This window comes from Haliotis asinina, chromosome 7 (assembly GCF_037392515.1).
Source record: "Haliotis asinina isolate JCU_RB_2024 chromosome 7, JCU_Hal_asi_v2, whole genome shotgun sequence".
Classification (NCBI taxonomy): domain Eukaryota; kingdom Metazoa; phylum Mollusca; class Gastropoda; order Lepetellida; family Haliotidae; genus Haliotis; species Haliotis asinina.
In genome coordinates this window covers 38,131,533-38,253,428 of record NC_090286.1, presented here as the reverse complement: position 1 = coordinate 38,253,428, position 121,896 = coordinate 38,131,533, and the positions used below count along the sequence as shown (strand labels likewise).

Sequence of the window (121,896 nt, the reverse complement as noted above, 5' to 3'; positions counted from 1 at the left end):
CAACGGACAAAAAACACAAGAGTCTCGAATTGAGATTCAAATCAACCGCCATCCACATGACCAAAGATGTTATCCTCGTCAGCAAAATGACAAAGAAAGGATGTCATCTATGGGATGACTCCACGCTTGCTAAAGTCTGATACCGTACATATTCCTGCATGATTGTCCAGGACTTACATGTCAGCTTGCACGGGATGGAACTTTTTATATTAATACTACAATACCATGCGTGTCTTTTGAAAATGCGGTTAGAGTGATGGCATATCACAGACTGTGTGATCTACAGTATTTAAGATTTATATACACGTACTGGGGCTGTTTCCGTGAGATTCATAGCAGCAGAATGTGATAGGTCATTGACCATTGGACACGCTGTAGATATCGTTGATTATAATGACCACAGCGATTCGGAATTAGCCTCTGAACACATTTGTTAAAACAACCAAGAAAAACATCTATTAATGGTCACTCTTTATTCGATGGATCTAAAATAATAAAATGTCAGCAAAATTTCAGTCGTAGACTGTATGTTACTTTTGACACAGAGCAACTCAAGACGTTACTTTGATATTTATTTAATTTCCAATAAGAAACGCACTATCTGTACGAATTAACTACATCTTGTATAATATTTATGAAGAACACAGCATTTGCAATCAAGCAGAATACAACTTAATGCGAACAATAAGACTACACGTAAATTCTATGCTACCAGTTATTAAAACAATCATATAAACAATCGGGTGTATTTCAGTCATATCGTGATTATGAGTGTTTCATATCAAACATAAACTCAGGCAATATAAATACCTGTCAACCAAGGACATTGACACATCTGATTATCAAAGATGTAGACTTAACACTGCGGTGTCGTAAGGCAATATTTCTACAGAACGAAACAATATAAAATGGGCTTCAGACCACCAACACCCAGGGATAAGCTACAACAATCTCTATATACTCTTCCTGCAACAACGGAAGGTAGGTCTCTCATACTAGGGACCGTGGGGATTTGCAATGCTTTAGATACATGCATGGATCCAAGCTAAATTTACATCATCCCTTCAGTCGCAGGCAACATCTAGGCACTGCAGCCAAAATTAAAATGAATAAATGAAGTAATAAAAGTTTAAAACCACCGATGATCCCAGAGGTGATGATGTGAATAGCTGTCATTTATTTAAACGATACTTACACTGATGCTAACCTACAGTAGTGACTTTTTGACGCATAACACATAACGCTGAGATAGACTTTCGGTACTTTTCAGAATCAACTTTGATATATCGGAATCAATGTTGATACTGAATAAAATATAAATGAATGCATAACATTTAAAACGTTTCTTGGATGATGCTAAACTAAACCTATGGTTACATTATCTAAATATTTCCTGTTCTACAATCACAGTTCTCACGAAACACGTGTGTGTCAATGATAAAGAGTCTGACTGAATAAACTATAAATGTATGCATACAACTTAAAACACTTCTGGGACGTATTTTGTACAGTGCAGTTAGAAGCTATGTCGAGTAAGTAAGCCACTCGCGGTTAACCTACAGAATACCCACTATGTGTTGATGACACGAAAACCTATAACAAAATGGATTACCCTACTCAGGAGGGACCTCTTCAACTTATATTTAATACAACACCACTAGACTATTATTTCAGAAACTATTTGGCAATTTACTCTTCCGTGCATCCTCCTATTCCAGCAAGTCGCCTGATGACGTCTCCTACAAATAAGGGGAAAAAGGATTACTGATTGTTGACTTCTGGCATTGTTTTTTATTCACTAAGCAACAGACTGTTGTGAGTGATCTATTATACACGTGCATTAATTAGCACCAACCTGTTTTTAAAATACAATGCTACAAAAAAAGTTAGGATATAGCCATCAATACAAACAACCGATAGTTAAAGAAGCTTTGTCCACTGACAGTTTTGCAAATACCAAAACCTTTTCTATTCTTTATCATAGAATCTGTTAATGAAAATGTGATGGGACTGATTTTTGTACTAACTATCAATCTCCTGTGAAACTACATACTAGAAATAAAATTAAGTAACAATTCTATTGTATAGAAAAAATAACATTTACACATCAAGTAAGTTTTATTTATGCATAATCAGGAAGAACCGAATGTCAAAAATTCAGATCTTTTTCTAACAATTCAGACTGCTAATTGACAAAAACTGAAAAAGGACACTTTAATAATTATTTTGGAATAAATCTTTTATGATTTTGAGTTTATTGTATTGAGTAAACACTTCTCATTACCGGATGATTACAGCTAAAGCTTATTATTTTGCTTTGTTTGCAAAGCAACTTTTACTACATTTTAAAATTTTCCTTTTCAAAGTTTGAGGGTTACTTTCCCTAATTTTAGTTTACAAACTTTCATCCATTCACACAATAAATACCCACAAAACAGTCAGTTATTACTTTCACTTTTCAGAATAAGATAACTTGTTTTCGGACACGAAAACAATTGTTTTAAATATAGTCAGTTATCCTAATCAAACTAAACGGTAATTTCAATGATGTTTTCGTTTTTGAAATGTTAAATGCTTGCTGTACCAAATTATGATCATTATTTTTCGTAAAGAGTTAAGAATTTCATTTCAGACAAAATAATTGGCAAAAATACGGGCTGGTGCTTATTTTATGCACGGATGTCGTCAAGAGTGAGTGAGTTAATATTTATTGTCACAACGACAATATTTCAGCCATATTGTTTCCAGAACAATAATACCGTTTTTCATTATAGAGCAACAAAATTGGAAACTAAAAGCCTGTTGACGAAGATCAGTAACTACCAACGCATTACAGGTATTAGTAAAGTAAAACTAGCATGTTATCATAAAACAATGAGAACAATGTAATATAAAGACAGGCTATAGATTGTCAACAACTGAAGGGGGATCACCGAACTAACGACAATGGAAACTTACAATACATCTGCTTCCTCCTTGGACCTTAGGTGGATTTAGATCATTCATTCAGCTGTTAGCAATTCGGAGCAATCAGACTATACATAAAATGACACAGGGGATATTTGACTTTGAATGTGTTGGGACGTATGTATTCACCCAGCAGTACACTAAGTTTACGCTGCTTCAACCACCTTTGATGATATACAGTCACTAGCAATGTCAGTAACTGACTTTTACTTTCAGTTTTAACAGAAAAAAAGACAACAGAAAGAAATCAACCCCAAACAAAAACAAAACAAAATAAATGATACAAACAAGCAACAAAAAACATTGGACTCAAAATGTATCAAACAATTTAATTTCCTTTAAATTATTAAAAAAGAAATTATAATGAACATAAACTGAAAAGATCCCTTAAAATTTAACACTGAAATATTTTTCCCAAATAATGGAAAAATGAAGACAGGTAAGCCTGTGGTCAAGACTCGTAGACTAAAATCTTGACTAAGTTAGTTGCTAGTCACGAAAACTAAGTGAACAATAAAGTAACTGTCACGATGATTAATAAGGTATGAATGTGAGTAACCTCACGAACATAGTTGGTACCAGTGAATAGAGAAGACTGACTAGAACTATAACATAAATATAGCTATAAAAATTAGAATGTTTCTGGGATTATGTATTGCTAAACCTATGGTTTGCATGGATGACCACAAATGGTCAAACTAAACCTTAAGCTATGTATATCCCGACTAGGCATATTTCTGATAGTATTGAGCACTTTACCCCTTTATCCATCCACTGTCCCCAGCAGGTCGCCTGATGACGCCTTCGTCTCCTACAACGAATGAACAAATGGAGTATTGATTATGGATCATGTCTAGGTTTTTCGTTTACTGGACAATCCATTGGTCATCATGAGTGAGTGAGTGACTATGTTTTACGCCGCTTTCAGCAATATTCCAGCAAAATCACGACGGGGGACACCAGAAATGGGCTTCACACATTGTGCCCATGTAGAGTCGAACCCACGTCTTCAGCGTCACGAGCTAACGCTTTAACCACTGGGCCATCCCACCGCCCATTTTTCACCAGGAGCATCGATCTACGCAAGTGACTGACCGAAGTCAACCATATAAACGAACCTGCACACGTTGAACGACAAGCATGGTTGCTGAAGATACATTCTAACCCCGATCTTCATAGGTAGTTATGTGCTTAAACACTGAAAGAAACAAATTATTCATTCATGGATTGCTTTCTAAAAGCCAGAACAGGTATTTATGACATATACTTAATTTATTGTCTCACCTGTTGCTTTCAAAGGAAATTTCCAAGCATCTAGCGCTTAGTATATTAAAACGTTATAGTATTAAATATTGATAAACGTACCTGATATAGATCCCAATACTGACTGCAACTATGATGATGAGGGCAATTATCATGGCAGTAATCACAACAGGAACTTTAGAATCCTCTGGAATCGGGACCACGCTGGCTCTGACTGTGTGACAAAGAGCAACATTTCAGGAAATATGTCCTCTATTCTGCTAGTACATTTTAGCACATTAGTTTATAGTAATCCCTAACACATCATGCGTATCTTTCACGGCCAGATATACATCATGGGTGTTGTATTTCTGAGGCAGTTTCAGCGAAAGTAAAACACATTTATCTGTGGTGAAAGGTAAGTTGTATTGGACATTCTTAGATGAATTAGGAATTTCCTATATTTCAAATATTGGTCAAATAATTCTTTCATGGTACTCATGACTGACTCATTGTGCAAATACTTAAACAAATGTACCACAATAATCAAATTCAGTGAGTCGAGTTAGGCAGTTAAATGCAAACGGTTATAAACAGGCCTAGCCTATTGATAGTTTTGATGTTACATGGAAAAAGAAAGTGTAAGTTTCGTTCATCATATCCTGTTATTACTTCGAGAAAAATCCAACATAACACGAACAGTCAATTCTAAAAGTACCAGAAACTGTACTTTACTTCGAAAGTATTACATTTCCATAAAAAGGTTGTTACACTTGCCCAATATTTTGAAAAAAAAAGCATTAACTATCCAGGGCATTATGTATTCGTGAACAGTCGAACTAATGATAACAAGCATATAACATGGATACATTAATAAATTCATTTACCATGCATCACAGTGATGCATTGATTTTTTCCATCATACTCAAACCCTTGGAGACATGTTGTACAGATTCCACTTTCCTGTTGACACCTCGTACAGTTTTCAGAGCATGGCAAGTCACAGGTCTCTCCCCACCACCCATCAGTACAGCCATCACAGATTTTGTCATCGCTGCAACCAGAACCACAGTTGCATCTCTTCTTACATCTGGTTCCTGTGAATCCTTTCTTGCATGATGTACACACCCCTGCTTCAGTGCATGATAAACAGTTGGGCGGGCACGGGGTATCACAGAAAGGAGGCTTCCAGCCATGTATACAGCCGCGAGTACAGGTTGGCTTGTCTCCGTCAATCCGCGTATTGCATTCTTTATCGAGGCATTTATCAGTACACGTTCTGTCACAAGTGCGCCCATAGAAGCCAGTTTTACATCCACTCGAGCAGTCGCCACTCAGCTCACCGCACCTGTCGCCCAAACATCCAGTGGAACAGGATTGATTACAATAATTTCCGGTAAGACCGTCCTTGCAACCAAAAGCACAAGAACCATCATAGAAGAAGCAAGTTGAATCCCTACATTGTTTTCCACACTTGTGTTCACACTTATCCCCCCACCATGTCTGTTTACAGCCTTCCAGACAGTTTCCTGTTGTACGGTCACAGAAGACACGATGATCATAGCTCTCTCTGCACTGAGGTGGACAAGTCAGTGAACAGTTTGTGGAGTGATAGCCGGCTTGACACTGGAGACAAACACCTGTCTCTTTGTTACATCCTCCCGGGTCACAGTTTTGACACACCTTATCACAATTGGCTCCATACCATCCAAAATGGCATTCCGTACAATGTCCCGATGACGCCAACGAGAAACAATGGTTGTCGGAACATTCAACAACGAAGACACCTAAACGATATGAAGGTGAGAATTAGAGCGTGAATACACATATAGAGTGGTTTCTCCATAACCAAATTTGGATGCAATAAGTGAAGTATCATTTGTTTTTAAACTGGTCGGTTATACATGAACCTTCGTCTGTAGGAATATTCTGTCGACACCACACAATCACCAACCACTTAAGGCAATTGGTAACCATTAATCATTTATGGGAAGTGTTTACCATTTTATGACATGTCGTGAAGGAAATAGCCAACAAATTAACTTTATAATGTTACAAAACAATGAAATACTCTTAATCTGCATTTAAGGAAAAAGTGTTGCCATGTAAAACCCTTGAGTAAAGTTCTGAGTAGTAGATATGGTGCACGCCTTATTGTCTCATTCGGCCTAAAACGAAAATCTACTTTTGTGAGAAAAAAATAAATGTTTATAAAACAAATACTTGAAATATTTTGGATTATCCCATATTAGCATCCAACATCATTTTGAACTAATTACATGATATATGTGAGGGAAGAATGAGTGAAGTTTGTCAGGGATTTATTCATCCGCTACTCACTATCTGTGAGTTCTCTTGATTAATTTCTGGGTATCACTACCCTGCTATTATCCAATATATAAAGTTCATACTTACGTTGTCCAACGGTTATTGCAAGAAGTAGATTCCAGAATTTCATGTCAGTATCTGTGGACAAGTGACGTACATGTTCATATTTTATAGTCAGTTAGCATGATGATACTTCGAACTCTTTTTGTGACCATTGCTACTGGATATTTATTTGACATGGTCGGTAATTGCCATATGTCAAAGCATTCATTTCCTTTTATGCTCACAAGTACCTTAGTGAAAAGAACTGTAAATAGAAAAGTCAAAACACTTTCCATGGTAATAAGAAATCTCGCAGAGTCGATTGTAAAATTGTGACGAAATAAAGAGTATATATTTGTTACATTATGTCGACAAATGCAAGAAAATGTTGTTAGTTACACAATTAAAACATTCAGTTGTACTTGCAACCACACGGGTTTATTGTATTAAGAAGGGTCGTGATATATTTACAGAATCTCGTATATATCCTAATATAAAATATATCAACACGATCGCGAGTTCATAAAGTTACAAACATACGTACTTGCTGAGGATATTTTTATCTTTTCCACAAGTGTTGATATAATTGATATCAGGTAGGTACGGGGTTGAGATTCTATTCATCATAAAAATCACTCTTCATTAGTTTTCAGTGAAAAATGTACATCTTTGAACACTCTACTACCACAGACTTGCTTTACAGCGATGTCATAGCACTGTGATGTCATCAAGTTCTGACGTCACAGCATTGTCAGAGCATTGTACAAATTCTGTTGTCTAAAGGATATCTCATAGGAGATATCGTATGATCTCACAAATGCAATATCTCCTGTGGAACACAGTTTTGAATGATAAATATAATTATCAGTTTGACCTACCGTCAACATTCAATCGAAAGATTATTTTGTAATAAACACGAACAAAGGAATATCCGTGTAGGTCAATATGAATTTCGATTGTAAATGAACATAATCTGTTGTGCATAAACAACCGAACTGCCCTTCCATCCGCTGTATATAACGGACTGATTAAATCGAAAGTACAATTTTGTATTCATGAACCTCGTATGCAGCTGCAGGTTGCTCACTAATTGATGCGACAGAAAGATAGATAGAGAAAGAGAGAGTGAGGGAGAGAGAGAAACAGAGAGACAGAGAGAGAGAACTGTCAATTCACGATTAAATACATTTTGAACATTGTATTATTTTAAGTGATCGTGCTGTTATTAGACAGTTTACAGACCAAAACGTACTTCAAATATTTAAACTTTCTGTTTACTTTTCCTGTTGTCGTTTGCAAGTAATATGTAGTATAGCAAATGTCCAGGTTACGAAACGAATGTTCCCTCTTTAAAGAGAACAGTAAAACCACTAGTATATCACAGATATCCATTTAAAACTAGTAACTAAATCTAAAACAATTTAACTATAGGTAACAATACAATATAAAAATGGGCTATAGACAACTGAAGGTTGATCTGCATACTAGGGACACTATTTCAAAGCTTTATATATGATCGTCTCTAAACCCATTTGCAATTCTTTCATGATCAGCTGGTGAAATGCAAATATATGTTATTAAAACATATGTAATACACCTGTCAATGTCCCTTTATCACTAAACTATTTGGATGCTTCTTGAGACACACTGGTTTTCCTTTCGTACCTTTCACTTAGATTCAAAATGAACTGTAACAATATTTCAGCATGTGCTATTTATCTGCACTATTTATCAGTAGTTCATATGAGTAAGTGAGCTTAGTTTTGTGCCGCACTCATCAATATCCCATCTGTATGGCGGCAGTTTGTGAGTAATCGAGTCCGGACCAGATAATCCAGAAATCAACAGCATGAACATCAATCTACGCATTTGGGATACGATGACATGTGTCAACCAAGTCAGCAAACCTGACTACCTAATCCCGTTACTCGTCTTTTACGACAAACATGGTTTGCCAAAGACCAAATCTAACCAGGATCTTCTCGGGTCAGTTCATATGATATTCACACGACGTTGTGGCTTTTCCTAGATTAATATCGTTTGAATTTCGTGGTGTTTCAATGCTTCAATTATTCATGGGTTTAGACTTCTAGGTGTAACTCCTCAAGGACATTTTTACACTGTTCTCGTCAATTGAAAGTTTAAATGTTTCACAGGTTCACAAACAAAGTTTATAAATATGTGCTAGTTTTAATTCTTTGTCTGTGATAATCTAGTTATTTTACTATCCTTCGCTGACAGGGTTTAAAAAATTAATCAAATTCGTTATGAATTTATAACTTTTTAAAGTCACGATATGGCGGAAATATTGCGGATGTGACTTTAAATTTTCACTCACACACTCCAGGTATAACAGACCAGTATTTGAGTGAGTGAGAAAGTACGATTGCTTCCTTTCACCTGGGACTCACATAAGTAAGGTGCTGCAGAATCCAGTTACCGTTTTCCAAATATCTAGAGTCATCACATTTTATAGAGTGAGTGCCCCTGAACTGACGAAAACGTGTCTCTAGTTTTATGCTTTGGGTGATAATGCACGACTAGACATGGTGATAATGCATGTCTACGCAAGATGATAATGCATGTCTGCTATGTAAGACATCCCCTGTGAACCAGCAAAACAGAACAAAGACAAGTCGTTAACGTTCTGATTCTGTAATATGCAACGAGAGCAAGGTATACAAAGTCACAAGTCAATATTACAATGCTGATTACAAATACAATTTAAGAGAGGAAAAATCTAAGTCAATGGGTCACAAAATTCAATATAGCAAACTCACCAAAGTCTTGGTGTGAGAGAGAATCAACTATGGCAGAATGTCAACACAGCGAACGGCGTGGCAGCAGATAATGTAGATTCAGGCGTTGACAGGATTTCAAGTATTGAGAGTGAGTGTCGCCCTCAACACGGCAACCAGCCTTTTATATACATTAACTAAGTCATTTCCCAAAAGTTCGGGCACAAACGAGCATCGTCAACACTGTAGAATGCCCTAGAATAAGTCTTCAGAAGTAAACATTGAAAACTAGGAGCAGATAAATTCCGGAAAACAAGAATCCGAAAAGTGTTGACCAGATATTGAAACGAAATGTGACCCATCATATTTAATATTCAAAACACTAAATGTTATGACCCAATAATAATTATTACTTAATTAATAACAAAAATATACAGAAAATACATACTCGTAACATCAGTGTCAAGATGTATTTAGTACTCAGATGACCGTGTTTCAGATGCATGGATTAATCTCGGTTAATCTCTGACCATACATATAGATTGTTTCTAGGTGATGCATTGTGTCAAAATGGGAAAGCTTGAAAAGTCGTTCCGTACTGAGACATTTTTTTGCACAGAGTCGTGCATTTAACTGAGAATCAGTTCGGTGTAACATCATGTTCATGACAGCCTGAACGAGCGTTTCACCCCAATTTCAGCTGTAACTGCATGCATGACTTTAAGTTCAATTGGCAAAGAGCTAGTAAGCACAAATGTGAGTATACGTTACTGAGTGATGAAGGGCATTTCCTGGTTCATATACCACAGAACTGACACGTGATCAGACCTCGAACACGGCGCTCTTGAAATGCAAGTTTACGACCCCAAACAGCGTTATGTATTGCGGAAAATGATAACATGCACGGAGTTTACTAACGCTTTGATCACGAACGAAAAAGATATAACGTCACAGCAAACGTTGTACACCTCTCAGGCGTTAACGACAAAGTGAGAGTATCTTAACCCCTCAGTGGCATCCATCAAAATCAAGTGAATGGTTTACTTGAAGAAAAAACGTAAGCATATGACACCTCGCCTCATATAAAAACAATGTGTACAGAACCACTGACCAAGAATCTGATCCCAAGTCCTCTACAACATCATGAAATATACAAGCTTTAATATCTTAATAACCCAATATCGGTTTATAAAGGATCAGATGTAATATTGACATCAACTATGTACGATCCGACCACATGTCTGATATCGTCTGTCACCACTACAGCATAACACTCATTTACAATGTCACGCGAGTCCTACTGTGGCTGGTTATATTTCAGAATCACGAAACAACAGGTCATTTCACCGAAAGTAAGAGAGTATCTGTAGACACAGATTACAATTGAGTTCCGACGAGACAATCCAGCAAATATATGTCTAATCTACACAAGTAGTGTATATCTGGCCTTTACCTGAACATTTTCCAATGGAGACTAACATAGGATTTACTACCCCCGACAAGTCCAGACAAATCGAGCGAAACGATACGACCGTGGACCACGTGACCCACCCCGCACGGAGACGATGACCTAGTGACCTACTATGCGGGGAATTTAATGACACCGTACCTTTTTTGTTGAGCGGGGCATAAACAGTGCTGAATAAGTCGCCACAAAAAGAGCTATAGAAAGAATATGTGTACATACCGCGTCAAGACTGATTTAATCACTATACGAGTATTGATCGTTGTGGTTGGATATTAATGGAGGTATTTTTATTGTAGACGAAAGGAAAGCACACCAAAGTGACATTACAATTCTTCTTTGTGTACCGTTTTCCTATATCAGGTCGAATCGCGCAAGCGGTAATAATATTTAGAGAGATATACTGGGAGTGTTCTCTTTTTTCCCATTATTTAGATAGTTCTATTTTCCTCACACACAATAAATGTCTGAATATTCGTGGAGTGTGGTATGCATGCCACCACCCAAATCCAAGCAACGTCATATCAACCACGTTCACATCAAGACCCGCCTGTGTGGAAGATATCGCACGTGCATTAAAGGAAACAGATCTCGACACCCCTGATTCCTGGGTGAGTGAGTTTAACGTCACATCGGCAATGTCTCAGCCATATCGTGACAAGAGCATTTAATTCTGAAATGAAATATATGTATAGTATAAAAACCTGTCAAGGAAGGACAGTAAAACAACTAGAATATCACAATTTCATTTAAAACTAGCATGGAAAGTTAAAAATAATATCACTATTCGGACAATACAATATAAAATCAGGCTATAGATTGTCAACAACTGAAGGTAGATCACCATACTAGGGACCATGGGGACTTACAGTGCCTTTGCTATCTGCATGGACCCTAGTCAGATTTACATCATCCCCTCAGCTGTTAACAATTTAGACACATCTAGCCAAAAATTAAAAATACACATATGCTACGATTAAAACCAAGGGAAGTCTAAACGTACAGGAAATGTTTTTGGACTTACGTACCCTCTCAGGAGGACAATAATTTTACGGTACTTCAACCCCCTTTGAGGGTACAGCCATCAACAACAGTTACTAATCCAAACTTCCAATAATTAAAATACATCTATTTACACAACAACTTTTCAAAACTCAACCAAAAAATCAATGTCTTTTAAAAAACCAATAATTAAATGAGATCTAACGCTGGTAAAAAGATCCTTAATTGTTTTAACTGTATAATACTTATCCCTTGTGATGGAGAATTCAACACAGTCAAGCAGGATATGCCGGACCGTGACTCTCTCATCACAAGGGATACAAAACGGAGGATCCTCACCTTTCAATAGGTACGCATGTGTATATCGTGTATGGCCAATACGACATCGTCTTAAAATAACCTCTTCAAATCTGGACTGACAGCCCAAGTGAGTGTAACCAATATACGGTTTTATTTCATGTAATTTATTTATACCTACTTGGGTGTCCCACTTCTTCTGCATCAGATCACGGATGTAGGTTCTAATGCTTGCTTTGTAATCAGAGTATGGAATAAGAAGTGGTGTCACAGATTTGTTGAGTGCTGCCTTGGCAGCAAAATCGGCCATTGTGTTACCAGAAATGCCTACGTGGCTGGGTAACCAACAAAAGACAATGTCGTATTGGCCAGTAGCAAGATTATTATACAATTCAATAATATCAATTAAAAGTGGATGTTTACATGATAATTTTTTAATCGCCTGGAGACAAGAAAGAGAGTCTGAATAGATTATATATTGTTTACGTTTCGGGTGTCTTTGAATATTTTTAAGTGCTTGTAATATGGCGTTAGCTTCAGCTGTAAAAACAGAACTATTATCTGGTAATCTAGAAGATATTGTTCTTGATCCAATGACAGTGGCGCAAGCCACTGCGCCACCATCCTTGGACCCATTTGTAAATAAGGATTTATAATTGCTATATTTATGTTTTAATTGATTATATTCTTGCTTATATTGTAATTCATTAGTCTCTGATTTTTTAAATGTGGTCAATGTTAGGTCTACTTGAGGCTTGACCAACTGCCAAGGAGGAGAAGAAAGAAGACGGGAGGGAGCTATGTTTTCCAACTGAGTGCCAGCAGCAGAAAGAAAGGGTTTAATTCTATGTCCGAGACATAGAGAAGACTTTTTGTTGTATAAATCCTCATAAAGGGGATTGAAAACACAGTTATATGCAGGGTTAGAATGATTAGAGTATAATTTAGTAATGTACTGTAAAGCTAACTTTATACGGCGCTGCTCAAGAGAAGGTTCATCAGCCTCAACGTAGAGACTGTCAATTGGTGAAGTTCTAAAAGACCCAAGACAAAGTCTCAGACCTTGATGATGGACAGGATCAAGAAGTTTAAGATTGCTTTTGCAGGCTCCACCATAGACAATGGAGCCATAATCAAGTTTAGAACGAACTAGTGATCGATAGAGATGGAGAAGGGTAGCTTGATCCCCTCCCCATTTAGAATTTGAAACCACTTTCAACAAGTCAAGTGCTTTCAGGCATTTAGTTTTAAGTGATTTAATATGTGGTAAAAAGGTTTTATGCGAATCAAAGATAAGACCCAAGAACTTGGCTTCCTTCACAACGTTAATGGCCGTCCCATCTAGAGATAGTTCAGGGTCTTATGTGGTTTGTATTTTCGACAAAAATGTATGCAGTTAGTTTTCGATTTAGAAAATTTAAAGCCGTTTTCAAGACACCATTTATTAATCTTGTTTAAACACAACTGCAATTAAACACAATTGCCGTTCAATGGTATGCATATTTTTACCACGACAAGAAATATTAAAATCATCCACAAATAACGATCCATCAATTGAATCGTTTAAAACTTTTGATAAACTGTTGATCTTGATGCTACAAAAAGTGACAGACAGAATACTGCCTTGTGGAACACCCTGATCCTGATTGTAATAACCCACACGGACCTGGAATTGTCTGTTATTTAAAACGTTGGCAATAAATTCAGGCAAACGACCTCGCAAGCCAAAGTCATATAAATCTCTCAAAATGCCATATTTCCAGGTTGTGTCATATGCTTTTTCAAGATCAAAAAAGATAGACACAGCATGTTGTTTATTAATTAGTGCGTTTTTCACAAATGATTCTAAACGCATTAAGTGGTCGACAGTACTTCTGATTTTACGGAAACCACACTGTATATCTGTTATGAGATTATTTGTTTCCAAGTACCAAACAAGTCGATTATTTATAATGCGTTCCATGGTCTTGCAAACACAGCTAGTTAATGAAATCGGACGATAATTGGAAGCATCTGTATGATCACGTCCAGGTTTCGGTATTGGTACCACTATGGCATCACGCCATGAAGGAGGAAAGTTACCCGATGTCCAAATATCATCAAAAATACTTAGGAGAGTTTCCAGACAGGATTCTGGTAAATGTTTCAGGAGTTGATAATGGATGTTATCAGCTCCTGTAGCAGTGTCATGAGCTTGATCAAGAGCAGTATGGAGTTCATGAATAGAAAACGTTTCATTATAATCTTCCCCATTATCAGAATTGAAATTAATAGTTTTCTTTTCTTGTTGTTTTTGATACTGCTGACATTTAGGTTCATAATTTGAAGAGGAAGAATGTTTAGCGAGAGTTTCGCCCAGTTTATTCGCAATATCTGACTTATCAGTAAGTAATTGATTTCCATGTTTAAGATGATGGACAGTAGATTTAGTACCTTTACCTTTGATTTTCTGGACCATGTTCCATACCTTGGACATAGGTGTCCGAGAATTTATTTTGGATACATAATTTTGCCAAGATTGGCGTTTGTTCTGTTTAAAAGTACGCCGCGCTTTAGCATTTAAAATCTTAAATTTATTTAAATTATGCACCATAGGATGGCGACGGAAATAATGTTCTGCTTTTTTCCTTGCCTTCCTAGCTTGTTTGCACTCATCGCTGAACCATGGTTTTCGAATGTGTGGAACTACAGAGGATTTTGGTATACACTCATCAGCTATGGAATTCAGTTCATCAGAAAAACATTTGATAGCATCAGGAACGTCAATAAAACGTTCAGGTTTAGGTTTTTCAGCACACAGTGTTTCATATAGAGGCCAGTTAGCCTTTTTAAAATTTCGTCTTGATGATGGAGGAACATCAGATGGAGATACAGCTTTTAATACAGTAGGAAAATGGTCACTTCCACACAGGTCATCGTGGACTGACCATTCGAATTCATTTAGTAGTTCTGAATTTGTCAATGACAAGTCAAGAGCAGAATAGGTCCCTCATTATAAATACATAAATCATTGTCAGAACAAAAGTCCTCCAACAATTTACCTTTAGTGTTTGTATTTACACTGCCCCAGAGTGGGTTGTGTCCATTTAAATCTCCCATTATAATACAGGGTTTCGTGAGCTGATCATATAGAGCTTGAAGATCGGCTTTGGCAAAAGCCGAAGACGGTGAAATATAAAGAGAGCATAGCGTAAACGCTACATGTAAAGTAATTCTCACTGCAACAGCCTGCATATTAGTATTAAGTGAAACAGGGCTTTGAATAACGTTTTGTTTGACTAGAATGGATGATCATCCAGTGGCCCTATCACCCAGAGGTGAAAAAGAATGGTATGCATTAAAATGACGAAGGTCAAATGTATCTGTTTGTTTTAAATATGTCTCCTGGAGACATAACGCTGAAGGTGTGGAATCTTGGACTAATAGCTGTAATTCATGTAAATTAGTCCTCAATCCTCTGTAGTTCCACTGTACAATATTATTGGAATAAACTATCTTTTGGGGGGATTTATTGGGGATCTACCCCGCACCCTTTTGGAGGGCGACAAGCTATGTGCCCTAGAATGGACGTTTTCAGAAACGTCCATGTCTTCAAGAGACCCATATTTATTAAACAGTTGAATTTTATTTTTTGACCCCTTAGGAGCTCTGCCACTTTGTTGTTTTGAAGCATCAGACTTGGGTTTGGGTTGTTAATCGCCGTTTGCTCTTTCCATATTGGACACTGTTTTGACGAAGATGAATGGTCGCCTGAGCAGTTAGTGCATTTTTTAAAGTCACTGTCACAATCTTCTTTTGGGTGTGTCTTCTCACCACAGTGAGCACACACAACAGACAATGTGCAGGTAGATACACCGTGTCCATATTTCTGGCATTTAAAACACCTGAGCGGGTTGGGGATGTAGGTTTCAACTTGGATATTGCAGTAACCCGCCTTTACTGATTTGGGAGCATTCGGCGATGAAAAAGAAAAGAGATAGGTATTCGTTTGGATTGTTTCATTGTTTTTTTCGGGTTGAAAAGCGCTTCACATACAGCACGCCTTGATCCTTCATTTCGCATGCTATATCAAGTACGGACATGTCAGCAAACAACCGATCACGATCTCTAACGATACCTTTGCTTGTGTTCAAGGTCTTGTGAGCAGAGACCGTGACCGGAATGCCCACAAAAGATTCAATGCTCATCAGATTGGTTGCTTGCTGTTTCTTGCCACACTCAATTAGCAGTGCACCCGAACGTAAGCGTCTAATGTTCTTAACATCCCCAGCAATACCTTGAATGCCCTTAGATACTGCGAAAGGGTTCAACTTCAATAGTGTCTTGTCAGTAGTCTCAATAACGAGGAAACGTGGCCAATACTCAATCGATAGAGACGGTCTATGAGAAGTATCGACGGGATCAATTTCAAGTGGACGTTTCGTTTTTTGGGGGGGTATTTCATAAGCCATGATTGGTGTCATATGGTTCATCATCCGAGCTCCCCACCCACCACGGAGTATCACAAGGACAATGCTAAAGCAAGCGGGCCTCCAGCTTGCAGCACTAAGGATACCCGGATGATATACTCCAGTAGAAGAATTATAAATAATTAAACTACCAGATTGGCCCATGAGCCATCGCCTTCTGGCATAAGACTCTAGGCAAAGTTCATATTAGAATTCAGAATCAAAAACTTAAAGATCACAAGAGGTGCCAAAGCCGAAATTCAAAACAATTCCAAATCAAATTTGTGCAATGACACATATACAGTCCATGCACAGGGCTTGGCATGACCAGCCGATTGGTTGAATCGGGCCAATTCAACCACCCGTCTGGGTGAAGTAAGGGCCAAAGTGGTGTGTTGGGCAATGGAACGCAGTTAAAAGTCCAACTGCCCTCAACCACCAGGATCCCGTCCTCCACCGACACGGGACGCAACCCACGGCAAACAGGTTGCCCAATTTAGTCGCCTCTTAAGACAAGCAATGGGGTGCTGTGGACACATTCTGCCCCGGATGCACACGGAAGAAGAGCACTTAGCATTACCCAGCACCCACCACGAGGAGGTGGCTCTTCATGGGTGCCCTGATTCCTGGGGACAACCTATCATTATTACAAGAGAAATGACACCTCAATGATTACTCCCAACCCTTATGAAAAGCTTGACGACATAGTACAATATCAACAATGGAATCGGGTCTTATCACACTAACAATGGATTATCTATTGACGTTGGCCTATGCCGAGATCATCTTTCAAGACTTGAAATCAACAACACCCGAATCATTCCAGGAAGCATATGGGTATTTCTTTGAGAGCGCCTCATTGTGACCCCATATGACACCGGGATTCACACACTTTCATTACCTTCAGAACTATGTCTTCAATGTGAACCACATACGAGGTGTCTGTTTTTGTTGCCATGAGCATGAACTGGGGTGTAGATCTGTACAATTTTACTTGTACGTCGACCTGGTTCAGTATGTAGCGTTTCATCTGAAAAAGGTCATGCATCAGGGGGGATTCGAGGTCAAACGTTTTACTCTCGGAAGTAAACTCATACCTGCGAACATCCCCGTATTAGTCCCATTCGGGTCAGTTACGTCTAACTCCCCTGCTGTGTCTTTGAAAAACAGTTGTGCCTCCATTTTTGTCTTGCTGTCAATGCAATTGGTGTCCAAAAGCGTTTGAATGATGGACTTGTATGGATAATGATTGGTGGTGGAGTTAACCAAGCGCCCTTGCAGCCATACGTCTACTTGAGAGAAAAGGGAATGGAGGAAGAGGTTAATGGGGGCGCATTCTTCATCACCCCCCAGATTCGTGTTGTCCGCATGAGTTATCTTACATTTGACATACAAGGAAGACCTTCTGAGATCGATGTATTCCAGCCCGTTTTGACCACTGATGTGAAATTCAATCGGTGCGGATGATGACAGAGGTGACACCGGACGACAGTCTTGTAAATAAACCCTTTCAACGGCTGTTTGTGTGGGTGGCAGGTCGAATAAGGATAGTTCCGGGGGTTGTGTTTCGGTGAAAAACTTGGGATCATTCGTTAGTGCGGTCATGGTTGACTACTTAATAGTCGAAAATGTCCTTGATGGTTCTCTTCCGTCCCAGCCCGCGTTTGTTCTTCTTCTTTTTCCCTTCACCAGTGTTCTTGCACTTTTTCTTCTTTCTCTTAATCCCCACAGCGGTCACACGCCTACCAAGATAGTTTGTTTTCCTTCTTTTACTTCTTCCCTTTCCAGTGAGAGTCCGTCCTGCACTGGCCCTTGTGCGACGGTGTCCTCGTTTTTTATTGATAAACCCCATTGCGCTGGTAGAGACCGAGTCCGGGTGTCGTCTAATCTCTGCCTTAGCTTGATCTACTACCTGTTCACTCGGGCTCACTATTCATATGTCCCTTTGTGGAATGGTCTTGTCATCCGGTGCTAATAATGTCGTCTTTGTGGTAGAAGAGGTCGGAGGTGGGGGTAATAGGTCAAGGGACGATGGGTTCCGTTCCATTGTGATCATAGTAGATGTGGGCTTGAAACTGATGGTGCCAACTCTTATGCGCTGATATGGTTGAATTGTTGTGTCGCTGCCCTTCTTCCTTCCCTCTGCAACATCACCATAGAATTTTCGCCACATAGATATATTTGGAATATATAGACCATCATCGCTTTTTTCTTTCCCTCCATAATGGTGTTCTATTAAGCTAGCAGACATTGCTTGCTCGATATATATATATCCTAAACCAAAAAAGGGTACCGTCTCAACTGAAGCGTCAGCGATGAGACATCCGTTAAGAATGTGGCTGGAGTGCCGCTTACGTCTGTTACGTATATGTCAATCTGATGAACAGTGTCATAGACTAGTCGAATCCTGATGTCATACGGCTCAACTATTTTTATGTTCCACAACTGCCCAACACTCGATGATGTTGACTTTACACTTCGAAGGAGATGTCGACGTTCACCATCAACAATGATCGGTTCGCATATGGAGCAGTAAATGTAGAGCATGTCATCTGTTACTTTGGACTTTTTCCCGCCCTTTGCCCGTTTGGCGTAGAATTCCCTTAAAGCAACAGTCCAGTGCCCATCCAACTGTAGCGGTTGTTGTAGGTATACGGAGAACTTGTGTGGTTGGTTGTCTGGGATGTATAGGACACTGTTGTTGCTATGGGCAACTATCCATTCGGTCGTCATGGTAACTCGTTATCTATCGTTTCTCCTCACTTCTCACAAATAACTTCAAGTTGGTTCTTGTGTCCGAGCGGTTGATTCAACTGTGTTGGTGAATCGGGCTTTACGTGATCTCTTTTTTACGTCAACCCACGAATTGAATTTCGCTGGGAAACCCACCCATTTAACAAGCGCCTGCTTAATGCCTTTCTTATTTCGGTTGGTCTTCACTGTCCTATACTTCAGAACACTCTCTATCCGCCAAAGCGCTTCCTTGGGATCTTTATGGAATTTGTTCAATTCGGATTGATAAAATGTACCTTGGATGGGATCTGACTGTAAATCTTCAACACTGTATATAGGTATCCCATCACGTCGCTCTCGACTCACAACTTTGAAGACCTCCTGAGGCCATTTCTCTTGGTACTCTTTTTCGAAAGCTCTTTTGCTGATGGATAGTCGTACGAGGTCTCCTACCTTATACGCATATCTGGAGGGATGGTGGTGCTTCAAAGATGATTCTCGCTTTATCTCTCTTGCTTGAGGTGGGGTTGATTTTTTACTGTCGTACATATTCAACCATATACAGGCTTCATTCGCGTGATTAACGTCGGCTGGGGTTCTCCCATTCGGGAGTGACCTGTGTGGACGGTGGTTATAATTGTAAACAATGTCCTGTAGAATGTTGGTGTATCTATAGGTCCTCTTGTACGTGAAATATCTGTATAGAATAGTTCTCAACGTTCTAATAAAACGCTCTGCGTAGTTGGCTTTTATATCATCGTTTTGGGTAACAAAGTGTTTGATGTGAAACCGTCTATAAACCTTTTTTACAGCATTATTTTGAAATTCCTTGCCTTTGTCTGTCCTCAGTGTGAACGGTACCTTCGACCCCATGTTTGTGAACAAGGATTTTCTGATGATTTGTTTTTTATCGGTTTGATCCAAACAAATCTGGAGAAACAGTCAATGATAATAAGCAGGTATCGTACTCCATCAATGCTATCTGCGATGTTGGCCACATCACATAAGTCGGCGTCTGCTTGGATCCCGACTCCACCGACTATAACCCTATTTCTCTTCAATCTTCTCTGGGGTGTTTTGTGTAAGGTGTAGGCGTCTTGCTCGTTAAGCCACTTCCTCACACGTGATGTCCTGATTTGGGGATGATTTCTTTTCAAAGTATGTACAAACTTTTGATACCCCCCAAACGCACTGGGTTCTCTTGGTTGATAATACTTATGAACCAGTATCTGTTCCATGTTGTTTCTTCCCCACCCTGCTTGTGATCCGCCTCCTTTCCGTCATCATCAATATACAACGATATAGCTGTTCTTGCCAATGATTCGTTTTAAAACCCGTATCACGATAGTCCTTGCATTCATACTTTAAATAATACAGTGGTGATATAGCGCGTAGACTGGGAATGGCGTTTATGTGGTCCCTCCACTCGGTAATAACAGCTTTTTCGTTTATAAAGAAATACCCATATCGCAGGACGGAAGTTAAGATGTTTTCCATCGTCAAGGGTCAAACCAGCTTTGCGTGGGATAACATTTTTCAAAGGATTCGTCCTAATAAGATCGTAGTGGGGTTCGTCTCCGCCAAAGCAACAGGGATGGGTGACTACCATAAGAATCCCTACAACTTTGCCAACTGGGGCTTATCCCAAATTGTATTGTTCTGCGATGGGACCATCGTGGGCGAGTCCGGTCCCATGAAACTACAATTCGGGGAGACAACTGCACGAGCCTTCATCCCGGCATTTGTTAACCTATTCCAATCCACCGGATGCTGGTTGACGGATGAAGGTGGAGGTCTCAATCGGGTAGACATCTCAAGAGATGAGTTCCACGGAGGTGTCTTCTCATTGGATCCCGTGTTTGGTCAGAACAATGACGGAACATATCTACGCCTTCAAAAGCAGGGTACTCTTAGACTTGAAGCACAGTTTGGAACACCGCTTCCCGAGACGGTATCATGCGTCGTTTATGGGGAATTTGATGACATTTTCCAAATAGAGAAAAGCAGAAACGTTGTCGTATGAGCAAATAGGAACAGTGAGCAAAATTGAGGTGGGGTAAACGAGGCGGCATGAACACTCGTCAACTAGAATGCATCATACAGTGCAACCCCATACTTAGACACCACATTTTGGGTGTGTTCGCCCTGAATCATTTAACAAAAGACCTAGCATGGCGTATGGCAAGGGGAAACATTCTTCCACTGGTTTGCTGTCTACGTAAACGAGGAAAGTATTGAAATTTTTGAATGGTCCATAGACTAAAAGAGGTACAGGAGTTTGTGGAGTATATAAACGACAATAACCATCATCGTCGTCGTCATATCAGCAAAAGAGCACTTGTGTGGAGTCACATCAGAGTCCAGAGTCTCTCGGGAAAAACCTGTGGACAATATGTTGTATATTATCTCTTGTTCCGGTTGAGAGGGTGGCATTTAAGGGAGATAATGCTTGAACAATTTTCCCGTAACAACTATACTGGAAACGATTGTTATGTCTATGAATATATAGCAAGGAGGTATCCGTTTTGTGTCATTTCGCAACCGCCACTCCTCAGTCGAATGTGGTGAGGTTCCTGGGTCGCGCTAGTGTTCTTCTGGTGTTCACTGGTAGATGTATTATCGATTTTTGTTTATCTTTGCAATAGTGTGCATTGTGTTTGTTAGTAATGAATGAATGAATGAATTAAATGCTTAGTGTTTTTGTTTTGTACATACCTTACAGAAATATTAAATTTATATTACCACTCTGTGTTTGTTAGTAATGAATGAATTAAACGCTTAGTGTTTTTGGTTCTGTTTTGTACATATGACTCTTTAAGGTTCATGTTAATGTTTCAAGATGTTGAGGAAATTCGGCAAGACATCTTAGAAATGAACAGAGAACAGGTCCTTGCTGTCAATGCTATCATCAATAGATTATTATAAGGAAGATTACCAGTGACTCGATATGAAAAACGTCGTTTTCTAAGGAGAAATGATAGAAATAACTATCTAGCAGTGTTACGACGCTTAGTTCATCCCCTATGGACTACTGTAGGTGTTTGGAAAAGTCTTTTTGCCAGTTACATGCCTATCGTAGCATTTGTTTTAAAACCACAGTTTCTCAATGCTCTCAGAGATGAGGCCATTCAAAATGCGTGGGTGCTTGATAGAGCATCTGCTTAGTAATACTTTTTTGTGGGTATGCTCACCATGGATGTTATTCAGAGGCGTGGAAGAGTACACATAACAATAGTACATGTTTAGGCCGGACACAAGAAGAAGCTGTATCAAAGCCATGAGAAGCTGAATGACCTGCTGTGGGGGTATATCTTTAGAATAAACGAAGGGCCTCAACAGGGTAGCTCCATTTTCGCTCATACCCCGGGACGGGTAGGACGTCATCCTCCTCTTCTTGTGCCAAAAACAATACAAAAAGAATCCATGAAGACGACCACCTGTTCAGATTGCGGGATGACTTTTACACGGAAAGACAACCTACGAAGACATCAGAAGCAAAGGCATGGAACAACTCACGTCCTTCCACCTCCTCCTACTCCTCCTCCTCTTACTCCTCTTCCTTCGGATGATATGGACAGACATGAGGGATTCAAGTTTCTGATCCCTTCGAATGTTCTCGTTGTTGGACCCAGTGGTTGTGGAAAGTCTGTGTTTACCTACCGTGTGCTGCTTCAGCACTGCTTGATCAAACCCCTCCCCGACCGTATCGTTTGGTGTTACACACAGTGGCAGCCACTATATCAGACCATAAAGGAGCAATCGTCTCGAATAGTGACATTTGTGAAAGGACTTCCCTATGATATATTAGAGGAGGATTACTTTGATGCTAGTCAGTGCAACGTATTGGTCTTGGACGATTTCCTGGCTGAAGCTAAACACGACAAACGTATCTCCAGACTGTTTACCCAAACCTCTCATCACAAGAATGTGCTGATATTTCTTCTTGTACAAAACCTGTTTCCGAGAGGTAAGGAATCCAGAGATATTGCTTTGAATGCTTATTATGTCATACTTTTTCATTCGCCTATAGATAGACAACAAATCAAGGTCTTTGCTCATAGAATCTTCCCTGAAAACATTGATCGCTTTATGTCCATGTATGAACGGGCTGCAGAACAACCTTTTGGACAACTGACTATTGATCTGAAACCCAACAGGAAGAATGACAAGGACCGTCTGCCCGTGAACATTATAAACACCAAGGAAGAAGGTGCTACTAAAGCTCGGAGTACAGTGAAAGAGCAGCAGTTCACAGATACCACCAGCAGCATAGTGAGGGGTGCCTCGCCAAATAGTATCCCCCCTCCCAAGCTGGCCACTACTGAAGAAGAAGAGGGCTCAAACGATCATCATCGTAATCAACTCAGTCGGGAAGAAGAAGACACGGATTATGACATGAGTAGTAGTAGCAGCAGTCAGGGTCTACTTACAATGGCCAAGGCTTGTGCTGATTGCGGGGTGCTGATAGATAACATGTACGATCTACAGCGCCGTATCAAATATTGGTGTCCAGAAAATACTACCTTAAAATCAAAGAGAAAGCATGACAGTGATGATGATGAGATGGACAGTGATGATGATGGTGTCAGTGACTTAGGCTTCCCCGGGAAGGTTGGTCGAGGTGGAGGAGGTAGTCCTGCTGTCAAACATCATCGACGTTGTGGTAGGAAGCAGCAGCCAACACCACTCGCTGATGAGGTAGCCGAGGAGTGGCAAGATGTGGGTTTGCAATGCATCTGGGAGCGGTTGTACAACTTGCGTCATGACGTGATGAAACTCAAGAGAAATAAGTACCACCAGCAGGGTCGAACGGATGACTGGGTGGACAGATATATGATGCAGTTGTGGGAAAATGAAATGGTGAATACCCTCAGCTGCGTGTTAGAATACACTCAGTACTTTAAACAGTCACCTCTGTTTCAACCAATTCTGCGCAGTCTGGATAATATGAATCCTTCCACGGATCCATTAATGCTAAAAAACAAAATTAAACTCTTTTTAAGACCCAGAATGAAAGGCATCCTGACTCGTATAGATATGCCCGAAGTAGCGAGGGTCGCGGTGGCGGAAAGTGACTCTGCCTCTGACATGGCTAATGATGATGATGATGATGATGATGATGATGATGATGATGATGATGATGATGATGATGAAGAAGAAGATGGTGAGGATGAGGATGAGAATGGAGATGACCAGAAGAATTAAGTGTTTCTGATATGCTGAAAGTGTTACATGGAATTCGGAATCGTTGAAAATTTGTTACATGGAACTTGGAACTCTGCGTTGGTTTTCCTTTAGTGACATTTTACTGAATAGAATTCAGTTTCTTGTATATGTAAACTATATATGTATATATCACTGTGAGAATGTATATTAACTTACATTATGGTTTTAGTAGTAAAACAATATGTTATATATAGCTCATGCATGTTGTTTGGTTTTCTCTCAGTAATGGTACAAGCTACGGGCCTGAAGCTGCATGGAGATGATTCCTTAATTAGATCTGAAACTCGAACATCTGTCCCATGATTCAGACTGGGTGCAATTTAATTTGCCGTTTGAGCTCGATTCCTTGGATGTCCTCTACAGGTCAAGTCTGACTCTTTCGCCTTATCCCATAAGCCCAAAACTCTGGGTGTATTGAGACAGACCCAGAACATAGATACCACGCCTTTATATCGTTGACTGCTCACTAAAGAGCATGCTGTACAAAGGCGTGTGAGTAGTGTCTATAAGCTGTAATGCCAGCAAACGAAAAAGAGACGACGCTACATGATCATGAACTAGCTAGACATTTCTTGGTTACAACAAATATCTCAATATTGGTGGAGTGTTGTATGTATACCTCCCCCAAGTCACAGACAACGATATGGGCAAGAGTCGAAATTAGAGCATCATTAACCACATTCCCAACAAGTCCCGCTTGTGTAAACAACCACACCACCCCGCACGCGAGACGCGAGCCCCATTGCACAACAACCACACAATATTTGTTTTGTGCTGCTACTATGACATTTTCCAATGGAGATTTAACATTGGATTTTACTACCTCTCCAAATGGAGCGGAACGACCCGACCCCGGTGACCCGTGACCTTTTTACCTTCGACCCTCGGCTGCCTATATCCAGGCAACTGTGAACACAAAATAATTTTCGGAGTCGACCCCACCATCCACAAAAGTAACATCTGTGGTGTAAATTGTAACTGGAGACCCCGTTATATGACACCGATCGAGTAATAAAAGCAAGAAACATATTGCATACGAGTTATACAAGGACTAAGAATATACTCCCTTAGCCTGCGGCGAAAATAGGATATTGCGCGGTATTGCACAAAGCTATAAATATTTTATCATACACACAAAAGGTCTCAGTCATTCACATTTCTATTACACGCATACATGTATACCACCGCTTAAGCACAGACAATGTTACGGCGAAGAAATCGAAATTATAACATCAACAATCACATTCCTTACAAGACCTGACTGGGTTGAAGATGTCAAACGCCCATTTAAACTAAATAGACACCCCTGATTCGTAGGGACAGCCCATCATTATCATTAGAGAATGATAATGGACATTCATTATTTTGGAGTCATGACAATATGATATTCTTTTGTGAGTAAAAAAAGCAAGAGTGTTTGCAAAGATTTTATTGCTTTATGTTGTATTGTCATTCATATGATTAGTTAATAAATAGTAATATTTTCACTGTTAAAATCAGTCATTACAAACTATTAGTAACATGATCATAATATATCTGGGTATTGCCACAAGCACACGGCTCCATCGAGACAGACATTAACTGTAAAGATGTCCTGCTGTTGTATTACGAGCTTTTTGATAGTCCTGACAGTGACAATATACACTGAGCTTTGGTGCGTGGTCTTTTCAATACCTCGAAACGCCCTATAGTCGCAGAGTCAGCGGCTCTGTTCTTTCCGCTTGATTTGGCTGTTGAGGTAGTAACCCTCACATGACTCGTTTTGCGACGCGTGCCACGCGCTATCAATAACATGTTTACAGTGTAGTGTCATATAATGTGCTGACAACTATTGAAAAACCTCACGGGTCAGAACTAACCACAATACCTAAGAATAGGAATCTTTTGTGAAAGACATTTTCCACTATGTTACTGAAATATTGGCGAGGTGACGTAAACATTTTACCTCACACACGCTAAATATAATGCTTGTATACTAAAAGCGGGTACCTCTGCATGAACACTGAATTATTTCAACTTATCCACACGTCTGGTTTATTATTCAACATTTGAGTGAGTCAGTGTGTTTAGTTTTACGCTGCACTCATTAATATTCCAGCTATATGGTGTCGGTCTGTAGATGATCGAGTCTGGACCAGCAATCCAGTGATCAACTGCAAGAACATCGATCTGAGCAATTGGGAACCAAATGACATGGGTCAACCAAGTCAGCGAGTCTGACCACCCGATCCCGTTAGTCCCCTCTTACGACAAGCTGACTCGGTATTTATGATAATGACATTGACACTATCACTGATGACAGAATGCTTCACATTCTACACGCATCATACTCGTATATGAATACAAATATTTTTTTTCTGTTCCACAATTCTGCGTCCCAATGTGTTAGTGATTAATGGTTGTGGTGGGGAACCCGATCTGGAAAATATCGGTAAATAATTGCACAAGAGCTATACAATATTTGTATACATACCACCCTGGGAACAACCCCATTAATCACTGTGGGTATCAAATGCATTGTAACCACCTCAATGTGTTAGTGCCTCATGGTTGTCGGGGTGGTTACACCACAATTGTCGCCTGGGTGAATTCCCGAAGAGTAGGTCACTAGGTCATCGTCTCCCGCTCCGTTTCGGTCGACTTTCTCGACTTGTCGGAGGTAGTAGATCCTATGTTACAAATGTTACAAGTCGAGACAAATTGAGCGAAACGAAACAAGGTGACCACGTCCGTTGATTTCGAGTCTTGGAAAATGGTGTGGGCGTAGGCCAACGTCAATAAATGATGCAGTATTCGTACAATAAGAACCGATTCCATTTCATGGATGTACTATCTCATCAAACTTTACGTAGGACGAAGTGGGTAGTGAATGAAGTCTCCTTTCACTTAAACAATGATAGGTTGACCCCAGGAATACTACGTTTTTTTTGCACATAGTTAATTAGAAGTAATAGGTGTGTATTTTTGGTGGTATTACGCAACGTTTACGCCGACCGCTCGGCGGTGGTCGTCTGACAATACACACACACACACACACACACACACACACACACACACACACACACACACACACACATATACCCACGCCTAGCGCCGCAACTAACTCTTGATGTGGTTTAATCATAACAATATACATTGTGCCGCACCATAAAATGGTTTGACCTTTATTTCTCCCCGACAACCCAATTTAGTACCCGTAATCAGCGAGTGGTGCGGTGCTTCCCGCTCGTTCCGCACCACTTACCACCGCACTGTCACTTTGGTGTGCTTTCCTTTCGTCTACAATAAAAATACCTCCATTAATATCCAACCACAACGATCAATACTCGTATAGTGATTAAATCAGTCTTGACGCGGTATGATAATCATGGGTTGACCCCAGGAATCGGGGATATCAATATCGTTATCGTTTAACGCTGTTGTGAGATCTTCTACACAGGCGTGTCTTGTTGGGAATGTGTTTGATGATGCTATAATTTCGACTTCTTCCCCATATTGTTGTCTGTGAGCGGGGGGAGGTATACATACAACACTCCACCGATACTGAGACATTGTTGTAGTAACCAATAAAATCTCTAGTATATGAACACAAATATTCTATTTTTGTTGTTCCCACAATACTGCGCAATACTTCCCAATATCGGTGGAATAATTGCACAAGAACCATACAATATTTGTATACATATCATTGCACGGAACAACCCCTATTAATCATTGTTGGGTGTCAGTTGCATTGTAACCACCACCACCACAATACGATATGACTCATGGTTGTTTAGGTTGAATACAACACAATTGTTGACGACAGTGATTAACGTCGTTCTCACGGTGAAAATGTATACAAATATTGTATGCGTGTGGTTGTTGTATCCATCTGGGATAATATCGGTGAATAGTTGCAAGAGAGCTGTTCAACATTGTATATATATATTGTTATTATTATTTCACCCTAGCAACAACCCCATTAATCACTTTGGGGTGTCAATTGCATTGTAACAACTCACGTCACGTGGTTACCACTCGTTTCGTTTCGCTCGATTTGTCTGGACTTGTCGGGGTTTGTAAATCCTATGTTAATCTCCATTGGAAAATGTTCGGGTAAAGGCCAGATATACACTACTTACACAACAGAGTGAAATAAATTGTGAAGAAAATTACTAGTGAAAAAAACTATGAGTTCAAACTAATACTACACATTTCAGTAAACCTACCCCTGAACATATGTCCAAGCAAAGTCAAGTCCGACAAGCCCGTATACTCGTAATGAACACAGACGGGCTCTAAAAGTAATGTTATTACATGAACATACGCTCAACAAAACTAGTTTGCGCTTTTTTCTACATACTTCAGTTCCGAAATTCAGCTCTGCGCTAATTCATTGACTACATGTCGAGACCTCCACAGAAAGTCAGTGAACAGAGAACTCTACACCGGACAAAGGGAGGTAATCATGACGAGCATGTCTCTTATCGGATACGACCACGTTAAAAGACCATTAAGATTCATCAATAGTCATGTCAGTAATGTTTCAGGTCGTTGTGATCTGTTAAAAATAGTGCTGTAAGAAGTGAACCAGGCAGTCGGGCAAGAGTCTATTTGCAAACTTGACCCTGCCTTGCACAATCTACATAATCACACAGCAATAGAACACATGATCAAATTAACACACATGCACTGATGCATTTCCCATTGTTTGCTTAAGGAATAGGGAATACACAGGCATCTGTGTTAATTGATTAATGTAATTACTTGATATAACCATATAAGCAAATTACTTAATTGAGGCACCCGTGGCGAGCCACCTCCTCGTGGTGGGTGCTGGGTAACGCCAAGAGCTCGCAAACACCCCCGTAGTGGACCCGGGGGGATATTTGGTCCACCAACCCGTTTGCCGTGGGTTGCGGCCCTGTGTCGGCGGAGGAGGGGATCCTGGTGGTTGAGGGCAATAGGGGCCTGCAATCGTGCTCCTGTTGCTCAATACACCACTTTGGCCCCCACTTCGCCTAGACGGGTGGTCGAATGGGCCCGGTTCGACCAATCGGCTGGTCATGCCAAGCCCTGTGCATATTCTATTTCTGAATTACTTGTTAACTTTAGGTCTTGGTCCGATTTGTTAATCACAGAGATCTTGTTTTGAAATTATTGTTATTATACATTTGCCTACAGTCTTTATTTGCCCAGAAGGCGATGGCTCATGGGCCAATCTGGTAGTACATTTTCTTCAAAGTTACTGCTGGAGTATACTCTCTTGGTATCCCTGGTGCCGCCTGTTGGAGGCCCACAGGCATATGGCATTGTCCTTGTTGACACTCCATGGTGGGTGGGGAGCCGGGAGAGTGAACCATAAACTATATAATCGTGGCTTCACAAAACCCCCCCAAAAAACCCCAAAACGTTATCATGCTGATGATAGTGACGATGAGGAAGATGCAATTACCAGACTATGTTATTCAGTACGTGAAACCTGGCCTCGATTCATTGTTGCCGAGTCGAGTGAGAAAAAGTTAACCTCATGTTCTCCTTTTCTGTTAGAAAAAGCAATTCAAGGCATTGCTGGCACTGTTAAGAATGTAACCAAAATTAGATCTGGATCACTTTTGATAGAATGTGTCAAGAGAGAACAGGCAGCAAATCTCATGGAAACAAAATCATTTGCAAACATTCCTGTGAAATGATATCCACACAAGTCTCTCAACTTCAGCAAAGGTATTATCCGAGACAGAGATAGAAGTCTAGCTGATCTCTCCACGGATGACATTGTAAGTCAATTAAGAATGCAAGGTGTAGTTGAGGCAAAGCGTTTCACATTCAAGAAAGATGGAGTCTATTCGCCTTCCAACACTTATCTGCTTACTTTTGATGTTCCAAAGTTACCCCAAACTCTCAAAGTCGGATGCTTCTCCATGAAAATTGACCTCTATATTCCTAATCCTCTCAGATGTTTTAACTGCCAGAAATTCGGTCATGGTCAAAACTCGTGTAAAAATCATGATGCCTGTTTTCACTGTGGTGACAAAGATCATGATAGTGGTACTTGTGCGTCAGAACCAAAATGTGTGAATTGTTCGGGTCCACACATATCTTCCTCTAAGGAGTGCATGGTTTGGAAATTTGAAATGGCCACTCAACGCATCAAAACAGAAAAGAATGACAGTTTTTCAGAAGCAAGGAAGTTAGCTGCTTCAGTTACACCATCTAGCAACACTCCACTACAGGGTAAGTCAACATATGCTGAAGCGCTGAAACCCTCTACTCGTTCCGTTGATTGTCAAACTGACTTAACCTGGATGACTACACAGACACCTATGTGCGTTAATGATCTCACTTCTGGTGCAATTGCTCAATCATCATCACAAAAAATATCAAAATCATCTGAAACTCAGACATCTGCACCACTTGTTAAAAAGAAAAATGCTAACGTTGATTATTCAAAAAAGCCAAACAGAAATGAACGTGTTGCAAAAGGACAAAGAGACCCTGTGCCAATTTTAAACAGGTTCCATTTTTTTGATGACATGGAAGTGTCATCCCAGCTGAGCACCCGCTCCAAGAGCCACTCTCCAAAGAAGAAAGGCCGGGAGTTTTCTCCAATATCACACCCTCAATGAATACTCAAAATATAATCCAGTGGAACTGTAGAGAAAATAGGAATAATTTGAGTGATTTACAACTTTTAGTTCAAGATTTGAAACCGTCAGCTCTATGCTTGCAGGAGACGTATCTCAAGTCAACTGATACATTTGACCTACGACGGTATACATCATACCATTGTTTCTCCCCTTCAGGTCGTAAGGCTACTGGAGGATCTTCAATTATTGTACGGCAGGGTTTAATCCATAGCCCTGTCCCACTTGATACCCCTCTTCAAGCCGTTGCTGTTAGGTTGACTTTGCATGTTGTCTTCACTCTATGTTCTCTTTACATTCCACCATCATCATGTATTCAGCAATCAGATCTGCAAGAGTTATATGATCAACTACCTAAACCTTGTGTTATCACCGGTGACCTGAACGGCCACAATCCACTTTGGGGTGGTACAGTTACAGACACGAAGGGAAAAGTCCTTGAGGATTTCATCTGGAATAATGATTTATGTATATTCAATGATAATTCTCCTACTTACCTCCATCCTGGAACTGGAAGTTATTCTTTAATAGATATTTCGGTTACAGACTCAAGCTTATTAAATGAATTTGAATGGTGGGTTCATGATGACCTTTGTGGAAGCGATCATTTTCCCACTGTTCTATCAACTGTACATCCAAGTGATGCTCCACCTTCCTCAAGATGGAACTTTACAAAAGCCGACTGGTCTTTATTTCATGCATTATGCGCTCAAAGATTGCAACCTAATTTCTTTCTTAGTGTTACCGATCCAGTTCAAATATTTTCTGATGAACTTAATACTGTTGCTGACGAATGTATTCCCAAATCCTCTACAACCCCACATATTCGTAAACCGTGGTTTAACAGCGACTGCAAACAAGCTAGAAAGGCGAGAAAGAAGGCAGAAAAGTTTTTCCGTCGACATCCAACTGTCCATAATTTGAACCAGTTTAAAATTTTAAATGCCAAGGCTCGTCGCACTTTTAAGCAACATAAACGACAGTCATGGCAAAATTATGTTTCTAAAATCAACTCACGAACACCAATTTCTAAGGTTTGGAATATGTTGAAGACAATTAAAGGTAAAGGATCCAAATGCAGTGTCCACCATCTAAAGGAGGGTAATACTCTTCTAACTGAAACTTCTGTTATTGCCAATAAAATTGGTGAAACGTTTGCTAAACATTCCTCATCATCTAACTATTTTCCGGCATTTAAGAAATTTAAAGACCAAGAAGAAAAAAAAGAAAATTAATTTTAATTCAGACAATGGGGAGGATTATAATGAAATCTTTTCCATTCATGAGCTCCATCATGACACCGCCTCAGGGCCCGATAATATACATTATCAGCTGCTGAGACATTTACCTGAATCATCTTTAGAAACATTATTGACTATTTTTGATAATATATGGACTTCTGGCCATTTCCCATCATCATGGAGAAATGCTATTGTCATTCCTATCCCTAAACCTGGCCGGGATTATACTGATCCTTCTAACTACCGACCAATATCACTTACTAGCTGTGTTTGCAAGACTCTTGAACGCATGATTAATAACCGTTTAGTTTGGTACCTGGAAACCAACAACCTCATCACTAACATTCAGTGTGGTTTTCGCAAAAACCGAAGTACCATCGATCATTTGGTACGGTTCGAATCTTTTATTAAAAATTCCATTTTGAATAAACAGCATGCTGTATCAATTTTTTTCGACCTTGAAAAGGCATATGATACGACATGGAAGTATGGCATTCTAAAAGATCTCCATGACTTCGGTTTGAGGGGCCGTTTACCCCAATTTATATCTCAGTTTTTAGAAGACAGACAATTTCAAGTAAGAGTAGGCTCTACCCTGTCTGACCATTACAATCAGGATCAGGGCGTCCCACAAGGAAGTATTTTGTCTGTTACCTTGTTTCGCATTAAAATCAATAGTTTATCAAAAGTCTTAAATGATTCAATCGATGGATCACTCTTTGTGGATGATTTTAACATTTCTTGTCGCGGTAAAAACATGCATACTATTGACAGGCAGTTGCAGTTATGTCTGAATAAGATTCATAAATGGTGTCTTGAAAATGGTTTCAAATTCTCAAAAGCCAAGACCAACTGCATTCATTTTTGCAGGAAATATAAACCACATAAGGATCCAGATCTATTATTGGATGGATCTCCTATCAAAGTTGTGAAAGAGGCCAAATTTCTTGGCGTTGTCTTTGATCAACACCTGACCTTCCTTTCGCACATAAAACAGTTAAAGACTAAATGCATGAAGGCAATGGATTTATTAAAAGTAGTTTCAAATAGCAACTGGGGAGGGGATCAGAAGACCCTTCTCCAACTGTACAGATCCCTCATCCGATCAAAACTTGATTACGGCTCCATTGTATATGGTGGAGCATGCAAAAGCAACCTCAAACCATTAGATTCGGTACATCATCAAGGTCTAAGACTTTGTCTTGGATCATTTAGAACTTCTCCTGTTGACAGTCTTTGTGTCGAGGCAGATGAACCATCTCTTACACAACGCCGTATTAAATTATCTTTACAATACATTACAAAATTACACTCTAACAAATCTAATCCTGCATATAGCTGTGTTTTCAGTCCTCTATATGAGGATTTATACAATAAGAAATCTTCTCTTGTTCCGCCTCTTGGTATAAGAATTAAACCTTTTTTATCTGCTACCGGCATTGAGCTGGGAAGTATAGCTCCTTCCCGTCTTCTTTCTTCTCCTCCTTGGCAGTTGGTTAGGCCACAAGTTGACCTAACATTAACTATGCTTAAAAAATCAGAAACTAATGATTTACAATATAAGCAGGAATATAATCAATTAAAAAGTAAATATAGCCGTTACAAGTCCTTATTTACAGATGGATCCAAGGACGGTGGCGCAGTTGCTTGTGCCACTGTCATTGGATCCAGAACAATATCTTCTCGATTACCTGATAACAGCTCCATTTTCACTGCAGAAGCAAACGCAATATTAACGGCTCTTCAATATATTCAAAGACATCCTAATCATGTACAGTATATAATTTTTTCTGACTCTCTTCCTTGCCTTCAGGCTATTAAAAGTTTGTCTTGTAAACATCCACTTTTAATTGACATAATTGAATTGTATAATGATCTTGCAACTGGCCAGTGCGACATCGTCTTTTGTTGGTTACCCAGCCATGTAGGTATTTCTGGGAATGCAATGGCCGATCTTGCTGCTAAGGCTGCACTCAACAAATCTGTGACACCACTTCTTATTCCATACTCTGATTACAAAGCTAGCATTAGAACGTACATTCGTGATCTGATGCAAAAGAAGTGGGACACCCAAGTGGGAATAAATAAATTACATGCAATAAAACCTTATATTGGTTACACTCACTTGGGCTGTCAGTCCAGATTTGAAGAGGTCATTATGCGACGATGTCGCATTGGCCATACGCGTTACACCCACAGTTATTTACTAAAAGGCGATGATCCTCCGTTTTGTATCCCTTGTGATGAGAGAACCACGGTCAAGCATATCCTGCTTGACTGTGTTGAATTCTCCATCACAAGGGATAAGTATTATACAGTTAAAACAATTAAGGATCTTTTTAGCACAGTTAGTACTCATTTAATTCTTGGATTTTAAAAAGAAATTGATTTTCTTATTGAATTGTAATTGATATGTTCTGTAGATAGTTGTATTTTAATTCATGGTAGTTTAAATTAGTAACTTAGATTGTTAGTGGCTGTACCCTCAAAGGGAGTTGAAGTATTGTAAAATTATTGTCCTCCTGAGAGGGTACGTAAGTCCAATACTTAAGTCTCATAGTCAATTTAAATCTACTACTAGTTTTTAATCGTAGAATATTTGTTGTTTTAAGTAATGGCTAAATGTCAGGATAATCGCCAATAGCTGAGGGGATGGTGTAAATCCAGCTAGGGTTCATGCAGGTAGCAGAAGTAATGTAAGTCCCCATGGACCTTAGTATGGTGATCTACCTTCAGTTGTTGGCGATCTATAGCTCCGGTTTTATGTTGTATTGTCTTCTTTATAATAATTAATTCCAATGTTTTAACTTTCAATGCTAGTTTTATGTTCTGTGATGCTCTAGTGTTTTTACTGTCCTTCGCTGACAGGTTTTACTTTTTCTCTTTTCTCATCTTAACATTACTATAACTTATATTGTTCTCGTCACGATATGGCTGCAATATTACCCGATGTGACGTTAAATGTTAACTCACTCACTCACTCACTACTTAATTGATATATGCAAATAAGAGGGTATGCACAAGTATGTGTGTTAATTTATTACTATATATACCGCTGTGTTCAATAAATTGTGTGTGTGCGCGCGGATTGGTTGTACCCTAATGAAGAGAGTTGATTCCGCAACCTCCTTGGTAAAAGTTTCATGTCTGTGTTAAACACTTGGGGGACAATGTTACGTTATCTTTACTAAGCAAGGTTAAAAGTACCTCATCGTAGTTTTCCTGTCTCCTAATACTGGTTCACTGTCATCAAAGAAAACAACATGATAAAATGATGTTCCACTGATCTCTTTTGGTGCAGTTCCAGTTCTTTCAACATTTACCTGTGCATTTATCGTAAAATATGACGATACATGCGATATCGTTGCTCTTTAGCCTGGTAACAAGCATTCCCCATTGTTTGATATTGACAATGGCCACCGTTATAAACAAATGAAACGGACATTACAAACGTAGAACTGGAATAATATGAACAAGTATATTGACACAGATAACACGACACACTACTAATAAAAAAATCCATGCTCAGCGAAAAAAGCAATTCGAACCTGCCAAGGAATCTCAACATATCAACTGTAATCTCTCAGCAGCGAAAGTTGAGATATGATAGTCTAATTCACACTTCAACAAACGTAGACATGTAGAGTCGATTATGTCACCTTTACATTTACTGTCATTGTTCTTTACAACATCATGCAATATACAATAATCTACATCTCGATTTAAAATAGGTTACGTGCAATAATGCGCTCAATTCCGCACCACTAAGTGGAACATTCAAATCGCCAGCAAACTGATTATTATTACCCCGGATAACTTAAGCTGCTAGTCAAATGACCCATTTTCTGCTGGGTGAACAAAGGCGATTTTGTACAAATTCGTCTGCCTGAGGTAAGACCACATATATCACATCTGCTAAATTGTGGAGCATGGCCGAGAATCAGAATCCAGCAACTATGTGTTTAAATCTACACAACTGAATAGAAATACGAGGGTTGGCTGAAAAGTTCTAAGCCTGAGTGTTTTTCCCCTCCAGGTAGAGACAGGTGTTTGCCACCAATGAGGACAATCATTTAGTGAATCATAGACACAAGAACTACAAACGTACTAATAGTTTTACCTCAACTACAGCTCTTTTGGTACACCTGCCCTCTGAAATCATCAGAAATGGACAAAACTGAATACAGGGCAGTCATCAAGTACTTGCAAAAGAAAGGGATGTCCCCAACACAGATACATTCTGACATGGTCTCCACTCTAGGGGATGATGCTCCTTCATTTTCCACAGTAAAGAAGTGGGCTGCTGAATTTATGCGTGGCAGACAAAGCCTTGATGATGACCCACGCTCAGGAAGGCCTTCAACAGCAACCGCTCCAGAAAACATCACGCGAGTGCTCGATATGTTGATGGATGATCGACGATTGACTACTCGACATATTGCTAGTGTGGTTTGCATCTCTCATGAGAGAGTTGAGCATATTATCACCAACGAATTAGGAATGACTAAAGTTTCTGCAAGATGGGTGCCAAAGCTCTTGACAGCAGAACAGAAACGTGTCAGGTTCCAGACGTCCCTTGACAATTTGCGTCGTTTTGAAGCAGATCCCGATAATTTTGTGGCACGATTTTAACCATGGATGAGACCTGGATACATCACTTTCAACCAGAAACAAAACTAGAGTCAAAACAGTGGAAGCATCCTGATTCACCAGCTCCGAAGAAAGCCAAGTCTGTTCCTTCAGCTGGAAAGGTGATGGCATCAGTCTTTTGGGATTCCAGGGGTATTCTGCTCATTGATTATCTTGAAAAAGGTCAAACTATCAACGGCAGATACTATGCTGATCTACTGCACCAGTTGCAAGAAGCAATCAAAGCCAAACGACGAGGGATGATCGCTAAAGGTGTCCTCTTCCACTACGACAATGCGCCTGTTCATAAATCGTTGGTGGCCATGTCAACATTCCGCCATTGTGGATTTGAACTCATTGACCATCCTCCTTATTCACCTGATTTGGCTCCTTCTGACTTCCACCTGTTCCCCAAAATGAAAAAGGAACTCGCCGGTCGCCATTTTGCAAGTAATGATGACGTCATTTCCGCTGTGACTGATTTTTTTTAGGGTAGCTGAAGAAGATTTCTTCCTGACCGGGATTTGGGCCTTGCAGCATCGCTGACAAAAGTGTGTGAACTTGGAAAGGAACTATGTTGAAAAATAAATTACAAACATGGACTTTGTAACTTTTTTTCACAGTGAGGCTTAGAACTTTTCAGCCAACCCTCGTAACCGTGAATAAAATTACTTATGAAAGAAACTAGGAGTCTAAACAAAGTCTATACACGTTAGCCAACCTACCTCTGTACATCATCTGAGCAAATCTAAGTAAGTCTTGCTATTACCATCCGTTATGCAGAGACGTCTACAGAATGTCAAGTAATACAAACGTCACCACACGACAGTCTCATATAGCGTGTCTTCTTGAACACCACCTCAACAAAAGGACAAAAAAAACCCGACTGCGGTCTATTCATAGTATCTTGTCTGTATTTGTTCCATGTCGTCCTGACCTGTGAGTTATAGTTTTCGTAGAAGTGAGTCATGCTGTCTTTATTATATTTTTACTGTAAACTTAGCCATACACCTATCAAAGACGGACTTCAGATCAACACTTATACTCATAACAAAATCGCACTCAAAGGATCATGCGAAAATTACGTACAGCAGAGCTTTGTTCGCACAAAGTACTCCACAGCACTAGACACATTAAATGTACACTTGTACACAAACAGACCCTGTTCACACATGTATAATTCATCACTCTGGTAAATGGAAACACATTGTTAAATATTCACAACGACATGCGGCCAGTTGTCATATTTACTGAATTAAAATGCTCGACTGTCTAAATACGCGTAAATGTAGTAATACATGTGTAAAATGATGTTCCTGTGATCTCTTTTGGCACAGTTCCAGTTCTTTTAACATTTACCTGTGCATTTATCGTAAAATATGACGATCCAGGTTAGAACAGAACTTCAGCAACCAATGCTTGTCGCGGGAGGAGACTAACGGGATTGAGGAGGCAGGTTCGCTGACTTGCATAGTTGATGCATTTTAAAACACTCCATATGCGTGGATAAATACACATGAAGTCAGTCATGGGATTGTCTGACCCAAACGTGACAACACAAACTATACTATCCATAGGTAAGCTGTGGAAGATTGGTGAGGTAGAGTTAGGCCAACAAACCACACTGCCCCATTGTACAGGCTTGCTTAAACAGTATGCTAGCATAAAACAGATTGTCATATCATTAGATATGTAAAGCTCAACACAACTCTTAAACACACAAAACATTGTAATGATAAGACTATAAGAAAATAAACACAGCTCCGTTCCAGCCCCTCTGTTGGTACCGCAAAGTCGACACCTTCACCACCATCGCCAATGACAACGACCCCAGCGAGCTCCTCAACCACCTCAACGACCAACATCCAAGAATCAAGTTCACCATGGAGACTGAGACCAACCAACACCTGCCCTTCCTCGATGTATCCCTCCACACCACAGACGATGGACTCAGAACCTCAGTATACCGCAAGCCGACGCACACCGACCAGTACATCCACTACAACTCCTGCCACCATCCTCAGATCAAGCAAGCTATCATCGCCACCCTTACCAGACGTGCTAAAGCCCTCTGCCATCCTGATGCCCTAAACAATGAACTGGACCACCTCAGAAAGACATTCACCACACTAAACGGTTACCCTCCCCAGCTCGTCACAGCCACCATCAACAAGACCCTCAAGGACCGAGAGCCTCGCCTCAAGCCTTCTCCATCACCCATCAGAGTAACCATACCCTACCTTGGCCCCATCAGTCATCAAATATCACGCCTCATCAAGACCAAAGCCAGCATCGATGTCACCTTCTCCAGTGGCAAGACCATCAAGACCTACCTAAAAGCCAACGGTAAAGGACCCAGCTGTGAACACCCTAGCCCGAGAGGATGCATCTACCAGATCCCTTGCAACTGTGGCGACCTATACATTGGAGAAACGCTGAGACCAATCAACACCAGAATGAAGGAACACCAGACCTCTGTCAGCAAACTCGACCAGAAATCGGCCATCTCTGAACACATTCTCAAGAACCCTGGACATTCAATCCGATGGGAGGACACTAGGATACTATCTACCAACAACAACAACTGGCGACAGAAACCAGCAATCAACCGTGACCAAGGAGTGTACCTACCAAGTGCCTGGGACTTATTGATAAATTAATCTCATCTATCTGTGTACATTCTATCTATGTAATTCATGTATAGCCAATCTACCTGTGTACATCCTTATCTACTTGTGTTTGTACATCATCAACCCCCATGTAAACATGCCCATCAACCCTCATGTAGTCATGTACATCATCCTTAATCCCCAATCATGTGTTATGTAAACATCATCCAGTCATGCGTAATGTATCACCATTGGCTTCCATCCTTATCCCCAATCATGTACATCGTCCTTACCCCCTACCTGTGTTATGTAAACATATTCCATCATCTGTAATGTATTACCATTGGTTTCTATCATTGTTATCATAACTGTCGGGTTCCAATCAGCGCTTGTTTATAGTGGCTTCCAGCTTTCGTTAATTTATTCCACTTGTTACTTTGTTATTGTTTTACCTGTACATATAAATATAGCTCTGTAGCCCATTCTCAATCACCTGATGAAGGAGTAAGCATTAACTCCGAAACGTTGTGTTCTCATATAAAGAAGTTGATATCCATAAAATCTTCATTCTTATGCATTTCACTTCTAAATTCCCTTCAAAGACTTCACACTTGATATGTATACAATATTGGCATACCAGCAACATGTTCTAACTAAACTTCACGCTCACATTTGCCATCAATATCTTTTTTCATAATACATTATGAGATTCTGTGGAGGGTAAGTTTGCAATTTCAAAATTATCATTCTTTTCTGATGAAAGATTAAGCTGTAGCAGCTGGAATAAATACATATAAATAGTTGGGGACGACAATCAGTTCTGTGTTTGTCAAATCGCTTGTTTCTTTACACTGTCGTGTACTATGTGTTTCTGCAAGTTGTTTTTGTAAATAGAACTGTCATACTTGTGGTATACCCTCTGTTCTACTGCTGCAAATACAGTATTCCAATACTGTAAACATGATTCAATATGGAGAATGTCGTGGCTGAACTAGAATCGATGTGTGAATACCACTTGGGTACTATAGTATTGAGTGAGTGAGTAAGTGTGGCTTTACGCCTCTTTTCTATCAATATTAGACAATTAGATGATATTGGTAATCATGTATTTGTAAATTTATTAATTCACTCAGATCTTTGATGTTTTGTGCAGATTGGCTGTCCCGCCGCCACAGTTGATTCCCGAACCTTCGTGGTGTTGCATAGATAGTTGTTCCTGGTTTCAAGCGTTCGAAATTGATACTGACAACGCCCGGGCCCGCTGTCATAAACAAATGAAACATACAAACAAAATTAAGAAATGGACACAATAACAATAACGATACAGAAAGTTGGATACATAATCTACTTATAAAAGGAAAAATAAAACAGTCGGCGAAATTGAGCAATTCAAACATGCCATCTCTGTCATGCGTCAAGATATTGGCTGAAATCTCTCACGTGTATGGCAAGTTAAGATTCACGCATCACACTTTAACAAACATAGATCTTTCTAGGCGGACTAACTGCCACGACCCAAATGTACAATCGATTCAGTTATTTTTTTAAAGACAAGGGAATGTTCTGTATACGTCATAACGTGAAACATTTGGGTTCAAATAAAATTAAACGAAGGTCAAATCTACACATGTTCACACTTTTCAGTGTTTACTACTGCACATTAATTAGAAACTTGCGATGACAGAGTAATGTCTGTAGTTTATACTGTTCATTTGTATTTTAAGTCTGTGACAAGATCTGCTGTTACAGATTGTTTGCTAAATATGAATATCCATAAATAATACTTTCTTAAACTGTGAGTAACATGCATGCACTCACATTTGTACATTATGTACAATATCTCTACGAGGTACCATTTTTAAGTTTTTTATTTGAAAAGATGGAAGTGTTGTCATGGAGTTTATTTCACATCTTGATATACTACCTAAGTGTGATCATCAGCATTGAAGTAAAGATTTTCTATGGATATATTGTAGGCATTACATACTTTTATATGGTCAATACAGTCTATCCACAATTGACACTGCTTTTACATATTATAAATGTGGAAAGGGTTTTTCCACATTTGAGTCCAAAATGTCAGAACTATAAGCTATATATCTTCGGTTAGATCCTCAAATTCTAACGTACCAGACAAATGTTCTCTTTCGGTAGTTTTGAAAGCATTCAATTACACCAGGCCAAACATTAAGTACATTGATTTGATAGACATAACAATGACATTGTGTGTTCAAATTCTACAGATCATTAGGCACGTATGTCCGTTATCGGTTCCTGCTTCAGAACGAGTAGTTTTTTAACCATGTAACATGCAGACGTTGTGCAATATTCAGTTGTAACCAAATACATGATGACTGTACATCCAACACGAAGAAAGTTGTATTTTTGTAAGTTGATAAGTCATCTACAGGATATACGCAGAGCAGGATATACGATTCTAACAACGCGTAATCAAATAGTGATGATACCGGGTATATGTGACCACATCCTACCCCATCGGACACACCCGTCAATTGACTGTTTACCTGACAAAATATGGTAAAACCTCTCTTCAGTTTGTAACAGTCGGTAGAATATCGCAGAGCAATATCACAATACTGAAACAGTTGGATAGTTATTGGATCTGTCAGCACTCCCTTGTCTCAAAAACGTGCGACTGAATCAAACAGGCTGCACCAGTGTGTATGCATGCAAAAGAAAAAAAAACTTGTATGGAATCCCATGAAAGAGATACTGTAACAGTCATCTAAGCGAGTGAGTAAGTTTAGTTTTACGCCGCATTCATCAATATTCCAGCTATATGGCGGTAGTCTGTAAATAATTGAGTCTGAACCAGACAATCAAGTGATCAACAGCGTGAGCACAGATCTATGCAGATGGAAGCTGATGACATGTGTCAACCAAGTCAACCGACCACCCGATCGAGTTAGTCGCCTCTTCTGACAAGCATAGTTGCCGTTTATGGCAAGCATGGGTTGCTGAAGACCTATTCTACCCCGGACCTTCAGAGGTCAACAGTCATGTAAGAAACTACGGGAACTGAATTTATTGAAGTAAGCAAACCTTCCTGTTTACGCAGGTATCCGTTACTAAGTAAAAAGAAGACGGAAAGTTAGTAATTCGGATACGTCACGTAACACGACACGTGTTTGTGAGTGTGTATGTGTGTATGGGGCGGGGTGTGTGAGTGATTATGATCTTTAAGGAGTTGCATGTACAGTGTAAATGATGACCCCTAAAAACAATTAATGTACAAGAGCATATGTACAAAACTGATGACACCCCGTTACACCTCAGAACAAAACAACACCCCCACACCCTTCCCCACTTACAATCAATATCACCCCACTAGCCATAAATTATGAATGCTCCCAAACCGCCATACAAGCATATAACACAAACACTGTGTAACACTAATATATATGGGACCATATGGCCAAGATAATGTCTCAGTAGCCTGTATACATATCTAGTACACATCTCATGACATCCTCACTGTATAAATTCATGCTTATATCAGCAACTTCGTTGTCTTATCCAGACTTGAATATTTACATAGAAATTAGCATGGGAACTTGCTGGGGTGACGTTAAACAATCGAAGCAAACCACATTGTCCCATTTTATATGGTTGATCGCCTCAAATAATCTTACTTTTTGTTATAGTATGCTCGAATACAAAAACAACTAAGCAGTGATATCATCAAGGCGCGAAATAAGAAAGTAAACACATAATAGCAGTGACACAATGTAACAGCTCAACAACGTGAGAAATTGACACAGGTCTGAGAACAGTGCATGTCAACGATATTCCAAGGCGACATATATCACCATTTATAACAGTTTGTGTGTTTAGTGTTTAATGTCGCACTTTGCAATATTTAAGCAATGTGGCGATGTTGTAGTTCTATTACAGAATGAAATAGATATTTAGAGAAAGTTATTTTTCATTGTGTCGAGAAGTCTGACCTTCAGGCAACTTTAGGGACCGTTCATAATTTATCACCAGGTGGGGCGATGAGGATTTTCAGGGTGGTGTGGTGGTGGTGGTGGTGGTGTGTGTGTGTGGGGGGTCATTCATTTTGTCCGCAGAATATAGGTGGTGGGAGTGGGAGTGGGGGAGCTATTTTGCTTTTAATTTATTATTTTAAATAGGCATGGAGTGGGGTGGAGGTGGGGGGGGTGATGTGTTTTGTACATAGAATGCGTGGGGGGCTATTTGTTTTGTCCCAAGTATTGAAGGGGGCCTACCAGATTTGTATAGAAAAATATAAAAATCCTCATCGCCCCCCTAGTGATAAATTCTGAACGGTCCCTTACATATAATTGTTCTGTTATGATATAAATGCGCCACTGGGCACAACGAAGGGAGGCAATCCCTCCAAGAACAGTTTCCACAACCCCGAGGAAGACAAGAGGTTGTTCCCCTTTGTAAGCGCATTCGCAATCACCACCACCACCACAATTTTTTTTTTAAATTTGTAGACACGGGTTTCATCATTAAGCTGCAGGCTATAATCTTGCATTATTTACAAGTGTGCTGTATCTTTAAATAGGGGTAGAGTGATATATTTACAAAATGACCCCATGAAAATTCGCCACCCAGTCGGCCTAGTAACTATGGGAGATTTACTGGCTCGACTGTAGTGGTAACACACTAGTTAGTTTACATCTCACAGCATTATCTAAATTAATACATGTATTATTAACATTTACCTTTTTAGTCACGATATGACTAGAATACTGCCGATGTGAATCTAAATGGTAACTCACACACTCCCTCAAACTCCGCGGATCTCAAACTATTTCAGGAGGAAATATTTTCAAATTCTAAAGGGTAACTGTATGCACTGTTGTCTCCGTGTCACACAGACAGTATTTTCGACGGTGACTGTGCAGTGTTGTTTGAGATGTTTGAAAAGGGACAGGTTATCGGTTTCATGCGAAAGGATGAAACAGACTACAGATCATGTTGACAAAATACTAGTTCATATTCCGAACGTATGTACAAATGATTATTTTACATGTTCTCCATTCCGTCAGAATTATCCTGGATTATTCGACGATGTGCCCCAGAACTCCATCGAGTTGGTTTTAGCTTTTGGCAATACTTCTATAATATCACGGCGGAGGACATCAGAAATGGGGTTTATACACTGTATCCATGTGAGGAATCGAACCCGGGTCTTCTACGAGCGAACGCCTAAACCACTATGCTACACCACCACTCTGTGTCATATACAGATACATTCATCATATCAGTGAGTATCTGAAGAGGTGGCATGCAGGTCACGTTTCATATATGACTCGCCATATAGGTGGCCGTTTCCACTGTATACTTCACTTTTGCACGTAGTTGACCATGGGCCGAATCTTTTCTACATTACTTTCTAATATGTCTAGAGACAAAGCAACTGAAGTTTTTTTGTTTGGTTTTATTCTGCTACAACGTTATAATGCAATAATGGTGTTGTAATAGAGTAAAAAGTTGTTTGGGCATGAATCTTATCAGTTTAGGGGGCGGGGGGAGAGAGAGAAATGTTCACGAGCCGATATTAAATGTATAAAATAACCAACTGCGATTAATTTGCCTTGTCAAAAGGAGCGTAATAGAAAGTTAAATAGCTTGAGCTTTGAGCAGAAGACTTTAACGATTAAGGGGAGGTAATTTGTTGGGAAGTAATTCCTGTGTAAGAAATTAGTCCCGTCAACGTGTAACGTTTAATTTTGTGAGGAGTCATGTGTGATGTTCTCTGAAATGAAAAATAAAAAATTAAAACGTAGCACTGAAGTATACTCTACAACGATCACACATTATCTGTGCACATGCTCTTATGCGGACAGGGATGTTGATGCTAACTTATACATGTAAATCACATGTACATAATACTGACATCGATTGCTGCTGTGGATAATCTGCAATTGATGGCTGAATACATTTTAGGAAGAACAGCAATCGTTACGTATTGTGTAATGTCTATTCACGATTACTGGATAACGGTATATTGCTGAGTTAGTGTGAAAGATATATCTGTTTAACGAAAATGCTTACGTCATCGTCTGGTCAGTTTTGTGCAGCAGAATATTACCGGAGAGTGTTTTATGTATTTGGTGTTCATTATTGGATATAGAGTGCCCTCATCGTTCCATTTTCAGTCTCTCTCGCTTTTTATGAAACTATATGCTTAGAATGCATGTAATTTTGATAGAAACACATATTATAATACAAATCGAAAATGAACACCAGTGAGTTGGGCGGTTTAGAATCTGGATGAGTGAGTTTAGTTTTAAGCCGCACTCAGCAATATTCCAACTGTATGGAAGCGGTCTGTTAATAATCGAGCACGACCAGACAAGTCAGTGATCAACAGTATGAGCTTCTATCTGCGCAGTTGGGAACCGATGACATGTGTCAACAAAGTCAGCGAACCTGACCACCCGATTCCGTTACGACAATCATAGTCGCCTTTTATGGCAAGCATGGGTTGCTGAGGGCCTATTCTACCCCGGGCCTTCACGGGTGTTTTAAATCTGAGGGAATCTGGATTTGTTTCATTTAGGGTATTCAGCATTGCAGAAATGTGTGGGCGGAAGGAACAATGACGCAGTTCAGGGCCCTTGAGACTCACCCCTAAACGAACAACAAGTCACAAATCGTGAAATAACGGTGAATGTGCGGCAAACCATCAGAGCTTTAAGGAAAGTGTCGTGTAACTGTATGGCATTTGTTAGTTTCTATAGTTGCATCGATTTCAGTCAAGTCGTAAATTTGCCCTTATATCTGGATCTGGATAGGTTTGCAATTGTTCCCTGTTTTACGTGTCAAGGATACATGTCCGTATCAGAATGTGAGACATACGACGTGTTAATCCTTCGTCCTGTTCTGCAAGCCGGTATGATTGGAGGTAGACCTTTTAGCGTCATCTGTCTATGTGTAGTAGTGACATGATTTATCACGGTTCGCCAAATGTGTGATAACACTGAGCCACTGCAGTGTCAACACAGCCATAGCAGATTCTTTCAATTGACAGTTTACCCAATAACATATAGTAGAAAGGGTTGCAATAATGCTGACTTGCCGTATACGCCAGCTGATAATAATCGGCCGGACGTCCTTAAGTAATTAACATTAACTTAGATGTTCATGCTGTTGCCCACTGGATTGTCTGATCCAGACTCGACTATTTACAGACAATCCGGACTAATTTCGGGTTGCCCCTTTTGCCAGACATATACCCCGATGGTCAGCTCATGGTGAACGCACACCATATCGTGTTTGCTATAATGAAACGAACTGATTCGATTAATCACAATATTAAACAGACATTATCAATTCAGTGTTCAATTCCGTAAACTATATAAAGGCACTCCATGCTCTGAAATCAGTCTCGTTTGACACATACATATGCATACATATGCAATATAATGTATACCTATACTACGAGTGAATCACTACCAGGCTTCATATGAATGATTGGCTATCTTCAGAAACAGATTACGTGTACTCCACACAACTGAAAACATCATTTCACTTCTGAAAATTAATGTTGACACCAGTTATTAATGAAATTCCGAATTACCGATGATTCTATTATTATCTATTCACACCTGGTGGTGCTTTATTACGGTCCGTAAAATGTGTGTAAATCGAAGCCACCGCAATGTCAACAGTTTCGTTTCATTGACTATTTACGGAATGAAAAGTGAGTGGAGTAATCACCCTTCTTTGTCATGGGTGCTCACTTACCTACATACACGTTCTACTTTACACAATCCAATCGTCGAACACGTGCACGGTAGTTTCACAGGAAGAAAGCAGTTGAACATTAAACATGTATAAGCAAGGCAAGACGTGATAACAGAATTCGTACTGCTATTAAGTATAAAACAAATTTACACACATGCTTACAAAGAATGTCACAACTACAGGCACCACTGCACTGCATATCACACACAGACACACACGCCGTAAAGCAAACAACGGAGGCCACACACTGAGGCTGCTGAGTGATTTCGTAAAAAACTAACCATTTATCACAACCTTTACAGATAACTGGAAGACAGTTGTGGATCACAATCTTTTTATTCACAAAAATACACATGGAAATCAGTAAACTATAGTAACAAAATACAGACATATAAATGTGCATTGGAACATGACTTAATGTAGTGTGACAGGATTTCGTGATGAAATAGTGGTGTATTGAATGAATTTTGACAAAAGATCAAACAACAGTCGAGAAACCCACACCAAATTCATCAGTCGTGTAAAGTAATGACGAGACCATGTAAACTGACAGAACACAATATTTGCATATTAAATACCCGTATCAGATCTGTAAACTCGTCGGACAAATAGCGATGTATCAGGGATACTTTGGATTGTCATGAACCTTTATGTCTTGGGTTTCATATAAAGGGTCAATATAAAAGGGTTCAAACACATTCAAGCTTCAGAAACAGATTCCATTACGAGTAAAGGGCACATAGCTCAGGAAACTATATCACTGTACTCCTAAACATCAGTGTTGACACCAGCTGTTCGCGAAAATAGTAAGTATGCGTTGCCGATACATGATAACTTATAGATTATCAGTATTACCTACATCATCACTTATCCTTTTTTAATAGACATGAACCTGGTAACGTGTACGTGTGTTATAGATACATATTTAATAGACCTTCGTGAAAGACACAAACAAACAATTCTTCAGATAAATACAATTCTTCACCGTGCCGCATCATTAAAGTGTCACGGTCACCTCAATTTTGACCGGCCCAAGAGAAACTGTAATCGTAATCTCGAGGTCTCTTCTCAGACGTAAGTTAGCTGCGCCATCTGAAATATTATAACACGTTTAAAATGAAAATGGTTTAAAGTAGAGGTGATTTCTCAGGAAAGGTTCAGGTGTACATTGTGTGAACGTATTGGAGAGAAGACCTGTGAGAAGAGTGTTTGTGTGTGCGTTATTACGATTTATCATGAAAGTAGACTGTGCCGGGGTGCTTTAAGTCATGTCATGACAAACCGGAGATTTTATGAAAATAATATCGCAAATGATCACATGTCAGCGAAGGACAGACATTATTTAATTTGTCTTTAAGCAACATGAGTGAGAGAGAGTTAAACGTTAAAGTCACTTTGGTAATATTTCAGCCACAAAAAGACATAATGTTAACTGAATGAAAGAACTAAGTTCCTCCTACCTCCAGTTGGTGCAGCTTCCTTTCCAACAACGTGGACATTGGAGTCATCAAGGAAGTACACGTCGTGGAAGCGACAGAATGATTCAATTTCGTCACCGAAGAGAAGTCTGACAGCAAATGGAGTGAAGGGCTTGCAGGTTAGGCTGGAAACATCAATCCTCTCTTCATCCCCAGCTACCTCACCGTTTGTTTCCTGTAAAAATAAGCGAGTGAATGAGTGAGTTTAGTTTTACCCCGCTAAGAGCAATATTCCAGCAAATATCACGGCGGTGGACATCATAAATGAACGCCACACATTGTTTCAATGATTGGATTCGAAACCTGGTTGCCGGCGTGGCGAGCGAACGCTTTAACCACTTAGCTACTCACATTCAGTGTACTGGTAACGATGTGACTCCGAGTGATTGGTTGTGTTAAAATTTCATAACTTCTGTGAGCAATTCTTCATAGTTTTTATCCGCAAGTAAAATCAATTATCTGTATCAGTCTTCTTTAAAGAAAGCCAGGGTCACATGTAAACTGTTCACATCAAACTGAGCAAAGGTGACACAGGGATTCGAACCCTTAATCAGATGTCAAACACTCTGACACAACTCAGAACGACAAAGGTATCATGGACAACCGTGCCTTGCACTCTTCTAGCTTAAGTATTTAAGTTTCATTTCGATTTTCTGGATCAAACTCCATTATTTACGACCGACACGATATAGCTGGAGTACTGCTGAGTGCGGTATTAAACAACATCCAAATAAAACCAAACTCGAGTAGACGTCGCTAACCATTACATGGAGGAAATGTCATTGGAGATAACACTTACATAGGTTTATACGGACGTCCTTAAGTAATTAACATTTACATCCATATTCATGATGTTGATCACTGGGTTGTCTGATCCAGACTCGATTATTTACAGACGCCATTTTCCTAGAATATTGCTGACTGTTGCGTTAAACAACAAGCAACACAGTTAACTTTCCGTACATATAACCTGAGGCACATACAAGTGCGTGATGGATAACCTTACTTGCAAGATCAGTGTAGAACATGCATCGCTGAATATATATTACTGACTTACTTTGGAAATGGTAAGCAAGAAACTGTAAAACTCATCGCCGTCCCAAATGACATATCGATACGTAGAACCACTGGGTCAAAATCACAACACAAAACGACATCAATGTTTACAATGATGGAGATGTGTGTACATAATAATGAAAGGTACCTGTGCATCATTGTTAACAATTGCCTTCATCTCTGCATACGTGGCGTCTGTGTGTTGAATGTAACACCTTTTGTCCACACTGTCGCGAATTGCCACCAGATTCTGAAAAAAGGTTACAAAAAAAAGTTAAGAAACTTTCACTTTCAATATCAATAATTTTTATAATAATTTAACTCTAAATATATTTTTCACGTATGACTTAAATATTCCTTAATGTCGGTAAAATCTTGCATTTTATACACACCCTGTTAAAGACAAACAAGTTAGTTGTCTCTCTGAAATTTTCGGCCGAACCCTCTGGTTTGTGGGACACTGTTATCATCGTCTTTCCATCCATGGCGATGTCAAATGGAACTCTGTCTCCATTTGGGACACGGCTTGTCCGGTGTTTCCACTGCAAGTGAAAAGACGTGGATCAACCTCACAGTCCTAACACTCTTGTGGAACTTGCTGATGAGAGTCAGATGAAATCAAATAATAAATCCATACTATGACTTGTGTGTATAAGAATGTAACCACATTGCGTTTCCGAAGAGTGGTATATATGGGATATGTTAGTACGATTTCTCACTACAAAACATTAGCCCCGGGGTCTGAACGAACGTGGTCGTTAAATGTACACTTGATTTCACGCCGTTTTACCTGGTAATCTAGCAAGAATGTACGAATGCGTACACATGGTTTTGTATGCGCTGTGCATGTACAAAAGATAAAACCATTCATGCAGGTAAAATATTTCTTGTACCTCATATAAGTGTATTTTATGTGGGAAGGGTCTGATACTATAGTTAGCTTCCATAAAACAGGAATTACATCAGTCAAATAGTCAAGAATACGCGATTGTCTCTTGCCATTGAAATTGACGCGCAAACATTATCTTATTGCACTTTTATCTCCAGGCGTTAAACCCACTAACACCCAGTGGGACGATCAGTAAGAGTAGGGGAAAGATCATTTAAGTGTTATGGGATTATTATTTATGGGACATTAGTACGGATAGGTGACAGTTAATGCAGCATTATAAGAAGCCCTCGGGCGGTATTTCGAGACAGGTAGGTTACTACATCCATGTATGGTTATGTGAACTGTGTAAAAGATTTTGAAGCCTCTTTTAGTTTTTATTTTTAGGAAGATATAGTTAACTCAAGGTTCTAAGCAAATGGGTTGAATCGAATTTGGGGATGCAAATCGCCTTGATTGTCCAGCTCCAATATCGACTCTATATTTGTATGGTTCAACAGGTGATAATAATTTACAGCTGTAATACTGGGATACATAACAACAGATGATAGTAAAGTGCTTCGCCAATATGTTTCAAAATGATCTTTGGAGAACGTCTTTTAAGAAGCATGAGTGTTTCGTTAATGATATCAGTGATTCTGTGTGTTTCTTATATGTTTATTGAACGGTTTGGCATGGGGCGTGATGACTTTCCCTCTCCAGAAGACAGGTTGATGGGAATTGTCTTCTCAAAGCTACAGTACATGGTCAGACTCGGTGACTTGGTGAGTGAATGAGTTTAGTTTTACGCCGCTTTTAGCAAAACCCATTCAAGCAATATCACGGCTGCAGACACGCGGGGAATAGAACCCTGGTCTTTGGCGTGACGTGCGAACGCTTTACCCAGTAGGCTGCCCCACAGCCCTTGGTGAACTGCGTGTCATCACTCCCGAAATACATGCGACGATGTGTCTTATGCCACCACGAGTTTTGTCTTAGCATACTGTCATGATTTTACTTGAATAATGTTCAGTAATTCTGAAACGTGGACTCGTTTCATGTATTCACAGTGATATTGATGGAATATTGCTAAAACCGGCGTAAAACAAACACTCACTCACTCATATATCACTGTGAAACACGTGTGATCATGAACAATAAATAATCTACTTAATTCTCCAAGGAAAGTAGCATTATAGGATATTACATTATACATGCGAAAAAAACATAATGAGAATTATGATATAAATGATCATACCTCTACTGCAGAACACATGGATAGGAGGAGAACAACACCAAAAACAGATGCAAATGCCACCATTTTGTTTTCCTGAAATAATAAAAGAAAGTTTCACAAATATTTAAGAACTAAAATATGGAACACGACAGAAAAGCAAGCATTTAATGTTTTTTAAAGAATTTGACATGAAAATATCACATTTGATTTAAATAATACAGATTTAAATAAATAAATAAATAAATAAATAAATAAATAAATAAATAAATAACCACAAGACATACCTTTGCAGTGTCTTTACTTCTCAACCAGTTGACAGAGGAGTATTGAATTCATCCCGCTCGCATGTATATATACAGGGTAGTATCCTGTTTCATTGTGAATTTCATTGGCTGCCCATCCCCTCCAATAAGAGAGCATGTTGATTTCGTTTTATTTACAAATATGTAGACGTCATTGATGCAGGGACTGATGACTTAGTGTGCATTCCCGAGGCCATCTTAATCACTGAGGATTGGTGGAGATACCCCCTCCTCATCCTAATTGTTATCAGATGTAGCTGATAATGCATGCTTTCAGTTTGCCCTTACTGCTATGGTTTTACTGGGTTTTTTTCAAATTTTATTCATCTTTGATACAATGATTCATCCTCAGAGTGGGTGAATACTGCATTCAATACTTAGAAATTATTTTGTGTGTTTATATATTGAGGCATGTTCACAATTTGATCTGGGTGAAGAAAATGAGTTGTTGATAGCAAAAACAACAATGTAACTTTACATACAATGGTACATATCAATAATATGATGTCATCGCCACAGAACAGTCAGGCAGGCTACATTATTCGCCAAAACAGATTCCTGCTTGTGTGGGTGCGGTGGGGTAGCCTACTGGTTAAAACGTTCGCTCGTCTCTCCGAAGACCCGGATTCGATTTCCAGGCGGGTGCAATATATGATGCTCAGTTCTGTTAATATTGCTGGGCTATTACTACAAGCTGCGTCTACGCCTGAGAATCATCAGTCTCGGTACTTTGCCGAAATACATTCCTTTCCGAGATAGGTAGGAACTCACACAGCCAGATGCCGGCATGCATGTAATGGCTTCTAGTTTTAGGATTTCAATATTCAAGGTCTCAGTAAACGTATGGCTCTAGAATGTTGTTGAGAGGGCTTTCCAGAAGCAAAACATTGACGACTGCAGTGATATTGATGCAATTTGATATTTGTACCATATTTTTCGTTGGTTCAGGTGAATTATTAGCTGCCTTTGTACGTGTGAATGACAAATGCCACGATGTAGGAGGAACGTTAATGCCACGATGTAGGAGGAACGTTCTCATTGTTTCGCGAACACTTTGATATTACCACTATTTGATAGTGATTCAGAAAATGACAATCTTTCATCTTTGCAATCTTTTCATTATCACCATAAATAATATATTGGTGCATTTATATGTGTTTCATCACCCTACATATATATTTTGAAGATCCATTTAAAAATGAAAAAAACTGGATGGATTCTTTAAGCCCTTGGAACAGAATTTTGTGATGGATTATGAACACAACATATAAAGGAATAAGTTGGTTGTCGTGGCATATGGTTTGAGGTAGCGACTTGCGTGTTTACACAATGTTTCTATAAGGGGCACTCAGAGTGAGTGCGTGTGGTTTTACGCCGCTTTTAGAAATGTTCTAGCAATATAATTGCGGGGAACCTCAGAAATGGTCTTCACACATTGTACCCATGTGAGGAATCGAACCCAGATCTTCAGAGTGACGGAACGGTTTAACCACTAGCACTAGGCTACCCCCACCGCCCCTGGCATTTATAGAAGCTGGTACTCTGAACTGTTATAACCCTTATGGATAGACAGTTTTTTCACTGCAGTAGATGTGACATTTCTGTGTAATAACTGAATCGTTACTTGCTGATCTCCACCGAAATGTCGCATCCACTGCAATAAAGACGCTGTCTCTTCATAAACAATTGTTCCTTTTACTCGATGTTGCCGAACACCGATAAAGCAGTGCAACAAACACAATGCACATTCACCTTTCTGACAAACCGATTTCTATGTTAAGGTGAAAAAAATTGCATTAAATTATTAAATTGTTTGCAGCGAAAACGTACCGATGAATTTCACTTTAAACAAAAAAGTAAATAGAAGAAAGTGAAATAAAGATTATGAATCCTCATAGTTTTACCTAGCCAACTGAACATGTAAATCTCAGAATCTGATTCAACGTAGGATAAACGTTGTTTAAAAAACGATTACAGTTTCAAACTGCTACTGCTGGTTTGTATTACAAGGAGGTTGGCACATTAACTGAAACACGGAGAACAAGCGGGCTTGGCTTAAGTTAACGCTCATCACGTACCGCACGTGCATGTGTTTCAGTGTTCCTGCGGTTACCCCTTTGTAATACAAACCATTAAAAGCGATTAGAATCTATGGTCGTTTCTTAAACAACCTTTATTTTAAGATTCTTAGATTTAAATGTTCATCTGGCAACATAAAATCATAAGGATTGGCAATCCTAATTTCACTTTATTTGATTTACTTTATAGTTTAAATTTAATCCATCGGTACGTTTTCACTGCAAACCGACTAAAAACGAAACCTCGTTTAAACGTCCATCACTGACGTTTGAAGTAGAACTGGTTGTCATATAAAGTTCATGGAAATACAACGTGTGCAAAAGGTAATATGATATGTTATTATGAGAGTCAACATAAAACCCTAACGAGAAACGCACTTTTATAAATCCCATTTTATTATTATCATTTCTTGTCACTAAAAGTCAGTAAACGGTGACCTACACGGCCACTCAAGGGTGAAAATAGGTAAGAAGACTAGAATGACCAAGAAAACTTGTGATCCACCCATTCACGTTGTTTGTGCACAGGTTTTAGTGAATACGCTTGGTGTATTTTGACATGTGGATATATGGAAATAATAGTTTACGGAACCTTAATAAACCACAAATGGCTGAAACGCCTATTGTTTATCTGCAGGTATCTACACAGGAGAGACAGTCGCACTACACAGGTAGTATCCGCCCTCAACCCCTCATGTTGTTGAATCAAACCAGGACGTGGATACACACCTACCGAAACGTCAAACCAGCGACCAATCAGGAAACAGGTCAACTGTGACGACCAATGGCTGGAGAGAAACTCGGATGCAAGTACACGCTGCGACATCCGGCTCGTCTCTTCAAGGTTCAGGTAAAGCATATTACCCTTAAGTCAATGTTTGGTTACTCAAGGCTATCGGATGGGTCATGTTTCGTTCATCAGCTAACGGCAACTGCTTCAACACTTCAATAGACCCTCACCTGAGTTTGTTCACTGAGTTAATTTCGATTTTCTGCTGAAACTGATTATATTGGGCAATAAAGGAAAACTAGAGGACAAGATGATGTCTAGGCATTACTGACAATGAGTAATGACACATTGTGTTTACTAAAGGAGAAACATATGCAGTGGTCTACCGGTTGAATCCGCTACACATACTTGCGTATGCTTTTTGAAAATGAATGTGTCTTTCGTGACACCAAATTTGATGTGGGATACCCCAATAGACAACGTCCTTGCAACGTTTTGACAGTAATCTGTACCTGCTGGGCAGTATTACTCGGTCCTTGATGTCGGTCTACTGTCACACTCATGATCTGTCTTTCGGGTTGTATTTCCGTAATGGAAGCATGGAGCTTACGTTCTGTTTAACCATCACTCGAACAGTACGCTAAGCGAGTGAGTGAGTGATGTTAGTTTTACGCCGCTTTTAGCAATATTCGAGCAATATACGTCGCGAGACAGCAGAAATGGGCTACACCATCGTACCCATGTGGGAAATCAAACCCGGGTCTTGGGCATGACGAGCGAACCCTTTAACCACTTTAACCCACCGTCTCAATAGTAATATAACGTCTGTACGAAGGGATATCAAAACATTCTAATTATCGCCTTGAATTTATTGAGAATTTTTTCAGGTAACATCGGTAATTCTTATCTAGTTAATGGACCAGAAACTATTCAATTTACTGTATTAAATCTTGTGGGAGTTAATCCTAAACACATGTAACCCCAAGTTTGCAGACGATTGAGTCATGCAGTCTTATACAGTTTTTGCATTTGAAGGGTTGGGCTGCCTGACAGAATCAAGGGAGATGAAATCTGTTTATGGCGAAGATGGCCAATCTCATGATACTTTCATTGATGGCAAAGGAATTTTCAAACCGGTCATATGTACCTAACTCCTTTTTGACGATACCAGTGGGCGGGGGTGGGATGTGGTCACTGAAAAGGTGGAGTCTTTGTTTTCCATGAAAGTAGGGTGTCTACTCAAACTTTCTACACAATGTCAACAAATGTTGGGAAAATGTGTCACTCTGTAGGTTTGCCAGTACATCGCATAGATACGTAGTGCAGTATTTGTTCTGAGAACCGGTACATTGGGTACAGAACATATTACAAGTTTTCGTGATTATCTACACAGGCTTTCATTAACCAAACTGACGTTTCCATTCGTTATTCAATGATAAGACGGCATACTATACTACTATAAATTGTACAACATAGAAATGAAATGTCCTGACTTTTCAGTCTAATTTTGAGATTGGTGTTAACAGAGCCGTAGCACATTTGTTTACTGACTTACGTAGAAAATAGGATTCACAATTAGTGTCGCGCACTGTCCAGCGCAAGTTCCCAATATATAGGAATACGCATCGCAATACGGGTGCTCGAATCGCAGTCACTGTGTCTCAAACGGGTCGACTTCCCTTGTCCCCTGCATCATTCTAACAGCTATTCTTATTTCGTTAAACCCAAGGCACTCACCGTACGCCCGACTTCACAAACCCATCAAGCGGCGCTGTTTGATTGTTGGAGAGCAATCAAATGTCAAAGATAAACACAGGACCCAAAGTTAAAACCGGACAATGAAAATGGGATCCTTTATGCCAGTTGCTTACGGATACATCCATAAATAAAGGGTCACAAGGGTGAGAAGGTAATCACTTTAAAACATGCATAGTTGTAGGTGTTCGATTAGATCTCTGTGTAGAACATAAACGATTCGGGGCACGTATTCCCCTAGATCACAAAAACATGAGCTATAAAGCTGACATAGAAAAATAAAATATATTTCAGATCAAATATATCAACTAAACAAATAAAAATGACCAGTATTTCACAAAGTGTTTTCATAAGGCTCACTTATGACATTAACGTTGACAATTATGTTGAAATAAATGTTAAACAGAAAAAAGTCCTAAATGGCTCAAGAACTCAAACGACTATTAAATGAATTATAAATGATTACAAAGATTACATACAAATTCAGTTACACAAAGAGAGAAATAACGTCTTGCATAAACCTATAGGTGAGGACTTCCAGCGTGTAACGTGTTAAAGATTACCACGTGCTACCGGTGAAACCTTCTGGAGCCCTACCCCATCGGACACACCTGTTATTAGTGCAGCTGACAATATAGCTATGATCTAAGGCATTTAGAATAGTGCTGCACATGCATGCAAATTAGCACACTTCTCCCTCGAAGAATAACCAGTCCTTATGTCCCATTATTCCAGAAGCATAGCTGTGAGACAGACTGCCGAAACCATTTTACTCAGGGTTAACGGCTGTCAAATTTTTGATTACCCATTGGACGTTTGGGGAAAAGGACGGAACGATATTGTAGCACACAGTTAACCACTTGTCAACAAACGTCCGTTTGAAACAGACATGGGAGCAGGAGGTATGTTTTAGTTAGCCTGATTGGCCCTACTATCCCTGCCATTTTATCCCCACATTTTACAACTCAATTCTACACCGAGAGAGTCATGAATTCAAGTTAGTTCCGTATAAATACGGCCTCATACGTTTTCAAATTTCTTCTCTGTCTGGCAAGCCATTCCTGGTTTTCCTTCTATAGTTCACTGTGTAACTGCTGAAAAAGACAATGGTCTCCTATATACTAAAGAAAACAAATAAATAAAAAATAAATAAAAAGAAAACACTTGGAAGTACAAGTGTTTGTATATTCCATTTTTTCGCAAGCTTTGTATTGCACCGCGACTGAAAATATGACGAGAAGAGTGAGTGAGTTTAGTTCTACGCCGCACTCAGCAATATTCCAGCTATATGGCGACAGTCTATATATAATTGAGTCTGAACCAGGCAATGCAGCGATCAAGAGGATAAGCATTGATCTGCACAACTGGGAACAGATGACATATGTTAACAAAGTCAGCGAGCTTGACCACCCGATCCGTTGGTGACAAGCATAGTCGCAATTGTGTAACCATAGTTACCCCAGAAACGTAGTGTCAGAAGTTGGACATCCATACCAAATGTCTTGTGTTACCCTACCAACTTCTGAATGGGTATCACACATTAGAATGAATACAGTAGTAACATGTTAGCTGTCATTACATTAGTAAAGTGCAGATTCGTGTTCGGGATTCGAATCTACTCTCAGAGTCAAGTGACACGTGAACGTCCCGGCTTAGAATAGGCCTTCAGCAACCCATACTTGCCATAAAAGACGACTATGCTTGTCGTAAGAGGTGACTAACGGGATCGGTTGGTCAGGCTCGCTGACTTGGTTGACACATGTCATCGGTTCCCAACTGCGCAGATCGATGCTCATGTTCTTGATCACTGGATTGTCTGGTTCAGACTCGATTATTTACATACCGGCGCCATATAGCTAGAATATTGCTAAGGGCGGCGTAAAACTAAACTCACTCACTCACTCGGGGACCTAATCGCCAGCAGACAAAGTCGGCCATCTGACCCTCTCAGCCGCAGCGCACTGTAAGAGATCTCACTTGTACAATACACCTACACATCACATCAGGGTAAAGACAATTTAGAAACTGCAAGTTTAACAAGTATATCTTTCTGAAGTCAGAGTAGCGCAGACGCGAGTCCAAAGTGAGTTCAAAAGTCTGCAACAATTCTAGATTATTAACAGGGCGGTGGGAGTAGTTTAGTGGCGGTTAAAACCTTCATTCGCCGCCCCGATGCCGGGGTTTGATTCTCTGCATGGTAGAAAGTGTGAAGCCCATTTAGGGTGTCTTCCGTCGTAATATAGCTGGAGTATTGTTTAAAGCGATGTTAACAGTCACAAACGTAGTCATTTACTTATTATAGCAATTCAGTTTATTCAAACCAAACCGTTCAAAGCGGACGGACACCAATTGTTACTGTTCATTGCTATACGTAACTCCAGTAATATCATGCCGCGTCGTCGGTTTGTATGGGAGATACGCCTGGTCTTTACCAGGTCTGCATCGAGAAGACAACCTTCTCAAATATTATTACAGGCGCACATTTTACAGGCAACTGGTACATGCCCCAGGCGCTGGTATGTTCCCCTCGACTAGCTGGGTGGACATAAAGTAAGAGTACTTCGTTCAAGGTCACTGCACGTTGCTGCACCCGCAACAGGATGTTTTGACGAATTCATGTGGCCAATATCTGGTCATATACCAACGGATTCGTGGGTTCTTTCAAATGAGTTGTGTACTGTGCACTAGGGTTGTGACAACACTAAAAGGTTCTTACACCCTCAAGCTCGCTGTATCACTAGCCTCACGCCCTTCTCAGCACACCCGCCATAAACGTGGTAAGCGGGGTTCCCTGGTTTCCGTATACCCGATATAAGCTAACTTTGTCATCATACGCAACGCAAATTGGCTGATGTAATGAGGTATATTATATCATATCTGCGAACATAACTGTTTGTTTGTTGCTTAACGCCGCAATCAGAAATTGTCCAGCTATATGGCGGAAGTCTGTACATTGGTCATCCTCGATATCTCCAGGGTATACGTTCCCATAAGTCTCCACTATGCCCTGGACGCATCTACGGCTCTACCCGATAAATTTATTACCTCCCTTTGCTGGCTCCGCCTTCTCACAGTAGCCAATCAGCTAGGCCGCCGTTATAACCTAGCTTGCCAGTGTCAACAAAGGTAGCGGTCGCAACTGCGAAGGTTTGCTCGCAGTGCGTCCCACATTTTAGAGAAATCATACAAACAAATTGACAGGTCCGAAACTTTAAAACAACATATGCAAGAACGCCTTCTATCTCTTCCAGAGAACCTCTGCATGGTTTCTGTTGCCAAGTATGATCGGTTAGATAATTCAAAAAACGAAAGTCAGTTGTGATTGGTTCGCTCAACTTCCCAGCGTAGACACCTGACTGGATCAAAAGACAGTCAAGGGAGGTAATAAATTTATCTGGTAGAGCCGTAGATGCGTTCAGGGTATAGTGGAGACTTATCGGAACGTATACCCTGGTGATATCGAGTATGTACATTGGTCTGAAGCAGACAATCCAATGATAAACAACATGAGACTCGATTTATTTAATGGGAAATGACGTGTCAACCATGTCAGCTACTCTGACCACCAGATCACAGTAAATAAAAAAAGGTATAGTTGAGACAATTAACACCAAATATTACATATAAGGTACTTCAGAAAACTACGGGGTTTTTCCTGAGAGAGTACTGAAGGCCGGACGTTGATAAGAACTTCAGTGTAGAGATCTAACAATGAATACAGGTTGAAATATTTTCAACAGCTCCTGGTTAACTGGTTCACGGTAAACCTACCCGTGAAGATTCGGGTTAAAACGTATGTTCAGTAACCCATGCTGGTCACGCTAAACGGGATCGGGTGGTCACGCTTGGTGACGTTCATGACACGTCCTGATATCCTATTTGCTTGGATGGATGCTCATGCTGTTGACCACTGGATTGCGTGATCCAGACACGATTACTGTAAAACGCTGCAATATGGCTGGAACATTGCTGATAGTGGGCCGTAAAAACTAAACCCCATTCACTCACTTACTGCGTGTCTGACATGTCGTGATACAGATAAAATAGTGTTTAAAGCGTGGTTAAAATCCCCCAAGCTCACTCGGGACTGCTCATCGACGTGATAAGTGTCTGTAACTTGAATGACTTGCCGCTAGCCAAAGAATCTTATTTGTAAAACTAGGATGCAAACACTGTAGACGTCTGGACTACCAATAATTATTGCCCTGTCTCCATTTGTTGTGGAAGCCGCGGTGGCTGAATAGGTTAGACGGCTGACTTTGTGTGCTGGTGTTTAGATACCTGACGCCGAGGGGGTGAGTTCGAATCCCGGATGGGACTCAAACCAAAACGAAAGAACTGAAATCTCCACTTTATTGAGAAATTGTAATCCCCAATAAAACGTACCAACGTTCACCTGACAAAATGCGTACCAATGCAGCGGATAGATCAAGGATGGGGAATGAAATCGTTTGATATTTAATGGGCCTTCAGAAGGTATAGACAATGGGATAAGGAGAAAAATGTCACCTACCTCAGGTCCAATGGTGGTGTTGTCAAGTACAACGTGTCCAGCTGTTTTCTTACGTCTGTATTTCCTAACACAAAAAAATATATCAGTGATGCAATATTTTGTCACAAACATATATTCCCTTTATTACTTATTTCATAGTTATTATGTCTTACATGTGCAACTCAAATGTGAGACGAATGAAGTTCGCACCATTATGCCCTTACCTTGCCTGTGAATTTTGTGTTCAACGACAACTCCAGATTTCAGATACCAACATAATACACGCACACAACGAGAAAAAAAACATGACGAACATTCCTCAGTGACATATCATCATATGGACATTCTTGCCACTCCCACAACAATACTGAGAGAAGCACAAAATTATAGAGTGAGTGAGTGAGTGAGTGAAGGTTTACGCAATATTCCATTTTGGAATTTGTGGTATAGCGCCTGGGTCTTCATTGTAATGAGCGGACGATTCAACAATCAGGCTGTCCCACATGCATCAAATACCTAGCCCGAGTGCAGAACAGGTGCGTGTCGTGCACGGGAACAAAATAAAAAAAACATGCATGAAATGCATACAGTGCGGAGAGAATGCAGAACGGTTAGGTACCATGAACCACGTTCAAAGATCATGCTCTGAGTACTAAACCCGAGCTGACTGAAAGCCACAATGAATATTCAGCTATATTTGGAATCGGTAGTTTTGACCATATACATGTCCTGCCTATCAACGGAGTAGGTTGGCTATATTCATCCCTTAAAACAGAAAAAATATAATCAACGCCAAAAGAAAAGTTAATAGTGTGAAATGATATTGTCAGTGAGTGAAAACATGGCATTTTTTACTATCTTTAGCGGGGATGGTCAGCGACGATTGTTGTCTGTTGATGATGGTCAAGCAGACTGTAGACAAATGTGTTCCATAGTGGAACGTTGGATGCTCCAACCAGTATTCCCTATTGCCTTCTGACGTCCGTTAGCACTTACACGTGCCATAAAACGCCAATACAGATATTAAGCAGTATCTGTTCCTTATCCAGCATTGTCAGTGCGAGTGCATCATGAAAATAATACAACCTAACTGGTCCCTGCACAGGCAAAATAAAAAACACCAAGTTCACATTTTAGTGATGTGTGACGTTACGCATGCTGCGTTTGTCGCAAAAAAATGTGTCTTTTGTCGTGAAAAACAGTCTTTGCGGATTCAATTACATATCAGAATGGGTTGATATAGGCCACAGTAGATACTGGTGGATATCCCTTTTCTGTTGGCGGTGAGTCTATTATTACCCTTTCGGCAAATGGGCGGATGGGGCAACTACTGATAATATCACTGACGGGACCAGTAACGACATTTGCAAATCTTACTTTCAGTCTGATCTGGCGACTTGAAGCTCAAAATACTGATAATTAGCATAAAAAAGATATATAGGGAAAAAAATATAAAACCCGTGTTGGTCCGTTTTTCGATAACTTATTGACTATTTTCTATATTTGATTCAGGAGAACGGTCAAGCTAAGAAACACACAAATGATTACATTCCATAGTCATAATTGAAAAATAGTCTTATATGAACAAAGCTAAATCTCTTATTTATAAACCCCAAATATCTCTGCGTATTCTTTTGTCCTGTGTGCGGTCATACAGAATGACTTTGTGGATCCACATTAGCTAAAATACTCCCTATAACGCCCAAACCCTTCACCTATTTTGTCCTTCATCATGAACAAAACAGCTGAGGTTAGATGACCACTCCAGAACAGCTGAATAACGTTGTTATTCGAGTACAGCCTAAGAAATATTATACATATGCCCACTGTGTTGACGGTGTTGACTCTCTGTCTATGCTGTAGGCTTCAAATCCAAATCGCTCAATCAGCTTTCATTCAGAGAGTAACTAATCGGTCAGAAGCAAGCAAACAATGAACATATGTCAACCAAATAAAAATTCCCAAAAGAACACACCAACTGACGAAATGTAATAAACAACAATACACAAAATAACACTATTGAGTATCAATACTTACAAAAATACAACCACGAAAACCACAACAGCAGCTACTACCAGGATTGGTATTACTGTGGCGCACGTCACAGTTCTCCAGGACGTGCTTGCTGCGTGAAAGTATACAATAATGTTTTAGCAGAGAAGACGACCTAAAGACAGTTGAAGGAATGTTACCTCACACATTTAGACAGCTATATCTTAGCGACCTGTAAAGAAATGTCTGTACCAGCATTTGGTGGCATCAATAAACCTGAACCGCAAATACCCTAGATGATGTACACACACAATCCCGGGAAATAAAACCGAGGTTGATATCAGGAATCATTCAATCGTGAGATATGTCAGGGGTGCTTAACTACGTTGTTTGTGTATAGATACGGTAGTGTTTCTGTCATCCTATGTCTCCAAGACTCGCCTTTCGGTGGTTTATGCGATAGTCTTCCTTGATCTTCACTGACTTTTACCGATCAATATATCATTAAGATGAGGGAAAGGGAAAAGTTAAGGGAGGTAACAAGCAGTCGAAGACCTCAACACACCCGTTCCATGAAAAAATAGATGTCAGCTTTTCGACACGAAATCTTTAGCAAACTGAATTGTCATAAGAAAGGGTACAGGTCGCATGTTGTTGATAATGGTGATCGAACAATCACTCAGGTTTGGTAGACCCAATCTGCCTCGTAAGTTTGCATCTAGATAAAGGGTGGAATGGATCCTCGGGTTAGTGCAAGATAGTGTTCACACATTGGTTCTCATGATGCTTTTCAGATTACAGCAGAACAGATTACGAAACACTATAATTCAGAATGAAAATGTTAAGTTCTTTGATCCTGATATTATCTGTCCCCAACAGTGCTAATGAAATATCCTTTACATCCTTCACGTGCTTCCACAAATCTGATAAGGGTGTCGAGGGCGGTCCATGCTGCAGCTAGGGTAGGGGTGGGTGGTTCAATTTCATCAGATTCAGTGTCAGTCTCGGGATCGCTGTCATTGTTAGGTTTCTCCGGTGCCGGGGCTGATCGGGTCCTTCGCTGAATTGCTCTGCCATGTTACTAACCGTACTGGTTAAAAAAATTGATCCTACACCTTAAATACTACACCAAAAACAAAACATCAATTTAGATAATCCAACTCCGTTTTCCTCACTTCTCATTTTGTATTTTCAAGGAAATCACATGACCGCTAACATAGAGAGTCACATGACAACAACATGCACCATTGTTTGTTTAGAGATATCCTGTCGGTCCGTGATCAACGTGTCACTGGTAACAACTTAATTATGGTTAATTGTTTGAGTAAAGTTCAGTTGGTAAGTGTGCTGACAATGTGTGTATAGATGCGTAGTTAAACATGTCACTTGACTGTTGAGTCCGTTAATCGTTACTTTTGATCTTATGAGGATGACTTCCGATTGCGCGACTGCAGTTTTCAGTTGCAACAACCAGCTTTGACAGTTCGAGACAAAAGGGTAAATTTGTACTTGTTAGAGCCTTTGGGGACCCTAAAATGTGTTCGACACAACCGGGAATTCGACACATCTAGTTCGACACATCAGGGTAAAAATAATGATAAATATAAGGAAATCGGCAGGGACCGAGATGTCAGTTCGACACATCCGAGAATTCGTCTCAACCGAGTTCGAGACAATGGGGTTCGACTGTATTTTGAAACCTCTTTCAATCAGATGTTTTCAATACCCAAGCCCTTGGTCCCTTAGTTTCACAGAAAACATGGTTACTGCTGACAGGGTTCAGTCCTATTGCGCAACTTACTACAATAACCTGTTCAGTATTTTGAGACCAACTCATCCCACTGGATATATAGACGTTAATGTGTATTATAGCTAAAATAGATAGAATTATCATTAAAACGACCGCACGTTATCAGAAATGAGCGGTCCACTTTAACTTGATAATGTCCCCAAAATGCTTGACGACGGGCCATTATCAAGCCCGTTGTTAGGTGACGTCATAAGTAGCTCAGCAGTTGAAGTTCAATCACCTTCGGCTCGTTTGAACTTGGGTTCATTATGACCTTATATCTGGCTCACATTCGTCACATGTGCCTGTGCCATTATGCACTTTCCTGCCTGTGCCAACCATAACAATTGTAGCATAAATGACAATATACGGCAATGAAAATATCGACTTGAAGTCTAGCGTTGTTGATCACTGAAAACAATGGCGGCTGGTAGTATGAGCAAAGGTCAAGGTCGAATGTCGTCACTCTCAATAGTGACGTCATTTGTGTTGTTATATGACGAGTCTATATTTGTAAAATGTGTGTCAGTGACCTCCGTCGTTTTGTTCTTGGCAGTAAATGCTTCCTTCGTCGGGCAGTTAATGAAAGGCCTCGGGCTTCTGCAAATGCTAATGCCCTGAAAAATAGCGTTACCCTTATATTATCTAATACACCTTATCACCTGTATATTTCAGCACTACATATACTTCTTATCACGCCGTGCAGCATGTTCTGTTGTACAGCATGCTCTGAGAAATAGAGCCTTGATAGTATCTCAATCACGTTGTACGTTGCTACAATACTCATAGTAAGCGCAAAAAACACTGATGAATTGTGAATCATTGTACGACTTCTTTTAGCAGGGGCAGTCTGTGACGTCTTAGTTAATGATATGCTCCCTAAACGTCGCCATAAAATACATAAAGATGATTTTCTTTTACTTTTAAATCAAAGTTAATTTGTAAATACTGTTTTCTTGTGAAACAAGGAATTGGAATTCAGTATGTGGCAGTGACAGATTTTGTATATTTTAACATGTTGTATATTGATTAGAATTCATGTAAATAAATTCTTCAAAATTCATTACATAGTTTTAGCTATATTATTTATCCTGTTACTCAGCCTGCCTTAACTATCACTCACAGCCAGTTCACTGAGCATGCTTATCGCATGTTCACCACACAACACAATAACAAAAGCCCTTTCCCACCTAGGTCCTTTGTTTTGTCTACATAGCCAGCTTGGGCAATCAGCTAAGCTTTACACCTTTTACACATTACAAGGTTTGTGGTCACTCCACATTCAACCGTCAGTTGTTCAGGTGTGGATCGCATTCTGAGGTAATTTGGCTATTTTATTTACTTATTGTTCATGCGATATCATATTTGGACATATCTAGTAGTTGTATAAGTGTTTGCTATTCTTAAACGCATGGTACTGTGTATTTGATGTTCTTATTGGTGTAAATGGTCCAATAAACACTCAGAATCCATTATAATGTAATATTAATAACATGATTGATATAAGGCAAGGTGTGTTATAAACAGATGAACACAAGTATAGCTTTGTAACCATGAATGAATGAATGAATGAATGAGATCTTATTCTTGTATTGTTTTATATCTTGCTCAGCTACAGCCAAATTTGTATGTTTGAATACTGTATCATCGCTGAGTATTCTTTGTATACATTGGAGCCCCCAGGGAGGAATGGCCTAACCAGAGATCTGAGGACGAGTCTGTTGTCATCTACACTTGAGATCCTACCCACACCTTTTACCTGTATCATGACGTCATCCATGGGAAACAGCATGACGTGAGCTACGTTTTATCCTGTCATACACAACTGGTATCTTATCTGTAGATACAGAGACATTTGAGTGTAGATTCAGCTACACTTGTAATACATTGTACAGATTTGTACTCAAGTTACGCTTGACCTTTGTAATCAGCGGTTCAAATAACCATCATGTACACATTCATGTATATATAATCATTCTTATTTGCAAACCAATGTTTGAATATGTTCTGAATTCCCGCTTGTACATTTTCACTGAATATCATGTACCCGGGTTGTGCCTGTATGGATAGTATTACTTGGCCAATTTAGATTTTGTTGCAAACATGTTCGGTGAATACTTAGACCTAGAATGAATGCTCATGTATTTCAGAACTGACTTCCATAAATGTGGCAGTTGTCCAGTGTTTTTCTTCACCTCAGCCTTGATGATTGTGTGCGTGAATGAGAATACTCAACAGATATGAATGCTTGACTTCATACAACAAACAAATAAAGTGCATTTAGACATTCATATAAATAGATCAAGATTTACTTTAGTATCCGATAGGTGTTGTGTTGTTCATCTGGTTATAGGCAGTATTGCTTATGGTTGTGGTTCATTTTGCCTATGTTCAGGCTTCTGGTTTCATTGATTAGGATTGATTGTGGGTTCATGGGAATGGGCAGATATTGTGTTACATTTAGTCGTCACACCTTATAGGCACCCCCCCCCCCCCTTACCCTGCCACGCCAGTCAATTTATGACCATCCCCAGAGCTCAGCCACAAATAATACTTTCTTATGCATTTGGCCCTACTTGTTTTGGGGTTTTGGGGTTTCTTGTCTCGCGCCGAGGTATTTCTCATTTCTCACGAGGCCAACTGGACGCCTACCTATACGGTTCTCACACCCGCTGTTCCTCGTTTACATTTGATTGCTTCCTTCATTACTTTCACTATGACTGAACCAACACAAGAGGAAGTAAAGAATCTGATTGGAGCTTTCAAGGCACTAAAGACCTGGCCCAAGTCCGATAGTCCGGAGGACTTAGTACAGTGGATGAAGAGCTATACTCGGACTATGGTAAAGACTGAAGATGAATCTGAAGGTGCATTTAGTTCAGGACAATGTCAGAACCAATCTCCCTCCACTTTTTCGTCACCAGTTACCTTGACACAAGCCCCAAGGTTACCATCCTTCTCAGGCGAACAGAAGGGTGAGACTTCATTCGAAGTCTGGAAGTATCAAGTTGAATGTCTGCTACAGAACAAATCGTTGTCTCTGCAAGCTGTCGCCAATACCGTGCAGCATTCTTTACGTGGGAAGGCAGCCACAATCGCTATGTGCCTAGGTCCAGAAGCTGATTTGAAACAGTTACTTTCTAAGTTAGAAAGTATTTTCGGTAGCGTTGACAGGGATCAGTCTCTGCTAGCATGTTTCTATGGTGCACGCCAGGGAGAGTCAGAAGATGTTGCTGTATGGGATTGTAGGCTTGAACATCTACTGAACCAGGCTGCAACTCAGGGATCCATTCCACAGGAGACTAGGAGTGAGATGTTGAGGACCCAGCTATGGTCAGGATCTAAACCAGAGCTGAGAGATCTGACAGCACACATATTTGACCAGGGCAACAGTTACGAAGATCTTCTAAGGGCTCTACGACGAGCAGAGGCAGACCTGCAGCAACGGGGAGGAAGGACGGGGAGGAAAGGTGCAACCCCCAATATGGCCGCTGTAGCCGCCCAGGATCCAGAGATGAAGGAGATCAAGGGGATCTTGAAACAGTTGACAACTGAAGTTGCTGAGCTGAAGAAGCAACGGGACACTCCTCAATCTGACAACAGCACACCATGGCAATATCCACAAGGCAACCATGGATTTACTGCAGGAGTTGGGTCAGAATCATATTGGCGATCACAATATCCATCTCAGGAGCAACATTGGTCATTGCCCCCCACAGGACCACAGACTCGAAGGTGGAATCAATCAGCTCCAAGAACCCCCCAGGATCAGCATCATTTTAGACACCCAGATACCCAAGAGCCTATTTGTTTTCGATGTATACAACCAGGACACTTACAGTATGGATGTCGTGTGAGGCTGGATCATTCAAAGCTCTCTTTAAACAGGAAGACGCCTATGGGACGGGGCAAACCATAGGCTTTGGACCTAAACGCCCACCCAACAGCAACCAACAGGTAGCCACCCTGATAGGCAAACCTAATGAAGGTACAGTGTTTGTAAATGGAATAGAAGCAAGAGCCTTATTAGATACTGGATCAACAGTATCAACTGTGTCCCATAGCTTTTACGTTGAGTCCTTATCAGCTGCACCCCTAAGGCCCTTGGATGCCATTCTGAAGATAGAGTGTGCAGATGGCCAGCACCTTCCTTATGATGGGTATATAGAGGATGAAGTTGAGGGTGTAGGTGCAACCTCAGCCAAACTGCCTTGTATTGTGCTAGTTGTCCCTGATACACCATATAACACCACTGTCCCAGTGCTGCTAGGCACAAATATTTTATCTTGCTACATGGATGAATGCAAGAATCAGTATGGGAGCCGATTTCTTCAAAAGGCTGATATCCATACACCATGGTATATGGCATTTCGCAATATGCTCTTACAAGAGAAGGAACTTGCAAGACACAACTACTCGTTAGGTAAGGTTCGCAGTGCTGAGCATGGTCATGTTACCATTTCACTGAGAGAGTTATACAGGGATACTTGTGCAAGCCTATAGTCTACAAAGACACCTGTGCTGTTGTACAACCGACCAAGAACTCTGCCATCCCACCCGATCTAGACATTGCACCAACCATTGTTGATTTCCATTACAACGAGAGGATCATGGTTCAAGTTCATTTTTCCAATGTCACCACAAGGACAGTATCTATTCCGACAAGAGCCCTGCTATGCGAGCTTCAAGTTGTTTCCATTGAGGGTCTCCCAACCCAAACAACAACACAGTATGAAGGTCAGCAGGCTTTGAATTTAATGGATTTCAGTGAGGCTGGAGTCACACCTGAACAACTCCAGCTTGGGAAGGAAACCATTTCGCAGTTTCTTGATGTATTTTCTATGGGCGAACAAGACATTGGACATGTGACATCAGTGAAGCACAGGATCGACCTTAAAGATGACCAACCCTTCAAGCAGAGGCACAGAAGAATTCCACCCGCCATGTACCAAGAAGTGAAGGAACATCTGCAACAACTTCTTACAAGTGGAGTCATCCGTCATTCCTTTTCACCTTGGTCATCCAATGTTGTATTAGTGCGCAAGAAAAGCGGAAAATTACGCCTATGTGTCGACTTCCGACAGCTTAACCGTCAGACCATAAAGGACTCCTATGCTCTGCCACGTATAGAAGAGATGTTTGACGCCCTTGCAGGATCCAAATCCTACAGCACTCTGGATATGAAAAGCGGGTATCACCAGGTGGAGATTGAGGAGTGCCATAAGGAGAGAACAGCTTTCACGGTTGGTCCATTAGGTTTCTTCGAATACAATCGTATGCCATTTGGACTTTGCAATAGCCCAGCAACATATCAGAGGCTCATGGCTGAGTGTTTCGATGGACTTCACCTCAAAATATGTCTGATTTATTTGGACGATATCATCGTGTTCTCCACAACATATGAAGAACATCTGGAGCGTCTGCAGCAGGTCCTTCAAAGAATCAGAGACACTGGAATGAAGCTCACCCCAGACAAGTGCTCCTTCTTCAAGACTAAGATTAAATTTCTTGGACATGTCGTCTCAGAGCATGGTATAGAAGCTGATCCAGATAAGGTGAAACGTATCAAGGATTGGCCCATTCCTAGGAATCCTGAGGAAGTTCGAAAGTTTTTGGGTTTTACAGGATACTACCGTAAGTTTGTGCGAGACTTTGCAAAGATTGCCAAGCCACTGACTTCCTTAATACCTGGTACAAGGCCCAAGAAACGTGGAAATGCAAGGACTACAAATGCTGATAAACCGTTTCTGTGGGGAACATCTCAACAAACAGCTTTCTGTCAGCTCAAGGATCTTCTCACTTCACCACCCATCCTCGGATATGCCGATTACAGCAAGTCATTCGAGGTGCACACTGATGCCAGCACCTGTGGCCTTGGTGCAGTTCTGTACCAAGAACAGGATGGAATGAAAAGAGTCATCAGCTATGCAAGTAGAGGACTTAGCAAATCTGAGGGAAACTATTCAGCTCATCGCCTTGAGTTTCTAGCACTCAAGTGGGCGGTGACGGAAAAGTTCCATGATTATCTGTATGGTAATAGCTTCACTGTCTACACAGATAATAACCCTCTTACTTACGTACTCACCACAGCCAAGCTCGATGCCACGGGACACCGATGGCTGGCAGCCCTTGCTGCATACAACTTTGATATTGTGTATAGACCAGGTCTCAATAATGCTGACGCAGATGGGTTATCCAGACTCACGGGAATAGAGGATGGTCGTCAACAGTCCCAGATGTCGTCTGAGTCAGTCAGAGCAGTATGCAACACTGTGCAGGATCACCCAGCAATACAGTCATTATGCCTCTCCATGTCACCAGAGGTCACTGATATGGATCCACCTGGACAGCATCTTCCAGCAATGACACAGCGAGATTGGAGAATGGCTCAGTCTTCAGATGGCATCCTGAGACCATGGATAACACTGGTTAAATCAAGGAAGAAACCAAGACGACAGGACTATCCACCATGCCAAGCTAATATTGCATTTCATCGGCACTTTGACAGCTTGACATTACAGAGCGGAGTTCTGTACAGGAAGGTTATACTGGATGGACAAGAGAGACAACAGCTGGTACTGCCTTCTGCCTACATAGAGGATGCACTGAGAGCACTGCATGATGACGTTGGACATCTTGGTAGAGACCGCACATTATCGCTCCTACGTGACCGTTTCTTCTGGCCAGGAATGCACAAGGATGTGGAGGATTATATTCAAAGATGTGGTCGATGCCTCTGCAGGAAGTCCCCAAACAATGCTCGTGCGCCTCTGATAAACATATCTACTACACAGCCCTTGGAGTTGGTATGCCTTGACTTTTTGTCACTGGAAGCTTCTAAAAGTGGTCATCAGTATGTACTTGTCATAACTGACCATTTTACAAGATATGCACAAGCAATTCCAACACGCAACATGACTGCAAAAACAACAGCAGAATTGTTCTTTAGGAACTTCATCTTACACTATGGCATTCCCAAGCGTATACACAGTGACCAAGGAGCTAATTTTGAGAGCCGTCTGATGAAGGAGCTATGTACCATCCTGGGAATGGAGAAGAGCAGGACTACTCCATATCATCCAATGGGCAATGGGATGGTTGAGCGATTCAACAGGACACTGCTCAGCATGCTTGGAACTCTAGAGCCTGATAAGAAGACAGACTGGAAGAGCTATGTTGCTCCCCTTGTTCACGCATATAACAGTACCAGACATGAGTCCACCAACCAGTCTCCATTTTACTTGATGTTTGGTCGAGACCCCCGTCTGCCGATTGATCTGACTTTTGGCATTGGAACCAACCACGGACATGAATCAGTTTCATCATATGGGGATTCTCTTCGAAAGAAACTTCAAGAAGCTTATGACTTAGCAGCCAGAGCATCCGAGATGGCAAAGGATAGACAGAAGACTGGTTATGACTTGAGAGTGCGTGGCGCGACTGTTCAGACTGGTGACAGAGTACTGGTAAAAGCACTTGCATTTGATGGGAAACACAAATTGGCAGATCGCTGGGAAGAGGATCCGTTTGTTGTTCTCTCGCAGCCAAACCAGGATATCCCTGTGTTTGTTGTGCGGAGAGAGACAGGAGAGGGGAGGAAGAGGACCCTTCATCGGAATCACCTCTTACCCATTGGATCAGTTCCCATATTTGAGGCACCATCTGCACCAAAGCCAACACCTGCACCAAGATCCAGGACACCTGCTAAACCAGTCACCAATTCATCAAACACCTTGGAATTAGAAGACACCCAGGATAATGAGTCAGATGAGGAAGCTCTGGATATAATTCCAGCAGTTCCTGATGAAGACACTTTCATCAGTGAGAAAACTGTGGATAAGGATACATCTATCTCACAGACAAGTGGTGACGACCATGTGTCTGTTGAGACAGATGGTAATGCTTCTGGTGGTGACGACCACATGCAGACTGATACTGAAGACGGCACAGAAGCAGGACCTGAAGACACATCAGAGCAAGAAGACTCAGTTGGAAGAGAATCTCCTCCTGCACCTCCTGTAGTTGTCTCAAGACCAACACCGCCTCCACGACGTTCTGGACGCCAAACCAAGAGACCAACATGGCAGACGTCCGGGGAATATGTGATGTGCCAGACTTCTGATCCAGATTGGCATCAGAAGAGTCGGCGTATAGAACAGTTAGCTGCTACTGGCGTCATTGGTCACATCAGCAGCGGCATTTCTAAAGCACTTCTTTCACTCATTGATTAATCCCAAGAATGACGTGGACGTCATTTTCCACAGGAGGGAAGTATGTGGCAGTGACAGATTTTGTATATTTTAACATGTTGTATATTGATTAGAATTCATGTAAATAAATTCTTCAAAATTCATTACATAGTTTTAGCTATATTATTTATCCTGTTACTCAGCCTGCCTTAACTATCACTCACAGCCAGTTCACTGAGCATGCTTATCGCATGTTCACCACACAACACAATAACAAAAGCCCTTTCCCACCTAGGTCCTTTGTTTTGTCTACATAGCCAGCTTGGGCAATCAGCTAAGCTTTACACCTTTTACACATTACAAGGTTTGTGGTCACTCCACATTCAACCGTCAGTTGTTCAGGTGTGGATCGCATTCTGAGGTAATTTGGCTATTTTATTTACTTATTGTTCATGCGATATCATATTTGGACATATCTAGTAGTTGTATAAGTGTTTGCTATTCTTAAACGCATGGTACTGTGTATTTGATGTTCTTATTGGTGTAAATGGTCCAATAAACACTCAGAATCCATTATAATGTAATATTAATAACATGATTGATATAAGGCAAGGTGTGTTATAAACAGATGAACACAAGTATAGCTTTGTAACCATGAATGAATGAATGAATGAATGAATGAGATCTTATTCTTGTATTGTTTTATATCTTGCTCAGCTACAGTCAAATTTGTATGTTTGAATACTGTATCATCGCTGAGTATTCTTTGTATATATTAGCATGTCTGTACATATTAGTATTATTATTTCCTCTACAGACAATCGTTTGATAGAGACAACAGCGTCGCCAGGTGTGAAATAAACCTAGGCCCACACACCTGGTAGGTTTATCCATTGTTTATATACCAGTATGATGTAACTCAAATGGAAGACATTTTGTACAAAGTAATTGGTTACTGAAGCAACTATTTTATAAAGTTACAGCATATACATGAATACTATGTGTATATCTGTCTAAATAGCAAGTGTATATTGCTGCATCTATTTTATTGTACACCTGATTGTTTCAGGGTTATTGTTTTCACCTGTATTCACCACAAATAAACCGTTGGCCATTGAGGAACAACAAAAGCAGTTTCTGTTGTCTGTGCGTGACTGACGCAGCCCTGCTACAAGTACAAAATAATTGTTTGTTGGCTGATCGGCTGAAAAGTAGGTCACTGTCTGACTTCGACAATGAGATTCATGTCTCGGTTTGACTCTTCTTAGTTTGTAAAGTATCATTTGAGAACACAGAGGGTGTGTTTCGCAGCCCTAAAGAAACAAGCTGCATTTTGAAAGAATCAATTTAGACCCCTAGTAGAGGAAAGTGCATAACTCTCGTCTCTTATGACATATGTAAACCTGATATATCTCATAATCAATGGTATCTCGTTGGCATTGTTTGATGTATTGTTACCTGAGATGCATTACCTGACACGCACTGCCCTTGATCACCCACATCACCTTCATGACAGGTAATGCAGGCTCCACCGTTTTGACGACATCTGCTACACTGTTTCGGACAAGCTCTGCTACACTGTGATCCATACCATTCATCGCGACATCCCGTACAATTTCCATCGATACTACATGAGTTGTTGAGGCACCTGCTGCACTGGCTCTCGCAATAAATACCCCAATATCCCCACTCGCATGACAAACATGCACCGCTAACATTACAAGCTGTGCAGTTGGCTTTACATGACACATCGCAGCTGGGCGGCTGCCAGCCCCCAACGCAGCCTTCAGTACAAACAGGCAGTTCAGTGTTATTCTTGAGAACGCAGTCTCTGGCAATGCATTTATCGGAACATATTCTATCACACGACTGACCATAATATCCAATGTTACAATGGCCAACACAAGCCCCATTTGGGTAACACGTACTATTTCCACAACCAATGGAACACGTCTTGTTACAATACTTTCCCGTCAGTCCATCTTCGCACCCCAAATGACACGAACCGTCACGGTACAAACAGATGGAATTTCTGCAGCTGTTACTACAGCGGTTTTCACACGTACTTCCCCACCACGTGGGTTTACATCCCTCGGAGCATCTCCCGCTCTCACGGTCACAAAGAATAACATTCCCGTAACTTTCCCTACATTGAAGTGGACATGGTATTGAACAGTTAGCGGAATAGTATCCAGGTGCACATTGTTGACAAATACCCGTTGTCTGGTTACATCCTCCTGTGTTACAGTTCAGACACTGGTCATTGCAATCGTCGCCATACCAGCCTGTCTCGCAATACCCGCAAAAGCCTGATTCCGATGGCTCAATACAGTGGTCCCTGTCGTCAGCATTCCAAATTCCACCTGCCAGGAAAAACAACATTTACTTCAAAACGATCTGGGAATGAATGGATGAATGAATGTCTTAATTCGAAGATTAGGCATTTGTGATACCAGTCAGTTACATATATACAAATGACATTAACAAAACACGAATATTTACAACAGATATTTACAACGGCCATTTACATCAATGGTGGTTTAGAAATTATAAATTAAAGAGTAATTTAAAGAATAGATATAGTTCGAAAAGTGTATTTGATAGTTTTCCATGCTGTTTCGTCAAGGCGAGGGATCTGAAGTTTGGCCCCACAAAAGAGTACAAGGGCCTCTTCATCATCCAGCATTTCAATTAATACATATACGTCTATATCCAGTATGTCAAGTTGTGACGTCTATATCCAGTATGTCACGTTGTGACGTCTATATCCAGTACGTCAAGTTGTGACGTCTATATCCAGTATGTCACGTTGTGACGTCTATATCCAGTATGTCACGTTGTGACGTCTATATCCAGTATGTCACGTTGTGACGTCTATATCCAGTATGTCAAGTTGTGACGTCTATATCCAGTATGTCAAGTTGTGACGTCTATATCCAGTACGTCAAGTTGTGACGTCTATATCCAGTATGTCAAGTTGTGACGTCTATATCCAGTACGTCAAGTTGTGACGTCTATATCCAGTATGTCAAGTTGTGACGTCTATATCCAGTACGTCAAGTTGTGACGTCTATATCCAGTACGTCAAGTTGTGACTATCACAGAAGGACAAAATCTCACCGCAAATAGAGGGGCACAGGAAAAGAAACCGTCATATGTTTGAAGCAGTGGTAACTTCAGCAAAGTAAAAAATATCAAGTATTTGCCACTAATATGGCAATGTCCTCAACCGCTAAAGAAGAATGACATTTATAACATATTCACTACTTTCTATATTTGGTCACACACAAGATGCGTGAAATGACTGGTGTCTGCATAATTACCCAATGTTGGCTGTCAACCAAATAGACATTGTTGCAATGCTTTATGAGATATCGCTTTAACAAGAGTTTGAAAAGTAGACAAATTGTCGTGGTCACACTGAAAATACCATCAAGGTCACACAAATCAACTGGTGTCTGTGTAATCTTCCAGTGTAGGTTGTCACCAAACTTGAAGACAGTGGGTACAACAGTGAACGAGATATCAGGTTAACAGGATCTTGAAAAGAGGTCAAAAAGCCGTGGTGACCTTGAAAATAAAGTCAAGGTCAACAACATCAAGTGGTGTCTGTGTAACTACCCAGTGTAGGCTGTCACCAAATTTGAAGACACTGGGTGCAACGGTTCATCAGGTACCGCGTTAAGAAGAGTTTGAAGAGTGGACAAAGAGTCGTGGTGACCCTGCTGTCTGTCCAATCCCCCAATGTAGACTGTCATCAAATCTGAAGACTTTGGGTATAATAGTTCATGAGATATCGCGTTCGGGAACGTACGGACCAACATAAGGACGGACGCTGCTGAATACATGGTTCCCCGTTGCGGCGGGGGACAAGAAGAAGGATAATACCCCAAACGTACACAGTAGTTAGGGAACTTGTTAAAGTGCCAACTGTTATTACAAGACTCTTTGCCAATGTCAGCGTGATTCAGCTTCGGGTTGGTTATGGTGTGGGATGACATTACTGTGACTTGGCGGAGCCTCCATCCATATACTGTACAAGGAAGGTTCTTCTGACAGTAATATCGTGACAACATATTGGCATCGTCCGTGGTCCCGTTTGAAGGGCGTGTGGATCCATGTCTTTCTGCAGGATCACGTGCTCACTACATATCTTACCGCTATTATCCTTCAAGATACTTGGCATTCATAACATTTACTGTCTATAACAATGTATGTTTTTCATCATTATCAAGCAACTCTTGTCATAAACTAACATGTCTCACTATTTTGGAAATTTTAAGTTTGAGTCATATCTATAAACAAGTCAGTCTTTATTTGGAGACCAACTATATTATTCACGGCTTTGCATCTCTGAATATATTGTCGCAAGAGGCAGACTGAAACCCTGATACCAACTGATCTAATGATACGACAGAACAAATATGAAATATTAATGTGTGAGTTAATATTTCATGTCATTAATAGTTCAGTGCAGCACTGCATGCATGTTCATCTCATGAACTACAAGGGTACGTTTCACTTACGAAGTGATAAGAGTATAGTTACATAGAGTGCACAGTATCTCATTGTAAAGAGTCATCCGCTCTGTTGCGACGCATCTTTTCCAATCCTCATTGTAAAGGAACCTGAAACCAAATATACGCAGCGATTAGGAGATAAGGCAAAAATGTGTGTATGGTTTTGCATTTACACAGCAACGTGCATGCACGCATGCTTGTATCTGTTTCTAGGTCATTGCGTGGCTTCGCTCGAACGAAGGAACCCTCGCAAAGTTTTCCTCTAGACCCAGTCATCTCAAGCTATTTTCTCTCTTGGAGTTGAAGATCCGGGTTAGAATTGGTGTTCACCAACTCATGCTTGTGTTAAGAGGCGACTAACGGAATCGGGTGGTCAGACTCGCTGAATTGGCTGATACATGTCATGATATCCCATGCTTTTGATCACTCTGGTCCGGACTCGACTATTTACAGGCCGCCGCCATATGACTGAAATATTTCTGAGAACGGCGACAACAACAAATCAACCAACGTGCCAACTTGTGGTTTGAAGTTGTGTATGAGGCGACCAGAGGGTGTGTGTAAATGACAACATAAACGAGAGATTACTTATTTCGGGAGAGTTCGGTAATCGAGCTGACAAACCAAGAAACCTACTCATGGACAACCATTGAGTGGGTGAGTGAGTTTAGTTTTACGCCGCACTCAGCAATATTCCAGCTATATGGCGGCGGTCTGTAAATAATCGAGTCTGGACCAGACAATCTAGTGATCAACAACATGAACGTCAACCAAGTCAGCGAGCCTGACCACGCGATCCCGTTAGTCGCTCCTTACGACAAGCATAGTTGCCCTTTTATGGCAAGAATGGGTTGCTGTAGGCGTATTCTACCCCAGGACCTTCACGGGTCCATGGACAACCGGGGTTCGAACCCACAACTGCAGGTCTCCGTGACGTCTTAGCGGAGTAACAGCACGATGAGGTGTGACAAAGTGAGTGGGTTTATTATGCCGCTTCGAACACAATTTCAGCATTATCACAGGGATGAGAGAACACCGCCAAGCTTGGTATAACTGCCGCATTTCAGGCAACATAGCCAGCGATACCAGTAGGCTATACTCAAATATTGATTTTTGCGTTTCTCCATGTGCAGCTGCTGTACCACATGTTACCAAGGAAACAAGGATTCTTCGATTCGCTGCCCTTGTCAAATGTACAGAATCTGTTTTTGTAGTAGCAGGTATTTTCGCGCTTACGGTTATCTCGAGGAAAATGTTGGTACCATGCGCATTCCTTGTAAGTAACACTCTATTTGTATCGAACCTCGAATATCCCGAAGCATTTACGTATGTACATTTTACATTGTTCCACTGCTGTTTTTGTGAACGAGTGAAATCCTTATATTTTTCGGAAATCAGTTGTAGTGTCTGATTTACAAGGAAATAAACATTTAAATCATTCCTCCATATTATACACATTCCATGACTTCCCAACTTTATATTTTCTTTGATTGGCATCCTAGAAGTGGAGGATATGAAGAATGAGGACATTTTTAGAGATATGCAACTTCTTTATTCTGTTTAAGAGCCGTTTCCACATAGAATCTAATGTCTTTGTTAAGCAAGTGTTACATGAGAAGTAATCTGGGGATGTTTGAACAATAGATGAGGGGTTTGGTGAAAGACAGTTGTTTTTACAATCGAAGGGTTGATAACACAAGTTTAGACCAATAATAAGTCTCTGATTATATATAACTTTGATCATAACAAACTAACCCATAAAAATTTAAAAGGAGCCCCAGGGACACCTGAGACTCAGAACATAAGGAAATCTAGACTTTATTTAATACTTTAGCATTGTAGAGAGGGCTTGGATACAGGAAATATATTACGGTTCAGGGACTGTGAAACAGACTAAAACAAGCTCTACAGGATTAAGCAGGTTGATTGGAAGCCCAGTAGAGATGTTAATGGGCAGGCAGAAGGGGATGATTACATAGGTTGTTTATATAGGTCATAAAGAGGCTGTTGGAAACTTTATGTTCCCTGGCCCTGTTTCATTCTTAGTTGGCTTGAAAATAAGTAACTGAATTGACTAAAACGTTGTCTTTGGTTAAATTCCAATTATCCCAAGGCACGTCAGCTAAATGCAGAAGGAATACTAGAATTAATGTAGGTCTCGGACGTTTCACTTCGGTGAATCAACGGGCACTGGGGTGGTTGAGACAAACATACGAAATACTCCGCGCGAACAACAATTTGAGTCCACTGTCAGAGGTATTCTTACCTAACGCCGTTCAGCAGAAACCATGTCACGCTGTCATCACATTGATATATCCTTACATTAGTAATACCATACAAGTGCAGCTTAAATTTCAGGCTTATGGTTCTATGTCTGCGTTATGTGGAAGCCATGTATGTTCTTTTGATGCATGGCATATGTAATTTATTGACAATACCACATCCTTGTTGTAAGGATCACTGCCCCTGGGTTACAAAGCTTCACCAGTGCCCTCTCTGTGATATATCCTGATTGTGTACATGGTAGGAGTGACAATAAACACTTACATGTAGGGTAGACTTGTGGGTAAAGTGTTGGCACGTCACACTGAAGACCAGGGTTCGATTCTCCTGATAAGTACAATGCGTCAAGCCCATGTCCTATATCCCCAGCCCTGGTATTACTGGAACATTGCTGAACCGGCTAAAATATACTCACTAGTGACACTGTTTAAATCTTGATATTGTAAGAGAGGTAGGACTTCCGCCCTATCCCCCTCTAAATTTTTAACGATGAGGAAAAAATTCTTAGAGTGGTACTTCCACAAGTTGTCTGTGTCCTTCAGTATGTTCAGATACAATTATTAAAACCATGCTAAAACTCATCCTTAACAAATGATGAATATATATGTTCAGGTGTATGGTTTGACATGAAGGAAGTGCATCCAAGTGACCATACAGTGACAAAATGTGGGAATGATTGCCATTAGACGACTAAAATATGTACGCAGAGCTCATAGATATCTCAGACCGACAAAATGGCTCTTAGAGTTCGTTACAAAATTTCGTTTCTGTATTCCATACCTTCTCTTTCTCCAAATGGGATCATGCTGTTTGCAACGCGTGGGGAGATTCGCGTCATGATATATCCCTAGCAACTGATCATATTGACACAGCGACCTGAGTTCAGTCAGTTTTTTTTCTCCGTGACAAGGACACCTGTTGCGAGTATTTACTGTTTCATGCATGGTTCGTGGTTGGAATATGTTATTTTGTTTATTACACGAGCTACCAACGTTTTTATGACTTAGCACTATTAGTAAAATATAAGCAGTAGTCCACCATTTGCAATCAAGGATAGTACGACCTGTGCGGCCCAACAGGAATGTACACGACTCGACTAATGACAGTGGTCAGACTTGTCAGCACTAACACGTCTTTAACGGTAAGAATATACTCGTGACACAGTTACCGTGAGTAAACCTGTACACAACCAACCGGAAGTTACCGACTGCGACTTCCGTTTTCCCACGAGTATTGACACAAGTTAATACTGATAGAGCAATGGCAACATTATAATACTATGTAATATATAGTGTTTTCAATACGCTTACAACATAAACATACCATGGGATAACTGTACATATTTCGTAAATGCGGTGTCGAACTCGTTTAGATTATCAGGCGTAGTCTTTTCTGTATACGTATTTCATTTGCAGCCGATTTAGTTGTCCATAACATTGTAATTGTGCTATTCTTGCAAAGAGTAGAGGGATGTTATGTATGCAAGCCACGATTTGGGTAAAATCATGTTTAACGTGGGTTGACCGTTGAAATGGGTTGTATAGACATTCGACATTCATAACACCCTAATATCAGTAATTTCATCGAATTGGCAATGTTTCGACTCGAAACTGGAAGTGGCGATGGATTCATCGTTCCTGACTTCAAGTATTTGGCACTATTTCAACAGACTTCACTTATATGCTATGCTATATCCTCAGATAACATAAACATTTAACTATCAGATATTGCTATACATTATGTTTAATTCCTGTGTTCGGTTAGCAAATTGTACGTGAAAACTATATTGTTAAGTTGTAAGTGGGTCATTCCAAGGAAAAGGGCATTTTCAGTTTTTGCTCTTGAAAAATAGCAGTTGTATACTTTATGCATTCATGTCAACTACTTGGTTGTATAACTGGTATATTGCATCAGCAAAGACGTTTGGACAAGAAAATCTCCATAAAATTTATTGTGACGTTAAGGGTCATTACCGCAACAGCGGCTAAAATACTAATTTTGGAAAATTTCCACTTTTGCTTAAATACAGCTATGAAATGAGAAGAGCTGTTACTTCCGTCTTAACTAACCAAGTAATTTGTAGACACTCAAGGTGGATCTACAAAACCATGGCAAAATGTTTTATTATATTCCTATTTAATCAACTTTAATACCGTTTTGAGACAACATACTTTCAACAAGAAAGATAACTCTATTCATGTTTGATCCTGTGGATTCCACTGAAGCACTCGTGCATTGTACTGATATGTTCATTCATATACTTTAAAGAATTTAACCTCTTTGATACAACTACCAGATGGAGAGAATTAGTATCCTTATGTAAACATTACTAGTTGTTGTGCTTGTGTTTCCAAATGCATATTTCTAAATAAGCTTAAAGAATCTCGTGGGATTTGTCTTGTTGAATACTCAAAGTCACGTATTCTGATTTTTCAGGAACAATAAATCCCAAAACGGTTTCTCAAAACTGACTTGAAATACTAATCAATCAAATCGCTGGAGAACCAAGTATTAAATTCGACGTATCGTTGTATTCGAGACGTATGTTACGGTAGAAAAGAGATGTCACGGCATAATATTCGAGACGCAAGCATTCCACTCATCGTGAATGTATTTGTCAAACTGAATATGTGAGTAACCTTGCTGTCGTACCCCTGGTGAAGTTCTAAAACGAATCCAACATACAGAATAATTATGAATGACAACACCGAACACTTCCTAAATGAAGCGCATGTACAATCTCCAAAACAAGCCCGCAAGATCGTCTGCAGTTCACTCATTTGAACCTATGAGAGCCGTTATGTAAGCTAACGCACGTGCGTTTAGTTGAATCTCTCACCATCCTTGGAACTATCTTTATTAAAACTTCACATGAGGCAACACAGTTCTTTGACTACGTTCTTGGCACTTATAACGTGACGATAAATAGTTTTTCATGATTTTTGGACAATAACATCATGCTACAAACCATATTCGAACTCGGGATTATATTTATAAAAACAGCTCAGTCATGACGCTCGTTCTGATTGTTTTTGTCATATTTTCTCACGTAACAAACATCGAAACGAGGTTACGGAAAGAGGCAAGTAGTGATGAGTTATCGACAGCAATTATGCCAGCTGAGCACAGGGTTTCAAGGGAGACTATCAATATTTTTTCCTTTTCAGTTCTTTGTCTGTTGGGGTAACGACAGTGTCTTCAGGGACGTTTTTTAAAATCTGAATTTCACATTTTTACTTCATATATTCGTGTAAAACGAGAAATAATTGTACCACTCAAGCATATTCTTTAAACCTTTCCCAAAGGTCACTACATGATGATATTCCATTTTGAAATTTCAACACCAAAAGCTACAAAGAGGTTGGATGTTGGGGTGAGCATAAATAACTTGGTTGTCCATCTTCGCCTGTAATTTTCCAAAATTTAGCCAAAAAAGAAATATATTTTATGTAGGAATTATTATGCGCAGTACAATATACCCTCAAATGTAAGTAATGTTCAGTTATGTACATTAATCCATGGAATAAAAGAAGTTGAGCGTTATGTGAGAGGGGACATCAAATTACCATGTCCTCTAGAATGACCCAGTTAGTCAGTTCATGCACGATGCTTATTCCAGGAAACATTAAATACTGTTCGTGACCTACACATATCAGAACACGCACATATACCCCGACCAATAGCATACAGCGTAGTGTGTCGACTCGTTGATCGTGTTCCACATGCAACTCAATCACCTTCTCGTTAGCATTCACTAACTACACCTTAAAATCCACACTTAAACACATGGTTATCAGGATACAGCTTTTTTTAAAAGCGGTGGTGGGAGTGGCGTGCGTGCATGTGTGTGTGCACCCTACTGATAAAGGGGAGGCGGGGCGGGGGCACGCTTTACTTTCACGAGAGTTTCAGTTTGTCTTTCAATAAATTTTCACCCAGATCCCTCCATCTGGATCAGTCGTTCGTTATAATGAAATGTTTTCCAATTTGTTGACAGTGACATATTGGTACTCTGAATTGCTAGCATAATTAAGTTAAGGTAATGGTTTCGTTATAGAACTGGCATTTTAACTACACATGGGGCCAAACATCACTTGTACAGCTCTCAAACATATATACATCGTCCGGCCAGAACCATAATAGTCGCATTTGAAATATCAGCACTCGCTACATTATAGACAACCACGTCATCAACCGAGAGCTGTGACTGGGTATTGCTGTCAAGACATGTCCCTATATGTCCTACAGAAGGACCCTATCTCGGCTCGTGGCTACCACGTCATATGCTCTGAAATTGCATTTAGATAAACGAGTTACCTTACCTGACATTTCCTAAAGACCCAGGAATATTGAATTGTGTTACATTATGAGTCATGCATAGAACTGAGCAAGCTTTGCCAGCTGTGATGGCGGTCATGCAACATTCATTGATTAATCTCTGGGTCGTACAGTGTGCATCATCTGTATTTTTGATTACATGTACCAGAATCGTGGACCTGGACCCTGAGTGTATTTGTTAAACTTGTAAATTATGAGTGAAAAATACTATGTCAGAGTCGCAAACATGGCGACCGATATATGTGTAGCATTTGTCAACACTGTCCGGTTACCGGTTATTGATGTATTGTTCTTTTTTTGGCAAACGATCATGAGTATAATTACACGGGTCACTGGTTTCATCAGATGTGTGTTCTTTAAGCTTTTTTAAGTGTATATTTGTAACATCAATGTGATTGATATACCATCATGTCGACAGGGACTTGTATCGCTTAGAAACGGCGTTCGAAAGACATATAGGTGTATAGACCCTACCCTAGTACTATGTAAAAGGAAAGATATGTAACGAAGAAACCATACCTTCCTCGACACCTGTCATCGCATCCCAATTACGCATATAACACAGTTAATTGACCTGCAGTATATACGTATATACCAGTTTACTCACCGTTGTCATGGTTGTAACGTATGTCGTGTGCATCACCCGGAAGCGAGCGTGCGCTAAATAGCATTCGGAATCGTTCGGGTACAAACCTTTTCGAGATGAAAAGTTCAAAAGGTATGTTCGAATGTCCACTTTCGCGATTTGGTACGCTGTGTTCAGATTGGTCAATCTCAAAGGTTACCTGACGTGACCTCCCATAAGGTTTTGTTAGACTCAGTAGTGGAGAGTAACGAAAATTACCGAGGCTAAGTTTAGTCTGACTGGTCTGGTTCAGACTCGATTATTTACAGACCGCCGCCATAGAGCTGGCATATGGCAGGGAGCCGATATAGAGGGGGAGAAGAAACTCCTCGAAAAGCCGCTGAACCAGTGTAGCCAATATGGTGGCAGCGTAGTATTTAAGATTAAGCCCGGTATATTTTCAACAGCTGATTAAGTTGTAACAACTGAAATCCAACTTGTAGAAGATAGGTTAAGTTATATCTATTTTGTCACTTCAGTTTAAGTCAAATAATTGGTATTAGTGTCCGTATTAGGACAGTAGATTTGTAGTAAAGTTTCAAGTTGGTATGTTATAGCTCACTGGCTTCTATTCTCGATTCACCGCGAAGATAGACTACATTGTGCCGATAAAAACTCCTTTCACACATTCGTTTAATTTTTAGTTTCAAAGTAGATTTTTTAAAAAAGGCAGCTGATGTTAACACGTGTTCCTGCGATACTTTTGCGTTCTTAACATGTTTTGGGAGGGAAGGCCGCGGTTCATTCCCATTATGACTATTCCCAGTTTGACTACCCGTCCAATATACAACTTGTTCCAGCCCAGTGGTTTTTAATTGTTAGCTCTCTCCCCTCCACCAATGGTAGACTGTTCCATCGATATCTTCCCATTGTGACTACTCCAAGTTTCTCATCAACATACTCTTACACATACGTTCCAATAGCACCATAAACAACTATAGCTGTACCGGGTTCATAAACATTTATTCAGCAAATTACATAGGTAATTATATTTAGATATATGTGTAGCTATACATGATGTACACCTTACAGTAAGTGAATTAAGAATAATAATTGACATCTCAATGAAAGGTGTCTTGGACAAGTTCAGGAGGTAAAAAGGAAAGGGCTACCGCAGATCTAAACAGCTCAGATAAGTCATCATTCTCTTTGCACATTGTCACTAGCCCTAGGTCCACAAGCACTACGTGTAATGAAAGTAACACCCTCTAACAGATGTGTTAGGGAATTCATCAGAGATAGTCTTATGAACAGGGTACTCAAAGTCTACCTGGACAGTCAGAGGTAGAAGAGGTCTGCCTGTTGTTTGTTGAACAGCAACCTTCAGCGCATGTAAATGTCTACAGTGGGTAACACGTTAACTGACGATCAGGCATGAGACAGAAAGCTAAGGGAATCATAGTATTGCCAGTGAGAGAGTGAATCACGTACGACTGATGCCAAAGTCTTGGACATGAATAGGAGGTTCCATCCATGAAGAGGACATCAGTCTGCTGTAACGTTGAGAGTGCTTCTTCTGTAGAAAACACCAGCAATTTGTCACCATCTCCGTCTTCAACAGCAAGAAAACAACGACCATCAGATGTAGTAGTCCATCTTCCGTCAAGGTTGACATCTCTACGATGTTCAGGCAATGCAGGAGTTGTCTTCCTTCTGTGTCTATACAATGCTGACTTTACACTGGACAGAGGTTGTGCAACAGCAGAAGCAACAACAGGCAATTGGCGGAGCTCTTCATTGTACATTTGACGTATTGGTGTTGACTCATCTCTGGCTCTTATTCGCAGTGTGCTCATGAGTCTAACTGTGGCTGGATTGTCGGGCCCGTGATTGTGCTCGCCAGTAACTGCTCTGATGAACTCTCCAGTTGTTGACAAGTTGCTTCTACAGTAAGGAAAAACACATTTCCAGTAGTCAGATGCATTTCCAGACTTGTTCAACTTGTACCGAAATCCAACATGCAACACTTCTCGGGCTCCTCTCTGTGATCTAACAAACTCTGCTCTCTGAACACCAGCCATAGCTAAATCAAAATACGTGTAACTGGATCTTATATATTTGTTGATAAATGTGGTAGTTAAAACGTTTTATTTTTTTAATCAGAGTAGAGGGATTACCTTAGCTTGGGTTGTACAGGAGTGATCTCCAAATATGTCCGGTTTTCAAAACAAATGAAAGTATGGATGAAGCGTGAGTATCTATATCTTTGATCAGAGTAGAAAGATTATCATAACTTGGGTACTTTCAAAACAACCAATCTGTATTTTGAATTTTCAAAGTACCTTAGTTTGGGTTGTAGAGGAGTGATCTCCAAACTGGGAATAATCAGCTATACGGGTACAGTACATTATTAAGTGCGGGGGCGGTCCATTACATGTGTATTTTAATTAGTAGTCAGAATGGGAGTAGTCAGAATGGGAAGATACCTTGTAGAGTATCCCTGCATATAGCTAGATGCGCCGTTAACAGCATTCCAAACATGCAATCAAAGAGCCGGAGAAAGGAATTGATTAGTCATGCTCACTTTCCCTGTGCCACTGTACCCACTGTCCAGACTCGATTATTTACAGGCAACTGTCTTGAAAAGGGAATATTGTAAGTTGTGTTACACTAACTAGCAATGGAAAGAAAAAGTGTTTGGGTTCACAGTAATGCTCATTGGAGTTATGTCCCTTAGATCGCTGGTCTCTCCAGTATATTACTACAGGACTTACCAATGTTTTTTTCAAAGTAGATGTGTTTTTCGATGTATGTACGTTATCTTTCGGAATTTCAAAAGTTTGCGCCAGGAACTGGCTAGAGACATAAGTTACATAACCAAATACTATAGACACGCTAACGCAGATGTTATGCGAATTGATAAACAAATATTGAAAAGCAGACCAGAAACCGTGTTTAATGAAACATTTTTCGTCACGGTGAAACAGCCCCCTTTGGTGTTTTATGTCTTTTTTGTTTTTGTTTTGTTTTGTTTTATTTTTCTAATTTTGATCGGTTCCACGTATCGTTTGAGTGCCTGTTTCTCTCAAACACGCTCTCCTGTGTTCGATGTTACACATTGAGCAATATTCTCCGGTGTCCATCTTTTTTCGCGAATGCGTACAAGCATGGGTTACTGACGACCAATATTCTAACACGGACCTTCACGGGTCATAGTATTTGGAATGCTGACAGTAACTTTACATTAGGGAGTTGAAACCAAGATGCGTTTTGTTACCTGTTTTGTGCGTGCGTGCTTGAAATAATTAGTTTGGCTCGTATGGTATACGCTTTCGAATATCTTTTCCGCAAAGAGTACAGAAAACACACGGCATTCGTGCCGCTCGTCCACAATAGAGAACCATAGTGAAGGGGGAACGCATCCTGGCTTCATCCAAGAGTACGCTTGTGTTAACAAAAGTGTGACGCGTAAGAACATCTGAGAGGAAAGGAACCTAGATTGAGCAAATAAACATGTAGGTTTCTTCAAGACAGCATTCCTTATAATATTTTGAACAGGGTAACTGATGGTAAGGACGACATGAAACGTATAATGAATTATGCTAAAAGAAGTATATAGGTGGAAGTTTTAATTCAGTCGAATTTTTAAGTGTTCAATTTAGAGGACATAAGAGGGTTTGGTTTAATATTTTAGGCATTCCACGGCAAGGGATTTAAACACAGACCTTCAGTTACCAAGGCTGACGCTGTGTCCACTAGACTATAGAAGCGGTCCCGCAGCTTACGAGAGCCCTTTAGAAATGATTACATGTTAACTGGATATCTATATCTATATCTATAATCTAGTGTGACGCCAACAAGCAACTAAGAAATGAAATGCAATGAAGCAAGTTTATTGTAAAATTAATCATTTTACATGACAGTTCAATTTACTGCTACGTAAGTACAACAGTGGTACAGTATATAGAGGCAGTGAAGAATTTAATGCATTGTTCCCATTTAACAATGGCAGAATAAGACATAGAAGCAGTGCCAATGGCAATAGTTAGTGGGTGAGTGAGGTTTAGGCCGCACTCAGCAATATTCCAGCTATTTGGCGTCGTTCTGTAAATAGTCGACTCTTGACCAGATAATCAGGTGAACAACAGCATGAGCATCGATCTGCGCAATCGGGAACCGATGACGTGTCAACCAAGTCAGCGACCCTGACCACCCGATCCTGTTGATTGTCTCTTACGACAAGAATAGTCACCTTTTTGAGGTTCAATGGTAATAAAGGCATTAAAGTGGCGTTATGTGGTCCTGTAGATAGATCTCAGGTCACCAATCAGTGCGGACAGTTCTTGGATTGGTGACCGTATTTGACAGACTGACCCTTGTGCGTTACTGGGAAATAGTCCTGCCCCACAACGAAGCACATATGACACATATGGTCTCACCAATCCTGTTGACCAGACAGTGGACTGCTACATTATACCCGTGGGAGTTACCCTCAAACACTTTAGGCAGGCGAGTTTGTTAAAACTGTCACTGTTCACCCAGCAGAAAGTGGGTACCCGGTGGGATAAGTCATGTGACTAACCTTCTAGCACCTCACAGGCATCTTGATTTATCTGGGTAATACTAAACAGAGTGCTGCGTTACATAACAAACTTTGCGTATCCTACTAATGATTATTTCTAGGTCGACGTGGTGGAATATTGCCTGCTATGGCATATAACGACACGTGTTGGTTTATCGAAGAGGATCCTGAAATAGTTGTCAGGGGTGTAGTTTCGTAAGAATTTGAATTTCGATGAAAGGAGACTTGTTTCAGTTTTGGGATATTCGATTTGAATGGAGCTCAAAACAATCAACATGATCATACAACGGCCTGGAACAAATGACCGTCAGATCGTTACATAAGTTTCTTTCATTTTAAAATCTAATTACAGGGTGTTTCTGTCACCTTTCTGTTCTGATGGTATTAAACACTCCTGTGATGTGCTGTCCGTTGGAAGAACTTCTGGAAGTTTCACAACTACAACTGACACTCGACCTGCAGAATATTCCATATACATTTCGTTGATCTCATCGTACTGATGTTCACTTTGTGGTCGCGTTGATCCAGACGCACAGTGCTTTGGGATACAGACAGACTGTGGCACCGTTTTCCTTTGGCATTTGCACAACCTGAAACACATCAAGTTTGAGGGTATAGGAATTAGGGATACTTTAGGGATAAAGATAGAACCGTTCAGGTTGTTTACATTTGAAATTGACTACAAGTGGCACGCCATGAAGGCGAATGTCTTGGAGTCTTGGATTTGCACCCTCGTTGAGCGAATTCTGACGATAGAAGGAATGCAACGTCATAATTTGTGGCCTCTTAAATCAATACACCCAGTTTCTCCTGCTGTTAGAGCTGCAACTGTTAATTCGAGTTACTTGTAATCCCTTGTATGCGTCACGTAAGATATATTTATCAGGGGAAAAGTTCTTAAAACATTGTCCGTTACTTTACAATGCTTCCCTACCGGTAAGAGATCACGCCAGTACCCATGAGTACAAGTATAATGCAGCTTGCGACAACGAAGTAGTTCCATAACACAGGCAAACGAGGGTTCGGCTTCAGTGTGCTGGTACCTGAAAGGAAAACAGACAAAACATGTATTTAAATGCATCCACTGTAAAACGTATACGATGGCCACAAAAGTTGACTTATTGGTATGATGGGTTTACTCTGAATATTTGAGAAATTCAGATGAATATAATGTCAGTTCTACAAAAGTCAGAATGGGTAGCAGCAGTCAATGCTTGTTCTGCGCGAAAACTCAGGTTGGGTGCGTAGATTCAATGATCTGACTGATTGTTGAACATGAAGGGGCTTGGAAGTCTTCCTAGGTGCTACTTCCGGTAATAAGCTGATTCACGGTTCCCTTTGCACGCGCCGACTTGCGATATGCGTCACGGGGCTCAGCTCTTACTTACCAGATTTCTGGTGACAAACCTATATTCAAGGGCCAGCTCTTGTTTCAAATTGCGCGACCGCCAAATATCAATTTAGTAGACCGGGTCAAGTGTTCACACATGCTTGACTGTCACAGTTGTCTAAATAGATGGCAAATATGGGGGTGGCTAGAACGAAAATTTGTTATTTCTTCAAGAATTATCGGCCCCCAACTGTCAAATGAGACCATTCGAAAAGGTGTGAAACGAGTTTTGTCACCGGGAGTAGTCGCTATGTGACCTAGTTACGGGCCCTATCGCCGATTTTGTTTTTACACTGTTTGACCTCTTTCTATACACATGAGCATTAATATAGCACAACCCACATTTATATATGAAACGATGTTATTACGAATACGGCACATGTTTTATATGCTTTGGAAACTAAATTCTGGATATTAAACTGGCATCCGTAACATATTGTACTCAAATTTACATGCACCTGAATACACAAAAAAGTGAAACCCCATGATGCTGGCAAGTATGGTCACCACGACTACGCTACCAATACGATTGACACTTGGGTCTCTCAAATAAACTCGGCCGTCATTTGTATTTCTCGGTCATCCAGGTCCCCAAACAGGCCCTTTCACCACAAGGCGATTAATAACCGTGTGGTTGATGTTCAAGTCAGCACCGATGTTCAAATAGGGCACCCCTGTGCTTTACATGCTAATACGTTGCCTCCTGAAAACCTACGTCTGTAGAGCCCTTAAACCCCGACAGGTCTTAAGTGCCGCACATACGTCTTCCCATGTCAAGAAAAGTTTAGTTCAGTCGTCTTTTTCAAGTGAGTTCAGAAAACTTTTGTGCACCAAAGGAACTAATATCCCAGTGTGAATGGTACCACAGGGGCTTGTATCGTTTAGAAAGATTTACAAAGACAAATAATTGTATATACCCTACCCTGGTATTGTTATAAAAATGAAAAGGATGCAATGGCGAAACCACCCCTTCCTCAATCAAGGTTAGGTTCACCACGTATTTGTAAGACCCACCGAGGCCTACGGATCAAAAGCTATGCAATGTCCCTACAAAATGAGTTATGAATGGTCACAATCGGATCATTATTTCACAAATTATACGCCACGACTCATTGAAATAACCTACCTCCTCAAGCAGGCATTTTCTCCAACATTATCGGCAACCTGCCGACCATAGATGGCCTTGACACTAGAGTGACCATAGCAGTACATTGGTAAGAATAATGTTAGAGGTTAAACATTTAAAAAATATAATTTCCTGAAAATAATTCCACATCAAATGCATTTTTGTAACCTCAAAAATTATACTTTCCAGTTTATCGTTCGTTACATCATACAAAACAGAAGGAATATTATTGCAAAGTTCATATTTCGCGCCCATTCGTAAACGAACAAAATCTTACAGTATACTTTATCTTCCTCCTTACAAATATTTCACGTGGTGAAATAAAACTTTAATTGAGGAGGGGGTGGTTTCGTCGTTACATCCTGTTCCTTCTTATGTAGTATTAGGGTAGGGTCTATACACCTGTATGTCTTTCTAACTTTCTTAAGCGATACAAGGCGCGTGCTTGGGTACCTCTCCAACACGTTATTCAAAACAGTTGAGATACAATGTATTGCGTGAAGCACGTCTGTTAAACATAATTATATTTCAGTATGCTACGGTTTGATCGCCAGTGTGGACCAAAATTTACAAATTTGAACTTAGATTCGGGAGGTGATTGATTAGCAATCGTGTGAGTCATTTTTGTTGTTACATAGCTGGATCCGTCTTAAAAATATACATGTAATTTCACATATAGTACGATCCATTTCAAAAGATCGTAACTGAGAATATATTTACTTCTGTCCGTACCATACACTGTTGCAGTCATGGTAGCATCACATACCTATAAAAGTGGTCATAGTCGTCATGGATACGTTCATACAATGTCCACTGGTTCGATCACAGACGTTAGAGGAACAGTTGAAACAGGTTTGTGTACAGGTATGTCCATAGTACCCAGCATCACATTTCTTACATATTCCTGATGACTGAAGGCAGCCGCTGTCTTTGCAGTTCCCACATGACAAATGACATTTATGCCCATGGTAGCCTCTTTTGCATTTAACACAGTGTCCTGATATTTGATTACAGTTTTTGTCTTGACATCCGAAGCTACATTGATCTGCACATACCTCTCCCCAGAAACCAGGCTTACATCCGTGTAAACATCGACCTGTGTCCCTGTCACACGGAGACGTACAGTTCTGTGTTGGACAGACAGAGCGACAGCTGTCAGAACAGGAGGTCTTGCAGTTCTCTCCCATCAAATTGTAGGCACATTTCTGACATCTACCAAATGTCTCATTACATGTCTCACATCCTGGCAAGCATTTATCCCCACATATATGGCTGGCCAAACAGTCCTTCTTGCAGTGGCCATCACTAAGACATCCTTGTCCTCCACATGCCTTTGGACATTTGTGACATTTTGTACCAAAGTAACCTTGAACACACTTGATACAGACATCAAATTTGTCTCGCTCACATTTTGAGCATTTGTCCATGCACGGGTAGTCACACATTCTCCCCATGTAGCCATCGTTACACCCATCCGTGCAGACAGCGCTTCCATCATCAGGAAATGTACAGGTTCCTCCCAAACAGTTGTCGGGGCAGTTTAGGGCAGGGTTCACTGGAGGATTGACAGCCATTAGAACTGTCTCCGTAGTTGTTATGTTTGTTGCTTTGCTGTCTCCCCATATACCTGTAAAGCAGACTGGTGACAGTGAAAGAGAATGAAATATATCTTGCAACTGTTTTTTCAAACTGAATCAGTTTCAAACATATCATTTGTATTAACGTGAGTTAAGCTGGAATAGAACGATATAACTCTTTATACACATGCTATATATTGCAGTGAGTTTTACATATACTCATAAAAAGTAAGGGAACCTGAACTTTGAAGTCTGGTAGAAAGAAAACTAATTGAGGAACGTTACAATGATATTCATCTTGTGGATGCAGCATCATTTCACGTTATCCCCCCACGCAAACACAATGCATGGGAAGCGTGTGCACAACGTTGGAGCCTCTTACACGTGCATGGGGTGTCATTATGAATCTTGACGTTTTTCAGGTCGATGAATCACTGAAGCCCATTTCCGATACTTTTCTTGCATCTGTGCATGGTCAAACTTTTCAGGGTCAAATCACACACTACCGAGTGAAAATTGTGCACCTGAAATTTTCATGTGATACTCCAGTCACCTGACAAGGGGGATAACTGAGAGAACAGCTTTGCTTTGAATGAAATCCATGTGGTGATGCATTCTCAAAACATCCATTATTATTGTATTAACATTGATTCAATCCCATATGTGTCCCAATAATGTAACCTTACATTCAAAATGCAGTTCCCCTTATTTCTTTTGAAGAGAATGTATTGCATGAATTACACGGTACCATTTAGAAAGTGGTCAAATGTAACATGTTTTTATTTGGGATTACACTTTCGTAGTAAAGTACAAATTCTAGTACGGCGACGCGGTGGCTGAGTGGGTTAGGCGGCTCACTTTTTGTGCTGGTTATTATGTACCTGACTCTGAAGGTGTGGGTTCGAATCCCGGCTGAGACTCAGCTCAAACAAGAACGAGAATTAGTACTTTACTAAGAAAGTGTAATCACAAATATAACATATGTTAGCGTTGTATGATTTGAGTTAAAACGGATTTAAACTACTCGATACACTATATAAAGCAAATAATCTCGACTGTTATCCGGAATTTTGAAGGCACGAACACGGCTATTGAGTACACTCTTACCGTCAAAGGTGCATACAAGTGGAGTGAGTTACAATGTAACGTCACATTGACGTTTACTCAGCCATGAGAACAACTTTACACATTTCCCAAAGTCAATTATGAATACAAAGTTATGTTTAACATGAAATGTCATGAAATACCTTGTGATGCAACGACAAGAATCATACAGTATTGCCACAAACAGTTCCTGAAATGAAGAAAGATGATTTAAGAAAGATAATTTCAGCACTAGCACCCAGGACCATCTTTCTACGAATTGTGTCGAATTATATGTCGATCTATTAGATTTAAAGAACATGAAGGTGTATAACTCTTCTTGCTAAGTACCCTTTGACGCAAGCAGTTAATGGACCCATTATTATGTTGGTACATTATCAGCAAAATATGCAGAGTAAAATGTATTGCAGAGTAAAATGTATTTCATACAAGGTACTTTTGTGAAAGGCGACGTCAATAATAACACATTTACCTACTGTACAATCATTTTGAAATGATCTATTAAATGCAGATCTGATGATACGTTGATGATGTCGTAGTTACACTAATTTCTGTAATGTATAATCAAAATCATGTATGATAACATATAATCAATTATTCAGTTGTATCGCATACACAAAGTTGTCTTTTGGGGGTAGCCGTGACAATCCGAGTTAGAACAGGTCTGCAGTGACCCATGCTTGTCGTTAGAGACGACTAGCGGGATCGGGTGGTCAGGCAAACTGAGTTGGTTGACGCATGTCATCCAATCTCAGTTGCTACAAACGATGCTTATTCTGTTGATCACTGGATTGTCGGGTCCAGACCCGATTGTTTACACACCGCCGCCATAAAGCTGACATATTGCTGTGTGTGGCGTTAAACTAAATTCACTCACACGCCCATTGCATGGAGGGCATTTAGAAGAGAACAGAATACAGTTCATAATAATCATCCACAGCAGAGGACTTATGGATATATTTATCAACTAAATCCCCCATTCAATTCCCACAGAGATTACTCCTGTCGTATCTGCCCATGAATGCCCATGAAATGTTCAGTTTTCATTTCATTGATACACATTGTTTCATATAAAAGCAGTTTGGTTCTATTCTATGAAAGCTTTCAAGTGAAAAGAGTAATTTTTAAGATTTAAGAGGTTGATTTCCCCAACCTAAGTCTAACAAACTACCTAATTTAAGTTCAGCATATTGTCGCATTAATGGGACGCACTTTGTCAGTGTAAAAACAGTATGGAAAAAGTATTAGCAGGTAAAGTGACACCTCATTCCTTTCATTGCTTGCCAAAAGAAACCACCTAAAATGTGATGAAAATCTAACAGGCTATGCATAAATGAGTTGATGTATCACATTTTCTGATGTTGTTTATTGACGATTTGGACGGCAAAGAACACCGCTTGCATCGTCTGTATTCACGCAAACGTACATTAAAAATTAGAGCAATAGAAAAATGAAATGATGAATCCCTTATGTGGATGGTTATACAATTACACACATATCATCTAAATAGACCCCAGCAGCCCATGCATGTCTTAAGAGGCGCCTAACGGGATCGGTGAGAGACGCGCCGCAGTATAGGTGGAATACAGCAATCAACCCGAAGAAGCATCTAAATACTAGTAGGCCTACACCCGAGACAGTCGCCTGTACTATGATAGTAACAGCTAAGTCCACAGTAAAGTTTTGAGACTTACCAAGCCATAATCAGACGTTGTACAAATGTGCTGTTTCCTGTCGGATAAACTGACTCGAGTTAGCTTAATACACGGAAATATAAACATTGTCGATATTGTGAAAGGTTGATCACCAATTACTTGATACAGCGATACTGTGTAAATATAAATAGACACAGCCAATGATGAGGTAACAAAAGCCTTTCCACATTCAAAACAAATCTCTGCCAAAAGCAGTCGATTGTGTAATTGTGACTATATAATGATCAGATATATTTTGTGTTTCAGTAGTATATCAGTTGTATGATGTTTGTTTAATAGATCGGGTCTGAACGAGACAATGGAATAGTAAGGCTAAATACAAAAAATGAAATGTTTCTCGGGCATCGGCGCGTCAGTTTTATTTGTGCGCGTAACAATTTATTTTGTTGCCATTTAAGAAATTGTAAAATAATTTTGACTTCGCCGCGTCCCGACCATCCATTTGTCCACTAAACTCTTTATGAGCGAGTGTGACTGAATCTACAACTCACTGACACGTGCTAAACTTCCCAAGCTGTATTTTTGAGAGAAACACAAAATAGATATGTGTTCCTGAATCGTATGGTGTATGCATACTCTAGTGAGAGATAGCTACTTGGCCCCTGTCTCGCATTCAACGCAGTATCCTTCATGTTTGATTACAGTTTTTGTCTAGACATCTAGAGCCACATCGATCTGCACATATCTCTCCACAGAAACCAGGCTTACATCCATGTAAACATCGACCCGTGTTCCTGTCACATGGAGACGTACAGATCTGTGCTGGACAGACAGAGCAACAGTTGTCAGAACAGGTCTTGCAGTTCTCTCCCAACAGATTATAGGCACATTTCTGACATCTACCAAATGTCTCATTACATACTAGTATCTCACATCAGGGTAATCATTTAACCCTGAACAGTCCTTCTTGCAGATGCCACCACGAAGCCACCATGTATTTCGACTTTTGTGACATTTTTTCCCAGAGTATCCTTGACTATACTTGATACAGACAGTTGGTCTCGTTTGGGGACATTTTGAACATTTGTCTATGCACGAGAAGTTACACTTTCCCCATGTAGCCGTCGTTACACCCATCCGTGCAGTCAGTACCTCCATCATCAAGAAATGTACAAGTTCCTCTCAAACAGTTTTTGGCAGCGTTGATTGGTGGGTTGACTGCCGTTGGAACTGTCTGCGTAGGTCTAATGTGTGTTGATATGTAGACTCTCATCACGCCTGTTAGTGCGCAAATGAGACAAATATACCGGTAGATATTGGTAGTAAACTGATAGTGTGTCCTGTAATTACATCTCAGGTTCATTTTAATACCTTCCCTTTCTTAGAGCAATATGACTGATAGTGACGATAGTGACGCGAGTTAAACTGGAATATATAAACCTAAAGTGTGCTTCTCACTATATGTTAGGTCATCTCTTGTTTTCCCAGAATAATCGCATTTGAGGGTTTTGTTTAGGAGGGACATGTTTTACTTTTCGTTAGTAAGACCGCTACCCAGGTTTTACTTTTCCTAACTAAATGAACATCAACATTGAAATGATACATGACTATTTGAAGTCAATTGAAAAAAATCGTGTTATATATGGCGGCAGTCTGTAAATAATCGAGCCATGACCAGACAGTTCAGTGACCGACAACATCCAAATTGATCTGCACAATTGGGAACCGATGACTTGTGTTAACCAAGTCAATGAGTCTGACCACCCGACCCGTTAGTCACCTCTTACGACAAGCATAGTCGCCTTTTATGGCAAGCATGGGTTGCTGATCGAAAGATAAAGGGTTATTCGCAGGTAAAAGTGACACCTCATTCCTTTCATTGCTTGCCAACCTCTTACTAGGTTTTGTTAGACCCAGTGTAGGAGTGTAACGAATAACACGGGGGCTCAGTTCACTTAGACTGCACTCACGGAGGCAGTTTTCTCCCAAGGCGTGTTAAAAAACAACACTCCATCATATTTAGTCGTGACATTGCATCGACAAAACGATTGTGTGTTTAAATGGAAGCTGCTGTTTTCGCATCTTGAAACTCTTTATCATAAATATCAATGAGATACAATTGATAAAAAATACAGTACAATATCAGAATACAACTTGCTTCATTGTTTTTTTATAACAATTGACATGCTTCAAAGTTCAGTGAGTCTGACACTCGGCACGGCATGGTTTTTGTTGACTTTTGTAGAGTGACATAACGACGACAATCGAGTCTTTGTGGAACAAGGAGTAAGTACATCCTCATGTAATGCACGTGCACCATGCGCACATGTATTTTGTGGAACATTCGTGCCCAGTGACTGCTTGCTGGGAAATTCGATCTAGTTTAATATATCACATCATTCAACAATTGTTGATAGATTTGATCGACATTGAACAACTTTTGTATCTCAAACATCTAACATTTTATTCATGTACATTTTCATGTTATGACGGAAAAATAGCTAAAATTGAAGATAAGGAATTCTGAATCCCTGTATGGATGTTTATACAATTACACACATATTAATTGACTTGGCTTCAGTACCATGTGGAGAGGTGACTAACGGGATTGGGTGGTAAGACTCACTGACTTGGTTGACACATGTCATCGTATCATAAATGTTTAGGTCGATGCTTATGGTGTTGATCACTGGATTGTCTGATCCAGACACGATTATGTGCAGACTGCCGCCATATATCTGCAAAACTGCGGCGCTAAACAACAACCAACCCAACCAAGCATCTAAACAGGCGTACACCCGTGACAGTCGTCTGCAGTGTGATAATACCAGCATGGTCCAGCGGAAAGTTCGCAGCAAAGTACGCCTCCGCAAACTAACCACACGTTGACGAGATATTGTCATAGTCACAATAGAGGAATTGTGCTGCTTCCTGTCGGTTAGAGTTTTGACTCGTGACCCTTGAGTTTTGACTTTGAGTCAACCCAGTGCACGGAAATATAAACGATGTCTATATTGTGAAAGTGTTGTCGCTTGTTATTTGACATTGTACAAAGAGTCGATTGTTTGTGGTGTATGGATACAAAAGAACAATTAATGCAGTATATTATTTCGATCATAGATGCATTTCAGATGTTACAGTCATCTTCAAAAGATTGAAGAAAGCGAACTGTTTCAGTGGGTGCCATGTTGAAGAAAGCGTTGAATTGAACACGATGTCCAATGGAGAGACGTCTTTGAGCGCTAATATATACTCTGAAAAAAGTAAGGGAACCTGGATTTTGAAGTCTGGTAGAAAGAAAACACGTTGAGAAAGGTTTCAATGACATTCATCTTGTAGATGCAGCATCATTTCACGTTATCACCACACGTAAACACAATGCACGGGAAGCACGTGCATAACATGTGAGCCTCCCATGCATAGGTGTCATTATGAATCTTGATGTTTTTCAGGCAGATCGATAAATCACGACAGACCATTTTTTCCGATAATTTTCTTGCGTCTGTGCATGGGCAGGATTTTCAAGGTCAAATCACACACTACTGACTGAAAATTGTAAACCTCCAGTCACCAGGGGCATAACTAAACGCACAGTTTTGCTATGAATGAAAACCATGGTGATGCATTCTCAAAACAGCCGACGTTACTATTGAATCAACATTGATTCGATCCCATATATCTCCCGATTTCGACAATCGTAGATTGAAAGTACAGTACCCCTACTTTTTAAAGAGTACTCTTCCCATAAACTAACCACACACACACACACACACACACACACATGTTCATTTGTAAACACTACCTCTAAACACTATGGAAAATTTGGTTAAAATCACTTGACCGAAGTAAGTGGCTACATTTACACTAGTGAGTCTAAAACTTTGATGGGTATTATGTGCAGTAATTATGTATCACGTAATTATCTTTAGTGTTCCAGCGTAGAAATCGGATGAACACAGCTGCAAATGTTGGGCTTTAAATTCGTTAAATCATCTGTAAAGCAACCACCAAGTAGGTGTTTCAGCAAATGAAATGAGTCATAGTATATTACTAGAACGATAAATAAACATATCATTCATTGGGGCATTTAAACCATCTGTACGACTTATGAGTCAATTTAATGTACCTCCAATTCGAAATAACACGTCACAATTTAATTCTGGACTCACAAAAGTCCAGAAACTCTCAGCACTGTGGCCACTCTCTCACAAGGGATTTCGCAAAATTAAACAGGCAGCTGTTATGTATGTGTGCTAAGGATGAAAAAATGAAAAACATTTTTTTCGAAAACTCAAAATTTAAACTCGTTCGCCCATGGGCACGCCCATGGGCGAACAGTGACCAATGGGTAGGCCCATGGGTAGGCCCATGGGAGAAAGTGTTTAATTTCATCCAGAATACATGTTTTGGAGGTTGTAAATGAATGAAAAAATGTTGATAAGTATCATGACACAAATTTCAGCTTGTTGTGACTTGACTCTGCTAAATGACAGCGATTTTAAAAAATCTCGCCCATGGGTGAAAAACATATTGGCCCATGGACGAGAATAATTAATTTCATTGAAACTACATGGTTTTTTTCAGGCTTTGCAGTTTTACAATAAATGAACGTGTATTTATTAGTGTCTTGACACGAAATTAAGCTTAGTTTGACTTAATTCGGCTAATTTAGAGTGATTTTTCAAAACGCCTCGCCCATGGGCGAAAACCATTTGGCCCATGGGTGAGAATATTTACTTTTACTCAAAATAACCTTTTCACATGTTTTGGAGGTTGTGAATGGATGAAAGTATGTTCATAAGTATCATGTCACAAAATTCAACTCATTTTGAATCGATTCCGTTAATTTAGAGCTATGTAACAAAATCTCACCCATGGGCGAAAAACATTTTGGCTCATGGGCGAGAATATTTCCTTTTACCCCAAACACATCTTTTCCAATATTTGGAGGATGTAAATGAATGAAAGTACATTTATAAGTATCATGACATTTTGACTTAATTCCTCTAAATGAGAGCAATTTTGAAAACTCTCGCCCATGGGAGAAAGACATTTTGGCCCATGGGCGAGAATATTTGCCTTCACTCAAAATACATCTTTTCCTGTGGTTTGGAGGTGTAAATGGGCGAAAAACATTGAGCGAGAATATTTCCTTTTCACTCCAAATACATCTTTTCTAATGTTTTGGAGGATGTAAATGAATGAAAGTGCCATTGTGAGTATCATGACACAAAATTCAACTGATTTTGACTTACTTTTGCGAGTTCAGGAAGATTTTTAAAAAATATGCCAGAATAATTACTTTTACTCAATGTAGATCTTTTCCTGTGTTGTGCAGATTGTAAATGAATGACGATATATTTGTAAGTATCATGGCACAAAATTCAACTCATTTTGACTTAATTCTGCTAATTTGTAACAAGTACAAGAATCTGGACTTCCACTTGAATTTTCATTGGTTTTTTTTTTATTGTCTTGGAGGTTGTAAATTTATGAATGAAAGTGTATTTATAAGTATCATGACAAAAAAATGAAATCATTCCGGTCTTAATTCGACTAATCTCGCTCGTAGACGAAAATATTTTCGTTTGCTTGTTTTCTTTATTTTGCAAACATATGGTTTAAAAATAGATGAAATTGTAATGACAATTCAGTTTAATTTCGTGAGTTTAGTTTTATGTCGCACTCAGCAATATCCCAGCAATATGGAGGCGGTTTGTAGATAATCGAGTTTGGATCAGACAATCCAGTGATCAACAGCATGAGCATCGACCTGCACAATTGGGAACTGATGACATGTGTCAGCAAAAGTCAGCGAGTCTGACCACACGATCCCGTTAGTCACCTCTTACGACAAGCATAGTCGCCTTTTATGGCAAGCATGGGTTGTTGAAGCCCTCTTCTACTCCAGATCTTCACGGGTCCCGAACACAGAGCTTTACTTCCAGCAACATATACAGTACACTTAGAATACTAAGCCTTGAGATTCTTTTGAATTTAGGTATTCTATGAATATAACAAAATTCAACCTATATCTATGAAGTTAAAGTTATTTGTGAAAGCCCTAATCAAGAGTGACCAAACTCCAGTGACTATGCTGGGACACATTAATAAACGCTGTTGTGAGATCTTTAAACTGTATTGAAATATGTCTTGTCAATTCCACGGACATTCACCAAATGTACCTACCTAGTAGTTTTAAGTGTACCTACCCAGTTTAGCATGTTTCGTTTTAATAGTGTGGTCTCCATTTTAGTAATTCCCGTTTGCCCGTCCCGGCTTTTCTTCGTCCGAGGTTTTATGGGGTATTCTCCTATTTGTCAGACCAGAAATTATCTACAACAGGGGTAGGTCACTCGCTTGTTTTCTTTACCATTTGCACTAATTAGTGTGCGCCACCTCATGCCCCAATGCACACAGTGACCTGATTCGTCTCCATCGCAACCTAGGCTGCGTTTAACAGTACTTCAGCCAGTTTACTGTATCAGTCGAAATCTTACAATGAATGAATGAATGAGTGAATGAAGAGCAAGAAGTATATGTGAATGAATGAAAGAAATGATAAAAGAAAGAAGTGCATATGTGAATGAATGGGAAAGGAATAATAAGAGAAAGAAGTACATATGTGAATGAATGAAAGAATAAATGATACACCACGGCCATCCCTTCCAAAACATGCTAAAGAACGCAAAACTATCGTTAGATCACATGTGTTAACATCAGCTTGTTATTGTCTCCCTGGTCAGACGTAACAATTGTCAGACAGGTTAAAACAACAAACTATCTGGTTGACTGCACAGCTGCCTGTTGACGTAGTATACCCACATCACCTACTTTTCCTGCGTAACCTTCATCTACATCACCATCCTTAATATATTCAGCAGAGAGCACAAAAATGACAATATAGCTGTAACCACTGAACCGTGGCGTCTCTCTGCTCCCAAGTTCCCAAGTGGGGGTGTCCTTTTCTACCTATTCCATTAATCTTTAAAACATCTAACAAGCTCAACGCATGGATTTCTTTACTCAAATGTGATGTTATACATATCATAAGTTTTTTTATGTATTATTCAGTTGATAAATTATTATTTCATGATACATATATGTACAATATTTTGCTTCGATTCTGTAACTACCCACATTATGACATTGAGACCATTCTGATTTATCGAGTAAAATACGATTGTATAGTTTTGAGTTTGAATCTTGGCATATTTTACCGGTTTGCCACTTTTGCACTCTACCTTTTTAAAGGGGGCGTGCATATTTTGGTGGTTTTTAGTATTCCATCTATTCATTTGGATTTATTAATTTATTTGTTTTTGTTTTGTTTTGTTTTTTACTGCTAGTGGGCGTGTTAGTCTGCTTTGATAAATGTAAATTTATTGTGACGTTTGACGAGCGGAACAGGAAGTGTTGTTATCATGTATGTTATGTAATTATATTATTGGTATGGAGCGGCATTGATATGTATGTTTATGCTTGCCAGTCCAGTCCAGATTACTTGAGGAGATTGGTTTAAACTATAGATTAACGTATCCATACTATTAATGTGTAATCATTATATCGGGCTATGAGGAATACATAATGTAATCAAGATTGACTTTGCATTTACTTTTCTATTTTTTAAATAAATTTTCACTATTTTTGCTACACTCGAAAAGATTTACTTTGGCTTTCGTGGTTGTGGTCTCTAAGTATTTTAGAAATTATGTTGTTGAGACAACTGGAACTGTTGATCTGCAGTCTTTCAAAATTCATTTTCACGAGATATATTCTCCCTTTTTACCAGTTCTCAAAATGAACATATAGCTGTTTACTCAAGGGTATCTTCCCGTAAAAAAGGTAAGACGAAACGTAAAGCATAGCAGCGCATTTGCCATAACTGAAGTTGTTAAAATGATCCTGAAAACTGTCATTTTCAACATTCACCTTGCAAGCAATTTTATCAAGAAACTAAATAACTCATTACTAATGGAAGGAGTGAACTGAAAGCCCATTTTATTAACTGAAGTCACTGATTGAACTCGCTAACATCGATTCACTTACATTCTGGTACATGTGTATTATTTCGTTTCCTGGGGATACACATTTTACTTTCTTTTCGAACACCCGTGTCTAATCCCTTAAAACAACACCGTTGTCACTACACCAAACGATTTTGACCTCGACCCAAAACAAAGGTTTAACTTACAGGGCTACCTGTAAGATATCCCTTTCTTGATAACGAGTTTAACAGCTACGCCGAAATGCTGCTTACCTTATAAAAAGTTGTATATCCATAAAACTTTCGTTTTTTTTTTTTCAAATGATCATGACCTGAACACATATTACTTTGTCAGAGACTTCATGAGTGATTTTCAGGTTCTAATCCACACACTGATTTCCACTTTTTCATTATTTTGACTTTTATCTCAGTTTGTTGAGTATCCCAGCATAACTTGCAAAGACAATGGAAACTGAGCGGAACGATGACGCTTTCTGTTTCTTCCGCGTTCACTTACGTAATTTCCGCAAAGCGCCTACAACAATTTGCGCCGAAAAAGTCATGCCCGCTGGTCTTGTTTATTGGAGTAAAACAGCTGCCGCTTTCAAGTGTATTTTACTTGTCATATACAAAATTCATCCATGGATCACATTAGGTCATTAGGGGACACCAGCTTTGAAATGAACAGGTGTTCGTGAGTGTATATGGATGAAAAAGACTGATTGCGCAAGACGCGCAGCCAAATATCTCACATTCAAAGGAAATCTCGAATTGATTGATTATAAGGCGTCGAGCTGACCAGTTGATTTTGGTGTTGTGTATAAACCTCCTTTGCAAGAACTTTGTCAAGCATACCTGCTTTGTCCTTTTGCAAGACCTGCACATATTAGTCTTTGAAAGACATTGACATTTATGTGCAGGTGCTCTGGAAAACCTTGTCCGGCACGATATTCCTTCCAATTTAGTTATTGTGTGCATGCTGCATTTCAATTTTGGAAATGTGCTTAAAACATATTTTGATTCTCAAAGAATGTGGTTCGTTTAGCAAGCAAAATATTGCTTTGATTAACACTTCACCAGTACTATACAATATTACAGAATACACAAAAATGACAAATTATAGCATTGTGATTAGGGGTATATGGGGTTATAGGAGTCCCTTTTTATCCACCGAGACAAGTCCTACACGCCCTGGTGGGGTGTGGATTCGGGGAGGGGGTAACGGAGGAGATGACCAAGACACACGTACTCCATACGCTATCATGGTCTTCCTTACTGCTTGAAGATCGACCTTTTCTCACTGTGGTCTATGATGACTTCGGTGAACGGAAAAGAACTTATTCACTGTGAAAACCAGAAAATAGTTGAATCCGTCCACGATTTTATCATAAAACACAAAGCTTGATTTTTAATTTTTTAACAGGAAACTAATTAACTTGTCAAAAACCTTCTCATAAATGTTCAGTGTTTCTACAAAGAGCTAGTCAGACACAACAAACCATGACTCTATTTTTCATGTTTACCTATATGATAGTTGCATTTGATGTAATGATATGTATGCATATGTTATTATATGATAGTTCATATGGATGACGACACTTGCTTCATTTATATTTTGTATTATATGCTGTATGGGTGAGGTACTGTAAAGCTTGTTCACCAGTCCCAATCAGAGTTACAAAACACACAAATATACAACAACATGGAGATGTGTGGAGAAAATAGAGACATATGGAGAACAGCAATGTCATAACTAATCATGAACAGAAATCATTCCCTCTATTGGTGAAGGCCGTGTGGGATTAGTTAAACAAAGAACTCTAGTCGACCATACCTCCTAATCCTCTTACTCCTTAAACAAACGACTTGCCTGGGCTGTCTCAAATTGAATTGAAATTTTTGTAAATTCGATGTTTCGGGTATTACGTAAGGAGGTAATCAGATGTCAACACTATGGCGTTCGACGCTCCGGACATGAAGGAAAACCAAATACGTTAAGTACAGTAATGTGGTCACTAAGAGCGAGGCAGACAGTCTGATGAGCACAGTTCATTACGGAAATCTCTTGTCTTTGGATCTGCTCGTTGAGACGCTGAAGCCGTCAGTCAAGTTCTTCTTTATTCTTTATTGTGGCCACTGTGTCACAATATGCAGTTTACATTGCTCACAGACCCTCGATTCACGATGACGCCAACTTTCTCGACTACTGTTCGTGCGACGACTATCATTCAGGAATTGGTTCCACAGCTCATTCTTTCACCGATGTCTTTGTGTATGTGTTTTAGCTCGTTAATTAGCGTAGAGACGAGTCTTCTGCTATTCTCGGGCACAGGTTCTCCAAGGTAGTCGACGCTCCGGGTGTCATTAGAAAAGTGTTGAGCACTGTCACACTCCACTGCTTTTCGACAGTCCTGTTGTGTATTTGATAACACAATCGACAATCCGGGTGTGAACCAAAAGAGGATACCACCATTCTCATCGGTGGATGAAATGGGATGAAGAAACCCGGATACTCTTCATCACATTGCTACACCGTATTTACCATAACAAATGCTTAAATATCACTTTACGTAAATAGAGCATCAAAACAAGCTGAAACCATGTATTATATTAACATGGTACTAACTATAGTCGATTTGAACCACTGCTTTACAGTTCACTGACTGCCGTGGATGCAGGCTTTTCCCACGTGGCGGGGTAAAACTTAATGATCTATTCTCCCTCGCAAGGCCACGTGAACCAATCAGAAATGGACATTCTTTGATGGGGTAGGAAATAATGTGCCCTGTACGTTCTTATGAACCTTGATCTTTCAGGTACACTTCATCAGTTGTGTACAAATACTGGTCTAGAATAATGTTTCAAACACTTTAATACGTACTGATGCAGGGGCTCCATATATGTTCTTGTTTACGTCCCGCTCGTCAAACGTCAGAATAAATTTACAGGTATCAAAGCAGACTCACTCGCTGGGCCACTAGCAATAAAAAAACCCAAACAAAGCAAAAACAGATAAATCAATTAATTTAAACAAATAGATGGAATACTAAAAAACACCTAAATATTAGTATGCACGCCCCATTTAAAGAGATAGAGCGCTAAAGTGGCAAGATTCAAACTCAAAACTATTCAATCGTATTTTACTCGATAAATCAAAATGGTCTCAATGTCATAATGTGGGTAGTTACAGAATCAAAGCAAAATATTTTACATGTTTATGTACGATTTATTTAGCAGAAAAATCCCCGACAAACACGGCCGCTTCTCCTCAGTATGTGGGTTTGTGAGAATGAGGGTACTCCCTACAAGGCTCACTCCCATTAGTTAACAAGGCGTCCTCCCATTTTATGTATTTTTTACTCGATAGGTACGAAAAATTAATTAGGCGATGTGGGTATGTCATGACTGGTTGATTTCTCAGGATTAGGTGAACTGGGCATGGCAGAGTCGATATACTATGATCATAGGGGATTTAGCAACCATGTTGGAGTGAAGGAATGACAAAACTCTGTGATAGATTAATGAGTGTCTTTTTTAAGCATTATGAAAATGGGAATGGTAAATTAACACAAAATGCCCTAGACCTGTCCAGCGTGTCATATATATATATATATATATATATATATATATATATATATATATATATATATATATATATATATATATATATATATATTAATAAGACATAAAAATACTCTTATGATTATGTATAACATCACATTTTAATAAAAAGATCCATGCGTTGAGCTTGTTAGATGTTTTAAGATTAATGGAAGAGGTAGAGAAGGACACCCCCACTTGGGAACTTGGGAGCAGAGAGACGCCACGGTTCAGTGGTTACAGCTATAGGGCCTTCTGTGCTCTCTGCTGAATATATTAAGGATGGTGATGTAGATGAAGGTTAAAGGTCACATGCAACGTAAAACACAACTTTGCAGATTCTGGTACCTTTCGGTGTGCACTTACCGGAACAAATCATAAAAAATGCCAATTCAACCTATAAAGTTGAAAAAAACGCGATGAAAAAAAAGCCCGCGAAATCGGAGTTCAAACGTTTCTCTAAATTCCCCCCAGCGCTGGGGGGAAAACTGGTTTCAACAGCTGTGCTGCGCTGCGCCCATAACGCATGCGCAGTGACTAGGTTCGCGGAGCTTGAAACAGTATGCATGCCCAGCGTCTGAGGTCGTGAGCAGTAGTCTAATCTTGGTTGTGTACACAAACAAGTAAATAATCTACTCGTTACGTAAAACAACTTGTTGATTGTGGTAAGCAGTCTCTGTCACAGAGAAAGCTCAGTGTCTGGTTTATTCACACCTATATGTCTGTCTGCCTGTCTGCTAAAGACAACATGCAATACACAGCTTCAATCATTGAACACGTGCAAATTGAACTTAACACCTATCAGGCTATACGACATAAAGAAAATAAGTTGATTCATGACACGTGCAACCAAGTCCCGTGTCTGCCACATCATGTAATTAGGCACGTGTGGTACACATAACATGTTTTTATGTCTGTGGGTTGCAAACAAACTGCATCCATTTTTTTTCGGATGACTGGATCTGACGGAAACTTGTGCAAACTCTTGTCAGTTTCAAGTCCTGCTTTGTACTTGGACGAGATTCCAGCCACCCAGTAGTTTACCATCTCTACTGACATTTTTATTGGATCGAGCGCAAATTCAGAGAACATGTATTTTCTAAACCCAACATCTCTATATACATTCTTCATGGATAACGACTTCTTTTCGTGTATATGATTTTGTTTGACAACAGTATATGAATCCATACTGAAACGACGCATCAAGTACACAAAAAGAAGTTGTTATCCACAAAGATTCTTACTTTCTTGTGACTGGCTATACTTCTAAAATGCCCATCAAACAGATAATCTTTCTGTACACACAATGAACCCTCAGCACATCAGCAAATGAAACAGCCAATCGGAAGCCGTCGTTACACTTGAGAGCATATCCACCCGCTATGACCGGGTTCGGTCTCCCGAGGGCTTCGTTTCGGGGGAAGTAAGCCCAAGTACAAAATACTGCACTTTTGAATCGCGATTGTACGGTTATAATTGTGTTTATTTGTTTTTTTAAAAGCAGCAATGTATATTATATGTCATGAATAAGTGATAAATGTGTTTTAATTATGTTTGATTTTTTGGTTGCATGTGACCTTTAAGCAGGAAATGTGGGTATACTACGTCAACAGGCAGCTGTGCAGTCAACCAGATAGTTTGTTGTTTTAACCTGTCTGACAATTGTTATGTCTGACCAGGGAGACAATAACAAGCTGATGTTAACACATGTGATCTAACGATAGTTTTGCGTTCTTTAGCATGTTTTGGAAGGGATGGCCGTAGTGTATCATTTATTCTTTCATTCATTCATATATGTACTTCTTTCTTTTATTATTCCTTTCTCATTCATTTACATATGCACTTCTTTCTTTTATCATTTCTTTCATTCATTCACATATACTTCTTGCTCTTCATTCATTCATTCATTCATTCATTGTAAGATTTCGACTGATACAGTAAACTGGCTGAAGTACTGTTAAACGCAGCCTAGGTTGCGATGGAGACGAATCAGGTCACTGTGTGCATTGGAGCACGAGGAGGCGCATACTAATTAGTACAAATTGTAAAGAAAACAAGCGAGTGACCTACCCCTGTTGTAGATAATTTCTGGTCTGACAAATAGGAGAATACCCCATAAAACCTCGGACGAAGAAAAGCCGGGACGGGCAAACGGGAATTACTAAAACTGGAGACCACACTATTAAAACGAAACATGCTAAACTGGGTAGGTACACTTAAAACTACTAGGTAGGTACATTTGGTGAATGTCCGTGGAATTGACAAGACATATTTCAATACAGTTTAAAGATCTCACAACAGCGTTTATTAATGTGTCCCAGTATAGTCACTGGAGTTTGGTCACTCTTGATTAGGGCTTTCACAAATAACTTCAACTTCATAGATATAGGTTGAATTTTGTTATATTTATAGAATACCTAAATTCAAAAGAATCTCAAGGCTTAGTATTCTAAGTGTACTGTATATGTTGCTGGAAGTAAAGGGCTTCAACAACCCATGCTTGCCATAAAAGGCGACTATGCGTGTCGTAAGAGGCAACCAACGGGATCGGGTGGTCAGGCTCGCTGACTTGGTTGACACATGTCATCAGTTCCCAAGTGTGCAGGTCGATGCTCATGCTGTTGATCACTGGATTGTCTGATCCAAACTCGATTATCTACAAACCGCCTCCATATTGCTGGGATATTGCTGAGTGCGACATAAAACTAAACTCACGAAATTAAACTGAATTGTCATTACAATTTCATCTATTTTTAAACCATATGTTTGCAAAATAAAGAAAACAAGCAAACGAAAATATTTTCGTCTACGAGCGAGATTAGTCGAATTAAGAACGGATTGATTTAATTTTTTTGTCATGATACTTATAAACACACTTTCATTCATATATTTACAACCTCCAAGACAATAAAAAAAAACAATGAAAATTTAAGTGGAAGTCCAGATTCTTGTACTTGTTACAAATTAGCAGCATTAAGTCAAAATGAGTTGAATTTTGTGCCATGATACTTACAAATCGTCATTCATTTACAACCCCTAAAACACAGGAAAAGATGTATTTGGAGTAAAAAGGAAATATTCTCGCTCATGGGCCCAATGTTTTTCGCCCATGGGCATTCATTTACACCTCCAAACCACAGGAAAAGATGTATTTTGAGTGAAGGCAAATATTCTCGCCCATGGGCCAAAATGTCGTTCTCCCATGGGCGAGAGTTTTCAAAATTGCTCTCATTTAGAGGAATTAAGTCAAAATGAGTTGAAATTTCTGTCATGATACTCATAAATGTACTTTCATTCATTTACATCCTCCAAATATTGGAAAAGATGTGTTTGGGGTAAAAGGAAATATTCTCGCCCATGAGCCAAAATGTTTTCGCCCATGGGTGAGATTTTGTTACATAGCTCTAAATTAACGGAATCGATTCAAAATGAGTTGAATTTTGTGACATGATACTTATGAACATACTTTCATCCATTCACAACCTCCAAAACATGTGAAAAGGTGTATTTTGAGTAAAAGTAAATATTCTCACCCTTGGGCCAAATGGTTTTCGCCCATGGGCGAGGCGTTTTGAAAAATCACTCTAAATTAGCCGAATTAAGTCAAACTAAGCTTAATTTCGTGTCAAGACACTAATAAATACACGTTCATTTATTGTAAAACTGCAAAGCCTGAAAAAAACCATGTAGTTTCAATGAAATTAATTATTCTCGTCCATGGGCCAATATGTTTTTCACCCATGGGCGAGATTTTTTAAAATCGCTGTCATTTTGCAGAGTCAAGTCACAACAAGCTGAAATTTGTGTCATGATACTTATCAACATTTTTTCATTCATTTACAACCTCCAAAACATGTATTCTGGATGAAATTAAACACTTTCGCCCATGGGCCTGCCCATGGGCCTACCCATTGGTCACTGTTCGGCCATGGGCGTGCCTATGGGCGAACGAGTTTAAATTTTGAGTTTTCGAAAAAATTATTTTTCATTTTTTCATCCTTAGCACACATACATAACAGCTGCCTGTTTAATTTTGCGAAATCCCTTGTGAGAGAGTGGCCACAGTGCTGAGAGTTTCTGGACTTTTGTGAGTCCAGAATTAAATTGTGACGTGTTAAATGTTAAATGCATTAAAACAAAATAATCAACCAACATAATCTCTACCAAGATATAACAGATTTATTATGTCGGTAGGTCTACCGAGGAGAATGAAGAAAAGAACAAAATATCATTCTCAATATTAATTGAAAAAACATAATTCACAGTCATGTTATATCTCCATGACGTATTGAAAATCTTACACAAAGAGCATACATGACGCATTTTCCCCAATGGAGGCGCTATGTCGCCATCAGACATTTCAAGTCAGGTATCAATGATGGCACATATATCGAGCAGACTGTTCGATGGCTCAGAGGACCAAAAATGGCACTGAAACCGAAACCAGCGTGGAATAATTCATGATGCACGATGCGGAGATTATCGCGACCTCTGACCAACAAGCAACGCCTTGTTCTATTATTCCACATGAACGAGGGGACTGTAATAAGGTTCATCGCTGTTTGTGTTTCCTGAAGGTGGGTCCATCATATCCTCGCTCACCTCATCGTATTCATTATTGCCATACACTACATTCCGGACAGATGGTTCATGTCTACTGCTGTCAATGATCAAATTGGGCTGAACTCTTCGTAATCTGAAACAATGAAATTTAATCATTGAGTTTTTCAAACGTTTCAGAATGTAATTGTAACATAATCACTACTAATATCAAAGACTGAAATGACTTTTGCTAACTGAACACAGAAGTAAATCATAAAGAGGTTATACTCAAAATAGTTTGAATAGTAAGACCCTATTGTTACCCTAGTTTGTGCGTGGTTGACCCTAGGCCTCCTTTGCAGACGGTAACTGACGCTGTAGCACCGTTTTATTGACCGTAGTACATCGTCAAGCTCCGGTTTGCAATTGGTAAAGCCACACGCATTCATATTCAGGTATAACTTGACAGATATATTATCTATATAGAGGTATGGTGACATAGGGCATCACTAGGTTTAACTGTGCTAACGACATATACTCAGAACTTAAGCAGTTATCTACTTATAGCTCTACCGTTTTTGGACACGTGAAGATCAGGGATAGAAGTGATCTTCTGTAACCCACGCTTGTTGTAGGAGGCAATTAACCACGTCAGGTGCTTAGGCCCGCTGACTTGATTGACATGTCATCGAATCCCAATTGCGTAGATCGATGCTCATGCTGTTGATCACTGGATTGTTTGGTCAAGACGCGAGTATTTACAGACCGTTGCCATGTAACTTGAGTGTCGCTATCCGGGGCGTGAATCTAAACCCACTCACTTCACTATTTTGTGTCCTCTACAAATCGAATAGTTCACCTACCGACAAACAAGGAAGATGATCAGAATGGAGGAGATCGCACCAAAGACGGCCAGTGCCAATGTAACTGGAAATATGATGGGTGACGTTTGTCCAGATTCAGTCGAAGTACTTGTACTGGTCAATTCTGTAATATGAGAGTAGAATGATATATGTGTGTGTTTGTGTGTCTGTGTGTTTAATAAGCAATTATCATAAAGTCAATATTCCAAATGAATCATTTTGTCGTTTTTTATGAGTCAGTCGATATTGCGGGTTCGAAAACACGTTTTTTTTCCATCGACCACGAGACATGTTATGAAATTATGTACGTGTTGACAAAGTATAACTGCAAAAATACAAGGGATGCGTAATTAAGTTCATTGTGTATGTATTAACTTTACTTTAAGCACAGTGAAAACTTTCAGCATACAGTCTCGGTATCTAACAATAATAGTGTCTGTCAAATGACAGTCTTAAACTTAGTTTCATCCAGTGGACATTAATACACATACCTATAAAAGAGGTCATAGTCGTCATGGATACGTTCATACAATGTCCACTGGTTCGATCACACACGTTAGAGGAACAGGTGAAACAGGTTTGTGTACAGGTATGTCCATAGTACCCAGCATCACATTTCTTACATATTCCTGATGATTGAAAGCAGCCACTGTCTTTGCAGTTCCCACATGACAAATGACATTTATGCCCATGGTAGCCTCTTATGCATTTAACACAGTGTCCTGATATTTGATTACAGTTTTTGTCTTGACATCCGAAGCTACATTGATCTGCACATACCTCTCCCCAGAAACCAGGCTTACATCCGTGTAAACATCGACCTGTGTCCCTGTCACACGGAAACGTACAGTTCTGTGTTGGACAGACAGAGCGACAGTTGTCAGAACAGGAGGTCTTGCAGTTCTCTCCCATCAAATTGTAGGCACATTTCTGACATCTACCAAATGTCTCATTACATATCTCACATCCTGGCAAGCATTTATCCCCACATATATGGCTGGCCAAACAGTCCTTCTTGCAGTGGCCATCACTAAGACATCCTTGTCCTCCACATGCCTTTGGACATTTAAAACATTTTGTACCAAAGTATCCTTGACCACACTTGATACAGACATCAAATTTGTCTCGCTCACATTTTGAGCATTTGTCCATGCACGGGTAGTCACACATTCTCCCCATGTAGCCATCGTTACACCCATCCGTGCAGACAGCGCTTCCATCATCAGGAAATGTACAGGTTCCTCCCAAACAGTTGTCGGGGCAGTTTAGGGCAGGGTTCGCTGGAGGATTGACAGCCATTAGAACAGTTTCCGTAGTTGTTATGTTTGTTGCTTTGCTGTCTCCCCATATACCTGTAAAGCAGACTGGTGATAGTGAAAGAGAATGAAACATGTCTTGCAACTGCTTTTTCAAACTGAATCAGTTTCAAACATGTCATTTGTATTAACGTGAGTTAAACTGGAATAGAACGATATACACGCTTTATACACATGCTATATATTGCAGTGAGTTTTACATATACTCTTAAAAAGTAAGGGAACCTGAACTTTGAAGTCTGGTAGAAAGAAAACTCATTGAGGAACGTTACAATGATATTCATCTTGTGTATCCAGCATCATTTCACGTTATCCCACAAGCAAACACAATGCATGGAAAGCGTGTGCACAACGTTGGAGCCTCTTACACGTGCATGGGGTGTCATTGTGAATCTTATCTTGACGTTTTTCAGGTCGATGAATCACTGAAGCCCATTTTTTCCGATACTTTTCTTGCATCTGTGCATGGTCAGAGTATTCAGGGTCAAATCACACACTACCGAGTGAAAATTGTACACCTGAAATTTTCATGTGACACTCCAGTCACCTGACAAGGGGGATAACTGAGAGAACAGCTTTGCTTTGAATGAAATCCATGTGGTGATGCATTCTCAAAACATCCATTATTATTGTATTAACATTGATTCAATCCCATATGTGTCCCAATTTCGACAACCTTGCATTGAAAGTACAGTTCCCTTTATTTCTTTTGAAGAGAATGTATTGCATGAATTACACGGTACCATTTTTAGAAAGTGGTCAAATGTAACATGTTTTTATTTGGGATTACACTTTCGTAGTAAAGTACAAATTCGAGTACGGCGACGCGGTGGCTGAGCGGGTTAGGTGTCTCACTTTTTGTGCTGGTTATTATGTACCTGACTCTGAAGGTGTGAGTTCGAATCCCGGATGGGACTCAGCTCTAAAAAGAACGAGAATTAGAACTTTACTAAGAAAGTGTAATCACAAATATAACATATGTTAGCGTTGTATGATTTGAGTTAAAACGGATTTAAACTACTCGATACATTACATAAAGCAAATAATCTCGACTGTTATCCGGAATTTTGAAGATCATCGAAGGCACGAACACGGCTATTGAGTACACTCTTACCGTCAAAGGTGCATACAAGTGGAGTGAGTTACAATGTAAAGTCACATCGACGTTATCTCAGCCATGAGAACAACTTTACACATTTCCCAAAGTCAATTATGAATACAAAGTTATGTTTAACATGAAATGTCATGAAATACCTTGTGGTGCAACGACAAGAATCATACAGTATTGCCACAAACAGTTCCTGAAATGAAGAAAGATGATTTAAGAAAGATAATTTCAGCACTACCACCCAGGGCCATCTTTCTACGAATTGTGTCGAATTATATGTCGATCTATTAGATTTAAAGAACATGAAGGTGTATAACTCTTCTTGCTAAGTACCCTTTGACGCAAGCAGTTAATGGACCCATTATTATGTTGGTACATTATCAGCAGAATATGCAGAGTAAAATGTATTTCATACAACGTGCTTTTGTGAAAGGCGACGTCAATAATAACACATTTACCTACTGTACAAGCATTTTGAAATGATCTATAAAATGCAGATCTGATGATACGTTGATGATGTCGTAGTTACACTAATTTCTGTAATGTATAATCAAAATCATGTATGATAACATATAATCAATTATTCAGTTGTATCGCATACACAAAGTTGTCTTTTGGGGGTAGCCGTGACGATCCGAGTTAGAACAGGTCTGCAGTAACCCATGCTTGTCGTTAGAGACGACTAGCGGGATCGGGTGGTCAGGCAAACTGAGTTGGTTGACGCATGTCATCCAATCTCAGTTGCTACAAACTATGCTTATGCTGTTGATCACTGGATTGTCGGGTCCAGACTCGATTATTTACACACCGTCGCCATAAAGCTGGCATATTGCTGTGTGTGGCGTTAAACTAAATTCACTCACACACCCATTACATGGAGGGCATTTAGAAGAGAACAGAATACAGTTCATAATAATCATCCACAGCAGAGGACTTATGGATATATTTATCAACTAAATCCCCTATTCAATTCCCACAGAGATTACTCCTGTCGTATCTGCCCATGAATGCCCATGAAATGTTCAGTTTTCATTTCATTGATACACATTGTTTCATATAAAAGCAGTTTGGTTCTATTCTATGAAAGCTTTCAAATGAAAAGAGTAAATTTTAAGATTTAGGAGGTTGATTTCCCCAACCTAAGTCTAATAAACTACCTAATTTAAGTTCAGCATATTGTCGCATTAATGGGACGCACTTTTTCAGTATGAAAAAATTATTAGCAGGTAAAGTGACACCTCATTCTTTTCATTGCTTGCCAAAAGAAACCACCTAAAATGTGATGAAAATCTAACAGGCTATGCATAAATGGGTTGATGTATCACATTTTCTGATGTTGTTTATTGACGATTTGGACGGCAAAGAACACCGCTTGCATCGTCTGTATTCACGCAAACTTACATTAAAAATTAGAGCAATGGAATAATGAAATGACGAATCCCTTATGTAGGTGGTTATACAATTACACACATATCATCTAAATAGACCCCAGCAGCCCATGCATGTCTTAAGAGGCGCCTAACGGGATCGGTGATTGGTTTCGATTATCTAGAGACGAGCCGCAGTATAGGTGGAATACAGCAAGCAACCCGTAGAAGCATCTAAATACTAGTAGGCCTACACCCGAGACAGTCGCCTGTACTATGAAAGTAACAGATAAGTCCAGAGTAAAGTTCTGAGACTTACCAAGTCATAATCAGACGTTGACCAGATACTGACGTAGTAAGTACAAATGTGTTGTTTCCTGTCGGATAAACTGACTCGAGTCAGCTTAATAAACGGAAATATAAACAATGTCGATATTGTGAAAGGTTGGTCACCGGTTACTTGATACAGCGATACTGTGTAAATATAAATAGACACAGCGAATGATGAGGCAACAAAAGCCTTTCCACATTCAAAACAAATCTCTGCCAAAAGCAGTCGATTGTGTAATTGTGACTATATAATGATCAGATATATTTTGTGTTTCAGTAGTATATCAGTTGTATGATGTTTGTTTAATAGATCGGGTCTGAACGAGACAATGGAATAGTAAGGCTAAATACAAAAAATGAAATGTTTCTTGGGCATCGGCGCGTCAGTTTTATTTGTGCGCATAACAATTTATTTTGTTGCCTTTTAAGAAAAATAATTTTGACTTCGCCGCGTCCCGACCATCCATTTGTCCACTAAACTCTTTATGAGCGAGTGTGACTGAATCTACAACTCATTGACACGTGCTAAACTTCCCAAGCTGTATTTTTGAGAGAAACACAAAATAAATATGTGTTCCTGCCTCGTATGGTGCATGCATACTCTAGTGAGAGATAGCTACTTGGCCCCTGTCTCGCATTCAACGCAGTGTCCTTCATGTTTGATTACAGTTTTTGTCTAGACATCTGGAGCTACATCGATCTGCACATATCTCTCCACAGAAACCAGGCTGACATCCATGTAAACATCGACCCGTGTTCCTGTCACATGGAGACGTACAGATCTGTGCTGGACAGACAGAGCAACAGTTGTCAGAACAGGTCTTGCAGTTCTCTCCCAACAGATTATAGGCACATTTCTGACATCTACCAAATGTCTCATTACATACTAGTATCTCACATCAGGGTAATCATTTAACCCTGAACAGTCCTTCTTGCAGATGCCACCACGAAGCCACCATGTGTTTCGACATTTGTGACATTTTTCTCCAGAGTATCCTTGACTATACTTGATACAGACAGTTGGTCTCGTTTGGGGACATTTTGAACATTTGTCTATGCACGAGAAGTTACACTTTCCCCATGTAGCCGTCGTTACACCCATCCGTGCAGTCAGTAGCTCCATCATCAAGAAATGTACAAGTTCCTCTCAAACAGTTGTCCGGACAGTTTTTGGCAGCGTTGATTGGTGGGTTGACTGCCGTTGGAACTGTCTGCGTAGGTCTAATGTGTGTTGGTATGTAGACTTTGATCAAGTCTGTAAGTGCGCAAATGAGACAAATATACCGGTAGATATTGGTAGTAAACTGTGTCCTGTAATTACATTTCAGGTTCATTTTAATACCTTCCCTTTCTTAGAGCAATATGACTGATAGTGACGCGAGTTAAACTGGAATATATAAACCTAAAGTGTGCTTCTCACTATATATTAGGTCATCTCTTGTTTTCCCAGAATAATCGCATTTGAGGTTTTTGTTTAGGAGGGACATGTTTTACTTTTCGTTAGTAAGACCGCTACCCAGGTTTTACTTTTCCTAACTATATGAACATCAACATTCAAATGACACATGAATATTTGAAGTCAATTAAAAAAAATCGTGTTTGATCAAACTCACAATACAATGGTTTGCAACGTGATTGCAACCGCATTTCTGTCCTCCGTAGGCAGACGCTCTACCGCACGGTCACCGAGCCGACGAAAGTACTGTGGTTAATTTATCTACTTATAGTTACTGTTTTTAAATTGATTTTACGCGTGCTTCAGTTATTGTTACGTAGCTTCATTAATGATCATCTACATTGTAATTACCTATCATTGACGCCGGTATATATGTTAGAAAAATCATTTCACTTGGTTTTGGTAGACAATGTAAAACCCTCGGGATTTCCGTCCCCCTCCGCTTTTACATTGTCTCCTAAAACCTCGGAGGCGTGTTTTCTCCTATACATAACGATTGTGTGTTTAAATGGAATCTTGAAACTCTTTATTATAAATATCAATGAGATACAGTTGATACAAAATACAGTACAATGTCAGGAATACATCTTGCTGCATTGTTTTTTTTTAATAACAATTGACATGCTTCAAAGTTCAATGAGTCTGACACTTGGCACAGCATGGCTTATGTTGACATTTGTAGAGTGACAGAACAATAATCGAGTCTTTCTGGAACAAGGAGTAAGTACATCCTCATGTAATGCACGTGCACCATGCGCACATGTATTTCGTGGAACATTCGTGCCCAGTGACTGCTTGCTGGGAAATTCGATCTAGTTTAATATATCATATCATTCAACGATTGTTGATAGATTTGATCGACATTGAACAACTTTTGTATCTCAAACATCTAACATTTTATTCATGTAAATTTTCATGTTATGACGGAAAAATAGCTAAAATGAAGATAAGGAATTCTGAATCCCTGTATGGATGTTTATACAATTACACACATATTAACTGAATTGGCTTCAGTACCATGTGGAGAGGTGACTAACGGGATTGGGTGGTAAGACTCACTGACTTGGTTGACACATGTCATCGTATCATAAATGCTTAGGTCGATGCTTATAGTGTTGATCACTGGATTGTCTGATCCAGACTCGATTATGTGCAGACTGCCGCCATATATCTGCAAAACTGCGGCGCTAAACAACAATCAACCCAACGAAGCGTCTAAACAGGCGTACACCCGTGACAGTCGTCTGCAGTGTGATAATACCAGCATGGTCCAGCGGAAAGTTCGCAGCAAAGTACGCCTCCGCAAACTAACCATACGTTGACGAGATATTGTCATAGTCACAATGGAGGAATTGTGCTGCTTCCTGTCGGTTAGAGTTTTGACTCGTGACCCTTGAGTTTTGACTTTGAGTCAACCCAGTGCACGGAAATATAAACGATGTCTATATTGTGAAAGTGTTGTCGCTTGTTATTTGACATTGTACAAAGAGTCGATGCATATGGTTAGTGGTGTCTGGATACAAAAGAACAATTAATGCAGTATATTATTTCGATCATAGATGCATTTCAGATGTTACAGTCATCTTAAAAAATGGAAGAAAGCGAACTGTCTCAACAGGTGCCATGTTGAAGAAAGAGTTGAATTGAACACGATGTCCAATGGAGAGACGTCTTTGAGCGCTAATATATACTCTGAAAAAAGTAGGGGAATCTGGATTTTGAAGTCTGGAAGAAAGTAAACACGTTGAGGAATGTTACAATGACATTCATCTTGTGCATGCAGCATCATTTCACGTTATCACAACACGCAAACACAATGCATGGGAAGCGTGTGCACAACGTTGGAGCCTCTTACACGTACATGAGGTGTCATTATGCAAACACACGCAAACACAATGCATGGGAGCACGTGCATAACATGGGAGCCTCCCATGCATAGGTGTCATTATGAATCTTGATGTTTTTCAGGCAGATCGATAAATCACGATAGACCATTCTTTCCGATACTTTTCTTGCATCTGTGTATGATCAGGGTTTTCAAGGTCAAATCACACACTACTGACTGAAAATTGTAAATATATATGTATGCATGTATGTATGTATGTATGTATGTATGTATGTATGTATGTATGTATGTATGTATGTATGTATGTATGTATGTGTGTGTGTGTGTGTGTGTGTGTGTGTACACACACAGAGAGATTTATTTATCCATTCAACTTGGATGAATCAACTTATGCAAGTGTATTGCACGAGGATGATGCATCAAACGGCTGAAAAGCATGTGCAAATATCGTGCAAGTGAACACCTGTGTTTTGATATAAAGAATTCGCAAGTTTTTACTGATTTGTATCATTCATTGAACTCATGGCAATAATCTTGTCAACGTTACGATTTTGTTTTACAATACATCAGTTCATTTGTAAACACTACCTCTAAACACTATGGAAAATTTGGTTAAAAACACTTGACCGAAGTAAGTGGCTACATTTACACTAATGAGTCTAAAACTTTGATAGGTATTATGTGCAGTAATTATGTATCACACAATTATCTTTAGGGTTCAAGCGTAGAAATCGGACGAACACAGCTACAAATGTTGGGCTTAAAATTCGTTAAATCATCTGTAAAGCAACCACCAAGTAGGTGTTTCAGCAAATGAAATGAGTCATAGTATATTACTAGAACGATAAATAAACATATCATTCATTGAGGCATTTAAACCATCTGTACGACTTATGAGTCAATTTAATGTACCTCCAATTCGAAATGTTAAATGCATTAAAACAAAATAATCAACCAACATAATCTCTACCAAGATATAACAGATTTATTATGTCGGTAGGTCTACCGAGGAGAATGAAGAAAAGAACAAAATATC

General features: G+C 39.9%; 5 protein-coding genes and 1 long non-coding RNA gene across 14 annotated transcripts; 1 reads left to right on the top strand and 5 right to left on the bottom strand.

Moving 5' to 3' along the window:
- Positions 1-562: 562 nt before the first annotated feature.
- On the bottom strand, positions 563-37,837 carry LOC137290850 (scavenger receptor class F member 1-like). Of its 2 annotated transcripts, none has more exons than XM_067822004.1 (6): positions 37,710-37,837; positions 6,625-6,675; positions 5,097-5,996; positions 4,333-4,444; positions 3,727-3,778; positions 563-1,739 (listed from the first exon to the last, which is right to left on the bottom strand). In XM_067822004.1, exons 1-6 carry the CDS (start codon positions 37,720-37,722, stop codon positions 1,710-1,712), a joined length of 1,158 nt encoding a protein of 385 aa, XP_067678105.1. In that variant the 5' UTR covers positions 37,723-37,837; the 3' UTR covers positions 563-1,709. The 2 variants fall into 2 exon arrangements, with proteins under 2 accessions (XP_067678105.1, XP_067678104.1); XM_067822003.1 differs by lacking the exon at positions 37,710-37,837 and adding an exon at positions 10,771-10,878.
- A 9,819-nt stretch (positions 37,838-47,656) lies between these two features.
- On the bottom strand, positions 47,657-52,297 carry LOC137290881 (uncharacterized). The gene is made up of 6 exons (XM_067822050.1): positions 52,263-52,297; positions 52,000-52,071; positions 50,266-50,415; positions 50,022-50,123; positions 48,800-48,992; positions 47,657-48,431 (listed from the first exon to the last, which is right to left on the bottom strand). The coding sequence occupies exons 2-6, from the start codon at positions 52,060-52,062 to the stop codon at positions 48,337-48,339; spliced, it is 603 nt and encodes a 200-aa protein (XP_067678151.1). The 5' UTR covers positions 52,063-52,071; positions 52,263-52,297; the 3' UTR covers positions 47,657-48,336.
- Positions 52,298-56,916: 4,619 nt separating this feature from the next.
- On the bottom strand, positions 56,917-84,496 carry LOC137291724 (scavenger receptor class F member 1-like). 8 transcript variants are annotated; one of them, XM_067823190.1, is made up of 6 exons: positions 84,431-84,490; positions 77,854-77,933; positions 74,778-75,668; positions 63,373-63,460; positions 61,357-61,420; positions 56,917-57,937 (listed from the first exon to the last, which is right to left on the bottom strand). In XM_067823190.1, the coding sequence occupies exons 1-6, from the start codon at positions 84,481-84,483 to the stop codon at positions 57,917-57,919; spliced, it is 1,197 nt and encodes a 398-aa protein (XP_067679291.1). In that variant the 5' UTR covers positions 84,484-84,490; the 3' UTR covers positions 56,917-57,916. The 8 variants fall into 8 exon arrangements, with proteins under 8 accessions (XP_067679291.1, XP_067679299.1, XP_067679295.1 ...); XM_067823198.1 differs by lacking the exon at positions 84,431-84,490 and adding an exon at positions 80,889-80,926; XM_067823194.1 differs by lacking the exon at positions 84,431-84,490 and adding an exon at positions 80,373-80,507.
- LOC137291019 (uncharacterized) lies at positions 72,361-73,347 on the top strand. The gene has a single exon (XM_067822265.1). It carries the CDS (start codon positions 72,361-72,363, stop codon positions 73,345-73,347), a length of 987 nt encoding a protein of 328 aa, XP_067678366.1.
- Positions 84,497-88,888: 4,392 nt separating the features above from the next.
- On the bottom strand, positions 88,889-90,636 carry LOC137291386 (uncharacterized). The gene is made up of 2 exons (XR_010957256.1): positions 90,528-90,636; positions 88,889-90,183 (listed from the first exon to the last, which is right to left on the bottom strand). It is a non-coding gene; the product is annotated as an uncharacterized lncRNA (long non-coding RNA).
- Positions 90,637-92,867: 2,231 nt separating this feature from the next.
- Positions 92,868-96,516, bottom strand: LOC137291976 (scavenger receptor class F member 1-like). Its single transcript, XM_067823527.1, has 3 exons — positions 96,485-96,516; positions 94,934-94,980; positions 92,868-93,736 (listed from the first exon to the last, which is right to left on the bottom strand). Exons 1-3 carry the CDS (start codon positions 96,490-96,492, stop codon positions 92,868-92,870), a joined length of 924 nt encoding a protein of 307 aa, XP_067679628.1. The 5' UTR covers positions 96,493-96,516.
- Between the last annotated feature and the right edge of the window lie 25,380 nt (positions 96,517-121,896).

What these genes read in the sequence shown, in the direction of transcription:
- LOC137290850 (XM_067822003.1), bottom strand. Translation starts at nt 10,798, where the DNA reads ATGTTAGTCTCCATTGGAAAATGTTCAG. An exon ending in TGCAATAACCGTTGGACAAC is followed by an intron (nt 5,997 to 6,624) that starts GTAAGTATGAAC and finishes CATATCGTTTAG; the next exon opens with GTGTCTTCGTTGTTGAATGT. An exon ending in AGTATTGGGATCTATATCAG is followed by an intron (nt 3,779 to 4,332) that starts GTACGTTTATCA and finishes CATTCGTTGTAG; the next exon opens with GAGACGAAGGCGTCATCAGG.
- LOC137290881 (XM_067822050.1), bottom strand. Translation starts at nt 52,062, where the DNA reads ATGGTGGCATTTGCATCTGTTTTTGGTGTTGTTCTCCTCCTATCCATG. An exon ending in CCATGTGTTCTGCAGTAGAG is followed by an intron (nt 50,416 to 51,999) that starts GTATGATCATTT and finishes TTTCACTTGCAG; the next exon opens with TGGAAACACCGGACAAGCCG. An exon ending in ACTTGTTTGTCTTTAACAGG is followed by an intron (nt 50,124 to 50,265) that starts GTGTGTATAAAA and finishes ACCTTTTTTCAG; the next exon opens with AATCTGGTGGCAATTCGCGA.
- LOC137291019 (XM_067822265.1), top strand. Translation starts at nt 72,361, where the DNA reads ATGTTTGGTCGAGACCCCCGTCTGCCGATTGATCTGACTTTTGGCATT.
- LOC137291724 (XM_067823190.1), bottom strand. Translation starts at nt 84,483, where the DNA reads ATGACTCATAATGTAACACAATTCAATATTCCTGGGTCTTTAGGAAAT. An exon ending in TGAGATACTGTGCACTCTAT is followed by an intron (nt 75,669 to 77,853) that starts GTAACTATACTC and finishes TTTTCCTGGCAG; the next exon opens with GTGGAATTTGGAATGCTGAC. An exon ending in ACACCACCATTGGACCTGAG is followed by an intron (nt 57,938 to 61,356) that starts GTAGGTGACATT and finishes TGTCTTTTTCAG; the next exon opens with CAGTTACACAGTGAACTATA.
- LOC137291976 (XM_067823527.1), bottom strand. An exon ending in TCTTGTCGTTGCATCACAAG is followed by an intron (nt 93,737 to 94,933) that starts GTATTTCATGAC and finishes TCTGCTTTACAG; the next exon opens with GTATATGGGGAGACAGCAAA.